This window comes from Macrosteles quadrilineatus, unplaced genomic scaffold (genome assembly GCF_028750875.1).
Source record: "Macrosteles quadrilineatus isolate MER2022 unplaced genomic scaffold, UCM_ALF_1.0 Scaffold_5__1_contigs__length_97177068, whole genome shotgun sequence".
Classification (NCBI taxonomy): Eukaryota; Metazoa; Arthropoda; class Insecta; order Hemiptera; family Cicadellidae; genus Macrosteles; species Macrosteles quadrilineatus.
Genome location: NW_026542598.1, coordinates 49,929,703 through 50,073,881, shown reverse-complemented (window position 1 = coordinate 50,073,881; position 144,179 = coordinate 49,929,703). Strand labels below are relative to the sequence as shown.

The 144,179-nt window shown below is 36.6% G+C and overlaps 6 protein-coding genes across 8 annotated transcripts in view; 3 read left to right on the top strand and 3 right to left on the bottom strand.

Annotated features, from left to right (window-relative positions):
* Positions 1 to 17,173, top strand: part of LOC128994437 (kinetochore protein NDC80 homolog) — a 29,352-nt gene extending 12,179 nt beyond the window's left edge. Inside the window, exons 9-16 of the mRNA XM_054419007.1 lie at positions 17 to 135; positions 721 to 853; positions 1,676 to 1,881; positions 2,738 to 2,953; positions 8,567 to 8,671; positions 15,394 to 15,503; positions 16,100 to 16,202; positions 17,006 to 17,173. Coding sequence (XP_054274982.1) covers positions 17 to 135; positions 721 to 853; positions 1,676 to 1,881; positions 2,738 to 2,953; positions 8,567 to 8,671; positions 15,394 to 15,503; positions 16,100 to 16,202; positions 17,006 to 17,062 — 1,049 coding nt within the window. The 3' untranslated portion in view covers positions 17,063 to 17,173. The remainder of the gene's footprint in view (positions 1 to 16; positions 136 to 720; positions 854 to 1,675; positions 1,882 to 2,737; positions 2,954 to 8,566; positions 8,672 to 15,393; positions 15,504 to 16,099; positions 16,203 to 17,005) is intronic.
* Positions 17,174 to 26,458: 9,285 nt separating this feature from the next.
* LOC128995339 (uncharacterized) lies at positions 26,459 to 48,242 on the bottom strand. The gene is made up of 10 exons (XM_054420324.1): positions 47,257 to 48,242; positions 44,060 to 44,314; positions 41,876 to 42,033; positions 34,491 to 34,599; positions 32,103 to 32,215; positions 30,562 to 30,754; positions 29,496 to 29,791; positions 28,846 to 28,933; positions 27,861 to 27,975; positions 26,459 to 26,927 (listed from the first exon to the last, which is right to left on the bottom strand). The coding sequence occupies exons 1-10, from the start codon at positions 47,884 to 47,886 to the stop codon at positions 26,812 to 26,814; spliced, it is 2,073 nt and encodes a 690-aa protein (XP_054276299.1). The 5' UTR covers positions 47,887 to 48,242; the 3' UTR covers positions 26,459 to 26,811.
* A 6,121-nt stretch (positions 48,243 to 54,363) lies between these two features.
* LOC128994544 (nuclear inhibitor of protein phosphatase 1-like) lies at positions 54,364 to 73,035 on the top strand. Its single transcript, XM_054419165.1, has 8 exons — positions 54,364 to 54,519; positions 54,695 to 54,755; positions 61,037 to 61,190; positions 62,285 to 62,502; positions 67,756 to 67,962; positions 68,790 to 68,916; positions 69,726 to 69,992; positions 72,915 to 73,035. Exons 1-7 carry the CDS (start codon positions 54,491 to 54,493, stop codon positions 69,980 to 69,982), a joined length of 1,053 nt encoding a protein of 350 aa, XP_054275140.1. The 5' UTR covers positions 54,364 to 54,490; the 3' UTR covers positions 69,983 to 69,992; positions 72,915 to 73,035.
* Positions 73,036 to 79,444: 6,409 nt separating this feature from the next.
* On the bottom strand, positions 79,445 to 113,224 carry LOC128996048 (glucoside xylosyltransferase 1-like). Of its 2 annotated transcripts, none has more exons than XM_054421182.1 (8): positions 112,611 to 113,224; positions 109,646 to 109,802; positions 103,238 to 103,369; positions 99,448 to 99,640; positions 97,799 to 97,948; positions 97,132 to 97,304; positions 93,166 to 93,308; positions 79,445 to 79,697 (listed from the first exon to the last, which is right to left on the bottom strand). In XM_054421182.1, the coding sequence occupies exons 1-8, from the start codon at positions 112,910 to 112,912 to the stop codon at positions 79,679 to 79,681; spliced, it is 1,269 nt and encodes a 422-aa protein (XP_054277157.1). In that variant the 5' UTR covers positions 112,913 to 113,224; the 3' UTR covers positions 79,445 to 79,678. The 2 variants fall into 2 exon arrangements, with proteins under 2 accessions (XP_054277157.1, XP_054277158.1); XM_054421183.1 differs by having other exon boundaries at positions 93,256 to 93,308.
* Positions 113,225 to 115,768: 2,544 nt separating this feature from the next.
* Positions 115,769 to 123,936, top strand: LOC128996050 (CCAAT/enhancer-binding protein gamma-like). 2 transcript variants are annotated; one of them, XM_054421187.1, is made up of 4 exons: positions 115,769 to 115,846; positions 120,799 to 120,914; positions 121,362 to 121,518; positions 123,304 to 123,936. In XM_054421187.1, the coding sequence occupies exons 2-4, from the start codon at positions 120,804 to 120,806 to the stop codon at positions 123,396 to 123,398; spliced, it is 363 nt and encodes a 120-aa protein (XP_054277162.1). In that variant the 5' UTR covers positions 115,769 to 115,846; positions 120,799 to 120,803; the 3' UTR covers positions 123,399 to 123,936. The 2 variants fall into 2 exon arrangements, with proteins under 2 accessions (XP_054277162.1, XP_054277161.1); XM_054421186.1 differs by having other exon boundaries at positions 115,818 to 115,942.
* A 302-nt stretch (positions 123,937 to 124,238) lies between these two features.
* Positions 124,239 to 143,839, bottom strand: LOC128996041 (coatomer subunit gamma-like). Its single transcript, XM_054421172.1, has 17 exons — positions 143,636 to 143,839; positions 141,646 to 141,776; positions 140,747 to 140,974; positions 139,047 to 139,213; positions 137,568 to 137,697; positions 137,144 to 137,389; positions 135,412 to 135,615; positions 133,322 to 133,481; positions 131,307 to 131,415; positions 130,655 to 130,772; positions 129,879 to 130,004; positions 129,133 to 129,274; positions 128,529 to 128,710; positions 127,383 to 127,557; positions 125,972 to 126,066; positions 125,526 to 125,775; positions 124,239 to 124,430 (listed from the first exon to the last, which is right to left on the bottom strand). The coding sequence occupies exons 1-17, from the start codon at positions 143,670 to 143,672 to the stop codon at positions 124,300 to 124,302; spliced, it is 2,631 nt and encodes an 876-aa protein (XP_054277147.1). The 5' UTR covers positions 143,673 to 143,839; the 3' UTR covers positions 124,239 to 124,299.
* Between the last annotated feature and the right edge of the window lie 340 nt (positions 143,840 to 144,179).

Below are 144,179 nucleotides of genomic sequence, written 5' to 3'. Positions count from 1 at the left end.
AGGTTTTTGTTTTCAGTTATAGACTTAAAATGTACAGAAGAAGATTTTGACACACTACAAAGGCAACTTGATCTAATCAAAGAAGAAGTAGAAAGTGAAAACCAGAGAAAAGCACTTGTCATAGATGAATTGCAGGTAAGCCTAGACTAGTGTTGTAGAACAAACAAAACTTTGCTCTCAAATCCTACATAGATTTTCGGTTGTAGCCGCTTACAAAAAAAAAAAAATGTAAATTGATGTACTCTTAATAAGAATTTTTATTTTTTTTTATAAAGAGTGTTTAAACCTAAAAGAAGACAATAGATTTCAAAGAGAAATAACCTTTCACAGAGTTTGTAAAAAAATACCTTTAAAAATCAGTATATAGGCCTAGTAAAAATATTATTGGGGTACCCTTCAAAATGTGTGCTTATGAGTTATTAATAATTTTTCAAACTTTTGTACAATTAGTAAAAGTTGTTCACTTTTAGAAATATATGAAATGCATACAAAGATAAGAAAATATTACTCAATTCATTGGTGTTAAACTGGGAACTCTTAAAACTAATAACTCAAACAAACACCAGAATTAAAGGAATTAAAACTCATGTAGACTGCACATAGACGTAAGCTACCAAAGAGTGTTTCTTTGGTAGCTTACTTGGTTCATATTACTAATTGACAATTTTATATTCGCTTTGTGTACATACTGTCTGTTTCAACCCAGCAATTTTTTTATAGAAAATCAAGGAGAAAGAAAAGGCTGTAATTGAGGACAGTGAATCAATGAAAGAATATATTGAAAAATCAAAAGCTTTTGTTGAGAGTGTTGAAGTAAAAATGGCAACAACAGATAAAGAAATAACTGTAAAAAGTAAGTATATTATTAATTAATGTCGACTCTTTTCTATAGTTAATTATTAGCTGCAGTTAGTTGAAAAATTTGATGACAATTTGATATCAAATTTTGTAGGCTATGATTATGAATGAGAAGCTAATACATAAAGCATTTTATTGTCAGTATATTTATATTTCACATGTTTTATTCCAGGTTTCCCAATCAACTAGGACTAAACTTAATAGTTTGTTTTAGCTTTAAGTAATTCCTATGTAGAGATAGTGTTAGAAAAATTTAATCTGGCTAAGGAAGGTTTAGAAGTTTTAAGTTGAACAGCTTTAATGTGAATATGTTAGCATTATTTGCCACCATTATAAATGCTGACATTAGTTAAGTTTACCAATACAGTAGTTTTTTTTTTTTTTTAAAGAGGTTGGCGGCCTCTTTTAACCTTGCATTTGCCCGTCCACATAGACTACAGATCTGTGCGTGGAACGTATCCAGCAAAGCAAGGGGTGATCCGGTACAGTACAAAGGTGAACTGTACTGATAAAAGTTTGTGGCAGTGACCAGGATCCGAACCCACGACACTTCTGCCTTGGGCCCTAAGTCCGTGACGCTACCAACTGAGCCACCGACTCACCAAACATAGTTGCTTTCACAAGTATTTTTCAGAAGGAAAACAATCACATTTCAATAATGCTTACTGACTGGTCGCCATTTTAATTAAAACTAAAAGTATTAAGACTCATCTGCATGAAATATTTAACTTATTATACCATCAGTGCATTTCTTATTTAGAAATAATGCTTCAACTGACTAGGTTAGTGAATTAAAAAAAAATGACCTGTTATTTAGGAGCTGCGTTGGAAAAGAAAAAAGAGGAGTTGCAAAAAATCCAGGATAAGGTTAACACTCAGCAAATATCTCGTGATGAAATAGATCAGTTCAATGTGGAGAAAAATAACCTGCAGCGAATGATTAAGTTTTATGAAAGTACCATAAGAGAATACCAAAATTCTACTTTTGCCGTAGACATGAAACTAGCAGAGGATCAAAAGAGGGTAAGTTATAAAAATCAATCTATTAGTCTTATACTAATTTGGCATGAAATGAGTCCAGGCAGTGAGATCGCCAGATTACTAGAGTGGAGTCATGTAAAATCTATCATAAATGAACACGGAAAAACTAAAACTGTCCTAATTACTGTTCCATCTTAAAATCACGTAGCAATCAAATTTCTGCCTATCAAACCATGTCCAAACCTATAGGATTTAAATAATTTATAACTAGTGAGGAGTTGTAAACGTAATGAGAAATTAAGTATTGCTTTTCAAAAAGATTTTCATTTTCTGTGTTCTACTCTAGGCAAATTTTAGCATCCTTTTTATTAATGAATTATAACTTCAACCAATCAAATAGCCTTCCAATGTCTTCAATGTCATGATTTTTGGGAGTTGTGTAAAAATTATTTCTCTTTTTATCAACCGTTTTTTAGAAACACTCATAAGTTGAAAAATGTTACATAAATTTTTGATAAATGGTCGGTCCACTTAGTTAATTAATTTCAACAAGTAACTTAAACAACATTACATAAAAGAAGGCAGAATTTGCATTAACTGTTAATGGATGCTAGTTCTTAGATGCCCCATCACACTAACCGGGAAAAAAAGCTGAACACTGAACTTATAAGATGGAAAATAATAAATACGTGTTTAGATAGATCTCATAATGATTGCTCGGTCCAAACCGATCACCAATTGCCGTTCTTAATTTTATTATCTTTATGAATATGAATAAAACAAAAACATTACTGTAAATGTACTTTAAAGTACAATCAGACATTTTTATTTACAATAGAAATTGAGTTGTTAACAATATTTCTGTCTAACTCTGTTTACCACTTGTTTGATTTCACAGCTTGAAAAATTAGTTTTGGAATATAACAAACTAGTTGCTGAAACAAATGTCCTGGAACCACAATTGAAAAACTGTGAGATCAAACTGCAGCTATTGACTGATGTTAGTGTGCTTGAAACAATTGATTCACAATTGAAAACACTGAAGGATAAGTATAAATCTGCAATAAACGAACTCGAGTCACAGAAACAAGATTGTGAAACCATTTTAAAATTGGTAAGTTAGTATATTAATAAATTTGTTTAGTCATCATAGTGGACGGTTAGTTAATAAATTGTTTCATATTAAAACCATAGTCTAACCAACACAAGTAGACTTCTCATCCCATTGTAAATTTTGAAGCACGTTTTTCGTGTCTAGTTCATGTACTGTGACACTGGGCGCTAGTGTCGACGAAATTTTGTTTCATTATTTTATGGTTAATTTCTTGATTTGTGCTTTACTGTTTGGTTATATAACTAGGGGACAAGTTATTGTTTATGATTAGATCATATTATTTGGTTAAACATTTTTAAATGACTGTAACAACGGGAAACAAATTGTAACCAAAACACGACCTCTACATAAACCGTACAGAACTAACAATAAAATTTTCTTCAGCCAGGGGTGCGCCCACAAGGGGGGGCTGTGGCGCAGACTGCGTCATTGAAATTCTTGGGGGGGGGGGGTGCAAAAAATTCAAATGGGTGGGTGGCTAAAGTTAGTTGCAACAGTGTTCAACGTGACGACAATCAAAAATATATTACGAAATTTCCAGATAGAAAGTCGATTAATTAATGACAATAGTTATATTATTTAATTCAATTAGTTAAAATAGAATTTTAGGATAGTTTAGGATTTGTGTGGGAAGTTATTATTCAAGATTAGCAAGACGTGAGATCTAAGAGGGAGGGCACGGAATGGCTCAACTGCTGTGATAGATAAAGATAACGCGTGGTACAGACACGTCCAGCTACACCACGACTCAGCACAGAACACTTTGTTGACATAAAGCTCGTTAAAATACAATCAAGTAGCAGGCTACAATACTTTACACTATTGTGTAGATACTCGATTACCTGAGTTAATAAAGAGGGGGGGGGGGGGTAATAAAAAATACGGTTAATCCAATATAGTATAAAAACAGATGAAAAACCCATTAAAACGCTGTAACCAGCCATTAACGTCACGATTTGCATTTTTATAAACAAAATTCAATATTGCACAATCATTATTATTGTGCAATAATGACATTTTAAATTATTTATCTTGGTGGTTCAGTTATACGAACGGCAACGTTTAAAATTATAGCTAACTCAAACTCAACTAATAACTAGCCAAACACTGCATTGCTATAAGTAACGTAAATATTAAACCTTAGAAAGTGTTATAACTTATAAGCTACTACTGCTCATGATATACAGATAGGCTACCGGTAGGTGCTGTATCACAACATAGTAGGGATGGACGAGATTGAATTTTTAGTTCGGGACGGGACGGGACGGGATTTTTATTTCCTTCCCGATTTTCGGGACGGGACGGGACGGGATTTTTTTCTGTGCATAAAAAGAAAGTCTTGAGTCTTGCAGTTACCAAAAAAAGGCACACAAAATCAATCTTTACCGTTTGTGGCACTGATCTATAAAAACCAAAAAATGGGTAACAATCTTTCAGGTACCTGTAGAAACTTGTGACTCGCGGTCGAAAGGACTCGCGGTCACGGTGCGATCGTCGGTATGACTCACGGTCACGGCGCGATCGTCAGTATGACTCACGGTCACGGCGCGATCGTCGGTATGACTCCGCGGTCACGGGGTGATCGTCGGTATGATTCCGCGGTCACGCCGCGATCGTCAGAATGACTCACGGTCACGGCGCGATCGTCGGTATGTCTCCGCGGTCCCGGCGTGATCGTCGGTATGACTCCGCGGTCACGGCGCGATCGTCGGTATGACTCACGGTCACGGCGCGATCGTCGGTATGTCTCCGCGGTCACGGCGTGATCGTCGGTATGACTCCGTGGTCACGGCACGATCGTCGGTATGTCTCTGCGGTCACGGCGTGATCGTCGGTATGACTCCGCGGTCACGGCGCGATCGTCGGTATGACTCACGGTCACGGCGCGATCGTCGGTATGTCTCTGCGGTCACGGCGTGATTGTCGGTATGACTCCGCGGTCACGGCGCGATCGTCGGTATGACTCACGGTCACGGCGCGATCGTCGGTATGACTCCGCGGTCACGGGGTCATCGTCGGTATGACTCCGCGGTCACGGCGCGATCGTCGGTATGACTCCGCGGTCACGGCGCGATCGTCGGTATGTCTCCGCGGTCACGGCGTGATCGTCGGTATGACTCCGCGGTCACGGCGCAATCGTCGAAACGACTTCGTCTCCTGCGTTCGCGGACCTATCGCTCGCAATAGCGGCGTCATCGGCACTCGCGAAGCGGCAAAATCGCCGGCAATCGGACCAAATCCCGTCCCGAAAAATTCCCGAATCAAATGCAATCCCGTCCCGATAATCGGGAAGATTTTTTTCCCGAAAAATTCCCGAAATTTCGGGACCCGTCCATCCCTACAACATAGGAATTGATAGATAAGTAATAAAGTGTAAAATTATATTTAGAGATAATAAAAACACTCTTAAAAAAAGAATGTAACGAGAACAATCTTGTTATTCTTTTTCTTTGTTCTTCTGTTCTTTATTAGGTTTCTCTTCAATTCATTCACAAATTCAACAAGTCGCCATATTTAGGCCTACTCCATTGCCCAATCACAGCCTTACTAAAGCTACCATGGTTACTAATCACAGTTTACTAAGCATTATATCGTCATCATTCCCCAGCTGTTGTATCTGAAATCTGCTGTAACATAGCGCACAGCAGACACAAGTGTAAAACGGAGCAGACGATTGTTGGCGTAAACGTTGTTTCCATTTCATTTTCATCGTTGGAGCTGTGATGTTTCCAAAGGGAGGGAGAGGGGGTCGTTATATCAAGAAATGAAATGAAATGCTTTATTGTCGTTAAAACTGAGTACAAAGTTCATGACAATCGTCAAAAGAAAAAGAAAAACAAAACAATCAAGATGGCAACTAAAATAACTAAAACTAAAACTCAACCAAAGTACTCTTCATGTTTATACAGGCAAGCCTGGGTTAGAGTAGTTTTTAAAAAAGAGAAAGACGCTGACAATTTGTTAAGCAGAGGTTACGAACGCTATATAGATATTCTGGCAATAAAACATTCCTTTAATTGAGGTGACTTAAAAAACTCTAATTTTATTTAGGCCTATATAGAAAGATAAGTTTTCCAGTCCTGTAAAACACTGATTCACGGTCTTTTTCCGGTAATCAAAATTCAAGTACAACTTGATACACACAGAATCTCCGGTTCCCGACCTGGATGATGGCTGGTATTTAATTGAATTTACAGTACCGGTAGCATATTATATTAGTAACCGTGATAAATCAAACCCGTTATGTAAGCCAAAGCCACACGGTTATTAATCTCAATTGGTTTTGGATTTGCTTACAAAAGTGGTCGGAAATGGTTACACACGTGATCGGAAATGGTTAGGGCCTACACAGTATTCGTAAACAACATTTATGTAAACATATCAGTGACAGCCAGAAAAAGGAATCTTTATCCAAACAGCTGTTCGTAATTTCATATATGACATGTTCTCTTAACAGATTATTAGTATTTCATAAATGACGTATGTAGTAAACATGGAGGAAAAAACTTGAAAAATCACACAAAATTGGGTTTTTGATTGTCCGTTATTTTATTTCCAAAATTGTGAGGCCATATTTTAATGGCTAAGGACACTCTCGCCAATCCTGTGAATACAATTAAACCATTAGAATCATAATCGGTACTCTAGTTTTCTTTAGAGTAGGCTGCGTAAAATGCCTTCTGGGCCGTGACAGACGGACATAAATTGAGATAAGACAAGAAGTTGAGATGTTTCAACTTCTTCAATGTATAAAATCTATATATTAATTTGAAACTGTTTTTCTTTGTGACAGCTAATTTGAGAGAACGGCTGGGCGTAGAAACTCGGTAGAGGTGTCTAAAGAAAGGGCTTGGTCTGTAGATGAGCCATCAAAAGAGAAACGTGGTAAATTCCCTTGGGGCTCTGCCCCAGTGGCCTTTAAATTCCATCCCATGTTATTCTTATGGGCAAAAACGGGTTTTTGTCACAGCTAATTTCAGAGAACGGCTGAGCGTAGAAACTTGGTAGGGGTCTCTAAAGAAAGGTCTTGGTCTGTAGATGAGCCATCAAAAGAAAAACGAGGTAAATTCCCTTGGGGCTCTGCCCCAGAGGCCTTTAAAGTCCCCTCAGCAGATTTGTTTACATTATGACAATATGTATAATTTTACACTACTTTTTAATGAAACAGCTGTTAATATTTAAATTGTGATTTACTGAATTTGTCAAAATGAAGTATTTGCAATGGTTTTTTCTGATTTTAAAATCAATTTTCTTCTGCATTGTGTCACGTTTTGCAATATAATGTTCAATTGCCTAATCGGTGGAAAATCCTAATATCACAGTAACTCTTACAATTATTTCTTATGGAGTTAACTTATGTCTACCCGTTTTCTGCCTTTTTTACCACTTCTTGGAGATTGTACGTAGGTGTGTTGCATGTAGATGATATTCTTTGGCGTATTGCATCTGTAGACGATATTTGGGATGGTGTAATTATTACAATGGAAAAAAGGGAGAAATCCTGGACATTTTGATATAGGCCTACTAAAAATAAAACTGAATTAACACTGTGCTACATTTCTTGAGCAATCATTGAAAGAGCCGATTTGCAAACAATGGAAACATAAGAAAGTCATAGAACACAACCAAGTAGAAGAAATAGAAATAATGTTTTTTTCTTCATTTATAATCGTTATTATAGAGAACCTAATGGGCTATGAGTGGGAAACATTTGTAGAAAACTCTAAAAAACAAGATCAGCTTTTGAAAAAAGATAAGATATTTACAAACAGTTTTGATTATATCTAACTGTTGTGTACATCGTGAGTATTTCCATAATCTTTGAGTCGACTTTTAAAAGTAATCGGAAATTATGACTGTTATTCGTTTTAAAATAACGCCTGTAATGCTTCGCAATTGCTCGAATTCGAGCAACAGGTACACTAGTGTAAAAATAACCCAAAATATGTATAATTCTGAGCAATGTACAGACAGAACTATAACTTTATTTATATAGATTAACTGGGTTTGAATTTTCAATATCTAAAAAAATGTATAAAACTTAGTAAGTTTTACAAATAATGCTGGGTGGGGGAATAATGTTTCTCATTTGTTGGGGGGGGGGGCTGTTGCTCAATTGGAGGGGGGCGGTTCGTCATGAGTCTAGGGGGGGGGGGGGATGGGCACCCCTGCTTCAGCTGTACCATAAGGATGAGAAATCTACTAAGGGAGTATGTTTTATCCATGTTAAAACTTACTTATGGTGTCAATGTATAACATATAATAAATTATTAATAAACATGGGTTGCTTAAAAAGTATTGGTAAACATCGTGTACACATGGTCACCTAGAATTTTAAGATTTATATCCTTGAAATCATTCATTAGTTTTTTAATACCAGTCATTTAAGTGGTAGCCTTGTAATTTGTTATGCACTTATCATTAATTGACTTTAGGCCTACACGACTAAAAAGTGAAAAAAAAATTAAGAAGATAAGATACATTAAAGACATATACCTATTTAAAAATAGTTAGTATTTCGCCCCTTTTTTATGGCGAGTCTCGTATCGTGTTTAAAATCTTTTAAGCTTAATGTGATTCCAATCAGACATGTATATTCTAATTCTGTCCCAGGCAAATGAAGAGAGGGATAAAACAGTAGAAGAAATCAACAGGGAAAGTAGGCTATTGGAAATAATTGAATGTGATTATGAAAAGCAAAAGGATTCATCATTAAAGGTAATAGTTTAAATTTTAACTCTTTATTAACGTTTCAGAGCTGCTATTGAAAATATGTTGATTAATTTTCATAAAGTAATTCGTTGTAGATCATACTATAGTATTTAACACAAATTCAAGTTCTTATTCAAGTTTTATGAATGTCAATTTTGTTATTGCTAAATAAAGCAATAATAAGCTATTTCTTAAATATGTTGGTAAAGGATGAATAAAAATACAATATCAGTGTTTCAAGTGCTTGACTACTGAAACGCTAGTATTGGTAGAAAAAAAGGCTTATGAAGGTAAAAGCAGGACCCAGCTGTCATATATCATTAGGATTTACATTCAAAATCTTTGCTAGAGTTTGTAGGTGTAAAATTTTACAAAAATACATAAAGCTCTACACCGGAATAAATGAGTGTCAAATGAAGCAAGATGGTTAATATGTTACTATAGTCTCAACCCAGGACTATGGGGTCAGTTAAAATCAATCTGATTTATGAACCAGGATTTACGAACTTTAAATATCTTTGAGCTGTGTTATAACAATACAGAGTGCCCAAAAAGTCCCGGGTCGGTTAAATATTTTTTGAAATATTTAAAATAGAGCTACAAAACTTTTCACAAAGTGACTGGGCATAAAAATACATTTTATCACATATTCAGTGATCCGCTACTTCCTCAGGGGGACGGTCACTAGGAGTCAGAAGAAAATCTTAAATATAAGCATAGGTTGATATGCATATCAAATAAAATGACTTATATAGTAGAATACAATGCTACAAATTTGAACACAAACGGACTACCGAGTCAAAAATGGCAACCGTTCATGAAGCGAAAAGGAGACCTTTATTTTTGTTTAAGTGAAGCAATTAGCATTCGTAGTTGATAAAAAAACTTATTTCCTTGATTAGGGTATAAAGTCAAAAAATAAATACGAGCTAAACTTTCTCATAAGATTGGATGTCCCAAGTGTTCTTAGGGAATTTTCTACTCATGGTTACCCATGGCCACTTAACTTTTTCATTTTGATGTCCCCAGAGGCGTGTGTCCGAGAACATGACGGACACGAACAAGAGCAATCTGTGGTTTAATTTTTATTAAATTTGTCATGTTTGTGTAGAGCTGAATACACTGGAGTGATTTCGTGAACCTAACCAGCATGATCTGACTTTGAGAATGGGGTTTTATGGGGTCAAAAATTGCTTTTTACTTTCTCCCCCTGTACCATAGTATATGGAGAAAGTATTGTTTTCGTCAAAATTTTTCATTTTATCATCAATCAGCAATTCCCCTTCAAACAATATTGTAGAGCCCAAAAAACAATTGATTCAGTATTTTTACGTGTTTTAGTATGCTTAATGGTTACAAAGAAATTATTTAATAAACATATATATATATATATATAGGGTGTCCCACGAAGGGGTTTAAACGTTTGATTTTATATTACGTGCCCATTCATGCACCGAACTTTTTTAAACTTTACACAGTTTACAAAGTAGGTTCTAAAAATATTCTGGAAAAATTTCAACCCCCTAACCTTAGTAGAAACAAAATGGCAGCATATAGAAAAATGTACCAATTTGCTTCCTATAAAAACTACTTTCATGATTTATTATCTGATTTTTACTGCGTTGCGGTTCTAACGCTCATTGTTGAAGAACAGCTGTTTGATTGTAAAATGAGTTTTAAATGAATTCGTCTTGCCCCATTTGAAAGTACCAGAAATGAATCAAGCAATCTTTCAACAAGATGGTGCACCACCTCATTTCGCAAATCCTGTCAAGCAATTACTAAATGGCAACCTTCATGGCCGTTGGATTGGTCGTGGAAATGATTTTTTTTTAGATTGGCCACCCCGATCACCTGATTTAACTGCTTGTGACATCTTGACATCTTGCTGAAACAAGTTTATACCCATAGCTTCATTAATGATGAGCAACTAAAACTATCAATAGAAGAGGAACTTCTCCGGATACCGCAGGTTTCTTTGCAAGAGCTTAAGAATAATTTGTTACGCGCTGTTATCAGTGTGTTACTGTGGATGGGTTACAGTTTGAATAATTTTGGACATTAAGGTTTTCCATTAGGCTATGTTCTAGTTTTTTTTTATTTGAGTCATATTTCCCCTGGAAAGTAACAAAAAAAATATTTCAACTGGAAAGATTTCAACTCCCTAACCTTAGTAGAAACAAAATGGCGGCATATTGAAAAACGTTACTTTAAAAACATTAAAAAAGGTATTTTTGGTTTTATAAAATATTTTTATTGTTACTTTCCAAGGCAATATGACTTTTAAATAAAAAAAACTAGAACATAGCCTAATGGAAAACTAAAAATAAATCAAATAACTAATAAATAATAATAATAAATAAACAACTAATAATAAATCATGAAAGTAGTTTTTATAGAAAGCACGTTGGTAAATTTGTCAATATGCCACCATTTTGTTTCTTGGGGGAGTCGAAATTTTCCCAGAATATTTTTAGAACCTACTTTGTAAACTGTGTAAAGTTTAAAATAGTTCGGGGCATGAATGGGCACGTAATATAAAATCAAACGTTTAAACCCCTTCGTGGGACACCCGGTATATTTGTTCAAATTTCAAAAATTGTATTCATGTCACAATAAACTATTTATATTTAGCTAAAAAATACCCTTTTCCTACAGTTACCTGACAAAGTGGCCTTCCTTGCACTGGTTATAGTACGCCAAGTAGTTAATTGCTTCATTTACTTACTTTGGCCGTACTCCAGTTTTCCAACCAAATAATACAAAACAGTGTGCTTTTACTATGCACGTAATACAATATTGTACGCTTTAAAATAAGTTGGCAACACTTAAAGATATTACAACTATGATCAGCTGTAAAAATCTGTCCCATTTCATTCAACCCTAGGATTTAACATAATCTAAAAAAAACTTATAATGTTTGAAAGACTAATTATTTATGTGCTTTATAGGAAATAGTTATTTGTGTAACTAGTGGGCGAAGTGGCACTTTGCTGCACACAAGAGAAATGTTTACCCACAAGCCGTAGGCGAGTTCTTGAAGTTTCTGCCTACCGTGTGGCAGCAAATCTAAATACTCGTTAAACACAATGTTATTTAAATTAGGAATAAATCTGACATGTGTAGGGAACCAAGCAAAAACTACCATCGGACAAATGTTAATTCTCTTAGTACAGCTAAGGTCGCTTGGATTGCTGACGTAGGTATTTTGACTGTATCTTCGTCCTTTATATCTATGGTGAAAATCCCAAAATAAAATTGCCTTTTCGACTTTTTTTTCGGACGTGCCATGTGATTAGGGATGTTGCGATACTATCGATACCAGTAGGTATCAATACTTTTAATGCGATACTGCTGGTATCGTATCGGTATCGGTTGTTCCGATATTTACTTGGTATCGATACCAAGAGGCCAGTATCGTATCGGAAGGTCATTTCTCATTTCTGACAAATCTGAGTATGGCTACGCTCGTGCCTTCTGAGCGGTTGTTTTACAAGGCTGGACAGGGTGTCTACCAGTCGGGAATTCCGGGAAATTCGGGAAAAAGTCGGGGATTTTGAAAGGTCGGGAAAAGTCGTGAAAAAGTCATGAATTTCGGCCGAAAGTCGGGAATAATCTAACCTTTCAAAATTAGGAATGAACGGGTCCCAAAACTTTAAAAAAATGTTCTGGATCTTATATTCCTGATCATTGGGACGGGATTACATTTGAGGGGGGGGGGATGAAACGAAAATGCATCGGAATTCCAATTCGATTCAGTGATGATCAAAATAACGATTTGAATCATGGGCATTCAGTGTCCATAATATACGTTTTTGAATCAGCATCCATACGTTATGGAATCAGTATCTATATACGGTATTGAATCAGTATCCATATACGTTATTGAATCATTATCCAAATAGCTTTTTGAATCAGTGTCTATACGTCATTAAATCAGTATCCATATACCTAGTTGACTGTTACATTGATAATGTTACTTTGACTATCAGTATCCATATAACTTATTGACATTATTCAAATGATTGACATTAATTATATAAGCTATTTATTGAGATGAGACATTGCTTAGCCATACAAGTCATTACCATCCAAGTACATGGCATACACTGAGACATTGCTTAGCCATACAGGTTATTGCCATCCAAGTACATGGCATACACTGAGACATTGCTTAGCCATACAGGTTATTGCCATCCAAGTACATGGCATACACTGAGACATTGCTTAGCCATACAGGTTATTGCCATCCAAGTACATGGCATACACTGAGACATTGCTTAGCCATACAGGTTATTACCATCCAAGTACATGGCATACACTGAGACATTGCTTAGCCTTAGCCATACAAGTTATTACCATCCAAGTACATGGCATACACTGAGACATTGCTTAGCCATTCAGGTTATTACCATCCAAGTACATGGCATACACTGAGACATTGCTTAGCCATACAAGTTATTACCATCCAAGTACATGGCATACACTGAGACATTGCTTAGCCATACAAGTTATTACCATCCAAGTACATGGCATACACTGAGACATTGCTTAGCCATACAAGTTATTACCATCCAAGTACATGGCATACACTGAGACATTGCTTAGCCATACAGGTTATTGCCATCCAAGTACATGGCATACACTGAGACATTGCTTGACCATACAGGTTATTGCCATCCAAGTACATGGCATACACTGAGACATTGCTTAGCCATACAGGTTATTGCCATCCAAGTACATGGCATACACTGAGACATTGCTTGACCATACAGGTTATTGCCATCCAAGTACATGGCATACACTGAGACATTGCTTAGCCATACAGGTTATTGCCATCCAAGTACATGGCATACACTGAGACATTGCTTGACCATACAAGTTATTACCTTCCAAGTACATGGCATACACTGAGACATTGCTTGACCATACAGGTTATTGCCATCCAAGTACATGGCATACACTGAGACATTGCTTAGCCATACAGGTTATTGCCATCCAAGTACATGGCATACACTGAGACATTGCTTAGCCATACAAGTTATTACCATCCAAGTATATGGCATACACTGAGACATTGCTTAGCCATACAGGTTATTGCCATCCAAGTACATGGCATACACTGAGACATTGCTTAGCCATACAGGTTATTGCCATCCAAGTACATGGCATACACTGAGACATTGCTTGACCATACAGGTTATTGCCATCCAAGTACATGGCATACACTGAGACATTGCTTTGCCATACAAGAAGTTATGTATACCTTGTAGTTCTGATTCTATCCTCTTATTTTATCAATGTAAACCAATTGAAAGATTCAGTATTTAAATCTTACAAAGGTTTTTATTTGTTTACACCCAAACATATCTTTATTTATAAAGTGAATAAAATAAAATAGGTAACATACTTAACAACATGATGCTGCAAGTAAAAATTATGAAATAGGCAAGAAGCTCACTGATATTTCCAGAAATACTGGTTCTTCTAATGTATGATTGAAAACAGATATTTCAATCCACTGAGAAGTATGAATAGAAAAATTCCATGTTGCTTCGAATCGAGTTACGCATCAACATTTTTTTAAATTGAATCGTTGCTTTGAGTTGAAATGTTTTGCTGCTTCACACACCCCTACATTTAATACGGGATTTTCTTGGCATGTGATACGTTTTGATCGTCAGTGATTTTGCTGGGTCGTAAGTGACAACATATGTTGACGAAGGTACCGTGACCGCGAGACGGAAAAAGGTGTAGTAACATGGAGAATGGACCGAGTTTTTGGTCGGGATTTATATAAAAATGGTAATGAAAAGTCGGGAAAAAGTCGGGAATTCCATTTGAGAAATCTGGTAGACACCCTGCTGGAGCAGAAGAGAGGAAACAGACTTTAACCCAGTTAAATATTTTGGTTTTTTTGTTTAGCTTGTCTGATATGTGGTTTGTGTAAATTGATTCACTATTCATTCATAGAACTATAAGTAAAACCGTATATATTGACTATATATACCTACAGTACGGTAGGTATATATAGTCAATGGTTTTACTTCAATTGTAAAACTTAAGGGTTTGGTTGCAGAGTTATTTTCATTACACATCAATGTTAGCAACGTTGTGTTAGGCAAATAAAATTAAACCATGGACTATTAAACATCAAATAAATTAAAAGGATGGCACTAAAGTTATTTCAAAATTTTTTTGTCAATTTAGGCTGATGGTAAACACAAATGTGTGTGTATGCGTTGGTAATGTAATAAAATTGTTTGTTTTTTTTCAAGATAAATGATGAACTTTTACTTTAAGGTAACATTGAAAACAAAGGTTGGCTATATTCGGTTAATTTTAATTTTATCAATTTTTTACATAATTAAGTAGGTCTTAGCAGCTCGAATAAAAATTTTATATTGGCTGTACTGTACTGGAGCGAGTGAACTTTAATCGAAGATCAGACAATCAGAATATGACATCACCGGTATCGAATGGATACGATACTGATGGTATCGATACTTTGGTTCCGATACTGAGCCGGTATCGATACTTAATTGCGATACGGTATCGATACCAAATATCGGAAAGACAGTGGTATCGCAACATCCCTACATGTGACTCTTATTCAAACAAACGCACATTGCAACTCTTGCATGTGTACGTAGCAAAAAATAATAGGAAACAAATGTTTACAAAAGCCAGTTATATTTGATTTTGATTTCAACTGTTTTAATCCCCAGGAAACTGAAAAGTTGAGGGAAAGTCTCAACCATTATCAACGGATGTCAAAAGATACTTCTGAGGAACTCTCACAGTTCAACCCATCAAAATTAAATGAGAAGAGGCGAGAGTAAGTACTTCTTATTTTGACTTAAATATTCCCTAAACCTCATTCAAAATTACATACATTTTTATCGTGGGCATATTATACTCGTAATTTATGTTGGCAAGCCCCTCAATCGCATGTTTTATTGGGAGCGTAATAAATTATCTCAGTAACAATTTTTTTTTTGTCTCACCGACGCCTAAACATATTTGGGTTAAAAATAACCAAAAATTGTGTTGGTTCATAAAAAACAGTAATGATAAACTTGACTAAACGTGTGTATGTTCACATCTGCTTGTGTAATTGTAATTGTGTAATTGTTTTTTTTGTCAAAGGTACATTTAAAAATAGAAATAAATTTTACCATAAATGTAAAGACTAAAAACTTGGTTTTAGATAGTTGCTGAAAATATCTGGTATGAAGTAATAAATTCCAATTCATCTCAATCATGTAATCTATCCTCATTTAATTAATTCTCAATTTATTATTATTATTTTTTACTACCCTGTAACCTGTAATTGAGTTATACAAACACATGTATATTTTTCCATATCACACTTGAAAATTTGCTTTCAAATGTTTATCTGTTAAAAGATCAAATCATCTTACCTTATTTCAGACTACAGATGCTTGAGCATGATTATGCGCTTCTTCAAAAGAGATCAAAAGAATACTTGGAAGGAGTGGAGGAGATTGTGAAAGAAAATGTGGTTGAAATCACGGTAGGTAACATTACATTGGTGATTTGTACATTGATATTGATTGATACAGTTAACAAAGTGGGTTTAAGTTTAAACCAATTCTTGAATGGATCACTTACTTGCTGCAATTAATAGTTGCTGTTTTAGCAAAATAGTAAAAGATTGACATAATGTTTGTTTCTGTGAGCACAGGTGAGGTTATAGTTTTGCCACAATTATAGGTGATTGTCACAACATTGGCTCAATCATGTAATATGAAACTAGGTACAGTAGAACCCTGTTAATCTGACCTCGGCTAGTCCAACCAAGCCATTGCCTATCAATGAAAAAGTTCTCACAGTAATATTGTGACCATTTCCCATGGTTCGTGTGGACATCACACTGTCTCCTGCAAAAATGTTGTCACTGACACATCTTTATCTTTTGTGATAACAAAAACATCGTCATCCCGCAATTACAGAAAAATCTTGAACATAGAATCTGTAAACATTATCTTAGTCTCCCAGGATCGTGGCCAAATAACGAACATCTCCCGCAATGAAAAAAGTCATGGTCATATACTCATCTTCGGCGATCGCAGCTAAATCCTGAACATTCTGCTCCTCGAATAATCCGACCTTTTCACTATTACGGCCACGGTCTTGGTCCCTTAGGTGACACATTAGCACAGTTGTACTGCACATTAAGGACATTTAGAACCAATTTTTAGTTTTTACTTCTATAAATAATCTTGACCAAGTAGTATAATTCTTGACTGATGGTACTAACACATCTATAACTTATTGATATATTTTGTTTAATTAATAATACATTTATTTTTGCAGCCTTGGGTGGCAACATTCATGGAAAAAGTGAAGACAATTGAAGATGAATTTTGTTGACTGGTGTATTGATGTAATTTAACCACCTATTTTGTATAGTATATTTTAAGATCAAAGTTATTCTATTTGAAAAATAATTAATAAATATTTTATATTATTATGCTTTCAGCACACATTTTGTTTTATTTTACAGTGATCCTTATTTTCACTTATACCATTTTTTGTTTACAAAAAGTGAGCTCTTTAAAAGAATATTTGTAACCACTAGTTTTCTAACTGGTGAATTTAAAATGGTCAAATGTGTTTTTATGCCCTTTTTTAAAAAATAAGGTAGTGTTATTGAAGAGACGTAGGAATTGGCTAACTCTGGAACTGGCTAACCGTCTCAGTCAGGAATTGGCTAACTCCGGAACCCGCACACTCGATTTTGTCTCGCAGCGGAATTCGCTAACTCTGGAAGTCGCTAACCCGGCCGCGCCCACTGCACGGAGCGTTGCCAACCTTGTACGACGAAATAATCGTACTCTGCCGTATTTCAAAATGTCAGTGTCAATGAAGATACTACAGTGTTAGCAAAACGGGAGTGCCGATGGAGACCTGTGGGGGTGCGTGCGTGTGAAGGGACTTGACCTGATCTCCATCGGCACTTCCGTTTTGCTAGCACTGTAAATGTTATTGTTTGTTGTTATCAATTCCACTTTTAACAGCTAACTAGTCCAAAGTAATTGAAAGGCAATTAATAAATCATGAAAAAAGTGTTTTTTTTTATTTAACTGTACAACGGCTAATTAAATGTTTATGATTTCGATCTAAACATATAAATGCAATCAGTATTATAGGAAAATAGTAGAATATGAAAAATATTGAACATTCAGTTTAATTGGTTAAATTAAACTTAAACCTAAGCAATTATACCTCTACGAAATTAAGCTAAAATACACGCAAATTCTTAAACACGGAAAACTAATTTAATCGTAATGTAGTAATAAACCAAAACCATTAATTAATACAGTCATCAACCAACTTAACGTTCATAACTAATTCATAGATTTAAAATTAAAGGTTCGTCGTTGAATCGTCCAACTTACGTGTAAAAATATGACATAGCTTACACTACGTTTCATATCAAATTATAGAATAGCTGTAGGCCTAATAGTAATAGTTTAAAAAACAAACCAAAGCCTTGTAGCCCTACTAGTAAATAGTTTCCTAATTCTAAAATGTGTTCAATTTTTTAGTAATAATGTTACATATTTTAAAACAGTTTTTAGATTGTACACCTAAGCCCTACTAGTAAATAATAGGAGAAGATATAATATTCTTATATTAAAACTTGACAGGGTTATTTTAATTCACGGTTCTTAGAGGCGGTTCACGAGTACGGGGTTTCGTGGCCCGCGGTTATCGTTGTTCTCGGCCAATTTTAACCGACGGCCAAAAAATGGGTTCACGACATAGAGCGTTAGTCGAGATCAAGCTTAGCCGAGACCAACGCTAGCCGTCACTGAACAACAGGGATTTAACGGGAAACTTTCGTTATAAGGTTGGCAACAGCCACATATGCTACCTACCGGGCCGCTGCTCGCGGTCGCAAGTCCCAGGATGACGTGATAAATGATTTCAATTCTACAGAGTGTTTACTGATGTTGCATAAAAAGGTTAAAAACTTGCACTTAAATTCATGCTATACTAAAGTTTACTGGATTAATCATTGAATTACGAAATGAATAATACACTTTTACTGACATGTCATTGAATCTGGAAAATACAATTATGTTTTTAATACAATTTGTTAAAACTAATATTGGTAATGGCTGCAAACTAAATTTAGATCACCATTTATGTTCAAATATACAACATACTTATCAGGTTTGCAGTTTTAACCAAACATTCAAAATATTTCATAAAATGAATGTTCTTTTCAAAGATTTATTATTATCTTTTATGTATCAGTAATTTGTGAAAAAAATAAATTTGGATAGGAACAACTGGCTATTATAGGAGTCGGGATGCCCTTATAAGTAAAACATTATAATATAAAACGTAAATATTTTTGTTTGAAAGTGGTTGCAATATATGTGACGTAGATATTTTTCTTTTATTGAGAAACAAAATAAATATTGAACATTAGTTATAGGCTAAGAGATATTAGAATATTTCATTTCAGTACTTACTGTGTAGAGGAGTGGAATTTCTAAATCAGATGGCAGTAGACACCCTAGTTAGTATTTCGCGCTCTTTTCAATACATCATCATGTAGCTACAAATAAATAAAAGGTTAAAATACCTGACTGTTGCCTTGTGGTCCAAAGTATTGTCCTATACGGATCCAACGATGGCGCTCGCGCCGAATTGTACATAATCCACTAGGACAATACTTGGGACCACAAAGGCGACAATTAGGTATTTTAACCTTTTATTTTTTGTCAATCAGTTGGTCCGGAAACACCACAACAAAATATGAAATGTCGCTACACCTTAGGATTTACTCAGACATTAAGCATGAGAAATCTTAAGTGTATAAAAACAGGTTATAATTTTTTTATTGTTGTAATACAACGTTTTGTATATTTAACTATAGAATTTACCTTTTACCTCAGCAAATTGAAGCAATTTATTGTAAATCCCGATATGACAAATATTAAGACATTATCAGATGAAAAGGTCTTTCTTGAACAAATGTTAAATCATAAACATAATAATATAAACATATACCTAATTTAAAACATACAAAATAAAATTTGGACACAAAATGACCTATGTTTTATATGAATTTTATGGAGGAACAAAAATTGTACTAATTTTATACAATAACAATTCTTAGACAAACCTAACAGTGTTTGATGGAACCATTTTTATTTTGATATTATTCAGCTGAAATAAAAGGATTCAAAAATGCTAAAATAAACATAAAACAATTACGCAATTAGATTCGATTGCAATTTAAATTTATTTGAATATGTTAAGCTATTAGTTATATTTTTACTTAGTAATAATTAATTAAAATGTCTCAACAGTTACTTTTTACGATGTTTTGCATGTTTTCGGCAATCAGTAGTAAAAAATTAAAAAAATAAATATCATGTTGAGGGTAATGAAATTGTTTCGGAATTTAATGGCGAATCCGAATATAACATTCTTTTTGCTAACAAAAAAACAATAAACGAGCAAATGAGATAATCCCGACATGATGTCACCTTAACCCTGCCCCCTAGCAGGGTTAAGTTGAAGTCCAAAACCATTGTTATTTACGCCCGAGATTATCCAGTTTGCGCTAGACCATGACTCGTGAACCCGACATTTGGCCCGGGGTTTTCTCTAATTGAACCCGTGAAGCCGACTTTTTGCGCTCGGGTTTATCCCTGTCATAATTGGGTGAAGTTTATCTGTCCGCGCCCGAGCGCGGGTAACCTCGTACTCGTGAAGCCGATTTCTAAGCCGTGGCGCAAAAAACTGGCTATAACTGGATTTTGCGCTGGAACTAGGGATAACCCGTGACTCGTGAACCGCCTCTTAATCAACGACTTGACGGATTTTCCTGATTTTAGTTTTGGGTTTCCTTTATATTGCTTTTACAATCGAAATAAACTATACCAAGCCATTGCTCGGTTCCCCGTTCCCCAGTACTGAGCTACTAAAATCTAGACAGTAAGTAGCTTTGTTGTTGGATAAGATCAGGTAATTTTAGCTATGGTCATCATTCATAAAAATGGTAACAAACAAGAACGCCTTGGTTCATTTAGAACCATAAAAACTCCAGACTTTTAAAAAGTATGCCTACTGAAAAACGTAAAATTAATATTAATTAAACAAAATTAAGAGGATGACCCGGGTTCTATACTAATAGCCTACGATAAGAGAAATTTACAAATTGTGTTTATGCATAGACTAATTTTAATGCAATCCATGAATACATTAACACTTTATAATGTAGGCCTATCTATTCTATACATAATTCAGTTTTAAAAATCTTTGTACGACTAAATCTAGAGTTCTACTGGACCGATTTTAATAATTAATGGGTCATTGGAAAGCTTAATTCATGTAGATTTGCAAATAATTATGAAAGTTTGTTTTTGTTATGATTTATGGTGAAAAATAAAAAAACATGTTTTCCATGAGAAATACATTAAAAACGGTGTTTTTCACACTTTTTATTTGGGTGAGACTTTCGGCTGCCTTTTTTGAGTGTTTCCAAGAAGTGTATGGTATCAATTTGTTGGAAATTTTATCCTCTTTCAGATTATTACCTTCCACTTTAGTCGATTTCCTCACCATTTAAAAGTTATTTGCAAAAAAGCTAAGCAACCTCTGAATTTATAGTAATGAGAAAACTAGGGATATTTTTGTTAAATTTTGTACAACTAAATCTAGACTTCTACTGGACCGATTTTGTTAATTAATGGGTCATTGGAAAGCCCAACTAATGTAGATTTGCAAATAATTATGAAAGTGTGATTTTGTTAAATATTTGTGGTTAAAAAGTAAAAATAACAAAAAATACATTAAAAAAGGGTTTTTCAGGTTTCTGTTTTCGAGTTTCTATTTGTAGCCAGCTTTTGGCTGCCTTTATTAATAATTTTCAAGAAATGCATAGTAGTTATTTGTAGTAAATTTATTCTCTTTTAGAATATCACATTCACTTTGGTCGTTTTCCTCTCCATTTAAAAGTTATTGGCAATAATCTAAGTGATCTCCAAATTTATAGTGGTGAGAAAATACTGAATTACATATATTTTTGTTAAACTTTGTACAACTAAATCTAAACTTTTACCGGACCGATTTTGTTACTTAATGGGTCGTTAGAAAGCCTAACTCATGTAGATTTGCAAATTATTATGAAAGTTTGATTTTATTACATATTTGAGGTAAAATAGTAAAAATAAACAATATTACATTTAAAACTCATTTTTTTCCAAGATTATATATCCAAGTTTATATTTGTAGCCAACTTTAGGCTGCCTTTATTGAGTATTTTCCAGAATTACATAATATTAATTGTAGTAAATTTTATTCTCTATCAGAATATCACCTTCCACTTTGGTCGATTTCCTCACCACTTCAAAGTTATTTGCAAAAACGTTAAGCAACCTCCAAATTTATAATGGTGAGAAAATACTGAACTAAAGATTTTGTTGTTAAACTTTGTACAACTAAATCCACAGTTCTACTGAACCGATTTTATCAACTAATAGGTCATTGGAAAGCCTAATTTGTGTAGATTTGCAAATAATTATGAAAGTTAGATTTTTAAAGATTTACTAGGTGAAACCCGCCAAAGTCTGATAGTTGCTGTTGAGGTTGCAAGCAAGACCGTTTGACTATAAATCGATGATAAATACATACTCAATTTTTTAAAAAAAATTGGGTTGTTCGTGATTTAGCAGTGTGCTTTAGGTCAGTCCGATCTTAATAATCAATAATTCAAATGGAAGCTGGTATTTCACTGAAGGTTCTTAGGTCAAAACAAGTAGAATAACATAGTTAGAATTAAATAAATATATCTATATTTATCTTTTCTGATTGAGCGAAACAGTACATATTTAACTTAACTGGTTAAAACTATCAATATCTCAAGTGAAAGCCTCTGAAGTATTTTAAGACCAAGACATATAAAATAACTTAAATAAAATTTGAGTTACGTATCATTGATTGCAGATAAGTACTAAAACTATCTATCTATATATTAATAGGCAAGCATGTTTCTTTAAAACCTTTTTTCTCAGCTCGTGTGCATCGTAGGGAAAATCTACGCATACCGTTGGAAAGCTATTTTCCTGTAGGTGTGCAGAATCCCTTTATAAATTTAAATAGGCTCAAAGATAAGCACAAAAAATAAGTTTAAAAGTTGTAAAAAAATAACATGGATCTTATGCGTTGCTATGCTGGTTACGAAATAACAACGAAATATAAACAGAAAATCAAAACAAATGGAGGAAACTCCAATCACATGTTTTATTTACAGTGTGGGGTGAAAATAGTTAAGTGAGTACATTACATATTTTTGGTCGAGTTTCGACCACTGGACGACCTCTCGTTATAATTATTGTTGATTCGTGATTCATCAGCGTGCTTCAGGTAGGATTTATTAAGATCGGAATCTTAATAATCAATAGCTCAATGAAACCTGGCATTTCACTAAAGGTTTTTAGACCAAAAAATGTACTTAAATTAAGAACTGCTTGAATGCATCTTTAATTGACGTAAAAAAAATCAAAGAAATCTAATTTATATATTTTTTCCCCCTGAAGTGAACAATTTATAAATACATGACTCGTGGTTTTTATTTCTTCACATCTACACACTTCCTCTTTCACCATGTGAAATCTTCAAAAATTCGCCTTGAAATTTTCCATGTCCTGTGACAAACTGGGTTTCATAATGGCCCATCTCCCAATCTTGTTCCAGTCTCTTTCTGATGTTAGGTATATATACAAACGTTTACCTTTAAAAAGTTAACATGAAACACTGCTCCCAACGCATTTGCCACTCATCTAATATCTCCTCTCTTCTGTTTCCGATGTAGTCATACCCGCCTCCTTGTCTTCCAAAATCAACAGCTTATGCAGCGATTATCCAACAGTCCTAAATTGAATGTGAAATCTTCAGGCGGCTGTTTGAGAGCACACTTAAATAACACACGGAAGGGTGCTTGCTGTATTCGGCTATCAACGATAATGATAATAGTATTATTTGTATTTTGTTCTCGTCTACCAGTTAAAATTTTGTCGGCCCCCTCCTATTGGCCGTCCTGGTCAACGTCTTATAGTCTCCATTATGTTGAACGTATTTTTGGTTATGTTTTGATTTTGTGCAAAATTTTAGTATAACCAGCTGTATCAAATATTAGTGTAAATTTGAAAGTATTCATCTGTTCAAATGTAAACAAACATTTTCTCCCTAAGAATAACATGGGGACTTTGAAGGCCACTGGGGCAGAGCCCTGATGGAATTCCAAAGTGTTTTTGTTTGATGGCAAAACTACATGCTAAGACCTTTCTAACGACACCTTGGACATGGTGATCGGTAGCACCACCACTCCAAAACAATTATGACAAAAATATGCCTAGCGTATTAAATATGTAGATTTCTTCTAGGAAAAAGAATAAGTAGGCCCGACTTCATACTTTAACAGTTTCCAACAAACAAGGTCTTGTAAAGGAAGTTAATTAAATCCACAATGTATTAGAAATTTCATAATTTTTTTTATAAAAGTTAAAAATTGTACATGTTACACAAAATATCAATAATTATACAAATTCTAAAAACATTTTAAAAAAGGTACAGTAAAAGAATACATAAAGGTTGAACATTTTTCAACATAATATAAATTTGTTGATGTATGATAAATATCACAGAAGTTTCATTTATATTTTACATCAAGTGTAAACTCTTATAACTACACGTACAGCTAATGTTTCAGTCTAAAACAATTCCCAACCATAAGGCACTCCTTTAATCTTTAATTGACAATACAAATAATTAAGACGGCCCATCAAAATACGGCCTAACGTTGTCATTTCAATCAACTTGAAGAATAAATTCCATTATGAGTATCTTGTTACTAATAGATAATTAGCTACACATAATTTCCATGTAACAAAATTATTTGTGCTAAAATTCTTAGTACTGATAGTTGGATGTGGCTTTTTTAGGCGTAGAACAGATAATTTTTTACTTACAGGACAATACTTTTATGTAGGCCCATTATTATATCAACTTTATTAAATCATTTGCTTGATTTTCACTTATGCCTTATATAAAACATAGCAAACTGGTTTCATCAAAAAAGAGAAACTAGCATTGTAAAAAAAATCAATATTACTGATAAGCTCAACAATTTCATAATACAATAAAATATTCCACATTAGGTAAAATAATCCTAAAAAAATAGTACATAAATACATGTTCTCACTAATCCGGCATAACACTAGCTTAGCTTATGAGTATTTCCACAAGCACAAGACAAAAATACTGCTAAGCAGGTCGAGAAAACTTTGTTTTATCCTGCATGAATTTAAAAAAAAATCTCATTCCATCCCGAGTGATATTTTTGATGTATCATGTTAATTTTAATTAGGCTATTTGCAAAAATAATTCAATAAGTTAGTCAATAGATTAGTTTAGTAATGGAAAGCTAAAAAATTGATTACCAGGTTTATGAGTCCAAAATAACGTTTAAATCTCACATCGAGGTTGCGCAAGAAATGCCGGTGTCTCAGAGCGAGACGCTCAGAAAATCACTTCATACAGTATCACATTTCAATAAAACTGACTGCAAATCACACCAAATGTGACAGAACGAGGTTGGCAACAACTATTTTGCTCTTTTTCTGTATATTGGAGCTGAGAAATGTGGTCAATCAATCAAAAACTATTACGCAATAGTAGACGGCTTTACACAGCTGGTTTGTGTGTTGTTGTTTCAACTGTTTACGTTCTAGTAAATGTTTGTTTACGATTTGTTTGGTTATAGAATTGCAGGTTATGGTAATGAATTGTTGAAAAATAGATTTTAGACCATTAAAAAGTAATAATACCACAACTTATTAGTGCATTTTGGTGATAGTTTGTGGCTAATCACATAAAGTGTACTGGTAACTGTACTTGATAAGTCAGGCCTATGGGTGGATGATTTTATTTTGACTGTTTGTATATTTTGTGCATGGCTTCTAATAGTATTCTATTAGTAATTTGAATTATAAACACAGTAATAACAACATAAAGTACAGTCAAATGTAAAACAATATAGTTTCGTCTGTAACAATACAAGTCCTAAAGCATGATTTAGGTTGTTTGCTGGGTAGGGCCTACAATTTTTCGAGACCTCTTTGTAGAAAATTTTACATATTTTTTGGACATATACAGTAAATACATAATTGTTAGTTCTTGTTAGACATGATTTCTCTTTAGTTTTTAATGCTCTTTAAAACTAATGTGAAATTGAATGACAATGAATAATATAAATTGTGTCATTTTAACTCAAACTTTGAAAACGAGAATAAACTGCACCATATTTCTGTCTTTTCCATGAAAATATTTTATTTTAACTCATGAAACCCCAACTAAAATTAGTATTTTACAATGCACGATCTAATAATCTACAAAACAAAACAAATTTAGGCCAAAAATGTTATTAAATTTAAGTATTTTATGACGATTTTCCAAAAGACCTTTATTTATGTGGAAAAATGGTCGACATTCCTAAAAGCAACACCCCATGTAGGGCTGGCAAACATAAAATTGTTTCACCTGCTCGAGGCACTCAAAGGGTTATGCCCAAGTAAAATAGGCTTCTTTCACAAATTAGCCTTTAGGTTTTATCAATTGGTTATCCTTTTCTGGACCTTATATTTACTAAAAGATTCATTTTAATTTTCACTGAGAAAGATTTTATTTATTTGTTTAAAATGCTTAAATTAAAATTTTCCAAGCTTGAGTGAGGTAAAGTAACAGTTCACTGAGTGATTAGCACCAAATAGTTGTCGGTAAAATATCAATTACTAATTGAGTCAACAATTTTTAGTCTTGTTTCTAAAACAATTCCACACTTCATAAAAACCACAATCTATTCAGACATTCTTTCTAACAAAAATTTACTCATAGACAATTTCGGTTTAACACCAAAAAGGTCGAATAACTTCTACACACCCATGAAAGTCTTGTTTATCGTCAACCTGAAGTCTGACATTCTCCTCTGATATTGCCCGGATTAGTGAGCGATGACTGTACAACTATAAGTTACATTTAAAAAAAGAAAATAAATACTGATATATACAAGAGAGTAGGTAGGAACAGGTGGGACTTGGTCACAGCTTAGTCTCATGTTTACGTCGGTACAGCGGCTGAGCCAGTCGGATGGGGTGAGGCTGCGAGGCAGTGTGCGACGACTCAGAGTCATTGTCATCTCCAGAATCCACGTCACCTGCAGTATACAATAATTTATCTTAATTACATCAAATTTTCCATTACAATTTGTAAAAAAACAGTTTTCAAAAATGTAGAAATTGATTTAGTCTTTTTCGTCCCTGGTAGAAAACCAGAATCACAAAATATAAATTGCACAGAGATGAACTGCCTAGTAACAAAAACCAGAAACAAAAGAAACCTGACTGGAAACAATATTTAGTGCAAATAAATGGGAAGACAAACTCAACAGAAATTTCTGCACAAGATAATGGTTCAAGTAAGACAACAATTTAGACTAAATGCACTGCTAGTGATAAAGAAATTATTTTTTTGTTCGTTAATGTTATTTAAGTAGAGCCTCATGGTTTAAACAATTTTGAATCAAAAACGTTTCAAACTTATGAGGGTACATTATTTGCAGTGTAGCATTAAAATCAGTACGTTTGTCAAGTTCACACCGGACACATTAGCCTAGCACATTATTATGAATCATATTAAACTTACTTACTATTAAATATTAATTCAAATTTTTATTGTTTTTGATCAATGCCAAAGAACTGGTTTGGATCCTGATTATTTTAACCACGGGTCTATTTGGTCGAAGGACGTCTATTTTAATCAAAAACTTTGTTCCCTCCTTCAAAACCACGAGTTACTAAAAGTTCACTGATGATTAATTTACAGTTGCTCCCTTAGATATTTGTCCAACCATACTCCATAATCTCCTCTCAGTTTTCTTTAAGTTTTTGTTTTTACCCCTCTCCACCATCACTAAATGACTCCACTGGAAGTGCTTTCTAACAGTGTACTAGTTGAGTTTTATTACCAGTAAAAATTTCCCTGGCCACAGGAATAGCAAGTATTTTTCATCGTATTAAAACCAATGACACTCTCTTAATCTAAATATTCTTGCAAAACAGTTAAAAAATAAACCAAGAAGCATACTGACCATCACTAGAATTAGTGGAAGCTATGAAGTGCTCCGAGCGCAGAGCTTTGCGCGGTCGAGCGCGCCGGTAATACTTGAACTGTGTGGGTAGAGTATAAGAGCGAGGCAGCGACACCTGTATGGAAAAGTTTATATCTAGCATTACCATTCAGACTTTGACAGTGATGAATCCAAATTTTTTTGTAGGGAATAAACTTTTGGCATGAAAGGTAAGTATTTGAGATATTGTGTTATCTGAAGGAAGTTGGATATGCCTGCAGCATCTCCTTCATGACTAAGATTAAATTATCAAGCTAGTTTCTCACTTTTATCTAACACGGGCTTAGCTAATAGTTGTGTATAAAATAAACAGGTAAATTTTCTAAGCAGTAATTTGTACTTCAGACAATAAATTTTGACTAAGTTCATACAAACAAAACAAAGAGCCTGAGTTACTAAATATTTAAGTATTGGATATTTAAATAAATTGGGATTAGTATATATCTGGAAAGCAGTAAAATTAAAATAATTAGGCGTCAGAGCCTAAAATAACATTTTAGTGTTTAAACGTTACAGGCTTTTATTTGTGAACTAATTTATAAATCATTATTTTGCTTGGACGTAACAATAGAAGGAGCTATTTTTCTAGTAGAAGACTTGGTGGTTTTATTTTACACAATCTCTAGGCAAGCCCTGATTAACATTTATCATACAAGCTAAAAACATTCTTAACAACTGTTACTGTTAGCTGAATGTTGAATTATGGAATTAATATATTGTAAAGCATTTAAATTCTTCATAATATGAACTGTTGTTTTTAAATTTTGTGTCCAAGTGAATTAATAGTCCTTTTTTAGGCAGTAGGTTTGAAATATTTGAAATTTTGTATTTTTCTACTTGAACACTGGGTGTAAGTTCGCATATGTATATGTATGTTTAATATACTATCGATTCAAAGTAAAAACCTTACAAAACCACAAGCTAACAAAGTTGACTATAGTCTAACCTGGGAGTCGAGATCAGAAGACACTCGATAAGTTTTGTACATCAGCACTAACATCTGCTGATTGCTATCCGTGTCCTCCGGGCAGAACCTACATAAATAAACATGAGTTAATTAATAACTTAGTTAAGGTCAGCTCCAGCTGATTAGCCTAAATCATTTTTAAGGGTCAAATAATCAACAACTAGTACTAGTTCTAGGTCAACAACTAGGTCTATTTTTTATTCAAAATTTGATTCAAGCTTTCCTTAGAAATAAACTGGTGACCTTTACCTTTAGATCACCAAGTGAGCACCTAAATCAGCAATATACAGTATTATGAGCTATTTAACCTGAATTTTATGAATGTATGAAGGATGAGTATAGAATGTAGTAAGATTAGTAGCTTGGTTGCTGACTGATAAGATCAGCTACTTATCAGTCTGATCTTGCATTGTCAGTGACTTTAGGATATTGGATAACCATTGGATTTCTTACATTAATTTACCGTACCATTATGTTTTGCAGGTTAAAATGTATGATTATCTACAATAATTCCCAATTTAGGGTTGGGTTATGTATGTTTAGAACCAAAACATAAAATAAAACTTAAACTGCGTCATATAAAAATTGGTTGTGCCACAAACTGATTTCAAAGAAATATCAACACCTACCTGTAGATAGGGTCAGTATCGGCCGGTGTCCAAGCCTCGTAGCTGTCCAGGTAATGGGGGGCCAGTAGTATCTCCGGTGTGTTAGGGCGAGGTCGCGGAGGTTGCTTGTCTCTTGGCGGAGGTGGAGGCGGGGGTTCTGGACCTACACTGGTGGGGCTCGGGCCCAACTTGCCCTGCTTGATTTCCTCCTCTATTACTCGCAGTTCAGCCAGCTGCTTCTGCTTCTTCTCTTGTAGTTTCTGCTGAATGTTCACCCGGGAACCAACGCTACTGCCCTCGTTCTCACTCGACCCACCCTGGAATACATGTATCTGTTATACTGGAAATAATACAAATGACTACATATACCATTTTTTTCATTTTATAATGAATGTAAATATAACTGTAAGCAATCCTGACAAGAGGCAACAAACTTGTTCCAAGATTTAAATAAATCTATTCAGTATGTAAATAAGAGTTTTTGTGAGCATAGCAAGCTTCTGAATGGCATATTAGGCCTGAAGACAACTGTCTCATAAACGCATACCTTTCTTAGTTTAAAATGCTCTCACTGACATTGGAATATTCTGAATTTTGTGTATTGTCAAAAGTTAAGTGTTTCTTGTGCCAGATTAGAATCTTTCACATTCAGGTAAGCCTGCTATTATTGGTAAGAAAATTCCTGAAAACCTAGGCTCTTGTACTTAAGGTTTCATATTTACAGTTGTATATAATAGCCAATTGAAATTATGAACACTGTATGAGAACATTCTGGTAGATTGGAATTGTTTTTACAGTAGACTATTCTTCATGTTCTTTGCCCACACCATCAACAACTATAATAGCTTATCTAAAAATTTGAGTAACCTTCCACTTACAAGTTACAACACACAGTAAAAACTGTAACCATGGCTCACAACTCGCTTTTAAATACTTAACTTAACAACAACATGGTGATGAATGTGAACGGAGTTTTCAATGTTATCATAACTAATTAAGTAAAAAATGCTGTCTAAATTAGTTTTTTTATAACTAAACTGGATGTGTGGTATTTACACTATCTTGTTCTTATATTTGAGCAACTGACCTGATGGCTGTGTCTAGTAGGCAGTGGCCGGCACCAGAAGGGGATGGGATTGTGGTTCTCTCCCACAGAGGGTGGAGGAACGAATGACGTAGGCTTCTTCTTTTTACGCTTTGTCATGGCCGCTGTATAGGGGTTGGTAAATCTGCAGTTGAACACACCTGGGATCCCTCCATGGTGGTGGCCAGCACAATACCTTAAAAAAAAAAATACTAATGCTCTTGGCTGAAGAACAGGAAAGACATGCCATCTATATGAACCAGCAGTGGCCAATAGTGATGGAAATGACAGCTACTTTTTGTTAACGTTACCAGACGTTCTGCGACAGGCCAGTAATTGATGACTTTTGTCACCTAATACCGCCCCAAATCACGGGCCCGCATGGAACAAACAGCAGCTAAAAGGTGACTGTAACTGCTTACAGAAGAAGTAATGGAGTGATGCGGGAGCTCTTGACCTAGTCCGTCACTGTCATTGTTTAGCACTGAATATCGCGGAGCCTAGTTCCAGTCAATTCAATACTTCTTGTCACTTCATTTATGCAAGCAGTTACAGTCACCTTTTAGCTGTTATTCGTTCCGTGCCGGCGTGTGATTTTATCTTCCGAGAGTTAGTGACCGTGGCTTAAGTTACTGGTTAAGGGAACGCAGGTGAACAGCTAAACAGCGATAGTGATAAGAACTCCTGCGTCACTATAACATATTGTCACTTCATTTATGTGAGCAGTTACACGGTTATTCGTTCCATGCAGGCATGTGATTTTGTCTGCCAGTGAATGTGAGTAAAGAAACATGGGTGACTTAGTTCCAAAAAACGTTACAAAAATAATAGGGTATTTAAGGTAAACGGTGACGTTTCAGTAATATGGTGACTTATCATATTACGTTAAATAACGACCATCGCTAGTCGCCAATTTAAATATAACATTTTTTAAGTAGGCTCTTAAAGAGTGAGCTACTGTCAAATTTTACTTTTTAACTACCAAAACAAAGTAGGCTACCAAGGGATGTGTGTCAATTAAATTTTCTGTCAAGCTCCCGTTGCGGCAGACACCAGCCTCATGTTCTTTACTTCATCCAGTACTATTTTAGCTGGTTCCCAACCCTATGTGACTATTACATTAGTCTCGTCAACTCATTATAGCTGCCAAAAACAATTTGAGGTCAAACTGACACTCCCTCCATAAGCGTGAATCACTCTCTGTGATAAAATTTCTTTTTGAAGGGGGTCAACCCCTATTAATATATCATTCCATTTGATGTCATATATGTAAAAAAGTGTTTAAACATAGAAAATATGCATGAGACAGATACCGTACACATTTATACAAGGAGGCCAGCAGCAAGTGTTCATGAGTTTCCACCGACAACTTAGTTTCCAAACCAACAGGATACACTGCTGTCCTTGAGAGTTTTAGAGACCTAACAGTTTGACAAACTTTGGTCACTCTGGACTGATTTTAGGACTTATTGGGCAGTCTATGCTTGGTTAATTTTCAAAGTTTGTTTGTAACATGTTGTTGTAACATGTTATGTTTAACTCACCTGTACTTGACGGCTGGTTGTGATGATTCTTCAACATTGGCTGGAACTGTCACACCGATGATGGTTCCGTTGTTGTTGTAAGCCCCACTGAAACTGTGTCTTCTGGCCAGCTCCTGTACAGTGTACAAGACAGTATTTATCATCAATTAAGCCTGCATTCTTCAATAATACATCCAAGTGATATTGTAACATGACAATTAATATATATTGTTTTAAGTTAACCGTATCATTATGGTTGACTATTACGATGGGGCGTTGTTACAACAGTTGTCCTTAAATTAGGTCTCCAACAGCTCCCGTCGTGGCAAAGAGCGCTAGTTCAAATCTGTCAGCACTGCTTTTCATTCCGTACTATTCTAGCAGCTTCCCACCAGTAGCTGATAGCGATGAAAGAATCAAATCAAAATGTCTTTATTTAGTAAAAATAATCATTTTTACAGTTTTTACAAAATACAGTATCAGATTACCATGAGAATATAACTGAGTACTTGAACTAAACGAAATTAATCCCACATGGGAGAACCCGTGCGTGGGAGTGAGTCATTCTGTACTTTAATATGAAAGAGAATAAAAAAAAAGTTTTATACGTAATAAGAAACAAAACAAAATACTTCTATCCACTGGCATGATTACAAAGCGCTAGCGGAATTTTGGCAAATCACATTGGAACATAGATAAAATGATATCAGGTTGACTCGTTGACTTTCCCCTACCATTAACCCCCCAAAACGCCCCCCTCCCCCCCCCCATACACACACACACACGCTCACACACACACGCGTGCAAACACAAACACACGCTGTATCAGCTGTATCACCTATTGTCTGTATATGGAAACTAATAATCTATTAGCTCCATCCCTCCTAGGAAAAAAAATAAATTTCCTAGGAAAAAGAAAAATTGACAAGCTTGCAAACTACGGACTGCATTCTGTGATTGGACTCCTGGGATGTTATATCTTACTAATCTGTTAGTCTGGACTTATTAATTATTTTGATGAATATTTTAAATATATTACAGGTGATGTAATGTTTAGAATTCTAAGAACGAGGAATGAATAAAAACTAGACTTTATTTTTAGTTTCATACAATTATGAGTTGTGATTATTTAATTCATTAAGTACGTAACAATGTCGACTCAGAGGTGAAAATAAAGAGATTAGGCATTACTTACAAGCTTGAAGAGAACAGGACATTCTAAATGGATAATCAAGAAGTGACTGAACAAAACAAAGCAATATTGGAAACATTACAAGCCCAAACTGCTGCTCTTGCTCATTTAGTAAGACAACTTGCAAGTCCTAAACCAGAAAACAATGGAGAAAACAGTAAAGACACAACACCTATCTTAAATTCTTCAATATCCTTTGAATCTTTCGATGAAAAAGTGGAAACATTCAAATCTTAATTTATAAAGAGATTGGAAAATTTTTTGAACTGAAAAAGTTACATGTAGAGTCAAAAGAAATTAAGGAAACAAAAGCAAGAATATTGATAAATGCACTCGGTACTTAAGTTATATCAAGTTTAACAGCACCTGATCTTCCATCTTCAAAAGACGATGAAACCTTGACTGATTTTCTGGAGAAACAACTCTGTCCACAGACAAATGTTCTCACAGAAAGACACAAATCTTTAACAAGGTACTAATGAATCTACTTCTCAATACATTGCAGTTTTAAAACAGCTCTCCATATCTTCAAAATGGAATTGCCAAGAACAAAACTGTGGGAAACCAGTAAACAGCATTTTACAAGTACAATTTATTCGTGGACTTCATGACAGTGAAATTCAGGAACAGATTCTCCAGCAAGAAAACGACATCAGTTTTGAAAAAGCAGTTGAAATTTCCCTAGCAATTGAAGCTGCTACAATACAAAACAAGTTGATAGAGATGTTACTAAGAGAAGAAAAGAATTACTAAATCCCATCCTCATCGCCAATGTTATGTACTTAATGAATTAAATTATCACAACTCGTAATTGGTTGAAACTAAAAATAAAGTCTTGTTTTTATTCATTCCTCAATCTTAGAATTGTAGAATTTGTTGTGTTGTTATATTGTGCATCAGCTGTATTATATTTAAAAAATAAATAATAAGTCCAGACTAACAGATATAGTAAGATATAACATGGGGCTATTTGGATACCTTAATTTACAAAAAACCCTTGTAATTGTTAAGATTTAACAATGTATCCTGCTAGTAAAATCGCAATGGTGTTTGTGTAAATGTGCTTACTTCATTTTTATTACAGAGAGAAAAGTATGTAGAATTTCAAAAGGTTTTATTTTGTTCAAAAGGTTTTATTAAGAGTGAATCTATTTTAACTTATTTATCTAATCTATCCATTATTAAAAAACACACTATCCTCCACATGTAGAGTTTACCTTTGTTCCATTGGCTGTTTCTTTCCTATTGGGAGCAAGTCGAGCAGTGGAGTTGTTACTAGAAAGTCGACCACCAGCTTCATAGTTCAATCTTCTTACATGGAAGTACCTAGACAGTAACAGTTTTATAAGTTATACTAGCTGTACCCGCGGGCTTTGCCCCGTTTAACTTCATAAGTGAGCTCGTTCGCATGGCTCAATCACGTCCTGGTTGAAGTTCGTTCGCTACGCTAACTCGCCTCCAAGTTGAAGTTCGTTCGCTACGCTCACTCACCTTTTGGTTGCAAATTAGCTGTTGTCATAAATAAAAAAAAAAAAATAGTGCTGCACCCTGTTGGTAATCCTTGTAACTTTAATGCTATTGAACATCATAGAACAGAACCAACTTGTTTAATTGAAACAGCTGTTAAGATTCATTAATTCCATTTAAATATGAAAAATCATAAGGTTAACATGGGAAACTCCAGAGCCACTGGGGCGGAGCCCGAGAGTCCGATCAGAATAAAAACAGCTGTTTTCCTATTTAATGCCTAAAGAATCAGTGTACCAAATTTCAGCCTCCTAGGTAAATGGGAAGTAAGAGAATTAGTGATGAGTGAGTGAGTCAGTCAGTGAGTCAGTGAGGGCTTTGCCTTTTATATATATATAGATTATTTTTAACTAGTAGTACGCTTATTCTGCGTGTAGCGGGATGAGTGAACGTAAGCGCAACAATGGAAGAGTCCACCCGCACCTAGCCTAATTACCGGTGTCACTGGTGAACACAATGGTATTTGTATGTCCAAATCAACCGAATATCAGTCAACAACAATCCTAACTTCTCGTCCATTAATTAACCAAAGTCATTGGTAATATACGTAATGGATTTCCAACAGTTATCAATAGGAGGTAAATCCATCGTTCCGGTACAAAACGTCTTTTGATTAAATGAAGCCTATTTCCTTATTGGTTATGAGGCCTATCATAAACAAAACTAAGCCAAACTGAACTAATATAACTTTACCTAATTGCCACATCACGGTAAAGGAGTCTTCTTAAAAATAGTGTATGGCTTATAATGATGATAAATAACACATACTAACGATAGGGCTATTATATGACCTAAGATGATTAAAAATCCAATATATATATATGTTTATCTAACTAATGAATCTAATTGCCATAAACGGTTCCCACACTCCGCACTGCTTACCTTTACCACTTCCATCGCCACTACCTACGTCGTGGACCTGTTTTCCTCCCTTCCCTCAGCATTTTAGTATTGCATGTACATTAATCTAACTGCCACAAACTGTTCCCACACTCAGAACTTCTCGCCTTTACCACTTCCATCCCCCCTTCCTACGACATGGACCTTTTTTCCTCCCTTCCCATAACCTTTTAGTATTGCAGATGCATTAATCTATGACCAAAAGATAGTCAAACCTAATACTACAAATAAATAGAGGACGGCAGGGTGACTATTACATTCTGGATCAAAAATTCATGGACGATTCCTACACATTTAAGAACACTTTGTCGTTACCTTTCTCGTTGTTGTTACCAAATATATATTCCTGATTTGTCGAGATGTATTTACCTTGTTCTTCATTGTTGTTGTACCAGAGGAAAAATAAATAAGTAGGCCTAATAATGGATAAGAGTTAAGTTTAAAGATAGAAATTATAAAATAGAAAATTTAAATGAAACTAACATTTACTTTGAGTAGGCTACAGCTTTATAGTGTAACAGAAACGCAATCATCGTCTCCCGCGATAGCGACAAAAAAACCTGAATATCTCCTATGGTCACAGAAACATTATCAGCATCTTTTGCAATCGCGGCAAAATCCTGAATACCCCAGGCGGTCGTGTGGTCATCGTCATCGTCTCCCGTGATCACGGGAATGTTATCATCATCATCCGAAATCACGGCAAAATCCTGCATGTCTTTATCGGTCATATTAACATTATCAACGTCTTCCGCGATCGAGAAAAATCCTAAATATCTTTCATGGTTGTGTAGACATCAGCATCGTCACTCAGGGTTATGAAAATGTCATCATTTCCTTCCGCGATTGCGGCAACATTCTGAACATCTCCCGTGGTCATGTAGATATCACCATTGTGTGCTTGATTACAGAAACGTTATTGACGTCATCTGTGTTCGCAGCGGAAGCGTGAAAGTGAATATATATACCGTGCGAACTCCCTAAACTATTTAAGGACAAACACAGGACATTTCTTGGCTAGCATAAAATTAAGTACAATTCCTGATTGGAAGACACCTTGTGACGGGTCCTAAAATTTTGGGAAATATTTTTGAACAAATATTCCCGACTATTGGAACGGGATTACATTAGATTCAGGATTTTCTCAGGGCGGAATTTGATCCAATCATTGGTCATTTTGCCATGTCGCAATGACGATGACGCTGTTTCCACGATCTCAGGAGCCGGTACGGCGGGTGACAATGACTATATCTCTGCTGTGGCGAGAGATGTTCACGATGGTTCCGCAAACTTAGGAGGCGATGACGATGTCCCCGTTATTGCCGGAGATGTTTAAGATACTTATAGATACTTATAAAATGGCCCCGCGATAACAGATTAGTTATGATGGCGTTGTGTTAAGTGCACATTACAAAATGTATGCTTATTAAAGCTAAACCGCTTTCCTACTGATAACCATCTCAGGCCTTAAAATTTTGGACAGTTTATAAAAATGCAGTGATAGTCTGTTTTGAAACCTGTTTGTTGGTATCTAGGGGTACCGTATTTCATAATGGGACTGAGTTTTCACTTTCACAGTTAAATTGAACCAAATAAGTTGTTATTATATACCTACCTGTCTATATTTCCCGTTATTGGTTTTTGTGAATCAGTGACACAAAGACTGAAAATTGATTTTGTGTGCTATTTTTGAAACAAACCCTTTTTTGCTTTTTTTCTATCACGCACAGGTCATTGTGACCCATGTGATATTTTTATTTGCTTCATGTAATGCTGCAAAATAATTTGTTGTAAATAAAGAATTTTCTCTCTCTCTCTCTCTCTCTTTTGCAAGGAGAAAAAATCCCATTCTCCTTATATAGTCACCATCCTGAACTAAAAATTCAATCCCAAAAATTGATTGACTAGAGTTTTAGTATATTAGAACCTCTTTTGCCAGCCACCTTAGAACCAAGTATAGGCCGGATTGACCAACCAACTACAGTCTAACCTCAATATAACGAACCTCGATATTACAAATTCCTTGATATAACGAATTTTTTTAAATCCCCTAGAACTTTCCATATAAAACAATGTAAATTTTACCTCTACATAACGAACAAACCATATCATAAACCTTGATTTAACGAATTTTTGACAATCCCGGCTGATGTTATTCACCTCTATATAACGAATTAATCAATATCAGAACCTCTATATAGCGAACGCAACCTCTACTTAACGAATTGATTGCGTCATCCCTCGTTATAACGAACGGAAACAAACGCAATTCGCGTCTAGACATGAACGCTCGGTCACAGCGTCTAGCTTCCTGTCCTGTTTTATTCCAGTTCATTGCGTCTGTCAGTGCAGTGGATTGTGCAGTGCGTGAAATCAGAGATTATGAGTGAAAACAATAAAAAGAAACGGTGCGCGTTAAGCGTGGATACTAAGCGTAAAATTATTAAGTGCGTTGAAGAGAACCCAACAAAGAAAAAAACGGAAATTGCGAAAGAGTTTGGCATACCACCTAGCCCACAACAACACTACAACTACCACACACGCTACACTAGCTACACTAGCTGTCACTTTGGCTACAATTTTAAAAAGAAAGGACAAGTTCGACAACGATGATCTGTGTTCGGCAATCAAAAAGTTAAAGTCGTGTGAGCTAAAGGATGTAGAGGAGTGTGTTCTCAAATGGCTGAAGCAGTGTCGGGACAAAAATATTGCTGTAAGCGGTCCAATCCTTCAAGAAAAAGCCCAGCAGTTTGCTTCTGAACTGGGGCATGAACAATTCCGAGCTAGCAACGGATGGTTGCAAAATTTCAAAAAACGAAATGAAATTATTTTTAGAAAAATTTGCGGTGAAAGTGCTAAAGTCGACGATAGTGTTTGTTCCGAGTGGAAAGATAAACTTATCGCGCTAACCGAAGGCTACGAACCGGAAAACATTTATAATGCGGACGAGACAGGACTGTTTTTTAAGTGTTTGCCGGACAAAACCTTGTCATTTAAGGGCGATAAATGCCACGGCGGGAAAAGCAGCAAGGATCGCCTAACTGTAATGTTGTGCGCAAACTGCACAGGAACTGACAAACTAAATCCTCTTGTAATCGGGAAGTCAAAAAACCCAAGATGTTTTAAAAATCTGACTGATCTTCCTACGGACTACATGGCAAACCCAAAGGCTTGGATGAACTGTGAGGCATTTACCAAATGGCTCCAAAGTGTAAACAAAGAAATGAAAAAGAAAAAGAAGAAAATTCTTATGTTTGTGGATAACTGCACGGCTCATGGAGACATTCCTAAACTCAGTAACATAAAGATCGAGTTTCTGCCTCCAAACACAACATCGAAGCTGCAACCACTTGACCAGGGGATTATTCAAAGCTTTAAAGTCAATTACCGAAAAGAGGTTGTTCAACAGTTTCTAAGAGACATGGAAAGCCGAATTCCAACTAACATTAACATCTTGGACGCCATGTGGATGACAACAAAAGCATGGAGCAAGGTCACGGAGACCACAATTTCCAACTGCTTCAGGAAGAGTGGATTCGCCGTCCCGACCTCGGAAGACAACACAGCACAGCCTTTCACTCAAGCCGTCGATGTTCCTGAGAGTTGGGAACAAATCCAAGAAGTGCTCAACCTACAGGAGGACGCTGCAGGGTTCGAAGACTTCGTTACATTTGATGACGACCTGGCCGTGTGTGGAGAACTAACTGATGCCGAAATCATCTCCTCTGTGACGTCAGATGAGAATGCGGATGTGGCGGATGTGGAGGAAGATAACGACGAAGATGAACAAACTGAGTTGCCTGACCCAACTTCAAAAGAAGCTCATCAAGCTCTAAGCTTGCTAAAACGTTTTTTTCTTAAAAAGAGTGGTTTGTCTGACGGTGTTGTGAAATCTATCACCGACCTGGACTGCGCCTTGGACACGTTGAGCATCACTGCACGTAAGCAAACAACGATAACAGACTTCTTCTTTAATAATCAGAGTGGAAGTAGCCAAGTAAGTGAAGTAACTCACAATGCCAACTAAATCCTTAATTCTGATGTAGAATGACGAGAATAGGTTAGGCTTATTGAAAAACAGTACTGTACAAGTGTTATTTTTCTTTTAAATTACATTACTGTACTCACATTTTCTGTTGTTCTTTATATGGTTTATGTTCTGTTCTGTGTGTACAGTATTTTTTTGTAACAAGTCTATTACTGTTTTCTTATTTCTGTTAAATTTAAAACATTTCTATTTTATTTAAAGGTTTTGTAGATTGATAATGATAGTTATCAAAATACACATACACTCAACTCCCAATTCTCCGGGATAGTGTTAAGTCAAGGCTTACCGGAAACTTTAAATCGTGGTTTATTCTGCAAAATATTAATTGAACAAAAAGGGTTCCAATTTTATAGGAATCACGATGAACAACGCACGTACTGTATTTAAACACAATGAAACACGCAAATTATTTAAAAAAATGTAGGCTAGTCTTTAAGATAAAACAAAATTCAGTTCACTATTGACAAAACAAACACTAATATAATTTATTTTCTTTGCAAATAATCTGTAGGCCCTAACAGTTTTCTGTGAGAAACGTCTCTATCTGTAGTTTTGTTTTATGTTTCAAAACATAATTTTGTCTGCAATTGTAGCAGTTCATTGCAAACGTATCGGGACGGGCAAGGAGGGGAGAGGTCTATGACCTTGAGTAGGCCCGGCTCATGACGAGTGATTTATGGTTTGTTTACCTACTAAGGCTTCCTCCCTAGAAAAAACTCTGCTGTTTCAACCCTGTTTCAACAACACTGACCCAACGTGTACGGAAACAATGGAAACATTCACTTGAATTATAAAAGCCGTATGCGTTTAGCTTAATTTTCGTCGAAAATGTCCCAGTTATGCTACAACACGTTTCATCCGTTTATGGTTAGAATTCGGGAGGTGAGTGTATTAAAATGTATTCACCGTATAGCCTGTATTATAGAACCAGACTTTTCGTTTTGAAATGGTGCTGTACTTCTGTAGTGTACTGTACTTGACTATCTGTAGTGCAATTATGATTTTATGAATACTGTACAGTTCATATGAAAAAAAATAAATCAACGTTTGTATAAAAGAATGGGAGTTTTATTTAATCTGCAACTTTAAAAATACAGTAACTGTAGTAGCATATGGTACTGTAAATGTGTTTAAACAACGTCACACCTCGACCAACATTTACCGATGTTGATAGCAAACCTTGACATAGCGAATGTTTTACAATCCTAACCTCTATATAACGAACCTCGTTTTAACAAAATCCTTGATATAACGAATATTTAGTTCGGTCCCTTGAGATTCGTTATACCGAGGTTGGACTGTATAAAGTACAGCAATTTAACGTGTATAGTTTATTAATTCTTTTACCAAAATCTCTATCAAGGTAATTTCTTGAAAAAAGCCCACATAGGTGGTAGATTCACAAGATGCTACCAAAGCTTGTTAAGCCTATCTGGACACAACATACTTGGCTGAATCAGAGCAAGATTGTACAATGTATGACATTAGATAGCCTACCTAAATATGATTTTTAATATTATACTAGCTGGCCCGACAGACGTTGTCCTGTCCTATTGTGGTTTTATGTCACATGCTCGTTCATTTTCAAGATGAGCTCGTTCGCATGGCTCAATCACGTCCTGGTTGAAGTTCGTTCGCTACGCTCACTCACCTTCAGGTTGGAGCTCGTTCACTGCGCTCACTTGCCTTCAGGTTAGCTCGTTCGCTTCGCTAACTCGCCTCCAGGTTGAAGTTCGTTCGCTACGCTAACTCGCCTCCAGGTTGAAGTTCGTTTGCTACGCTCACTCACCTTTTGGTTGCAAATTAACTGTTCTCATAAATTAAAAATAAATATAGTGCTGCACCCTGTTGGTAAACCTACAATACAAACATACAAACGCTCGTCAAAATAGTCTAATACTAACTGGAAAAAATGGCCCACATGAGATCTGCTAAAATCAACTTCCCATTGTTAGCTGTTAATACATTGTATTTTTTGAGTTCCGAGAAGCGCAGAGTTAAGGGAGGCCAGAAAATCTGTTGCCCAATATAAGAAATTCCATAAAAAAAAACCCCCAACACTCGACATCATTTTTAGAACAATAACAGTGTTAGCTATTTGAACGAGAGAAAGACTTGTAAACTCACCTATAGTAGAGGGCTTGAAACAAGAGCCCGACAGCAAATAGTGATCCAACAAGAAGAGGGAGACTTTCAGAATACCAGGGTGGGTTACGAGATACACCAATCCTCCAAGCGACTAGCAGAAGGGCATTCTCCAGCCCCATCACAATATAAAATGTCAACTGTAATAAAATAATCATTTACTGAAAAATCACGGCAATTTATATTAAAAATAATGCTGAACAAGAAAAGTACAGTGTATACTTGTTAAGTCTAACACAAATATTAAAAAATCCTAGGAAATAATAAATCAATGGGAGAAAGACAAAAATAGCTAAGAGAAGGGTAGTAAATCATCTATACAGCTACCTCCTGAGAAGTATTGGGAGGGCAGTGAGTTGAACATATGCTTCTGCAGTAAGCTATCAATCGTTTGTAGTGACAAATTGTTTAAGCCTATATCCTATCCCCTATTCAGAAACTAAAATCTGTTTATACCCTCAAGAAGCACCTCCTCTGTTGTTTTCCAACAAACTACATGAACCAATTAAGAGCTCTAAAATAACAATTTGTTAATTAATACCAATACTAATAATTTCTGCATTTTGGTATGCCCAAATTCTGTGATAAAAAAAATAGTAAAAGGTCTTTGTTCAGCAAGTGTTTTTCAGATAGGCTACCTACAATCCCGCTCTTCAAAACCACTCTTGACATTAATCTATTTAAACTAAAGTAGGCCCTACACTCCCGATTATCCGAGCCCCGGTTATCCGAGCCCTCGGGTTGTACGACGTCGTTATTGGCCTAAATATATAAATAGATATACAGGGTGTCCCGTAATTCTCTGGACACATTTATATATGTAGCGTTATTGCTTAGGTCAAGGCAAACACTTTTCACCATAGGAACATGGGTCTGTGGTGTCTAGTTTACCGACTGTTGACATTTATGTGTTTTTTACAAAAATCATTAATAAGTCATAAATCATATCAACGAAAGTATTCGTTTCCCAAGCTCTAATTTAGGGCGAGGGAAAATGATGGTGATGTTTAAATATCACCTCCCACTTTGGTCAATTTCTTCACCATTTGAAAGTTATTTGCAAAACAGCTAAGCAACCTCTGAATTTAAGTGGTGATTTAGTTCAAATTCTAATAATCTAATTCAGTGATTAAAGTTCTAAATTCAGCATTAAACTCTTTACGTGCCATTATAAACTTGAACAACATTTAACACGAAAGCTATGGTATCTGTCTACGGAATACCCTACACCACAGAGAAGTACAGTAGAACCTCTTTAATCCGAACCCCTGTAATCCGAACGTCCACTAATCCGAACACCTCATTGCTGTACTCTATACACAGTATAGTAGTTCTTTATTGTATGTATACTGTATTTATTGATATACGCACCATAGTCATTTCAATTGTAATGTATAGTAGGCCTACTGTTTATTCCTTATGTTTAATACTGTATTATATAAACTCTGTATTCTACTTTAAAAATAATTTTCACTTTTCCATAGCTTTGTTATGTAAAAACAACAATATGTTCTGTAATCCGAACTATTCAATAATCCCAACTACCCCCGGTCCCAATTAGTTCGGATTAAAGAGGTTCTACTGTAATAAAAATTACTTCTCCATCTCTATGCCTACACTGTCCCTATACGAACCAAAGTAGGGATGCGTGTGGACAGTCTAGTCAAGTACTGGGCGAGTTGAACAAATCAACAACTGGGCTAGTAAGTGACCTGCCTTACTCGACCCGTGTAAACCAGGCTTATGTGTACAAAATTACAGAAATATGGTTATGATAAACAATGATGTAATATAGCACAATCAACAGCCTACCGGTATGTACAGTACAACACTAGACAAACAGGTTTAAAATCTTCAAAGTATGTCAATCAAAGGCAGATGGCTGCCCAAACCATCCAAAGTCTGAACCGAATTGATCTGAATCGGAGGGTTTACTACTGTATAGGTTTGCACAAATCTTGTGCAATTCAAAGGCAGACAAATTTTGTAGTTTAGCCTATTAAGTGCGCACTGTACTGTCATACACTTTGTCGTAGGCTTTATTGCCTCTTTAATGTCCTTAATCCACCCCTGAATACAAAGTGTGACTGGCAAAATTAATTTTGATATACGTTAACAATATAGGCCAAATGCTATTAATTAATATGTGATCAAATCCATACTCACCATCTTCTGGCGGTGGTTGACCTCTTGTAGATTTATATATGCAAAAACATAAACAAATGCAATCAGGGTTGAAAATGCCGCTTTTCGTTGTCTTGATATTCTTTCACCATGGAAAACATTTTTGGGTGATACCAGCCAAAGAAACATGGAGACCCAATGGAGAACAATAACAAGGAACACCCATCGTCCATACACTGTGGCATACACAGTCAATGAGATCACCCGACACGACACTGTGCCTAGTCGCCACAGAAACTGAAAAAAAGAAAATAAGTTAAAAATTTCAACTTTTACACTTTTAAGCCTATAAGAACAATTTACAATGTTACAATGTAGGCTATATGCTCAATCTGCAAAAGGGTCTTATTCTGCTTACATTCTGACAAACAATATAAAGACGGATGATGTATTGGACAACAGTAATATAGATTTAGCCTGTAACTTTGTTTTGCAAAGTTATTTAAGTAATGTTTTTAAGTTAAGCTACAATCTTATATATCAGAACACTTTTTCAAAACTTATGACAGCTAGCCTGACCATACTGCTGGACCGAATTACACACGGGCTGTAACAAAAGAAAGGTTATCGGTCCTATATGTGCAGGCTTTATTTGTTTTTTGAAGTTAACAGGGTCAAAAATGGAAATTAAACTTTTCTTATGGAGATTTAACATGGGGCCAGATTTGTAAGCTTACGACACCCACCCTGACCATACTACTGGACCGATTTACACACAGGTTGTGTACCTACCAAAATTTTTCAGTCCTATATGTGCAGGTTTTATTTGTATTTTGAGAATATTTATGTTAAGTTAATTGGGTGAAAAATAAAATTTCAACTATTCTAATTGAGATTTAACATGGGCTAAAAATATTAATAGACAAGCATGTTTATTGAAACCCTTTTTTCTCAGCTCCTGTGTATCACTGGGAAAATCTACGCATACTGTACTGTTAGAAATATATTTGCCTGTAGTTGTGTTGAATCCCTTTATTAATTAAAATAGGCTAATAAATAAGCACAACAAATGAATTAACATGGGCCTTATGGGTCGCCATGTTGGTAACAAAATAACAACAAAATATAAACAGAAAATCAAAACAAATGGAAGAAATTCCAATCACATGTTTTATTTTACAGCTTGGGGTGAAAATAGAGAGGTTTGCACAATACATACTTTGGGTCAAGTTTTTGACCACAGGGCGAGCTCTAAATTAGTAGGTATAAAGTATACCTTTTACCCTTTACCTTTACCGGTTCTTCATCGTTGCCCAGCCATAGCTGGATAGATTGCGTTAAATGGAACGTTGCGTTATATTGGGTTTACTAAGGGAAAGTCAATCTTGCAATACTAGAAACAGGCTAAACGTTTCAATGCCTATTCACAAACTAGAGTTTTAATTAAATTAAATGCTTTATTTTCCATTAGGCATGAAATGCAATAGGCATCGTCAAAACAAATAGCAATATACAATTTTCATAGAAATTAAAACTAAAATGCAAAATCACGTACAGCAAACAAAACCAAAAGCAAACTTAAATGACGCAATTCTATGTAGGCCTACTAATTTCATATAGGCCTACAATAATGAAATAAAGAATGTTTGAATTGAATTGAATATAAAATAAAAGTAATGTAGGCCTACTTTGACACATAGGCCAACATGAATTTGCCATGCTTTAAAAATATACCAAAGTATCTAAGGTGGATTTTGAGCAGTAATTTGGCTTTTGTACTTCATATCCTGTCAATCAAATTTACAGATGCACCATCAGCCCAAAAATTTAGAAATAAGGCAAAAACAAATACGGTAATACAATGTTGATAACTGTTAAATACATTCAAAAAATCTATCTTACCGGTATCTATTTTATTATTGATCATATGACTGGAATAATTTCATATTGTAAATAAGTTGAATTCAATGTTTACCTTATAAAGAAATAAAAAGAGTTTTGCTCATATATTTTGTATTACCGGTACCGGTAATTTATATTTAATCATAACTTACTCCCAAACTTTAGTCAGGTAACTTAAAGGCTACGGATAAGTTACCGAAAAAATTACCCACAAAACATATATTTACAACACCTTTCTTACAACACCAGGCAGAGAAACATTTATTTATTTGTTCACGGTATAACACCATTTTTACAGGGTTGACATTACAGGGTTGACATGCTGATATAGATACAATATTGAAAGATTAGATTGATGAACGAAAAGTGATAAATTAATGAAGGTGAAATGTGAAATACAATTGCTTAGCCTAATTAAATTTTCTTCCCTTCTGCCTTTTCTCATGCTCTTTTACTTTTTTTTGCTAAACATGCTGGATGTTCCCCGCGTTAGGCTTTCTAAGACAGCTGCTACATATCATATTCAGGGTCTAAAGTTCTTCAACAAACTGCCGATGGCCATTAGGGGCTGGAAAAGAGGTTATCTTAAGGACAAGCTTATGTCGCTAATGAAAGAGAGAGCCTACTTTAGCATCTCAGAGTTCATGACCGATAAGGAGATAGCAAACATATGGTAGCCATCTTTCCATCATCCCTGGAAGTTATTTTTAACTTGTATATATGTATATTGTTTTATACCTTGAACTGTATTACATGTTATGAAGTACCGATATTTTTATTTTGTGCGTGTAAAAGAAATGTTGTTTTTTTTTTTTTTTTGACGAGACGCAATCCATCCCTATTTTGGGTAAAAGATGAAGAAGGAGTAAGTAAGTAAGTAAGTATATAAATTAAGTTAATAACTTATTGTCGGTGGCCTACCTGACTTAAGTTTAGGAGTAAGTTATCAACATTGTATTAGGCCTAGGCCTATTTGTTTTTGCCTTATATTTCTAAATTTTGTGGAAAAGTGTTTAGACCAATAATTATGATAAGTTACTTTGACACCGATCATATTGAAGTGGTATTATCTGCAATGAAGATGGATCAGAGTCAAGATATGACAGTTTCAATGGATCTCCAGCTTCAGAAACAACGGAACCAGTGGGCCAATTGCTGAAGAAGCTTTGAAAGCGATGTTGCAGTAAACTTAAATTAACATAGGCCTGTTGGTAATTTGGAAGGGTTGTTCGATTTACGATCCACCTACTACTGTGCACTAACTTTGTGGTAGAATAAGTTACACTAATTCTAACTAAATAGTACGATACCTACGTTAACCTGATTAAAAAACTTACTTGAAATATTACTCCCAGCCAAGTTAAAACAAGCCTATGGACATTTTGCATCCTTACGTTTTTGCTGAAGGACGCCAATGCCCAACACACACTGAACAAGGAAAGAGTCATTGATACAATGTTTAGATCAGTAAACTCTTTTGTTGCCGTTTCATGCCATAGCAAATAAACTTGTAACAATAACATAGGTGCTGCTTCACAAAATGCATGTAATAATCGGAGCATACAAAGATCTCTCACTTCATATTTCACAAATCTGAGGTCAACCGGGATGAACAGTTTAAAATAGCGCCACAATACACCAAATTGAATTATATGTAACATAATAACAGACCATCTTGCAAATTTCTTGATAGCCGATATGGGTTTAGTACCTTCACCTTCTGCAGACTTTTCTTTACTGCGTTCATGGCTTTCAACTGCATGTAAATACCACCTCAGTGAAACTATTTGGCTCACCACCAAAGAAATTAGCACAAATGTAATAATTACAGAAAACCATACATATCTTCCCTTTACAAATAATGCGTAACCCATGACAACATCAAAAACTATGTCACAAAAGTAGGAAGCGAGAGAAATAATATTAAATAAAACATCACATAGTGGCAAAAATTCGTACAGAGCCATATCCTACTTTTACAAGTGTTTTAAAAAAGTAAAAGTTATCACAGATCATTGTCATTTCTATGACACATAATAGCACTGATAGAACCACGAGAAATGTAAGTTTTTAATCAGTATTGTAGACACTTTAAAACTCTTTATAATCTAAAATATTTGCTCATAGTCTATTGTCTGATACTGAATCTAGTTCAACATCACAGCACAAGTCTTCAAAGGTTTTTCCTAGTTCTTATACTGAACACTATTGCAGTGTATGAATACTTGTTAAACGAATTAATCACATTGTGCACATCACAAGCAAACCCCATATTATGAAGAAAAGTTTAAACGAAACGCATTAAAAACAATGGTAAAATTTAACCAAACATTGTCATTTTGCACTTGCAGACGCTCAAGATGCATGAAATTGTGGTTGGCATGTGAAAGCTTCACATATTTTCCTGTAGAGCGCTCTGACATCTGCATACCAATAGATCAGATTACTACAAATTAGTCCAAACCAAAGGTATGCGATTAAACATGTTCCATGATATCAAAATCATAATTTAGCATAGATATTTTTCTTCTCCTTTGAGGAAGAACTTGAATTCTTTTATTAAAATTGAATACAGTTTTCATTGTATAAACCATAGCTGACAATTTAAGTTTCCTATTTTGCCACATTTATGATGGATTATATCAGCTTCCATAGCCTACAATTCTCATGAACAGTATTCAATTTTGATGTTATCCAATAATCTTAATTAAATCGGAATATGTTTTATCTATGTCGGAATCCAGCAAATCAACAAATTAAGTACCGGTACAGTTTTCATATAACGTGAGTTAGAAAAAAATGTTCAAAATTCACATAAAACAGCAATAAATCTGGTATTAATTTTTACATTAAATCAAGGCAACCTAAAAACGTGAATTTCAGGGTGAAGGCGTTTGCCACCAAATTTCCAAAGGAAAAGAGTGCTTAATTAGAATTGCCTAATTTAGCGAATAAAACCACGTTTGAAAAAAAAGTATGAGTAGTAGCTTATGTCCGTAATATAATAACCCATACATCTTTAATTAATGGAAACATCAACTATCAACTCATGAGTAGTAAAATAGGACTAGACCACAAAATATTACAGGGATTCCTTTTCCCTTCCGTCTTATACATGAGGGAGACTTGTGCTTTAGAGCTTCCTGTGGGCAAAGTCCCGAGCCCGAGTCACAAATGGCGACGGGTGGGACTAAGCAGGAAACCCACTGGTCCGACACTCTCCGACACGACGCCTTTCGTCAAGTCTCCGACACCTTCAGAAAAAATTATTTTGCATGACTTTAACACGTTCGCTACTGCAATAGTACGAAATTTTCCATTCACATGGACCAGCGACGCACATATGCGACGGCCGGTTTCCACCCATAGACTGCCGTCGCATATATGCGACGGCTAGTCACATTAAAATAGACTGCCGACGCATATTTGCGTCGGGGTTCTAATGTTATTAAAATGCTTATATCTTTGTAGTGGTCTATTTGAAGGCACTGAATTCCCTGCAGTGGTCTACAGAGATGTCTGACGCACAACTGCGTCGCTTGGTCTGTGGATATGATGATTGGTGACGTCATATAATAGTTGGAAAAACTGGCTTTTACTTTTCTGCATCACTGTATGTATGTATGCAGTACGTATGCTGCATTATCCTATGTAGCTTTTATATGTGTTCAGTTATAAACTGTTCTTGAATAATCTGTTTATTTTTTTACTTACTATCACCTTAAAACACAAAAAAATGAACCGTCGCATATATGCGACGCTTAGTCTATTTCAAGAAAACTATGATAATTTTCACTATTGTCTTCGCTGTAGACCGGGCGTCGCAAATATGCGACATTACTAAAGGTTATAAAAAATACAAAAAACAAGAATAATTTATATACAAACACGATTGTAGCGTATTACAATGTAAATGATCACTGTTTTACAGGTTTTCGCCCGTGGTCTGTGTGTACTGTTATCCAAGTGACAGCCGGTCTGTGTGTAAGATTCAAATGTATACCTCGGTCTGTGGCAATGACCGCGGCGTCGCATATATGCGACGCTCAGTAGCGAACGTGTTAAATGGGCTGTAACCCACTTGTCAGACACGACACCTTCCGATCCGACACGTCACGACAACATTGCTCTCTGGGGCATTCTTGTCGGATGTCGGATCCGTCATTTCTCAACTATGCGTGCACCAGACCTAGATTTAATCACTGTCTAGCTTTGTGTGTAATGATTTTGTACAATTATTGGTTACGGAGAAAATTCAAAATAATGTTATTTTAAAATTCCCATGTTGTTCTTGTGGAGAATATTGTAGTTTGCTTTCTGATGGATATATTTTTGATCAAACTTGGTAAATTAATTTATTTTATACTAAGTTATTATTTTTTACTAAACTCACTCTTTTTTACCCTCCCTGTCAAAAGCAAGCCTAGGTACTCATAAAACCTAATATTAATTAAATAGGTACATTTTTCAATTCAGGCAAATATAAATTCGCTTTGACAGCAGAATTGCTGCGGTGGGGGTATTATTGTTCATGTTTTGTATTGTACTTATTGCTAATATCCCTGTAGTAAAGTAACCGGAATGATCAAGGTGGGTCTAGGAAGGTCCTTGACCATTGTAGTCTAGGCATATTAGGAAAGTTAGCAGAAAGTTTAGGTACAGTCCTAATCATCACTTTTCTTTATGTTTTTTGGGTCGCTGAACACGAATATGAGGTTTGCTGACAGATATTTTGCCCGGAACATTGGTTATTTTGTGAAAAACCTTAAAATTTGGGCACTTTTTTTTGTTTTTCGGGCAAATCTCGGTAAGTATGGGTTTTTGAGAAAATCCTGCTTTGTAAAATTAAAGATGACAAAATTTACTACAAGTTTCCTATATAACGTTTGTTTCTACGACGAACCGTTTCGCCACTAGATCACACTAAAAAAGGCCAGAAGTACAAAAAATTAAAAACATTGCTAAATGCTGCTCTGTCTCCAAATTAAGTTTAATCTGTTCGACCAACCTAAGTTACAACTCCCTCATTTGAACAGAAGTGGGCCGTAAAAATGTTTTACAGAGACAGAGCTGCCGTTTTACATTAGGTTTCCATCGAAACAACCCATGTTACGATAATTTTTACTATTTATTCATGATAACAAACTGAAACACACTTAAAAATACCCCCGCCACAGCAAACCTGCAGACTAAGCGAATTTCCATTTCCCTGATTGGATTTACACTAAAATGTCTCCTTAGAAATATCACATTTATTCCCTATTTAAATAAAAGTTTAACGAGTACTTAGGTTTGCTGCAACAGGGAGGGTAAAAAGGTGTTTTTTTGTAAAATGTAATAGTTGGTATGAAATGAATGCATTTTCCAAATTTGATAAGAATAACATGGGCATTTTAAATTTACAGATTTTTGGAATTTTCTCCGTAACCTTAGCGCATAACAACGCTTTAATATACTAAATTATTTGTTTTTTTTAGCTCTACAAAATGGTATGGAAAGAAATCGCTAAATTTTAAGTTTATTGGGACAAAAATAGGAAAAACCAATTTTTACCCCATAAACCCCCCCAATAAATCCCTGTTCCCATGGTCCGATCATGCTGGTTCGCGAACTCGTTCGAATAGACGTAGGTTTACAGGTTTGTCCCAATTTTCATCAAAATCGGATGATTTTTGTCGAGTTCTCGCCCTAACGGACACATATATGAATTTGAACGGATGGTGTTTTTGGTCTCTAGGGGCCTCAAAACGAAAAAGTAAATCGGTCCCGGGTCCAGGTCTTACCATGAGTAATACGGTAATAGCTTATTCCCTATAGGGGAAATTCACTAATAAACTAACTAGTGTGTCTTCTGACCACAAAACTCAACCTGAAAAAATACCCGTCTTTTAGGATTAAATTGTGGAAAAGGGAGACAATCTTTATTTTTATAATGTTAATAACCTCATGAATAGGTTGGTTGGTAGGATCATGTAATTCACTCTCTTCGGGTTGAAGGTTGGCATTCCATCCATTTTCTTATGGGCCCAAGATGAGAGAAAAAACATCTTCTTCCACATCCTCATTTGCTTCTAAGGCTTCCTCAAGGGTAAGAAACTGAGGACCAAGTTTATCTTTGAATATTCTCAGCTGCCTACAGTTTTCTTCTTTATAGCAAGGCAAGGAGTGGTGAGTATGTTGTCGATTAATTTTTTCTTGGTTGATGCTTGGTTTTTTATGGTTGAAAGGTTGATGCTCTGGTCATAACTTTTGTGTAGTAGGAACCCATCATCAATAACATACTGCACTTGACCATGGAAGTGCTTGTTTTCAATGGGGACAGGGGCTTTATGCCTTTAAAGATTTGATTTGGTTCTTTGTGCAAACCTTTATTATCAAACAACGAGAAAGAGTATGGACCCAGTTCGTAGGACAAGAAGTGTTTTAGTTCTTCATCAGAATTCTTAGCGATGCTGGTACGTTGAAACAATGTGTTGGGGTATACGGGTAAGAATTCTCTACTTTCATCGCGTTATTCACTATGGCAAGTGGCTGGACACGGTCTGCTCGTCTGAATTTGACGTTACCAAAGTTAAAAGTTATCTACAACTCTTTTAATGTATTTCATCCCTTTTTCTCAATCACTATAGCAGCAAACCTGTGGCCAGCAACATCCCTGTGCTGAGAAAATAAATGGGGGTTTTGTGGGAACGGAAAATGTTCCAGCAGTCAGTCATACATCTTGGCATAGATTTATCAAGTGTGTTTCAGTTCATTATCATGAATAAATAGTTCTAATTATCGTAACAGGGGTTGTTTCCATGGAAACCCAATGTAAAACCTTTGTAAAACGGTTAGGGTTTATTTTCATTTTTGGTTTTGCCCAGCATGATCGGACTATGGGAACAGAGATTTATGGGGGTTTTATGGGGTAAAAATTGGGTTTTCCTATTTCTTTTACCCAATAAACTTAAAATTTAGCGATTTCTTTCCATACCATTTTGTAGAGCTAAAAAAAACAAATAATTTAGTAAATTAAAGCGTTGTTATTCGCCTAATGGTTACGGAGAAAATTCCAAAAATCTGTAAATTTAAAATGCTCATGTTATTTTTATGGAGACTAAGTAAACTGTTGTAGTTTGCTTGTTTATGAACATATTTTGATCAAATTTGGAAAATGTATTCATTTCATACTAAATTATTACATTTTACAAAAAACACCTTTTTACCCTCCCTGTTGCAGCAAACCTAAGTACTCGTTAAACTTTTATTTAAATAGGGAATAAATGTGATATTTCTAAGGAGACATTTTAGTGTAAATCCAATCAAAAAAATGGAAATTCACTTAGTCTGCAGGTTTGCTGTGGCGGGGGTATTTTAAGTGTGTTTCAGTTTGTTATCATGAATAAATAGTAAAAATTATCGTAACATGGGTTGTTTCGATGGAAACCTAATGTAAAACGGCAGCATTTAGCAGTGTTTTTAATTCTTTGTACTTCTGGCCTTTTTTAGTGTGATCTAGTGGCGAAACGGTTCGTCGTAGAAACAAACGTTATATAGGAAATTTGCCTGAAAAACCAAAAAAAGTGCACAAATTTTAAGGTTTTTCACAAAATAACCAATGTTCCGGGCAAAATATCTGTCAGCAAACCTCATATTCGTGTTCAGCGACCCAAAAAACATAAAGAAAAGTGATGATTAGGACTGTACCTAAACTTTCCGCTAACTGCCTTTTATATTCCTAATATGCCTAGCCTATTGTAATCTCACATACTAACAGAGATCGTCATAAATGTTATGGACTTTTTTTATTATTATTTGCTCTTGTCTCCCTATCTACTGCTTGTGAACAGTATGTGATCACATGTTCCATGGCAACTGGCATTGTTGGGGTGGTGGTGTATTTCTCGTCGGAGGCCTACTGTCGGAGCCCGTCGGACCAATGGGTTAAAATGTCTTAAAATTGCGGAAGGCGTCGGAAGGTGTAAGAGATTTGACGGAAGGTGTCGTGTCGGACTATAGTTCGGCCGCTTAGAAAGCGACCTCCTCCAGCATTGGTTTAGCATTAGCACGCAGGTCGTTTTCTAAGCGGCCGAACTATAGTGGGTTTCCTGCTTTCGGTTCCATCCAATCTGTTTTCCACAGGGCGACATTTAACGCAAATGTAACAGTTGCAGTTAAAAATGAGTAGGATTTATTACTGCGGCGAGACGGTCGTATCCAGAAGCTGACGTGCACGAGCCGGAGTGGAGTGGAATCGAGCGAGTGCAGGCAGAACAGCAACAACAACAACAACACAACAGAACAGTACTCTTGCATGGTTCAATTGGTTCTGGTTCTGTCGGTTCTCGGGTTCTGTGTTGTCGTTCGTTTGTTTGTTGGGGCAAAAAAAATATGTAGCCGAGACCCGAGACGTGCCGTTGTGTAGTGAGTGTAGTGGCCTGGCCGTGGCCGGAGTCGTCGTAGTCTATGTTGTTGGGTGAATATGGTGCGGCATAGTGATCTGTGATCTGTGTAGGCCTACAGTTTATTTATATATTTGAATTGCTAGTGTTTGTCACAAATAGTCCTAAGAAAAGTAGCCTAAGCCTAATGGCTAACCATTATGATATCCCGAACTGGTAAGTTAAGGTTAAACTTATGCCTATTTAAGGGACGTACAGTAACATATTTGTATTGTTATCAAATAAAATATAATTAATGTTATGTTCATCAAGCAATGGATTAAAAATAGCTTTGCCGTCACTTTGTCCAAACAGAATCAAAACAAATTGTAATACAATTGTTTATTCACAGGGCTGGGAAACCACCAGTTGGTCTCCATTTGGATGTGATGAAGGGAGACAAACTAATACAGGTAGGCCCTAAACGTGTGCTCTTTTTACCTAACGGATTTGCTAACTCCTAATCCAGCCAACCTTCCTTCCCAATTTTAAACTTAGGCCTAGTAGGACTTGCAGTAGGCCTCTATAGTAATATCAATGATAAGGCCATAAAAAAATGTCTGGGTAGCCTAACTAGCCTACAGTTCCACAGCGAAACTACAAAATTTTATTACATAAACTTAGGTTAGGCCTATAGTTTTCATGCGAAATATTAATTTGTATGTTTTTCAAGTTATTTTAACTTACCGTGCTCTTTTTTTTACATTATGCTGTGGCGGTAGGGCTATGTTAGGTCAGTGTTCAGTAAGTACCTATTCATGCTATCCACGCTTGGCAGCAAAATCATTAATTTGAGCTAAGTCAACCTTTTGACAATCTAGATAGAATTAATGCTCCATTGACTCTTTTTTGAGGTTTACGAATATTTCAGTTAAAGCCTTTTGTTCTGGCAGATCTGGCCTCTTTCGTATAAGTTACCTCAGAATATTTATGTTCTCACATGAGGAGCTTTGTTTCCAGAACTTCTCACAACCTTCCATTTGTCATTAAAACACAATTTGGATTTGTGTTAGGTACAGTAATTTAATGAGCAATGCACCAACATTGTAGGTATAACTCTTCTCCCACCTCATGCCATTTGTCCAGCTATAAACTACAGACGAGCTACACAATACTCTGGAAGGGTAATAGACGACTGAATTTTTGTTCCCATAATTATGTGTTCAGTTGCAGGGCCGGTTCTAGGAATTTTTCAGAGTTAAGCGAACACCCGAATCAGCGCCACCTAGAATTCCCCCCCCCCTTTACCATGAACATATCTTAACCCTATTTGCAAAATTCTTGGGAAGAAATTTTAGGTTAGAAGAATACTTACTTGCAATAAAAGACTTATTTTACTACGGTACTGTTTATTATTCATAGAAATTTAACATTTTTACACTTTTACTCATCATATACACTTTAGCAAAACGCAAAGTTACTGTAACAATTTATTTCTAAATGTGAAATCAATTTTTACAGGATAACTTGGATACGATATAAGTTTTTATAAAGCCTATTACAATGAAAAACACGTGTAGGTAGATGACAAGAGAGGAATAACCCAGTTAAAAATTAACTCTCCTAGCTTTGATCTGCTCTAGGAGGGGAGAGTGATCAGGGGAAGAAGGGAGGGGGAAGTTTCTTGTTGTGACAAGTGGCGCTGCGGGGCTGCGCACTTATCTCGAGCATGAGTCAAGTCATGAAATTAAACCCACAGGCGCCGCGCTGTACGCTGCCGAGCGTCAGCTCACTACAAATCGAAACTGCAAATCAATGCCTTGATTCCTTGAGTTGAAGTGCTGTACAAGTATTCTAGTGCTGTTAAGCAGAATAAATGCCTTTGGTGTGGTGCTTTGGATACTTGAACTCTGATCGAAAAAAAAAACAAAATTAAGTTGTTCACTTACGTCAGTAAAGTTGTTTCCAATTTTGTCTTCTGAAAAAAAATTGTGTCCAGTTGGCGCCATATGCGACTGCTTAGTTTGCGTATGGGTTAAACCGGCCCTGTTCAGTTGTGATACAGGGAAAATTTATTGTTGCATTTAAGTTTATCCTGACAACCAGAAGTATCAGTGGTGTGTTGGTAGCCTGGTGGCTAGCATCTCGGACTTCTGTGCGGGGGGGACGGGTTCAATTCCCGGCACATCCACTAAACATTTAATCTCTCGTGACCTCTTTTGTGAAATGCCTCTGGCGAGGAAAAAAATTGTGGTTTACATGCCATCTGGACGTTACATTAACTTGCTGACGACAAAGGAGGTTCTTTCCCAGCAGCAGTTAAAGTTTTACAGGATCATACCTGATTCGATGACGTCATCTGTGGAGCTCTTACACTCAGCGAAGCTAAAGAACTAAGAGATGAGCAGTTTGAACTTCTCGCACGTACGGTGGTTTCGAGTTAAAAAAATGGACATTGAATTACCCAGAACTACTCCAAGATTTGCCTCAGGATCATCAATAAAGACCAGTCTTCTTGGAAGCCGCCAATCACCCTCAATTCTCCATTCTTGGACTACATTTGTCACCCATTTCAGATTGCTTTTCTTACAACTTAAGTCTCCCTGAAAATTGTAGTTATTATTACTATGTTAACTGGTTTCTCTTCTCTTGGAAGAACCTTTAAATAGTATTAATATCATATTGGTGGATCTTTTGTGGTAAACATTTCCGCGATTTCATCAGTGTAATTCAGATTAAATCTATGCTTTTTTTGAGGAAAAATATCTGTTTGTTGAGACGGCACGTTCTTGCTTCAAAGGGAGTTCCACCCTCAAGCTGTGTAGTTTCTATTTTTTTCTTCGTCTCATCGGTCATCATACTGTACTTCTGTGCCAATGAATAACCAGTGGTGGGAAGTAGCGCACTACAAGTAGCGACACTACAGTAGCGCGCTACTTGTTTTGCAGCGTTTTCAGATTTTGTAGCTTTAGCTATAGCGAGCTACAATTTTTAAGTAGTTGTAGCGGAATTTTAGCTACTTTTCTTGCTACATTTACATTGGTTGAGATAGTGATTTTTATCAAAACGTTATGTGATACAACCTCTTTCAGACTGATATTTTCAAGAAAAATAGGCCCAACTACTTTATTGGCTTCATACAGCTGGTCGCAACAGTTTTGTTTTATTAGCTACTACAGCGTTGCATGGACATGGAGGCCCTAAGGTAAGGTGGTTAGGGGCGGATAAGGGCTGTTTCTGGCCTTATCTGGCTGTGTGTAATCCACATGTTTGGCTCTCATTTCATTCATTTGCCAATCTATGGTTACTGGTCAGATAAAATAAAAATCACTAGACACAGACGGCTGACGACGGCGACAAGAGATAGCTATTGAAAGCTTGTAAGTGATTGACAGGGAAATTAGTAATCAATTTAGTCTCTTTATTTTATCAATAGTTTCAACTTGGGTTTTAAGGGAAACACAAAACCTTAAAACAATGAGAAAACTGGTCTATCAACCTTTGCTTCAGCTGTTGATTGTGATTCATCATCACACGCCCTTCCTTTGTTGGATTAAGAAGATTTTAAATGTTTACTAATGTAAACAAAGAGGGAATTACCTTGATGAAATTTAAGACATGCCTAGACTACATAGTAATATAAGTATAACCAAAATATCTCCAAATAACATAAAACATGCATTGAAAAAATAGCCTAGTTTGCTCCTGCTAACAGCTCGAACCTAGGACTAATTCCTAGGCTATGCTATTGGATTAAGACTAATAGTAGCCTACCTACTAAGTTTAATTAATAGGAATATATCTGTTAAGCACGGGTCACACTAGGCTGGCATCAGCGGCGAATTGAAAGAAGCCGCGACTGTCAGCTTAATGTGACCACAAAATTCGCAGCTGACACTGAGCTGACTCAGCCTGGATTGGTGAGCTGGTGATGCTGGTTCCAGCTGCTGATCACCAGCGGCTGGCGAACAGCCTAGTGTGACCCGTGCTTTAGTGCTTGTAAAAACACGCCTACTTAAGCCCGCTTGTTACATAGCCAAGTAGGCCTACATTTTATTTTTACTTCACAATTTTCAACATGTTTAAATAAAAAATATGATTTCAGGATAAGTTGCTAAATACTGTTTTGTGTACCAAAGTTTGTTGAAGCACAATTTGCCCTATCTATAATGGCAAAGGACGATTTCTTGACATTGTATTGTGTTATTCATAAAACAAGTAACTTATCTCTATGGTTAAAAGTTATAGCAATGTCGTTTTTAATATCAAATAAAGAAAGGTAATAAAATCCATTTCTGTAGGCTAGCTCTGTGACACTGAGTATTTTTTTAAATAACCTTTTACAGTTTTATTGTCTTTTATAGTTGATACAAGACAATAAATTAATGTGCATTGTATATACATACATATATATTTAAAGCTGACCCTCTAGTTTTATCAACTACTTTCCCTAAACCACAGAAGACAAACGTTTGTAGCTAAACTGGAACAAAAAGAAGCAAACTCAAAACCTTCGAAACTGACAGCTTTAACTCCTGGTCATATTGCCGACTCTTCTTCGACATCTGTTCCTGACCCAATAAAGACCTCACCTCTTATTGAAAATTTACCTCAAGACTTCACCCAAAGCTTATGCTGCCATTTGAACCAAGAATACTTGAAGACCCCTCAACAGGGATGTTTCAAATGGAACCTCGAGAAAGAAAACCTCAATGTATAGACCCTGTTTTTCTCCAACACACCAGCTCCTCAAATTTACAGACTATCTGATCCTCATTCAAGAACATTAGTCAAAGTGTTTTCATACCATTTAAACTGTGTTCTTTAAACAATTTTACACCCCCCGCCCCCTCTGTTCAGTTGTCTTATTGTAATTTTATTTCAGTTCCTCTATTTTGTTAAACCCTGTTGTTTCAAAAACTTCTTTCTATAAAAATCCTCGATTTTCCCTCTTATATTATAATTTAATTTGTCAGCCACCTCTAATTTTAGAATTTTTCATTTTAGACTTAATAACCACGAGGTGTTAGCCCGTCCTACGTACGGGAGAAGTCAGTTAAAACTTTTTATAATTCAGAATAGCTAGCTTACAGGTATAAAGACAAATTTTATTGCAGCCTACAGTAGAAAAAGTAATTATCAATTGAGAAGTGTATAGGCCTAGTCAACGATATCACCTTCCAATTCCATCGTATACCTGCCTCTTCCATAATCAATGTCACCACAAAACAATTACTCACACTATATACTATTTCCAGTAGGTCTGAATAGAAACTCGCTAAAATAAAAGGAAAACATCCAATAAAATTCACAGTACACATAATTATAACGTTGGTGTCCTGACATCATTAAACGAATCGTCCACACACATCCTTTTATATACACATTTCACTGCATCAATTGCTAAATAAATAAGTGTAAACAAAGAAAAGTAAAAAAACAACATATAGTTTGTTTTGTAAACAGCTGAGTCAAAAATAAAATAGTATTCATTTGAAAAAAATAACTGGTCACATGGTGAAGGAATTTTAAAACGTAAACACGCTAGTAAAGCTAGTGACGTAATTAATTCTATGTTTATTATCCATTCCGTTGTCAGTTCTAATATCCTTGATAATTAAACCACCCTCATTGAATCAATGTACATCGTAATTCCCCATATTCATTTATTTAAACTATAAAATAGTCAGCGCCTCCAAACGTAACCACAACTAAACACATGCCAAACAACTTTTTAGATTTCATAAAAGGATGGTTAGTCTAATTGCAGTATCCTAGGTCAATTATGACGTTGTGTTCAATCTATGTCATTCATCTGTATAGCTTTGGATAACACCCGTCTGAGGTTGTGGTGGTAATTTAAAATCGTAGGCCTATTCCTGAGGATTCTTGATCTCCTTCTTTATGACATCATTATTTCCGGGCCTAATCCAAACAAAGTTTAAGCATTCAAAACATTGATTGTAAACAAAACGCCACCAAGATGAATTAAAACATGTAAAAATTGTGATTTTCCTACCCTTTCCTAAAACAATTGAGCAGTAAAATAATTTGCATATCCTTTTTTTAAGACTCGTGTACAGAGCCCCGACATGGACTTGTATACATCGATAGTGTTACTTATCTCGGTGGTCTACTAATCTTACTTATTTCCTATAATCAATGACAAAATCAGAGTAAATAAAATAACCTAATATTTCTATAGAGCATTTTTATATTTAACCAGCTGCTAGTTAAAACAAATTATATTGCACTAAAACAAACCTAAGATTACAAAGATTACTTAAAAAATAATTTGAACATCCTAGTATTTTACTATGTATATTTAATTAATCTGTCATCCTCTTACAGAAGAATTGAACGTATCAATGATTAGCATTAAACATAGTATAAATAAGTCAACCCTAAGTATGTCTTTACATTTTTATCCAAATGCTGAATTTGTGACACAAAAGCTGAATGTTTACAGCTGTTATGTTAAGCAAATTATTTTATGCTAAAAGCTAGTTTCGAATCTTAGCGTCGGCTGCTAGACTTTTTAAAAATTAAAACTTAATTTCTAAAAACTGGGACCCTAAACTAAAATTATGGCTTTGACATTCCCTAATTCTCAAAATTATCTTTCTTTCAACACAAAAATCATGAAAATCCGTCGAGTGGTTGATTCAGAATCGTGAAATAAAAAAACACTGTTTCGTTTTAATATTATAGATGATTCAAATAATCTAAAATACATTTTATCTGTTTGTTCTAGAAATTGATGCTGGACCAGAAGAAGTGCTATCTTTTCGGTAGGAATCCTCAGATGAATGACTTCTGCATTGATCACCAGAGCTGTTCAAGGGTTCATGCAGCTTTTGTTTACCATAAACATCTGCATCGGGCATTCCTTGTGGATCTAGGAAGCAGTAAGGACTCTTGTATTCTAATACCTTCTCTTATTACAAATTTTTTTTACTGTATTCCCGGCTTTTTCTTGGCCTAATAAAGTAGCTTTGAGGCCTGTGGCTTAAAAACTGAGCTTAATCTTTTCATTGAATGATGAAAATCAGTAAAATCACCATTTTTTACTTTATGAAAATTGCCGTACACCAACATAACCACAAATGGTCTGATGTCTTTCTCCTGTCCAAGTAGAATATCTGGATAACACTCTAGACATGAGTTTTAAAATAAACAAGTACTTATATCGTGAGTCCCTGCGGCCTGTTCTATCCTCCCATTTCCTCCCTGTACTGAAGTCTTCAGACTTCTCCATATCTTATGAAATCAAATTTGGGATAGATTAGGTTTCATAAGCATTATTTTGAGAGAAAACAAACATACAAACACTATACATACAGTTTATAAACATTAAAAAAAAGTCGGGTACAGCTTCTCAGAGACCTACGATATATTATCGGATGAAATATAAGTATTGAATTGATACTTATAGAATATAGTTATTAGAATATAGTTTTCTTGTGATTTAAATACTAGTTGTATGTTTTTCAATATGACTTTTTTACACTGCGCTGCGGTGGTTAGTTTAACTTTAGTGTGGCTTTGTAACATACCTATATAAAAACAAAAGTTATTATATTGTGTGATTTATTTAAGAGACAAATCTACAATAACGTCAATTTGAATTTTTAACTATCCTTTTCCATGAGTTTCATAATCCAACCTGAACTACAGCGGCGCTCTGTAAAGTAGTGGCGGCGTTAATTTACTTTAAAATCGAATATTGCACACGTATCGTGCAGAGCAAATCTCATTAATCAACTCCCTGATGAACTTTGAGAAACACTGGTTTTAAAATACATGAGTAGTTCTTGTAAAAAAACCTTTCTATAGCATTAAGTTGGCCTAAGCATAGAGTTGTAATTATTTATATATCTTTTTCATTAGGCCTAGTTGTAAAGCTGACTAGGCCTACTAAGTAAAAAAGTACTAAAAGTTAAGAATTATTTCCTTTGAACTTGTTTTAAAAAACTAAGAGGCATTTATTTATTGATGTTAGCTCATGGTACTTACATTGGGTCATTGAGAATCGAGGCACAGAAGCCGACGCAGTTACCTATAGACAGTGTGTTCCACTTTGGTGCGTCGACACGCAACTACATACTGCGGGAGAGGCCCCAGACAGGAGCTCGTCCAATCATAGAAGAGTTGGAGAAGTCGTCAGAAGACGCAGAAGGTGGATTACTGGGACTGCCTGAGACTGAAACTGAGTTGGATGTAAGTGATACCACCATTAGATGTACAGTAGTTGATACTGGTACGAAAAGCATCGTTATGGATGTTAATAACTCAAGAACGAATTCATACATCTACTTGTTATGTTACAAAAAGATTCTTTTGCATGATATCTCGGGTTGGTTTGTTGTTGTAAAGTATTTGTTCAATCTCAATTTATCAATTATCAATTATTGAGATGGGAACGCCACCTAGGTGCGTAATTTAACCAAAATAAGAACGAAGGATAAGTGTAGAATGGAGTGAGATTATTTATGTGGCTTTGTTACTGACTAAGACCAGCTGTTTCATTTGTCAGCTGACCATTTATTAAAAGTCCAATGTTCAAGGACAGCTGGGTTCAGTATCGAACCATCAAAAAGTTACTCACTTTTCTTAGGATCAAACCGTTGACCTTATGATTACAGTAGACCCCCTCTTAACCGACCTCGCATTAACCGATAATCGGATTATCCGCCCTTGATCGTAAAATATTACAGTTTGTTTTAACCGACCTTGCTTTGAGAGCAGCTCGGTTTAACCGCCGCTTTCTCGGAATTTCGGCATTTCCTCTCCCACGCTGGGCTATGGGAACATTCGCTTATCTCCACAGGATGTGACTAACAATAAGTATTTTATAGCTATCCCAAACAATATTGCGTATTGTCAGTTTGTCATCATCGTTCGTCTTGCGAGCACGTCTAATTTTTTCTCTGTGCGGAAAGTTATACAGTAACATCGGAAAGTGCGTGGAAGTGTGTGTTTAGCGGTTTAGTTTATTTAATATTAATCGGACCGTGCTTCAGTTTAAATTAAAATGTAAAAATAGTCGTTTTAAAATACATTTAAGTGTTTTTATCAAATACAGTACAGTAAACTAGGATTTCCAAACTACAAAATGGCATCGGTAAAACGAAAACGGAACGTTGTTACTGTGGAACAGAAACTAAGTGCATTGGACCGTCTTGACAAAGGTGCATGTGTGAAACAAATTAGTGACGAGCTGGGTGTTGGAATAACAACTGTCAAAGACTGGCGTCGTAACAGGAAATCTTTACAAGATTTCTGTACTCAAATAGAATCTGGCACGGCATTGGCGACTCGGCGTACATTAAAAAAACCAACAAATGATCTCGTAGATGACGCGTTGTGGTTGTGGTTCACACAAGAAAGGCGTAAAGGAACCCCATTAAGTGGCCCGATTTTAAAGGAAAAAGCAACCATGCTTCATTCTAAGATTGAAAACGGCGGCAGTTTCACTGCCAGTAACGGCTGGTTCGACAGGTGGAAAAAAAGACATAGCGTCCACTTTTTATCTGTTTGCGGTGAAAAGTTGTCGGCGGATCCTACTGGAGCTAGTGAATTTTCTACAAAATTCAAGGAGTATATTGAGGAGGAGGGTTTACATCCAGAACAAATTTATAACATGGATGAAACTGGATTGAATTTTAAACGTCTGCCGGATAAAACATTCGCCGCCAGCAATGAAAAATCGGCTGCCGGTTTCAAAATGAACAAAGAGAGGGTAACAGTTGCCCTATGTTCTAATGCGTCTGGAACCCACAAACTACCTCCCTTAGTGATTGGCAAATATCAAAAGCCAAGAGCTTTCAAAAACATAAACGTAAATGCTCTTCCAGTTTGTTACAAAGCGCAGCGATCTGCTTGGATGGACGAGTATATTTTTAAGGACTGGTTTATCAACGAGTTTGTTCCCAGCGTGAAAAAACATTTGACTAGCCTGAAAATGCCAATAAAGGCAATTTTGCTTTTGGACAATGCTACCAGTCATGTAGAAGGCATCGAAAGCGAGGAAAACAGTGGAATAAAATGCTATTTTCTTCCTCCGAACGTTACCAGCATTGTCCAACCAATGGACCAAGGCGTAATCGAGAGTTTTAAGAGACGATACAAGAAGAAGTTACTTTCTGAAATTTTGAACAGGATGGAATTTCACAGTAAAGGACTTGTTGACGTCTTAAAAACAATCAATGTAAAGGAAGTGATTTACATGGTGGCTAAGTCGTACGAAGAACTTCAAAGCACTACAATCGTAAAGTCATGGAGAAAACTGTGGCCTGAAGTAGAAGAAGCGGTACTAAACAACATGGACGATAATCCATCAGCAGAAGTTCGCCAACAAGAGATCGACCCAAGTGAACAATTATTATTGGAGGATCTTCAAACATTGACAGGTGGTGATTACGTTATAGAAGCAGAAGATGTTCAACAATGGATTGCTCACGCTGACGACGAGCTGGGGAACAATATGATGACAGACGAAGAAATCGTTACGGCAGTCACCCGTCAAGATAACAATGCGGAGGAAGAAGATGAAATCGAAGATTTAGATCAGGAATCCAAAATTAGTCATTCCGAGGCAAGAAAGGCATTTACTCTAGCTGCAAGTTATATTGAACAACAAAAAGTATCAAGTGCTGCAGATGTGATGTTTATAAAAAAATGGCGAGACTATGCCTTCAAGCAGACACTGGACAATGAAAAACAGAAAAAAATCACTGACTTTTTCAAGTAAGCTTAAGTGATTAAAACTGTTCTTTTTTATCATTTGTATGATTGAAAATATTGTTTCATCTTTTAAGTTTGTGTGTTTTAATTCAATACAGTAAAATGGAGTTTATCAATCGTTTATTGTATTTTTTTATTACTGTAAAGTAGTGTGTGTGTTTCAATTCAATACAGTAATAGAGTGTGAAACATTTAAGGTGTTTTTTATTAAGTTTCCTGGTGGATCCTCTTCAGTGTGTCAAACCAAAGCAAATCAGCGAGATCGTCTGTACAAAGAACAATTGGTATGTAAACAAAATAATTTTACTAGTTACGTAACGTGTCTGAAAACAGCTGCTATTTTTTGTAATATATTCCAGAATTATCTTATCGCTAGAGTAAACAAACAAACAATGCAACTTGTAGGGGCGGGAACAGGGGAGGGTTAACGACTCCTCGTCCAAGGTCAAGATTGTTTTTGTGACTCGAGCTTCCATTGAGAGGCTATAAATAAACAGCTTGTATCTTTAATTTCAACTAAGAGCAGAGAGCTCTGTACTGTATTACGATATACTGTACTGTATTTTGAAAGCATCAATTAACAGAACGTACTTAAGTTATAACAGTACAGTAAAATATGTAACAGTTTTTATTGATTCTTGCCTACAACTATAATTTATTCTACTGAAAGTATTTGACTTAACCGTGTTATTTTGTTTATTACTGTACGAAAAAAGGAGATTAGTGTAGTTTATTTTATAAATAATGCAACTACTACTTCAAAATAATGATTATACAATACTAAATGAATATCACTTAATTTTATTGTGTTTTTAGGTATTACCCGTTTTAACCGACGTTTTGAGTTATCCGACCTAGGTCCGGTCCCGTTAGGGTCGGTTAAGAGGGGGTCTACTGTACTATGCGAGCACTATAACCCCTGAGCTACCCAGCTGTTGTAATAATTATTAATAAAAATACCCCCGCCGCAGCAAACCTGCCGTCTAAGCGAATTTCCATTTGGCTGAATTGATTTTCAATTGATCTATTTAAATAACATTAGGTTTAACGAGTACCTAGGTTTGCTGCTACAAGGAAACTAATAAAGTATGTGTTTTAAGTATAATAAGTATTGCTTAGTATAAAATAAATATATTTGCCAAGTTTGATCAAAATATATCCATAAACAAGCAAACTACAACATTTTACAATATTCTCCATAAGAATAACATGGGAATTTTAAATTTACCATTTTTTTAGTTTTCTCCGTAACCAATAACTGTACAAAAACACTTTGATATACCGAATTGTTTGTTTTTTAAAGCTCTTTAAGAAGGTTTAGAGAAAAATTGGGAAATTTTGTGTATTGAGGGTCAAAAGTGAGAAAAACCATTTTTTACCCCATAAAACCCCCCCATAAAACCCTGTTCCCATGATCCGATCATGCTGGATCGCGAACTCATTCAAGTTTATCCCGTCTTACACCTTCAAACCAAATTTCATCAAAATCGGATAAAAATTACTCAAGTTATCGTGTTCACGGACACATATATATCTATATAAAAGAGGATGTTTGTATATATATTTGTTTGTTTGTTTGTTTGGGGGTGATAAACTCGGACACCGCTGAACCGATTGCCACGAAACTTGGTACATACGTGTAGAATGTCATGGAATAGGTTTATACACCATCAATTTCGTGATCCGTCCAATAGGCTCCGCCCCAGTGGCTCTGGAGTTTCCCATGTTAACCTTATGAGAAATGGAATTAATGAATCTTAACAGCTGTTTCAATTAAACAAGTTGGTTCTGTTCTATGATGTTCAATAGCATTAAAGTTACAAGGATTACCAACAGGGTGCAGCACTATTATTTCTTTTACATTTATGACAACAGCTAATTTGCAACCAAAAAGGTGAGTGAGCGTAGCGAACGAGCTAACCTGAAGGCAAGTGAGCGTAGCGAACGAGCTAACCTGAAGGCAAGTGAGCGCAGCGAACGAGCTCCAACCTAAAGGTGAGTGAGCGTAGCGAACGAGCTCCAACCTAAAGGTGAGTGAGCGTAGCGAACGAACTTCAACCAGGACGTGATTGAGCCATGCGAACGAGATCATCTTGAAAATTAAGAAGTTAAACGGGGCAAAGCCCGCGGGTTACAGCTAGTATATTATATAAATCTATATATATATATGTATATACATATATAAAAAATTGAACGAATTGTGTTTTTGGCCTCTGGGGACACCAAAATGAAAAAGTAAATCGGTCCCGGGCCTAAGTCTTACCATGAGACCTACGGTAATAGCTACTTCCCTATAGGGAAATTCGCTAAAAAATACTTCATTACAGCGGTGTAGACAGTAGTAAGCTATAGCATCACATAACTCATCAATTGGCTTAATGCATTGTAAAAGATTTGCCTGCAGCAATGTAGGTAACTGGTATATGATGACAGTACTTGCTAGTGGTTCTTTTGAAACTTAAGTTAAGTATACAGATGGGACTTAGTAAATATATAATTTTGGTAAGCTAAGATTCTTGTTTGGTGGGGTCAGTTGCACAACTGTATTGCTGTATCAATAAAATAAAAAAGTAATATGATACTCAATATTCTATAATTTTACTGTTTGACTAAGTTTCATAATAAATTAGTTATTAAATATATGGGTGTGGAGGAATACAATTCAATTTATTAATTTGCCTAAAAATTAATAAGCACTGTTGTCATATCATTCTTGATTCCACACAGAATCTGACAGAATTCAACACAGCACACAATAGGAGAATATCAATGCTTGGAATTGGAGAGGATGGTGAAGCAGCTCCGAGAAATCGGAAAAGGAAAAAGCGAGGTGTTACATTTAATGAAGAAGAAGAAGTAATCAATCCTGAAGACGTGGACCCGTCTGTCGGGCGTTTTAGGAATCTCATACATACCACTGTCATACCAACCAAGGTAATAAACTAATTTACAACACATTCAAACGGTTTTGGGACATTTCTATTAAAAAGATTTACATAATGGGACTGTAACTATCCTTTGGGTATTGATACCTATGTATAACTTCGCTGTCGCAGGCGAGGGCGACAGATGATTTAACAACTGTGATACATTCAGTTTATGGGCCACCAAAATTTACTACTAAATCACACTATGCTCTAAGTTATATAATAGTTGTACAAATTAAGTACAATATTGTATTACATTTTAGTGTTAGCATAGTCTAACCAACACAAGTAGACTTCCCATCACATTGTTAATTTTCAATATATACCTACGAATTTGAATGGATGGTATTTTTGGCCTCTGGGGATATCAAAACAAAAAGTAAATAGGTCCCGGTTCTATGTCTTACCATGAGATATACGGTAATACCTCGTTCCCATATGGGAAATTTGCTAAATACTTATACATTTAAAAAGTCAAAAGGTTTTTGCAGGTATTGTAGCCTACAGTAAACATTTCCTGACTAGCAATAGGCTCAGTTTCTTTATTTTAAGTTCATTGTTGGTGATGGTGAGTTAATGTGGTTCAAAGGTTTATTGCGGACATTTTTCATCACGATGGTAAAAAAAAAAAAAAAAAAAAAAATTCAAACTTGTCGGAATATTAAACGTTTCAAGCTGGCCTTGAAACAGAAATCTTATTTTTGTTAATTAATGTATTCTTATGTAAAGCAGTTTTAAAAATATCAACTACATGAAAATCAATTGTGTAGGCCTATCTACATTTTCCTGTTTCCTAATGTATGTTTACAAGCTTATTGTTGCTGGTTGTTTTAGCGTCAAAGACTGGAAAGTGGAGTAGGCATCACCAGTGGACTGACACAACCGGAGGATCACAAGCCTCATGCCATGAAACACATGCATCCATCGTCCTTCATGAGTCAGTTGTATCACGACATGCCAGGTGAGTACAGCAGTGGGTAGTAAGATATTTTAAATGGTCTAATTGCTGTTTGTGATTTATAGCGGTGTGCAAGCAAGAGATTTTCAATGGAGTCAAGCTTTTGGTAAAAAAACTCAAACCTCAAGCTGTGTTTTAGCATGGTGAATATCTGATAATATTGTGATTATCTTCTACAACCACAGTGACATCGTTAACATAACCCACAATCGCAGAGAAATGTTGGATTTCTTGGAACGATTTTGTAGACGTTTTCTGCAATTGCTTGAATAAAAGCTTGGCTCAGCTCAATTTTCCGATATGGTGCACGATCACTCAAGCTTAAAGATAGATTGGGCTTGGCTAGAAATTTGAGCCACTCGCACACCTCAAATTTGAAGTGCTAATATTGCTTTATGCAAGTATGTAACCTTTGTTTTTCCTTTAAATAGATACCTAGGTGAAAAAGTAATTTTTTAACTGTCAATGAATACAGGCGTGCCTCTATTTGGATTACCTGTCAGTTTAAGTAAAAACCTGTTAATTAAAAGAGCCCTCTCCTCTTATAACTTCTAAAAAGGTAAAGAATAAATAATAGGCCTACTACAAACTAGCACAAACTTTACTTAAAACTTTGAAACATTGATTGAAGTTGTTATGCAGAATAAGAAGAGTATACCTACATACTGTGCACAGTAGGAAAAAAAAATACTTTTTTGTTATTTATATAAACCTATTTTGAGAAATCACCTTAAACACTAACGTAGCTAAATAGGGATTTTCTAACTAGTAAATCTCATGTTGGTAAGTTATTTATCACACAATATTTGCAGGTCCCGAGGGTCACACTCCCACCACTCCAACCTCTCTCATGTTCTCCCCCGCCCTGGCCTCAAGGCTAGGGCTGGCATTGCCTAACCCTGCCCCCGATGTGGAAATGGCCCCGCCTACCCCAGTGGCTCCTCCGCCTACGGAGCCTGCCCCCCTGGCTGAGCAGACTGCCCCATCTGGTGCTCCGGAGCCCAAGAAAAAGAAGTACGCTAAGGAAGCGTGGCCCGGCAAGAAACCTGGGCCAACACTCCTGCTGTAAACTGTACAAGGTAGGTAGGAAGTTTAAAAAATCCTTATTGCTTTTGTATTCCAAATGTTACACCTGTATTAAATCACTCAGGATATTTAATCCACATAGTCATTTGTTATAAAACTCATGTCTGACGTTTTAAGTCACAATTTACATTTATTTAAGAGATGTTTTAGGATTTTTTGAGAGGATAGCAGGCTTACCTGAATGGGAAAGAGTCCAAACTGGCACAGGAAACACAAAACATAACTTTACACTATATACACAAAATATTAGAATATTTCACTGTCACTGACAGCATTTTCAACTAAGGAAGAGATAGTTTTTTAGATGTCCAAAATGGTGGCCAGTGAGTTGTTGAGTCAGTGTTGCCAATAGTAGAATTCAAAACACATTTTCAGTTTATCTTATATGCACTATATATATATGAATAAATATGTAAGCCTGCTAGTTGGGTTGGATTTTGAAGTGGAGTGGGTTAGATGAAAGGTATTATCTAAGGTTTAGGTTTGGGGGTTGTCTAGACTTAGTAAACCATTGGTAGGACAGTTCCCATCTTCTAAGTTGTGACTGGTTACATTGAGGAGGTAGTGATTTGACTATTTTGGTTGTAAAGCAGTCATTGAAACTAGGGTTGTTGTGGCTCTGGGCATGTTGTACAACTGGTTTGTCTTTGTATCCAGTAGATACATCTTGTCTATGGCCATTCATCCTGGTTCTGAGGCTATTGGTGGATAGGCCTACATACTGTGCCTCACATTTGTTACATTGTAGTTGGTAGATAATGTTCTTCGTTTCACAAGTGTTGAAGCCTCGGATGTTGTAGTTTTCTTTGGTTGTGGAACTGGAAAATGTTTGGCTGGGTTGATTTATTTCACATGTTTTACATCTCTTGTTATCACAGGGATATGAACCATTAGGGCGTGCGTTGTTTGGGTTGTTGTTGGCCGGGTCAGGAACTTTTGGGTGGACTAGTATTTTTCGGAGATTGGGTGATTGTCTAAAAACAATGTTTGGTGGATCTTTCAAAAAATTGATGGTGTGGTTGGAGGCATTGAGGATTTTGAAGCCCTCTTTTAAATATAAAAGAGGGCTTTTATATTTATGGCACCTCTTTTATATTATATATAAAAGCACCGCTTTTATATTATATATATGGACCTCTATCCATCTCTTTATTTAAGAGATGGATAGACATATGCTGTTGTACAAGTTTTTTTATCCGTTTGCTATTATCATAGATAAAACATACTCCCTTAGTAGATTTCTCATCCTTATGGCACAACTGAAGACAATTTTATTGTTAGTGCTGTACGGTTTATGTAGAGGTCGTGTTTTGTTTACAATTTGTTTCCCGTTATTACAGCCATTTAAAACCTCGTTTAACCAAATAAAACGATCTAATCATAAACAATAACTTGTCCCCTAGTTATATAACCAAACAGTAAAGCACAAATCAAGAAATTAACCCTAAAATAATGGAAACAAAGTTTCGTCGACACTAGCGCCTTTGTGTCACGTACATGAACTAGACACGAAAAACGTGCTTCAAAATTTACAATGGGATGAGAAGTCTACTTGTGTTGGTTAGTCTATGCTATTATCTAAGGAACATGTCGACCTTAGTCACTAACAAGACTACAAGATCGCACCACTCATCTCCATTCATACTTGGCTTAAAATATCTACATTCGTATGGTTGCCATTTCATAAGAAAGTAAGAAAAGAAAGTATTTAAAAAAGTATTGCTTTTAGTTATTCACTGAGTTCCCAACAGGCTGACTAATAGGCTTCTGCTATGAAAATATATTTAATCGTTACTGTCTTTGCAATCAGAGTGATACTGGCTGAGTGAGCTATGGCTGTTTCAGAGATCACTCCATCGTCGAGTGCTAAGTAGTACACTAAATCAAAGTCTTGTTTTTACATTTAACAGGAAATTTTTCCATTTGCATTGTGTATTACAGTGGTTAAATAAAAATTTGACATATGGGTGTCCCAGACCAACCGGCTTCTATAGCTCCTAGACATGTACATTTACAACAGCAAACACTTTGAATACCATTTTAATAAAACATTAAAATACACTAATTTCACTACAGCTCTTTAACTAATAAAGATACCAAAAAGCATTAAATGCAAAAATTGTAGCTAATTTTAAGGGCTACAATGTGGTTTGTAATGAAACCCATGTTGCCATTTGAATTTTTTGTGATAATATCTTTTGAAACTTTAAGTTTGAAAATGCATAACACAAGTAAAAAGTTAGGTAAAGGGTTGAAACCAGAGTTTTTTTTAAAGCTCATTTAGCAATTAAAGTGTTATCAAAATTTGAAACTCCCAAGAAATTCCACCTCTTTGCAGTGAAATGTAGTACAAAGTTCTATTTTTTGTAAGTTTTTGAACATCCTGTATATAGGGATAAAAATAATTTAAAACTTTCCCCACTAAAATACTCAGTACTCAAATACCTTTAAAATAAGGTATAACACGATCCCCTTTATATTTGAAAATTTCCCAAAAACCACCCCCACACCCAAAATCTGCCCTTTGGGGTCCTTTTTTGGGGTTAAAAATAATTTAGCTGAATTCCTTGTGGTCAAAATAAGGGGTTCCAGTTGTAATTAGGTTACTATTTGCTTTCATATTGGGGCTATAGAAGCCGGGCGGGTGGTCTGCGACACTCTGTATATAAAGACAGGTTGAACATTGCATTACGCAAAAACGTTTAGTGCACAAGCACAGCTTAAAAACTGGCGACTGACTCGGTCTGCCACCCTCAAGAATCATACTAGGTACTGTAAATTTATCACACTTGTCGAAATAACACTACCGGTACTGGTTGGAAAACAGCTGTATTTTGTTAGCCTTTGCATCCAAACTCAAATCAAAATGAGGTTTGCCATTATTAAAAAAATAACATAAATATATTGTGTTGCAGTGTCACATTCTACGGTTTGCTGCTTCTGGTCAAACGTTCTTTGCCTTCCAAGTACCTCCCAAGTTGTACATATTGTATTTTATAGAATAAGTGGAATAGTATGTAATTTTTTAACTGTGTATCTTCAGATTTTAATTGCCAGTTTAAAAACGTGCCTATGAGAAAAGTATATAACAAACTAGGCATTGTAAAATACATTGAATGTATCTCAGTATAAACATGTGAATGTTAAAGTGTCTACTTAGAAAATAAGTAATATTATCTTTTTGACTGGAAAATATTAAGTTTTGTTTTTTTTAATCAAAGATGTGTTTAGAATATGTATGGCAATAAAGTTTAATAGAGCCTTCGACTAAGGAGAGAATTAGACATTCCATTCCCTTTAAAGCTGCCACCAGTTTTAAAATAAATAAATGGCATCAGTAAACTGACAAATACTTTCTCCAATTAGCTTGACAACATTATAACTAAACATCCTACTACATTTTTAGCCAAAAAGCTACAGGGTAAACCAGAGGGAGTTTCTATGGGTTTTATGGTGAAAATCATATAAATTCCACTAACTTTTAAACGGTTATCTTTTAGTGTTTTTAGGTTGTGACATTTGGTCCGAGGTCAAAAGGAATGTAACACACAAAATTTTTATCAAAACCGTTAGACTTATATATTTACAGACACCACTTCAAAAACCACTTTTTTGGGGCAGGGGAAACTAGAACGGATATTTATACCTAAAACCTTTTGACTATTATATTAGTACAACTAGACATTCCATCCCCATGTTAAATTGTAGCCAGATTTTTTTTATCAAAATTGTCGTAGTTGATGCGAGCCACATACAGATTGTGTTGATCTAAATAACTAAATTCTGTCAAATACTCAAAACATTTTTACCAAGTCAAACTTAGAGAATGACTTGTCCCATCAACCTGGTCAGCAACCAAAATAAAATAAGGTATAAAATAGAAATTTAGACACTTAGTGCATTCTGTGACTGGCTCAAACAACTATGTTCTTTTTAATAAAATTCTTCCATATAGATGGGATGTCTACTTCAGTATCCAATAGTCAATGGTAAAAACTCAAACTCGTAAATTTAGACAAAAACATTACTTTCTCCCTAAATCACACTATGTAAGTAGTGCAGAATAAGATATGTAATGAAACAAAAATTTACCATTAAATTTTATAGTCCTTAGGCCCCCCATACACGTAACGATCGGCCGGCCGGCCCGGCCTGAACAGTCCACGCCGGCCGGCCGATCGTTACGTGTATGGGGTCGTCGTCCGGCCGCCGGGCGACCAAATTGGCCGGACGACGACTGATGGGATTCCCATCAGTCGTCGTCCGGCCAATCCCCGCCTTCAGGCCGATCGTTACGTGTATGGGGTCGCCGGCAGGCCGCCGGAAGGCCGACAGTACAGTAGTAGCATTATTTTGTTTATTTACGTTCATTTTTAAGGTCAGGCACGGTCATTGACATAACCTAACTTTATTTTTTGTTCAGTATTTGTACAAATATGGCTACGTGGACTAATCAGCATGCGCTAGCCTTTATAGAAGAATACAGAAAGCATGAATATCGACGGAGGGTCAAAACAAAGGCATACCACAACAGGGACTTGAAAGATCCAGCTTATAGCAAGTTAACAAAAACGTTTTTGCCGTACGAAAACTGACTGCACACTTGCCACTAGGCGGAGAAATTTCAGTCGGGCCGGCAGGCGAATCGTTGCGTGTATGGGGACCCTACTTTCACAGGCCAAACTGTTCAGTTTGGCCTTCCGGCCCTCGCCGGCCGGCCGATCGTTACGTGTATGGGGGGCCTTAATGTTTTGCTAATTATATTTGTTTTGTATGTTGTCTTCAATGCTCAATTTCATTTTTTAGCGAATTTCCCTATAGCCAAGTAGCTATTACCATAGACTAAGCAACACAAGTAGACTCCTCATCCCATTGTAAATTTTGAAGCTTGTTTTTGTGTCTAGTTCATGTACGTCCACACTGATCGCTGGGCTAGACGAAATTTTGTTTCTATTATTTTGGGGTTATTTTCATGATTTGTGCTTTACTATTTGGTTATATAACTAGAAGACCAGTTATTGTTTATGATTATATCGTTTTATTTGGTAAAATGAGGTTTAAAATTACTGAAATAATAAGAAACAAATTGTCTACAAAAAACGTCCTCTACAGTTAGACGTACAAAACTAACAATAAAATTGGCTTCAGCTGTTCCATAAGGATGACAAATCTAATAAGGGAATATATTTTATCCATGCATCCTATTACCGTAGGTCGCACTGTAATATCTAGACCCGGGACCAATTTACTTTTTCATTATGATGTCCCCAGAGGCTAAAAACACCATTCGTTCAAATTTTTATATATGTATCTTATCTTACTAATATTATAAATCTGAAAGTTTGTGTGTTGCTCAATCACGCAATAACTACTGGACGGATTGGGCTGAAATTTGGCATGATGATAGCTAACATTCCCGATTAACATATAGACCTATTCTTATCTCAAAAATCCTTTCGGGCTCCGCCCCAGTGGCTCTGTAGTTCCCCATGTTAACCTTATGAGTATTCATATTTAAAAGGAATTAAAGAATTAAGTAAGCTGTTTCAACTTTAAAAGTTGGTTCTATAATATGCAATAGCAATAAAAAGTTATAAGGTTTCTCAACAGGGTGCAGCACTATTATTATTTTGTTTTTGCTTATTATGACAACAGCTAATTTGAACGAAGCAGCAACAAAAAGCTGTGATACACAATGAGAGCTGTCAAAGGAGGATTGTTTACAGTTATGTTTATGTTTTTAATTTAATGAATAATTTGTGATATTGTGCGATTGTTTGATGATTTATTTTTTCCTATTGGTTGAACATTATGGCTATGCTAGATGTGTTATACTATATTACACCGTAAATTTAAAGAACCAAATTTTATCAAACTATGTCCTCCCCCATTGCAAACGCAAAGCTTGAGTATAACTGCAATAAGCATTTTATACTTATATGCCAACCCCGTACAAAGGACGGGAGCTTTGCTAGTATGTGTATATATATATATATATATATATATATTTATACATATTACATATATATATATATATTTATACATATTACATATATATATATATATGTCCATCAACGCGATAACTCGAATAATTTTTGTCCGATTTTGATGAAATTTGGGTTTAAGACGATATAAACTTAAATGAATATGCGAACCAGCATGATCGGACCATGGGAACGGGGTTTATGGGGGTAAAAAGATGGTTTTTCTCATTTTTGACCTTCAAAACACAAAATTTCCCAATTTCTTTCTAGACCTTTTGAAAGAGCTTAAAAACAAATAATTTAGTTTATCAAAGTTTTCTGGTACGGTTATTGGTAATGGAGACAGTTCAGAAAATTTTAAATTCCCATGTTATTCTTATGGAGAATATTGTAAAATGTTGTAGTTTGCTTGTTTATGGATATATTATGATCCAACTTGGCAAATTTATTAATTTTATACTTAGATATTAATATTTTACAAAAAAATACACTTCATTAGTTACCTTGTAGCAGAAAACCTAGGTACTCATTAAACCTAATGTTTTTAATTAAAAATTAATCAAGGCAAATGGAAATTCGCTTATCCGGCAGGTTTGCTGCGGCGGGGGTATTTAGTTTTTGAAGTCTAATCCAAATAGATCCAAACAAGAATGGGTGGTCACGGACTGGGGAAACCGGCAGTTGTGCATACATTTTTTGTACCAGTGAAAACCGAGAATAATGTGGGAAGTTTTAAACCTCACTGGGAAAACCTGATTTTTGTCCTCGATTATGGCGCAATCATGAACATCTTCTGCGGTTGTGGTAAAATTGTGAACAATATTGCGCAGTCACAACGAGATTCAGAACGTCTTTAAGAGTTACGGGGAAATTCATGAACATCGTATGCGGTTGTGGCAAAATTGGAAACTTCTTTTGGTTACGACAAAATTGTGAACTTTTCCCGATGTTACAGAAAAATTGTAAACATCTACTGCAGTCACGGCAAGATCAAGAATATCTTGCTTGGTCAATAATTGTAAATACCTTCTGCAGTCAAGGCGATGTCCTTGTCCCCCTCAATTGCAGCAAAATCATATAATTTTTATCGTACATCATTGCAAACATTTTCCATGGTTGCAGAAAACAGCGCTCTGCTTGACATGAATCCCCTAGCTTGGTCCTATAATAATTATTTTTGTCCCATACCAATCCTTTGGGCCAACTATTGACTTTCCCCAACCCCAAAATATCGGGGATCCAGATTCTTTTAGTATAAGGTACACTTGGTGACTTAGAATCGTGACTGGAAAACCCTGGGTTTTGACATTTTTTCCTGGAGATCTATGGCCATCCTGCTAGAGGGAGTCGGTATGCTGTATATTAAAAAATTTAAATTCTCAGGTTCAGTGTGTGCCTCTACACAAAATAATCTTCTATGTTTTCAGTATTTACACAGTTTTTAAGTAAAATTGTTAGTTATAAAATTTAGTCAACCAAAGCTATATTAAGTCATGACTGCCATAATCTTCTTATTTTACAAGTACTTGGTTGTATAACTTGGCAGTATTTCTGTGATTTTAGCGTCATACACTAACGGTGGCCTAGGCCACTCTATGCTAAAGTCATTAGGTTCCTCACAATTTTATTGTTAATGTTTTATTTTTTATCTCTAAGACCCGATAGTGTTAATGAACCAATGAAATAGAAATGTTGTCATTAAAAATGTTAATATTCTGACTGAAAATGGGCCAAATTTAACATATCACTGATACCAGTGGATTTTGTTTGTATAGTGCACGCTGTTTTGTAATGCTAATTAAAGAAATAAAATATTAAAAATCTATTTAACTGTTAAATTTATACCCTTTTTCTATTCAGTTGTTTTGTGGATTGTTTAGCTGAAAAATAAGCTTGTTCTTGTTATGCTACCTTAACTCATTGACGCGGGTTTAGTATTGTAGCTCGTCACATTTGGTGGTAGCCCGTCACATTTGGTGGTAGCCGTACTGTCAACTCACTGGCACTAATGTAGTTTGTAGAATATCACCAGCAAACGCTAGTGTCACACCCACTTTAGTGCCACTTGTTGCGGCCAACCGAAAGTGACATGGTGGATGAGTCGACTAACGTGTTGCACTGACAGAGGTCAGGACAGAACAGAGGTTGTAGATCTGAGATTCCTGAATATGTGCAATCCATGATTGTGACAGCTGGGGGTGGGCCCAGCTTGAGTGGAAGTTACAGCATTAGTGAGTAAAATTAGGATTGCACACATGAATGGATTGGTATGGTATGTATGAATGAGGAAGAAACAGATTGAAAATGGATATATTGTGTTGAAGTACAATTACCATAAATCAAAAAATAACCTAAAACAATTTCAATGATAAAAAAACTTAACACATTTTGAGGAATAGTTATTTGTGTAACTAGTGTGTGAAGTGGCATTTTGCTGCACACAAGAGAAATGTTAACACACGAGCTGAAGGCGAGTGTGGAAAGTTTCTTGAGTGCAGCAAAGGCACTTTGCACTCGAGTTACAGATTATATTTTTCCTACAGTTACTATACAGTAAAGCATATAAAAAATTAATCATTCAAACACTAAACAACACTTTTTTAGGTTAGGTTAAAGCCAAGTGTTGAAGGAAATGGGAAACGCTGGACCAGCTGATAGTAGTCTAGTATCTTTAAGTGTTGCCAACCTACAAAAGCATACACGGATTACGTGCCTAATAAAAGCACACTGGTGTTGTTTTGTTGGAATACTGGAGTGCGGCAAAAAAAAGAGTAAGTTAATGCAGCGGCAAAAGTAAGTAAATGCAGCAATTGGCTACTTTCTGTACTATAATCAGTGCAAGGAAGCCCACATCTTTAAGGTGACTGTAAGAAATATAATTTTTCCTACAGTTACCTAACAATGTATATGTTCTTTCACTGATTTGAGAAAGCAAAGTGGTCAATTCGCTCATCAGTGAGACAATGTTAGCATTGTCTCACTCTAATTACTTTGTCTCACTCCAGATTTGCAACTTGAAGGCACGAAATAGTGAGCGCGTAACATGCAGACAAGGTCGCATGCGCGCGAAATATGTTGGCAGCACTGGCTGTAAGTTAGCTGGTCAGCTGTTGTACTGTTGTATCAATAAATGCCATATTAAAAGTTCACTTCTGTGTAAAAATATGTTACGTTTCTTTACAAATTTATTTGTTTTATCGTAACTGTAGGAAAAATATAATGTGCAACTCAAGTGCAAAGTGCAATTGCCTCACTCGAGAAACCATTTCTTACTCGCCTACGGCTCGTGAGTAAGTATTTCTCTCGAGTGAGTCAATTGCTCACTTTGCTCACTAGTTGCACAAATAACTATAGTTAAGATTATTTTCTATTGTTTTAAGTATTTGAGTTTAAGGAACTGGTTAGGATAAGAAAAAAGTAGTGACAGTTAATTACATAATACTAAATTTTATTGAACCTCTACAATAAGCAAAGACAATTTTGTATAAATCTATAAAGCTGGTAAAATGACACCTAAGACACTGAGAAAAGTCATTATAAAAACGCTTTATTTAATTTGTTGAACAGAAAAAGGCCACCTAGAATAGGTAATTTCAAGTGATAACAAGATTTTGCACACAAATGATTGGAGCCACTAAAGAGTCCTTGGAGGCTAGTTGTCATCTTGGATTAATTTCCAAACAGCTGCTTAAGAGTTATTTATCATCCAAAATCCTGTAATCCAATATGAGCTATTTCTGTTTGTCTGTCTGTAATATACTTATAATATACAAAATACTTGTAACATGTGTTTATAACAAGACACCCACAGTACTAGCCAACTACATAATACAGTACAAAGGGAAAAATATCAAATGTAACTATTGAGCAAAGATTAAACAGATCACTCGATATAGGGGAAAATAGAGCAAGTGTTTTAGGTTGGTGACGTTTGAGTGCACTGTCGTCAACTTAATGTTTCACTCTTATTTAAGGGTAGATTTTACAATTTGGATGTACTTCTTTAGCGAATTTCCCAAAGAGGGAATATTAGCATGTTGGCATTGAAATCCCAACAAATGTTAATCACTAGAAGCCGTTAGAACATCTGCTTCACAGATGCTACGATAATCACAATATCTATTCACTAACGTAAATTCCTAAATAAAGATTATTGTAACCGTGACGACAGAGGGAAGGGTGCACGCGACCTAGGGCATTCACTAGTAGGCTGACATCTGCCTACCCTAGTTGGGGTAGGTCACGACAACCCTAATATGGACCCCAGTCCATTCATAACCTCCCGTTGGGGTTCACCCTTCGGGCACAATTGTAAAGCACCTCCCCCTTGTCATTGTAGTCCCTACGCCATTCACTAAGCCTCCCCCATTCAGACTAGGGTAACTACCCTTACTACAATAGTCTAACGGTCCGGTATGAAACATTGTATTATTCTCTATAACTTTCCTTTGAATCATCGTGGTTTCCAATTGATCTATTCATAGGCCCAATGTGGCTTGCGGTTGGGGGATGGCCACTGACGCTACTCGCGGTTTATATAAAAGGGGCTCCTAGCCCGGTGGTTGTCATTCCACTCGTACATCGCATCGGTGACATGCTGCCGTCCTAGGTGAGTCTCTCATTATCTCGTGGTAGCTCTCTCTCTCTCTCATTATAACATCTCCGTTTCAGTATTAACTATGTTAGAGTCCCCTAGTCATTCATTGTAATTATCTATCTATATTATACTCTATCTTGTTTGTAATGTCATAAACTACTGCTGTCATAAATAAATAATGTTCTTAGCATACTCCTCCAGTGTAGTTATTGTTCCAAGCTCCCAGTTGCTTGTAGCCCTTCTGGCTAACTAAGCGACATCCAACATTGGTGTCAGGTGTGGGGGCAGGAGATAATCGGAGTATTGATCGGCGCCGTGACGGCACGGGCCGAATGAACAATAGAAGCGGTAGTTTTGATAGGGGTTCAAGTAGTCGGGAGCCTAGCCCTGCCAGTCGAGGGGTGGATAACAATAGGAGGGTGAGATTCAACCTGTCGGACGCCCAAAGGAATGCGGCGGTGATGTCAGGGGTTGTTTGCTACAGGTGTGAACGTAGGGGTCACTATGCAAGGGACTGTAGGGTGGATCAAGGGAAGGTAGGAGTGGTAAGGAGTGATTCACCCCGTCGAAATGGGCCTTTAAACTTCAGGGGTCCGACAGGAAATCAATAAGTAACCCGACTGTTGGACCGTCTGCCGCGCGAGATGAAGTAGTTCCTGGTATCAGGGTAACAACAGGTGTGGACCTTACATTAGTGGGGTCAATTGAGGGGAGGTTATTTACATTTTTAGTCGATACCGGGGCACTTATTTCGTTATTTAAGGGTGAAGTGGAGAACTGTAATGTGAGAAAGTCTACTGTAGCAGCGATGGGTGTTACAGGAGATAGATTGAATATTAAAGGGGTAACTAATTTTGATGTAGATATTGCAGGGGAGATATTTAATTTGGAATTTCATTTGTGTGACCTAGATCTACCATATCATGGAATTTTGGGGCTAGATTCGTTGAGAAAATTAGGAGTGGTGATAGATCTGTCGATTGATGAGATAAGGCTGGCCGCTCTCCAGATGACGGGGGTGCGGGATGCCGGTACCGCCCCCTCCAGTAACGCCACCCTTGGGGGAGTAGCTAACCCACAAGGGGGGTGTGAGGAGCAGGGGCCTCATGGCGTGGAGGAGATGGAAGTCACTCAGGCGTTGAGTTCCTGCTCCAAGGAAGAGAGAGTCTGGAGGGTGGTCACCCTTAGGCCGGTGGTTTTAAAGGCGAATAGTGAGTACTTGTTGGCGGCAGAGTTGAAATTGGAGAGTGGTAATAGGAAGCTGGGGTGCCCTAAATTGGTTTATGTGGAGGATGGAAATGAGTTTGGAAAGGATAGAGATGTTTGTATTGCACGTGTTGTGAGTAAGGTCTTCGAGGAGCGGTGTGAAGAGAAATGTCAGTGGTTGGTTCAGTGTCGAGTATTGAATATTGGTGATAGTGATGTGACTTGGGATAAAGGATATGCGTTTGGTTTGGCCGAGGTGGCAATTGTGAAATCCAGGCCTGGGGTCCTGGTCGGTACCGTTGTTCAGGTTGGCGGTGAGTGTGCTGGGCCCAAGCCCTTCCGTTCCGACCTGAGCGAGTTCAGTCATGAGGTCCAGAGGTTGGATAGTGACGCCTGTGAGAGGCATGTTGGTAGCCGGAGTACGGCAAGTGTTGCGGGTGAGAGGCCCATGTGTAGTGAAGCCTGGGAGAGGCATGTTGGTAGCCGGAGTACGGCAAGTGTTGCGGGTGAGAGGCCCATGTGTAGTGAAGCCTGGGAGAGGCATGTTGGTAGCCGGAGTACGGCAAGTGTTGCGGGTGAGAGGCCCATTTGTAGTGAAGCCTGGGAGAGGCATGTTTTTAGCCGGAGTACGGCAAGTGTTGCGGGTGAGAGGCCCATGTGTAGTGAAGCCTGTGAGAGGCAAGGTATCCGGTCAGGGACCGAAGATGGCGGAACACGAGGAGGTGTTAGTCATGCAGCCTGGGAGAGGCAAAGTATCCGGTCAGGGACCGAAGGTGGCGGAACACGAGGAGGTGTCAGTCATGCAGCCTGGGAGAGGCAAAGTATCCGGTCAGGGACCGAAGGTGGCGGAACACGAGGAGGTGTCAGTCATGCAGCCTGGGAGAGGCAAAGTATCCGGTCAGGGACCGAAGGTGGCGGAACACGAGGTGGTGTTAGTCATGTAGGGTTGATTAGGGATGGAAGTGAGATGGTAGATCTGGTCGAAAGATTTAGGCAAGCCGAGCTGGAGGAGGATGAAGGAGTATGGGGGGAAGTTTTTAAAGGGCAGGGTGGCCAGAAATTGGCAAATCTTAAACAGTTAATTGATTCTAAATTAGCACACCTTCAGAGTAGTGACAGGGATATAATATTTCCAGTACTATGGAAGTTTCGATCGTTATTTTATGACGGTACGGGACCACTGGGGTGTACGACCCTTATTGAGCATAAAATTCCCACGGGGGACGCACTTCCGGTACGCTCTGCACCCTATAGGTTGCCTGAGTCATTGAAAGGGGTTGTGCAGGAACATATCAGCGACATGTTGAATAGGGACATAATACAGCCATCAACCTCGAATTGGGCGTCACCTATTGTTATGTGTCAGAAACGGAAACCGGTTGATGCGGGACCAGATTGGAAGCCTCAGTGGCGACTTGCTATTGATTTTAGAAAAGTTAACCATGTAACTAAAAAGGAGTACTACGTGCTACCTTTGCTAACAGAAACATTGGATTCCCTGGGGGGTACTAGCATTTACAGTAATTTAGATCTTTACTCGGGTTATTTCCAAATTCCAGTTGCACCAGAGGACCGACATAAAACCGCATTTGCTACATCAGATTGTTTATATGAATTTAAAAAGATGCCGTTTGGGTTATGCTCAGCTCCATTAACGTTTCAGAGAGTAATGGATAATGTCCTTAAGGGACTTAAGTCCGCGGGAGTGTTGGTTTATCTGGATGATATTGTAATAGCGTCACGTAATATGAAAGAGCACGCTGAGCGGTTAGGGGATGTTTTCCTTAAGCTACAAGAAGCAGGCTTTGTGTTGCAGCCTACTAAATGTATGTTTGCACGGGACAGTATAGAGTACTTGGGTCATATTGTATCAAAAGATGGCGTGAGGCCAGACGAGCGTAAAACTTTAGCAATCACTAACTACCCGGTACCTAGTAATCTTAAACAGTTGCGAAGCTTTGTTGGACTTGTAAATTTTTATAGGAAATTCATCCCACGGTTCAGTGAATTGGCGCGGCCGTTAACGAGCTTGACACGGAAAGATACAGCTTTTGTTTGGGGTCAGGAACAACAGAGGGCGTTTGAGGCGCTAAGAGACTCATTACTGTGCGAACCTATACTAGCATATCCGCAGTTTGATAAGCAATTTATTGTTATCTCAGACGCGAGTCTCGTGGCCATTGGTGGGGTGCTCGCGCAGGAAATTGAGGGGGAGGAGAAACCCATAGCTTATTTCAGTAAAGTTCTGTCGGACGCGCAACAACGTTATTCGGCCACTGAACGGGAGCTCCTGGCTGTCGTGACCTTAGTAAAAGAATGGCGGCCGTACCTGTTGAACACCAGATTTACTATAATAACGGACTGTGCGGCTCTTAAATGGATTTTTTCGTTACGAGATCCTAACTCAAGGTTGATTCGGTGGGCCCTAACGTTGTCTGAATACAGTTATGACGTAGTGCACCGTAAGGGGGTGCAGAATGTACAGGCGGATGCCTTGTCGAGGGTAAACTATGTTGGCGAGGAGGAAGTCCTGAGACCTGTCTGGTCAAGGGAGCTGATATTACGAGAACAGCATAATGATGAATTTTGTAAGTCAAAATTTAATGGATTGGGTAAGTCAGGGGAGTAAAAATTTTTCTTAGATCGGGACCAACTGCTGTATGTTCAGCAGGGTGACGGATGTAAGTTGGTGGTGCCAAAGTCAATGGTTTTCAAAGTATTGTATCAACATCATGATACACCTTTAGCGGGCATATGGGAACAGCTAAAACTCAAGGGGTCATCCAGACACGGTATTTTTGGCCTGGAATGCAGAAGGACATCACGAATTATGTAGATAGCTGTAGGGAATGTGCTTTACGTAAGAGGGGGAATATTAAGACCGCACCTTTGGAGCTATTTGAACCGGAAAGGGAGCCATGGGGGTTGTGCTCGATAGATATTGTGGGACCTTTGCCGGTTACAAGGGCAGGAAATAAATACATTCTAACCTGTATTGATCACTTAACTAGGTATGTAGAGGCAGTTCCTATGAAGGATCAGACCGCGGAAACAGTAGCCAAAGCTTTTGTTCTTAATATCATAGCGCGTCATGGGGCGCCTAAGCGACTTCTTAGTGATAGGGGTACAAATTTCATGTCGAAATTATTTAAGGGGGTGTGTGATCTGTTAGGCATACAAAAGTTACAAACAACGCCGTATCACCCGGCGGGGAACGGCATGATTGAGCGGCAACATGCCACTATTGCTGCAATGTTATCACACTATGTTGATCAAAATGATCCCGATTGGGATGAGCATTTGCCCTTGGTGCTGATGGCACTAAGAAATGTTAAGAATAGGGCTACTAATTCATCCCCCTTCTACCTCCTCCACGGTAGGGAAATGGAGCTTCCAAACGACGATGACTTGGCATGTAAGGAGGTGTCGAATGTTAGCTGTGCGCGGCTAAAGGATCGTCTGTTGGAAGCGTACGATATTGCTAGGGAGTCCACTGTTAGAAGTAGGAATAAGAGTAAGGAGTACTATGATCAGAATACTAAATTGCTTGAGCTTAAGGCTGGGGATGAGGTTTATGTGTTTCACCCCGATATTAAGAACAGTCCCGGGGCAAAATTCAAAAAGTATTTTAGTGGGCCACACCTGGTGTTAAGTAAATTGTCGGATGTAGTCTATGAAGTTCAAATTGATGGTAAGCCAACAAAATTGCATGTAAATAAGATTAAGAAAAGTCGCGAAGCATTGCGAGACGAAATTGTTGCGGGCTATGCCACTGATAAGGGGATCGTTATCGGCCGGAAGGATGATGCGGTAGGCGGTGACAAGGACCAGATAGCGGCGGCCGAGGAGGATACTAATACCAACAGGGATCTATTATTGAATTTCGGCTCGCCACTGTTGATAACGCAAACTGAACCACAACAACCGGATGTGACAGGTGTCGACTTTCCCGATGTCATTGCACACCAAGGGTCAGGGGAGGACTCGGTGTTTGAAGGCATCGGTGAGTTGACATATATTGATGACGAGAGCGATAAGGACTGGCAACCCCCGGCAGGTGAATCGCGGCGCGTGGAGCCACACCTGGTCGAGGATGGGGGACCAGCATATAGGACACGTAACAAGAGAAGGGGTAACTCCCTAACGTAATGTGTGTCAGGGAATTGTCATTGTAAAGTAATGAAGTATTCCAAGGTTTACAAGGAGTTAATCGTATAGTGTAATATTGTATTTAATCTCGTGTTTAATATTGCGTTTGATAGCGTATTTACTTTTTATGTTGATATCGTGTTTGTGTAGTATTCATATTAGTTTTGATATCGCGGTGGCTATTGTAGTTATCGTCGTGATTATGGTGATAAGAACCACTTAAGTGATTGTACATTTCATTGTTACAGTAATTGTGTGGCTGATAGCCATGAAGAATGTAGAGCCTTCCCCAGCGTGGGAATGTCGAGAACGGGTGTGCAATTTCCCGCCGTCTGGGGTAGTTTTTGTCAAGGAGCGCGAAATGACGCTCTCGGGTGACACGTGGACCATCGCTAGCAAAATAGACGTGGGTGGTATGTGACGTTAGTAGAATCAATTACAGACGCGGTAAGCCTGATGGCAAACGACACGGTAATACTGCGGTTTGCCAGAGAGGAATTGGAACGGGTGTTAGTAGGTGTTTCGAGATTGCAGGACCGATTAGGGTCAGTCAGGCTGTTGACGATGTTGGGTTCTGGGGGACGCCAAAAGCGGGGATTGTTGGATGCAGTTGGATCTGGTATGAAATTTCTTTTTGGGACAATGGATAATAATGATCTGTTAACATTAAACTCTCACATAGACGCTTTAGCGTCATTGTCTGAGGATACTATCCATCTGGAAAAGGAACAGTTGTCTTATGTTAAGCAACTTCAGGATGAGGTCAAAATTTCCGAACGGGACATTAAGACATTAGCTGTTGCTATGGATACTAACATGCAGCGGTTTGCAAAATTATTAAATGGGGCAGATGAACAAATTTCGTATTTAAATGCAACCATGTTTCACAGGGCTAAAACTTATTCATTGTTGAGGAGCATTGAATTTACAATAAACACAGTAGATGGGGAACTTGCTCGTGTACAACAGGCTCTTGACACCTTAGCTCAGGGTAAGATAAGTTCATTAATCATTAGCCCTCAGCGACTATTGGCCTTGTTAAATGAAGTAGTTTTAGAACTCCCTGAGGGATTAAGTTTAATTATAAGCCCGGAGGTTAGTTTGGTTCACCTGTATTACAATTTTTGCAAGGCATATGCAGTAGGTTATGGTAGTAGTATCAGAGTAATGTTTGAGGTTCCCTTAAAATCAGTTAACAGACATTTTTCGGTATTTAAAGTTATTTCCCTGCCAATTTATGAGAGAGAGTTGCAGAGATATGTAGAGCTCACAGGTCTGGGGGAGTTCCTGGCAGTCTCGGAGGATCAGCAGAGACATTTAGTACTGTCAGGGGAGTTCCTGGACACCTGCACAAGAGGGCGATTTGCTGTATGCCCACCGGACCTGCCAGTCTACCTGAAGCCTGAAAACCACTGTGAGGCCATGCTGTTCCGGGAGCAAGAGGGGGCAGTACCAGTCACCTGCAATCGGAAGCTGTACCTTGGAAATGTTGACACAAAGATGCACAGGGTGGCCACCAAGGGAAGCTGGGTGTTTAGTACTTCGGAGAAGATTACGGTCACGTTGGAGTGTCCTGCCGAACCACAGCCAGTTGTCATCACCATACAAGGGGCTGGGGTCATCACGAGGTCGGCAGGGTGCCACATACACGCTAGTGACTTTGTTCTCTATCCAATCACTAGAGGGTACATGCAGTTCGAGGGGGCTACGGAATTCAAGATAACTCCCTTCTCTTCAGTATTATCCAGGGAGGAACGTCAATCACTCTCTTCTTATCAAAATTTGAGTAACCAGTATCCAGGCATGGCAACCATACATGGAATAATCAACCAGACACGTCATCCTGGGACAAGCTACGCGCATCTCCAGCTTCTGCTGCGGGAAGCGGAACTACAATCTGAGCGATGGGTTCAGACTACCTTAAACGAGCGTCTAGCAGCGGGAAGTTGCGTCGCCGGAGTTATTATTATCATTCTGGCAGTTCTGACATGGAAGAGGGCCTACATCCAAGGGTGCTGGAGACGAGGACGTCTCACGATTCAAGAGGGCGGAACGACCGGAACGAGAGGGAACGACCAGGTTCCAGAGCGAGCGGAGGATAGACCTGCGCAGACCACGACGGTGTTGACCTTCCCCTAAGGACTAGACAATGATTGGTTTGTACGAGGGGATTGACATTCGCGGTTGCGGTTATAGCAACCGTACTGTGGTGCGAGATATATTGATAAACAGTGTGTTGTTCTTCAACAGGTGAGCGATAGGTAGAGTGGACTACCCAGTAATATTAGTGTAAAAGTGGCGCATGATATATTGCGCTAAGGATGAGAAGTAATTAAGGACACGGCCGGTGACAGCAAGAAATGAACTGGCGTGGTGGAGTGTTGACTGTAAGTGTGCTGTTATAGCAGGGTGATTACGAGGATAATGGACCTACAGGAGGGCGCAGATAGGCGGCCAGTATTTCAGGACTGTGTTCAGAGCTGTATTGTAGCGTTAAGATGTGTTGTTCTAGTCTAGGGTAATCTTGTGTAAAAAAAAAAAAAAAAAAAAAAAATTAAAAATAAAAATAATGAACTAAAATAAAATGAAAATAAATATAATTGGTAGTGTAGTGAATAGGGAAATGCAAACAAACGGATAAGTAAATGGATTGTCATATGAGTAGAACTATTTGATGTGTGTGATTTTTGGTAGTAATTGTTTTAGGTATTATTTTATAGGTGTTTATATAGTATATTTGATGTGTGACCAAATGATGTGTTGTGTTGGGTCTAGCGTAGTATATGGTAGGGGTGCGCTGCGACGCACCTTGTGTGGTTGGCGGCAATGTCGGTTTACGGCTAGGCTGCGAGTGGCTTTGCTGTGGTTGTGGGCGTCGCCTTGCGCCACGAGGCTCAAGGCGTGTCTGTGCGGGGGCGGAATGTGTGGTTTGGCTGATAGCCGATTAACGAATTATGATTGAACCTGGCACAGAGGGATAAATCACCGTGCGCGGTCAGGGAATAGAATACGATTAAACTCTTTTCACGTAAAAATTAGATTTAAATTGGAATTAATTACATCAGATAACGCAAACCTAGGACTAACTTAATTAGCGCCATACGGACTTACGTTTTTCTGGCTTTAATGCCGGATGACCACCCTCGTCACCTTCTTGGTGGCCAAGGTCACAGTGGACACTTCAGTGCGTTCAGCATAGACCGCATTCACCACTATGGAGGTCCCGGTATAGGTGACACGGTAGATATCAGCATCGGCTGGTATAAGAGGTCTTCTCCTTTTGAGGCAACAAAACAAGTCCCTCCAAGTCCAAGTCATAACTAAACTATCACAATCAAAGAAGGGAGCTTATCATAAACGACTTTTAGCGGTAGAGATAAGCTTCCGGTAACCACAGCGCTAGCCGTTGCCGCCACCTAACAAATGGTTGGGAAAATTACCCAACAGTAGTAATACAGTAGTCACATATTTTACTCAATATATATTTTACTATGTTAAAGGGATTTTATTCGATGTATCTGTAATAATAGGATTGTTTAGATACCCTGGATTTATAGTTTTGTCTAATTATATAGGGCCTTATGTGAATTGTATATCTTAATTATTTGACTATTGTAATTGTATTCTATGCCACGAGGGAGAGAGAAATTGCAACCCTAAAGTTTGGCCATTGAAAATGGGCCAAACTTTCATTAATGAGGGGCGAGTGTTGGCATTGAAATCCCAACAAATGTTAATCACTAGAAGCCGTTAGAACATCTGCTTCACAGATGCTACGATAATCACAATATCTATTCACTAACGTAAATTCCTAAATAAAGATTATTGTAACCGTGACGACAGAGGGAAGGGTGCACGCGACCTAGGGCATTCACTAGTAGGCTGACATCTGCCTACCCTAGTTGGGGTAGGTCACGACAACCCTAATATGGACCCCAGTCCATTCATAACCTCCCGTTGGGGTTCACCCTTCGGGCACAATTGTAAAGCACCTCCCCCTTGTCATTGTAGTCCCTACGCCATTCACTAAGCCTCCCCCATTCAGACTAGGGTAACTACCCTTACTACAATAGTCTAACGGTCCGGTATGAAACATTGTATTATTCTCTATAACTTTCCTTTGAATCATCGTGGTTTCCAATTGATCTATTCATAGGCCCAATGTGGCTTGCGGTTGGGGGATGGCCACTGACGCTACTCGCGGTTTATATAAAAGGGGCTCCTAGCCCGGTGGTTGTCATTCCACTCGTACATCGCATCGGTGACATGCTGCCGTCCTAGGTGAGTCTCTCATTATCTCGTGGTAGCTCTCTCTCTCTCTCATTATAACATCTCCGTTTCAGTATTGACTATGTTAGAGTCCCCTAGTCATTCATTGTAATTATCTATCTATATTATACTCTATCTTGTTTGTAATGTCATAAACTACTGCTGTCATAAATAAATAATGTTCTTAGCATACTCCTCCAGTGTAGTTATTGTTCCAAGCTCCCAGTTGCTTGTAGCCCTTCTGGCTAACTAAGCGACATCCAACAAGCAAATTTCCCATATAGGGAATAATAGCGAATTTTCCATATAGGGAATAAGCTATTACCGTAGTACTTATGGGAAGACCTGAACCTGAGACCGACTTACTTTTTCGTTTTGAGGTCCCTAGAGGCCAAAAACACCATCCATTCAAATTCATATATATATATATATATATATATATATATATATATTTATATTGTTATTACATACACCAATGAGGACATGTTAAAGCATTATTATGCGCCTAATGGTTACGGAGAAAATTCAAAAAAATTGTGAGTTTAAAATTCCCATGTTATTCTTATGGAGAATAAGTAAACTGTTGTAGTTTGCTTATTTATGAACAGATTTTGATCAAATTTGGAAAATGAATTTATTTACTACTAATACTAAACTATTAACATTTTACAAAAAAAAAAAAAAAAAAAAAAACACTTATATCCTCCTAGCAGTGAACCTAAGTACTCGTTAAACTAATTCTATATAAATAGGGAATAAATGTGATACAGTATTTTTAAGGAGGCATTTTAGTGTAAATCAGGCAAACAGAAATTCGCTTAGTCTGCAGGTTTGCTGCAGCGGGGGTATTTTTATAGTTTACATAATTTAGACAGTTGTATTCAGGAAAATTTCCATCATAATAAGTTAAAATAACACTGAAACTTAAATAATAAACACCAGTTAGTTGTACATAAAGTGTGAGTTTCCTTTATATTGCTTTTACAATCAAAATAAACTATAACGAGCCATGGCTCAATCCCCTGGTGCTAATATTTATTTGAATCATCCTGTGTTCACATTGATTCCACAAATAAATAATTTTTACAACTAAGCTAACTACGTTAGTTAACTCATCTAATAAATGTTTTCTTCAATCCGAGCAAAACTAAATCTCCTGGTACTACTTAAAAATAAACTGTATGTAATTCATATGAATAAAATGTACATGTATATAAACAATATTTCGGTTTAGTTTTGGATACAGACATGTAGTAATAAAGTCAGATGGGCTGTATATTTTATTTGATCTATTGGGTGCTTTAAACAAATAAAACCTTGTCTTAGCAAATCTGTAAACGAAGCTTATTTCCAATCATTGAGTTTATTGAAACAATAGGGTCATAATGGAATGCAAAATAAGAGTTCCAAGTAAAAACATTCTGAATCCAAAACCATCCAATTAAAAATTTTAAAATCATATTGTATCCAAACTTAGCTTAAAATTCTATAAGAATCAAAACAGAGCCAATTTTCCACAATCTGCACACCTCTAATAAATTAAATTCACATATTTCATTATAGTTTTTTGAGTATAACTAATAACATAACAGTCTGCATGAAATAAAAAACAATTAACATGTTCTGCGGCTTCGTAATAAATCGTAATAATAATTCGTAATAATAATCTGCCGGCCACTGCCAGGAGCGCGGATAGTTAAGGTGCTGCGTGGATGAGTGCACGAAAATGTTTGAATTTAGTTTCATCCAACAGGAGAGACGTATTATTATAGCATGTACTGCGTCCCAGTCGTTGTGAATGTAGTTTTACAAGAACTCAATAGATATCAACAATACAAAATTTCTAGCCAGCCCTCAGTATTGCCAAATGGAGGGAAATGCAGGGGAACTTCCAATAAAAAAAAACTCAAAAAAAGGGTCAAGCACAATTTTGAGGTTAGGTTCCTTCCACAACGCTACAGTATATTCATTATCGTTATTCTATTTCATGTCATTAAATCCAAACCTAAACCTTACATTATAATAACTTTGTAACAGTCCCTACCACTGATAAAATAGTCGGATCTGAAAACAAATAATACCAGATTGAAGTGTAAAACTGGCACAATAAGCAGCAAGCAAAACAATGTCTCACGGCAGTACCTAACCTCACAATGGAACAATATGATTGTAAACGGTGCTTTGACGAGTACTCGTTGCGCGTCACTGGAAAGTGCTAGCAATGACAAGATTACTGGTCATGCACAGTGAACGTGTTAAAGTATTAATTATTAATTATATTACATATATGCTCGTGCTGACAATGTGTCTAGTAATAATAAATTATTATTAAGGGGTTTTATATTATTAATATTGCACTTTTTTACTACAACTAGTGTGGTATGGCTCTAAAACAATAAACAAAATGTACAACTTAATAAATAACAAACATAGAATAAAACATTGTTACAATCAATGTTACAAGTAGAATAGAGAGATAAAGAAAGGTATTTATAACATGGATAAAAATGCTGCTGATGAAAGTGAATATTCTAATTTATATGTGTAGTGTTAAGTTATTGTCTTGTTTGTGCCAGGGAGGGTATTTATTCTTTTTCCTTTATAGATAAGCCTGAGCCAACAAAAGACCTTACAACTTAACATATGAGATTTAAATTTTTTCTATTGAAAGTGTATTGTTTAGTTTAGTCTATGTAATACAAATTTGTACAGTTTACTATTATGTAAATATATCTACAAAAATGTAAACTATCATATATTTTCTAAGCAGACTAATTTCAAAACACTATTTAGCTATACAATACTATCTTAATTTAATCACAGAAATGTCGCTTGAGTATTCAAATGGCAGCTAAAATGTAGTAGGCCTAATTATACAATTTCTTACTGAACACATCGTATCATTGCAGACTTAAGATAATTGTGAACATTTTTTATGTAGATGTATCATATTAAGGTTACCTAAAAGGCTCCTTAGCTAGATAAAGATGCAAGTTTTTGGTGAAGATGTTGCGTACTTTTCCACAATTTGTGTGGCTAGTTGCATCTAACCTGTTTTCTAGAGGCAGCAGAAGGTTCTGGTAGGCATCCGTACCCAGCTGGTACTGAAAAATAACAAATTATATCACTAAACCTGATAGAAAATAATTTTAGGATTGGAATGCCTCATAGCCACCTCTATTACAAGGCCGCAGCGAGACAAAAGTGGCAACACTGCAGTATGTCATTCTGAAACAGCTGTTGCACTAATTTATAATGAAGCATGAGCAATGTTTATGTTCACACGTTTCTTATTCCTGTTAAGGTAAACGCACCAGTAGCTGACAGTATAAGAAACTATACGCACTTAATAATCCGTGGTTTTGAATAAATAGGAACTAAAGAGATATTACGGATTTCATGTGATTCTAAATTTAGTGTAGTTTTCAAATTTGTCATACAAAAAGGGGTTTTTAAATATATTTTATAAAATTTTTAAACTTAATTCAACCTTTGTACGTGTTCCAGTGGCTGACAGTGAAAAAAGTGCTTGTACCAGTAGCTGACTGTCAATTGTCCCAGTAGCTGACACTGGCACTATAAATGTGCTAGCTGCTAAACCTAAGGGTATTATAATTTATAAGACGAATACAATCTAACTTAATAATTAAATTATAAAATAATGTAAAACGTTATTAAAAAAATTTATTTTACATATTTTAAAATAAAAAATATTTACATTAAAAAATATATACCTATATATTTTATATATATTTAAAAAAATATACATTTTTTAAGATAATTTGGCTTATAAATTAAAAAAGTAAAATCATTTTATAAAAATGTGAGATCACATAAATTATAAATAACATGCAAATGTCGATGGGTAAAACCAATTTAATATTGTGCAAGTAGCAAATATCCCCTGTCAGCTAGTGGAACTTGTATGGCTTTTGTGTACCAAAGCCTGACATTGATATAATTTTAAATCCAAAACCCCTAACACCCCAATTTTTCATGAAATTGTCAACAAAGGTATAATTGATCAAAATAATGAGCCTAATCATTAATACGATTTAGGGATGGACGGGTCCCGAAATTTCGGGAAATTTTCGGGAAAAAAATATTCCCGATTATCGGGACGGGATTACATTTGACTCGGGAATTTTTCGGGACGGGATTTGGTCCGATCGTCGGCGATTTTTCCGCTTCGCGAATGCCGATAACGCCGTTATTGCGAGCGATAGGTCCGCGAACGCAAGAGACGAAGTCGTTTCGACGATTACGCCCTGACCGCGGAGTCATAACGACGATCGCCCCGTGGCCGCGAGTCATACCGACGATCGCGCCGTGACCGCGGAGTCCTACCGACAATCGCGCCGTGACCGCGGAGTCCTACCGACGATCGCGCCGTGACCGCGGAGTCCTACCGACGATCGCGCCGTTACCGTGGAGTCATACTGACGATCATGCCGTGATCGCGAGTCATACCGAAGATCATGGCGTGACCGCGAGTCATACCGACGATAACCCCGTGACCGCGGAGTCATAACGACGATCGCCCCGTGGCCGCGAGTCATACCGACGATCGCGCCGTGACCGCGAGTCATGACGACGATCGCGCCGTGACCGCGAGTCATGACGACGATCGCGCCGTGACCGCGAGTCATGACGACGATCGCGCCGTTACCGTGGAGTCATACTGACTATCAGGCCGTGATCGCGAGTCATGCCGACGATCGCGCCGTTACCGTGGAGTCATACTGACTATCAGGCCGTGATCGCGAGTCATACCGACGATCATGCCGTGACCGCGAGTCATAACGACGATCGCCCCGTGGCCGCGAGTCATAACGACGATCGCCCCGTGGCCGCGAGTCATACCGACGATCGCGCCGTGACCGCGGAGTCCTACCGACGATCGCGCCGTGACCGCGGAGTCCTACCGACGATCGCGCCGTTACCGTGGAGTCATACTGACTATCAGGCCGTGATCGCGAGTCATACCGACGATCATGCCGTGACCGCGAGTCATAACGACGATCGCCCCGTGGCCGCGAGTCATAACGACGATCGCCCCGTGGCCGCGAGTCATACCGACGATCGCGCCGTGACCGCGGAGTCCTACCGACGATCGCGCCGTGACCGCGGAGTCCTACCGACGATCGCGCCGTGACCGCGGAGTCCTACCGACGATCGCGCCGTTACCGTGGAGTCATACTGACGATCAGGCCGTGATCGCGAGTCATACCGACGATCATGCCGTGACCGCGAGTCATGACGACGATCGCGCCGTGACCGCGGAGTCATGCTGACGATCGCGCCGTGACCGCGGAGTCATGCTGACGATCGAGCCATGATTGCGAGTCATACCGACGATCATGCCGTGACCGCGAGTCATACCGACGATAACCCCGTGACCGCGGAGTCATACCGACGATCGCGCCGTGACCGCGAGTCATACCGACGATCGCGCCGTGACCGCGAGTCATACCGACGATCGCGCCGTGACCGCGAGTCATGACGACGATCGCGCCGTGACCGCGAGTCATGACGACGATCGCGCCGTGACCGCGAGTCATGACGACGATCGCGCCGTGACCGCGAGTCATGACGACGATCGCGCCGTGACCGTGAGTCATACAGACGATCACCCCGTGACCCGCGAGTCACAAGTTTCTATAGGTACCTGTAAATTGTTACCCAATATTTTGGTTTTTATAGATCAGTGCCACAAATGGTAAAAATTGATTTCGTATGTCTTTTTTTGGTAACTGCAATACAGTACTTTCTTTTTATGCACAGAAAAAAATCCCGTCCCGTCCCGTCCCGAAAATCGGGAAGGAAATAAAAATCCCGTCCCGTCCCGTCCCGAACTAAAAATTCAATCCCGTCCATCCCTAATACTATTTAAGAAATTTAGCGAAATGACAAAAAACCAAACTTACTTTCTTAACAATTTCATTAAGGGAATCAACTAAATGTGATGTGTACAGACAGGGTCGCTTTCAAACCACCACCATTCCGCGAGTATGGGCTAAATTTCACTGATTTTTTTGTAAACAAATCAAGGATAAACATATGTTCTTCTAACAATGCAATCATGTGTAAATATTTTTAAGAGACCACATTATAATGTTAAGAAACTCAAACTGTCAGCTTCTGGAGCACTGTCAGCTACTGGTGCATTTACCTTATTACCTTGACAATATCCATCCCGGTGCGACGTTGCTACACACAAACACCACAGCCTTGTATTAGAGGCTATATTATTACGTACAGTAGAGCCTCACAACCATTTTTAATTCTATTTATTCACTGCTAAAAACAGAATAAAATATTTCACTGACATAATTACATAAAAAAAATAATTAAATAGAGTAATAATTACAAAATGGAAAAGCACCAGTAGTTGTTTTTAAATCAAACAGTCTTGGCATTCTTAACATTCCACAATTATAATTATTGAAAATCTACTTGCAATATATGTAGCCTATATATAAAACTACGTACTTACAAGCATTCATATAAAAGTATGTAGATATTTGACAAATTTGATCAATGTGGTTCCACTTAAGCTCTAGCTAGATGTGTAATTAGAAGCGTTTTCACACAATTCCATTAGCTAATTATTGATTAATATGGGAGCCTTTATACGAGAGTTTTCATGACTTTAGTCACACATATAAAAAACTGGTATTATTGGCTTCTGGGGACTTAATATGAAAAACTTACACTAGAAAAAATCCCGAACTTGGTTTTTACCATGAAGATTACGTTATACGGTAATGGCACTTGTCAATATACAAATTTCCTTACAGTAAACGTACATTGCAATGTAAAACAACAAATTGTTGGCCAACATTCAAACTCAAACTTTGAGTAACAGATAACTCACAAAGATAGGTTGCTAATAAAAATATTAGGCCTAGTAATGAAATAATCCACCTCTTCCAAAGCAGAGAAGATGGCCTTAAATGTGGTTTGCCTGTCTGAGTGGAAGGTTCCCCGTGAGCCATGTACTACAGCGACCCCGTGAGCGTGAGCATCTTGACACACACTCATGTACATACAGTGGTCGGAGCGGTAGTTGTAGCGGCACGAGTACACGTACAAAGATTCTGCCAAAACATAAAATGACAATAAAATTATTCTTTATTGGGACAAACTTAGAACCTCATGGTCCTTTGTCACAGTTAACCTCTAAATAATAGTAATAATAACATGTTAGGAACGAAAATGAATCAACTACAAAGTTTGTTGTATAAAAAGTAATAAAAACTTCTTTTGTTTCCCTAACGTGAAGTCACACACATACACTCCCTGCTGCAATGCACACCATCCGGTGCGGTCCTATCCAACCCGGTACTGCACGGGTATTTATTTTATACTAAGCTATTTATATTCACTAAAAAACACACTTTATTATACCCTCCCTGTAGCAGTAAACCTAGGTACTTGAAAAACTTAACGTCATTTAAATAAATTTGTGAAAATTAAATCAGCCAAGTGGAAATTTGCTTAGTCTGCAGGTTTGCTGAGGCAGGGGTATTTTTAATCTATCCGTTTCCCGTGGACCACCCTGTAGAATGACTGGGCATTGACAGTAATATACCTGGATGATAGTGGAAAATGATGTTTATGATGTCTTGATCACCCCACGTGATTTTCAACCGGAAAGCCTTGTATATTGGTGAGAGGTATTGGTCCCACCCAAACTGGCGCATGCGGGTCAAGTTCATCAACATCACACCTGAGTTGACACCTGGAAAACAGATTTTTAGTTTGCCATAACAATTATACATAATCAATTCACTTGATTTACTATGATTAAAACAGATAATTTTTTTCTTGCAGAACTAAATAGTATTTATTTATCTATCTGATGTTGTTATAACATTTTAGTTTTACATAAACTGTCTCTAATACATTTTTTTTTTTCTGAGATGTCAAAAGTGAGGTTTTGTTGCGACACAAGTAGGGTAGGCCTACCAAAGTTTATGTTTTTATCTTTTATGTTGTGTAAAATGTGTTGTAAAAAGTTGACAAGAACCAGAATGTTCGCATATTTATAATGAATTGACCTCTAGAAGAATGTGCTGAAGATGGCTTTATGAAGCCAAAACAGCTGTACACTGAGTACAAAAACTGGATTGCTTCCAAGACGGTAAGTCTTATATATTATATTATTTAAAAAGCAAATCCTGGTCAGCCAACCACAAAGTATGGTTAATTTCTTTAGAATCTGAATCTTCCGTAAATATACATTCACTATACATTTTTTTTTGGATAAATTGGCTCAAAATTGTTAGAAGTATAAAATTCCTTGTAAATAAACTAACATAATGATAATAGTTGAAATTCACGGAAAATCCCCGAACAATACTATTTTCACGCACATTTCCTATTTTTTTCACGGCGGTTAAAATTCACGCATAATTCCTGATTTTCCTAGAATTTCCAATCGCTGACAACCCTGTATTACCATTAACATATACAAATATAAATACATTTTCCAACCTATTTGACACATGTAAATTCACACTGCAAACATATTCAAGTCAGAAAATAGCTATTTACATTACAAGTGTAGTAAGAGCGCGTTTACATCACGCGTGAATGTTGTGCAACGAGCGGAAGCGAGTTGCATAATTCTCCTAAGTGATGTAAACAAGCTCTTGCGTAACATGTAACGTACAAGATTTTACCTGACCCAACAATATACAGGAGGTTACGAACAATATTTTGCATTATCCATTTCACTCATCTTCTAACAGTAACGTTCATTTACAAACAAAAGCTAGGTTAGGAAAATTCTTCAAAGCATTACAATAAAATTCAAGAGCACAGCTGATTTCTAGCGTTAAACGTCGTTAGCTCCATAGAGGTGTATTTTTTAAGTTAAGCGCTCAATGTTATTTAAATGGGTTTCATTACCTCACCGAGTGAGTTTTTTCAACTTTACATCACTCGAGAAGTAAAGAAGTTGTATACATCATGCTTGGGATAGGGAAGTTTAACATGGCGGGTTAAGTAAAATAAATAATAGATGTTAAAATGTCAATTGATTTTGACCAGTCACACCCATCATAATTGCTCATGAGATGAATCAGTATTATCCGCCATTTAACATCTAAATGTATATTTTACTGACTTGAAAATTTTAGTCTAAATTTTCAAAAGGTTTGGAAGACAGACATACTTTTATTACTCATACTTTTTCCATATAAAATGAAGACAAAAGCACAAAAGGCCTAGACTTACCCAGCTTGCCATAGTAAGGGTGCCTGGCGAAGCGGTTGTACCAGCCGGTGTTGGGGTCCTCGTGTTCCGGAGCGAGTGCTGCCATCTGAGAGCTGTTCATGCGGTGGAAATGCTGCCAAATATCCTCCAGTTGTGTGAGGAACAGAGTGTCTGTGTCTACATAGAGCACAGAGTCGTACTGCTTCAGCAAACTCTGCACAGAGAGGAAAGTCGAGCCATGGTTTATTAAGCTAGAAAAACTCACAGTAGTAAATTTGAATAAAAGGGACTCAACATATAATAATCTGCTATAAAGAGACTACAACTATTCATTAATCTTTCACTTATAGCCGCTTAGGCCTTACTCATGCATTGCAACAGGGCATGAACCCTACAAAGCTGCTACCAAAACTAATATTTGGCCTATTACAATTTATTCTAAAAATGTACCTATACATCTTCTTAACCCTTCGAGTGCTATGCGACGATATATCGGCGTTTACTAAAATCTCTAAGGGATATAGAGAGGAAGGTAATTTTAACAAAAAGTAGCAAAACAGCCATTGGTGACCTGCATGTTCATAGGATAGACTAACCACTTAGCTAAAATTCAAGAGCACAGCTGATTTCTAGCGTTAAACGTCGTTAGCTCCATAGAGGTATATTTTTTTATAGAGGTATGTTGAGGAGCGAGCTGGCGTAGTGGTTAGAGCGCGGGACTTCAGTCCCTGAGGTCACGGGTTCGATCCCCGCCAAGTCACCAATGGATTTTATCTAAGTGATAATGCCGCAACTCCTAGGTCTAGCCTGAAGTAATGTGAAAAACAATCCCAGGCTCGTGCCTAGAGTCCTTAGGGGAAAAAAAAAACCACTTAGCTAAAAGATTTGCCCAATCCGATGATTCGAGGCCCAGTGCCCCAGTGGTTGTAGTATATCACTACAAACACACAGGTCACTAATTATTTGCCACACAAGACGGGATTCGATCCCGAGCAGACGAATACCACTGGCCTAGTGACACACGCCCTAGCCACCTCGGCTATCTGTGCTTGAAGACTGAGGTGTCAAAAACCGGTATTCAAGCTGACGCCAACGGTTGCGAACAGATAGCGCTACAGCAAGTTGTTCAATGCGTTACTAGGTAGGTAGCAGCACTAAATTGGTCACAGACTATTTAGATGATATTTTTCAGTTGAACCACAACAATGATCATAGATTGTGTTACTGACGCTTTGCTGCAAAAAAGTATTTTTCCTAAAATGGCTATATTATAATAACCTTATCAAACTAAATCAAGGTTAAATTCAATCTTAAATTGTGAACTAGACGTCTTTTGATTTTATGAGATTCTGGTTACAAATAATGCTATCAGAACATAACAATTTATAAGAAAACTTGGAAATTTAGAACAAAAACAAAGTTTTATTTAATGTTTACTACAAATACCCGGACTTTTCTTTGTTATATATTTGTTATTGTCTTATTATTCCAAATTAGCCTAATTAATAAAATAGTGACAACAATACAGTTACAATTCAACAGCAAGTAATGGAATTAAAGGCTAAAAAAAGTCTTACGAAATACGAATTATTGGCCTAGCACTGAAAGTGTTAAACTAATGATACTAGTTAAAACTCATGACCTAATCTCACAAAATATCCATTAGGCAAAGCATTTTTTCCAATCAGGTGTGCAACAGTTTAAAAGTACAGTAAAACTTCCCTAACTCGGCAGTTTGTGGACCCAGAGAATGTCAAGCTATCCAGAACATTGAAAATTTTGATGGGGTTTAAGTAACTAATACCATAGATAAAACATACTCCCTTAGTAGATTTCCCATCCTTATAGAACAGCTGAAGCCAATTTATGTTAGTTCTGTCCGGTGTACTGTAGAGTCGTGTTTTGTTAACAATTTGTTTCTTGCTTTCAGTAATTTAAAACCTTGTTTAACCAAATAAAACTATCTAATCATAAACAATAACTTGTCCACTAGCTATATACCAAACGGTGAGGCACAAATCACGAGAAACAATAGAAAATAATATCATGTTCTAAAATAATAGAAACAAATTGAAAACAAAACACGACATCTACAGTACACCGGACAGAACTAACAATAAAATTGGCTTCAGCTTTTCCATAAGGATGGGTAATCTACTAGGGCCCGGTTTCCCCAACTCACTTAAACTTAGTTTTAAGTTAAACGGCGATTTAAACTTAAGTTAACTTTGATTTGTGTTTCCCCAAATTTAAACTAGGTATTAATCCAAGTTCAAACTAAACCACCTCTCGACTAGGTTTAACTACTGGGGATAAAATAAACTGAGTTCAAATTAGTAAATTACAACAGTAACATAACCTCAAATCAAAACAAAAAGTAGGTGTTAAAACAATAATAATTGAAGCAACTACAAATTCATTTGGACGAAAATAGGCTTGGTTTAGGGCTAGCTTATAATTTAAGTTTTATTTACATTTATTATGGTGATTATTATTTCTTTTTTTGTACATTTGATTTTATTTCAAATTAGGCTACTATTGCAGTATTTGTCCCTTAACTCAAATGGAAGAGTTAATAGACATTTTCGAAGAAGTAGAAGATGGAAGATTATGACACTTTAGTACCTAGAACCAACTAGAACAAGAGGGCCCACTAAAATAAGGGACAGAATTGAGTGAATTGACCATTTCAATAAATGGAATGAATCTGAATTTGATAACAACTTATAATAACTTGTTAACATAACCTTAAACAGAGATGTTATTCTAAAATTCTAGCTGCATTCGCACTTTGCTGTCTGCTCTACTGAGTTGTAGCGCAGCGTTGTGGTGGTTGTAGGAAACAAAACACTAGCCCTAAGCCCACCGAAGATTCCTTACAAAAACACATTCAGGATTGCCAACCGCTCGAATGGCCGTTTATCTTAAACGAAGCCAGTAAAATGTTGGAGAAACCGAACACACATTTTAAACGGAGTTTAAAAATAAACTAGTTTATTATAAACGTAGTTTACACCATTTTGGGGAAACCGGGCCTAAGGAGTATATTTTATCTATACTAATAACATAACAGACTAATTTTTACATATAAATAAATTTATTGCTTAGGCTACATGAGTAAAGAAAACATATTGTTTACACTTATGGAGTAAACAATCTTCAAATAAATTTAAAATGTTCAGCAATTAAAATTAATGTTCTGGAAAAATTGCTTTTTTGCAGCCCTATCAGCTGTTACTTAACTGTTGAGTTAGTGATGTTTTACTGTAATACTGTTCATGGACAAGTGTGGATAGTAGCAATCGTTGTAAACAGTTTAAAGAAATGTTGTTTAGTATGGGTTATCATAGTCTTTATGTGGGCTGGGATCACAGTAATTGGAGCCCAAAGATTAAACTGAACAAAGTAAATAATAGGCTTTAGACTTTTCATCTGAGCAAAATAATGATCACTAAATTAAGAAAATCACTGAATATTCAAAACCTCAACTCTTAATTTTTTAGAAGAGCACCTTCAATTATTTAAGATGAGGACGCCACTATATTCGTATTATAACCCCGTGGCGCGATCTCATAGTCCGAAATGTTCCTTAGACACAGCTGTTAATTAATAGCCCATACAGCCAATGACAACTAAGGGACCTACAGTTTATAGTGGAATCCGAACCACATTTTTCCTTGTAATTAACAAATTGGTCTAATTATTAGGATAGTACTACGGACAGTCATAGTACTCACTAGTGTGGACGTTAATCCACACCAGGGAGTGGATTTTATAATCCACCTTATAAAACTGCCACTACAATACTTACCGGAAGGAATAACCGCTGAGCAGCACAAGGTTTAAACAGTTTACGCCATTCTTCTTTTCCGTTTTCTGGGAATGCTACATGATGTATTTCATAGGTGTATGTCTTGTTAACAAGAATTTTCCATTCATCAAGCTGAAAATAACAAATAAATAGGCTTATGTTCTTTTTTATATGTAACTCTCCATGCCAGGTATTTTTTATACTTGGCACCCAATTAAATTTCAGGATGGAAATACAGATAGGTTACTTTATCAATGTTCTTAAGTATTTCTGTATTCTAATTGTATCAAGAGCATAATTTTGTATACTTCTCTTTTTTTTTAAAGAGGTTGGCGGCCTCTTTTCACCTTGCATTTGCCCGTCCACATAGACTAAGCGCCCGTGCGTGGAACGTTTACAGCAAAGCAAGGAGTGAGCCGGTACAGTACAAAGGTGAACTGTACTGATAAATTATAGTGGCAGTGACCTTTTAAGAAGATCATTGATATGACAGCGCACACTAATTTGATTGTAGCAGAATTACCATACAAGTATCATGCAGCCCAACTAAATAATAGAGTTACTTGCTTGAATATGGAGATAGAGCAGTTGGTAAATAATGCTAAGCATGCAGTTCTGTTACCACTAGGTGACCTCTCCCGTACGCTGTACACAAAATACGGCCTTCACTTCAACAGATTGGGCAAAAATAAAATTGCTTGCATGTTGCGAGATATTTTTTATCCACAACCCCAAGACCCATCTTACAATGAGTTAACATTTGAAGAAAACATGGTTGATGTTAGGGACGAAAATATGAGACAAACTTTTGAAAAGTATAAAGCTGACTCCACAGTTGCGTTTGCTCATACTATTTCTGCCGACATAAACTGTAATAGAAACATGAGCGCCGGAGTGGCAGTTACATTTAGACAAACATTCGGAAGGCCAAAAAAAGAAGATTTCATTGATACTAAATTAACTTGTCAGGTGATAAATGAGGGTGCCAGTATTTTTAGTTTGGTGACAAAGCCTGAATATTTTCAAAAGCCAAAATATGATGATTACAAGGAATCTTTTTCACAGCTCACAAAACATTTTAAAATCCGAAAACTAAAAACCTTGATTTGTTCGCCGATGGGCTGCGTGCGAGATCATATTAAGCTTCACCAGTTTGTCTCAAATGCCCTATATTTTCATGTACAGACCGGAGCTAGGATCATCATCATCTCCCATGACCAGGACTCTGATCGAGTATTGAGAAATGGACTGTCTCATTCAGCTTTTCTGTCAAGACTTAGAAAGGAAATACAGAGGCATACAAAGTTGTCAGCTACTGAGCAGGATGCTGCTATGTCTGAAGCTGTGGCGACTCCAGGTCCATCACCCCACCATGACCATCCAACATCTCAGAGGCCAGACGATGATGTGCCTACCCTGGCCAGCCTCAACACCTTCCCTCCACTCACCCCATCACACTACCAGTTACAGCATAGTGAAAATATCAAGTGCAAAAGTGGTAGTGAAAAGCAGAGTACAAGTGATACCCAGGGTAATATTGATCTGCCAAAGACTCCCATTTCTGGCAGCAATGAGAATGATTTTTTATAGATAGGAAATTATTATTGTCAAAAAAGATACATTCAATTGATAATGAAATACACATAAATAATAGTCAAAATAACATGGATGATGTTCATTTAACTAACAAAAAACGACTGGAAAGTGAAACTTTTATGAATTTGGATTTTGAAAACCCACTAGACATCTCTGAAAATGTATCTTTTTTGCCAAATGGTTGTTTGAGGTGTAAAGATACTACTGTAAATAATGTAAAAATGTTCAAAAATAACACCTCCTCTCCTATTGTAACAAACAAACATTCCTCTAACGTATTAATTCTCCATCAAAATATCCAGCATTTTTCATCTCGTACTTTATCCCTTGAAATTATTTTAGACGAACTAAAGCCCCATTTTGTTATTCTTAGTGAACACAAGCTCAATAATGATGAAATTAGTTTTGCACACATTTCTAACTATAATATTGTAAGCTATTACTGTAGGAAAACCTACTTAGGTGGAGGTGTTATGATTCTTTCTCGTGACTGTAACCATATTAAAGTAAAAAAAATTATAATTCCTGCAGTTGAAAATTTGGTTAAGGATAAGTATTTTGAATGTTGTATGATTGAGGCGAGAGTTAATGATTTCATATTTTTATTGGTTGGTTTGTATAGAACTCCAGGATCTGTATACGAAAATATTTTTCTTGAAAAATTAGATAGTTTGTTAGGCCTTATTTTTGAAAAATATGAAAGAGTAATTGTGGCTGGAGACATTAATATTAACGTTCTTAAGTTTTCCAAGGGCTATCAGATATTCAATAATATTTTAAATGAATATAATATGCATTATTTGGTAGACTTTCCTACTAGAATAACATTAGAGGGTGAAAGTGGTATTGATAATATATTTACTACAATTCCTAAAAACAATCTTTTAGTATCAGGCCTAATCACTGAGCTCTCTGATCATGACGCTCAACTCTTAGAAATTCGGGACATCTCTTCTAAACAAAAGTTTAACAAACCTACTATTAAATCTAGTAGAAAATTCCTTCCTGAAAATTTAACCAAATTCAAAAATTATCTTGCACAGGAAACGTGGACTGATTTATATTTAGCGACTGTAGAGGAAAAATATGATGTATTTTTTAATATCCTTATGTTTTATTTTGATAGTTGCTTTCCTAAGTTAAAGTCTCGTGCCTGTTCAAAATCAAAAAATTGGATTACTCCGGAACTTAAGTTAGCTAAAGATGAAATAATACTATTAAGCCGAGAAATTAGGGTAAATAAGGATAAGTTTTTAATAAAAAAGCTAAAAGACCTGAAAAGAAGCTACGCAGCCCAATTAAATAGTACTAAACGACATTATATCGAAAGCAATATAAGAAATGCCAGTAATGTCTCAAAAACTACTTGGAATATTATTAATAGGGAACTAAACAGAAACCGAGTTCGTAAAAATGAAATCCAATTAAAAATTGGTAACTTTGAATACACTGAACCTGATGATATATGTGAAATATTTAATGATCATTTTGTAAGTTTGGTAGATAGGATTGGGGACTTGTCTTCGGGAGCTCTTGGTGCAATCTCAAATCCTGTAAATTCAGTAAAATTTTATTTAAAGCCTGTTGATGAAGCTGAAGTAGACAAGATTCTTTCTTCTTTTGAAAACAAGTTTACCTGTGGTTTTGATGATATTCCTATGCCTGTTTTAAAAAGTGCTAAAGATGTTTTAGCTAAACCATTGGCTCATTTAATCAACTCTTCTTTCATTTCAGGAATATTTCCAAGTAAATTAAAAATCTCTAAAATTAAAACATTACATAAATCTGGTAGCAATAAGGACCCTTCTAATTACAGACCATTATCTATTTTGCCATGCTTATCAAAAATCTATGAGCGTGCCATGCATTCACGATTAATGAATTTCTTAGAAAATAATAGCTTATTTGATACTGAGCAGCATGGATTCAGGCCCGGTAAATCGCAACAATTGATTTGATAGAAACTATAATTGATGCTATTGATAAGGGTGAGAGCACTGTCGGGGTGTTTATGGATATTAGTAAAGCCTTTGATAGTGTCTGCCATTCAACATTAATTTCAATTTTAAAAAATTTTGGTTTTGCTAACAATGCTTTAAATTGGTTTCAATCTTACCTTGAAAACAGATTACAATATGTGGAAATTAATCATATAAATAACTTCAACCAATTAAGAAATGTAAAATCCTCATTGAGGTGTATCAAATATGGTGTACCTCAAGGTTCGATTCTTGGTCCCATTTTATTTCTTTGTTATATTAAAGGTCTGCCAACAGCATTAACAGATAATATGGCAAAATTGTGTCTATATGCTGATGATGCAAATTTGTTGGTTTCTGGTAAATGTTTTAATAAAATACAAGAGTCGGCCCAAAACAATCTGTTATCTATAAAAAACTACTTAAACTTCAATAAATTATTTCTCAATTTTAATAAAACCAATTTTATGTCATTCAGTACAGCACAAAAGAAAAATCCAGAATTCTGTATTAAAGTAAATGATCTCCAAATTACTCAGGTAAAGGTAACAAGATTTTTGGGTTTATTGCTTGATGAAAATTTATCATGGTCACTCCATACGGATAAATTGTTACATAAAATTTCCTCGGGTTTATTTGCCTTAAGAAATCTGTCAAAATTTTGTTCCCTTGAGATATTGCTTAAGGTTTACCATGCACATATCAACTCACACATTACATTTGGTATTGAGTTATATGGAGCTACAAGTAATCAAAATTTACAAAGTATTCTAATCCTTCAAAAAAGGGCAATAAGAATCATGTTAAATCTGGATGATGAAGAATCGGCCAAAAAATATTTTCCTAAATTAAAAATTCTAACCGTTTACAGCTCATATATATTGCACACTATTATGCATGTGAGGGCTTCTGAAGACAAGGTGCCACTGCTGGGGGATAATCATAGATATAATACTAGGCATAAAAATTATCCATCCGTAACACAACACAAACTGGAGTTTTATAACAAGAAACCAACAGCTGCAGGTATTAGGTTTTTGTACCATCTACCAAAAGAAATATTTGATATAAAAAACATTAGGTCTTTTAAAAAAAAACTTAAATTGTTACTAATTGATAGAGCATTTTACTCATTTGAAGAGTTTTACAACATGTAATTACATTAATTAAATTTTCCTGTTTTATTTAGTTTAACAAAGTATTTTTAATTAGTAATAAGCTGTTTTGACGCCATTCTGTATTTATGCATATATTTCATGTAGGTATATAATGTATAAATCTTGAATAAAGCTTTTCTGATTCTGATTCTGATTCTGATTCTGATCCGAACCCACGACATCGCTGCCTTGGGCCCGAAGTCCGCGATGCTACCGACTGAGCCACCGACTCACATAAAACAGAAACTCCACAGAAACATTGTTAGTCGTCTCTCTCTATGATATTTTATTTAGTTTCCAGCAATGTTTCTTTTCGAGAACCGCACAGCTGGAAGTTTTTTGTGAATCAACTCATACACATGATCTTTATTCACACTTTTTTTAGCATTCTCGCTGTTTTTTTTTTAATAGGAGATTTTTAATATCTTCAAATTCAAGACGGGTCATTTTTGTAGTTTCTGGAACCTTTGTGTACTTCTAACTTTGGTTCTGATAAAAGTTTTGACCATAATGGAAAATTTCTTCAAGAAACTTGCAGGTAAGTCCATCTTCGCTTCTTTCTCAGTAAACTTACCTCATAATTCAGAAAGATAACACATACACATACACTACATCTCCTTCAGTCACCCTTTTGACAGACACTTGTTGGATAATGCAGACATAAACAAAATCAGAAACTGAATCATCGGACGGCAGATAGGATACAATGTTATTATATCCCTTACATTACTCCCTCTCATTATATCTCCTACAATTGGAAGACTATGTCACACAGAAATTATGTGCAGGTATAAATTCAGAAGAGTAACTTACGAGTTGCAAACAGTGTAGGCAAACATTCACTAAGAAATGAGGAAAGATATGTCGCAACAAAGATAAGACCTAACTATTTTTCCAGCTTAAATTTATGAATTGCTGACTAACAACAGTTTTTAACCCTTCCCGGACGGGTGACGGATATATCCGCCTAAGTCTTTGGCATTAAAGGGCGGGTGGCGGATATATCCGCTTATGGTTTTTGATGTTTGATGAATGTGGGCAGTTCTCTGATTTTTATGTCTTTTTAATTTGGATTTTCTTAACATGTTGTCTATTAATTTTGTAGTGTATCCATTAAAAGTCGCTCATTTTTTATATATTTCAGTTCTTTGTTAAATCTTTCTTCTGTTAAAGGTGTTTTGAGTACTGTAATCTATGAATTAATGAATGAAAAACAGCCCTTTTCTGAAATGGAGGATGGTTTGAGTCATTGGTTATATGTGTATTCTTTCTGTATATGTACAACTATTTCTTAACTATTACTATTTATCAAACTATTACTCAGCTGATAGTTCACAACCACACGCCTCCGTGGTGTCAACACCACGCCGACACACAGTAAATTTTAAGGCAAAGATGAGTGTTGAATGAATGAGATGACAGATTTCTGTTTTTAAGATCAGCTGATTCGTTGGCCATGATCATTTATTAAAAGCGCAGTTTATTTATTTATTACATACGGTGTACATCATTTTTACAAATATCATCATGCAATCCAAGATGCCCTAGTTTAGAACACAATAACACTAACTTAATTCAATTAAATAATAAATACAACATGGTACTTGACAATGGCAATGATCATAGTAGTGATTAATAACAGATATATTATCAGATTTTTTTTCATTATCACTTACCTTTTCTTCAAATCCTTTTATCAGTGGGGTGTCTGCAAAGATTACCACTCGCAGACTAACGTTGTTACTAAAGAGGATGGCAGACTTAATCATAACTAACGTTTCATGAAGCCTATCCCCACAAGCAACAGCAGCCAGAACCACCTCAAGTTTGTTTCTGAAACAGTACAACAAATAACACTATGAAAGTTATAAGGTGGGTGCACCCCATGAATGACCGTTTTGTATATAAATACCCCTGCTGCAGCAAACCTGCAGACTAAGCGAATTTCCATTTGCCTGAATTGAATTTAAATTAATATCTATTTAAATAACATTAGGTTTAACGAGTACCTAGGTTTGCTGCTACAGAGAGGCTAATTAAGTGTGTTTTTTTAGTAAAATATTAGTAGCTTAGTATAATGACCCTGTTCCCATGGTCTGATCACGCTGGTTTGCAAACTCATGTAAGACTTTCCCGCCTTACACCTTCAATTTCACAAAAAACCTTACACCAAATTTCGTCAAAATCGGGCATAAATTACCTACTCAAGTTATCGCGCTCACGGAAGTATATATATATTGTATAGATATATATATACAAATTTGAACGAATTGTGTTTTTATCCTCTAGGGACATCAAAATGAATAGGTAAGTATATCAGTCCCGGCTCCAGGTCTTAGTGGTCTTACCGTGCCACCTACGGTAATAGCTACCCTACCTAGATATTACCTATACTTAAGTAAGAAAAGTTGGGTATAGTTAGGTAAAATAATATAGTTAGTACCTAAGCTATCTTTCCCTATAGGGAAATTCGCTAAAAACATCATAACTAGCTTTATGTTTTGACTAGCAACTTTGGGGCCTGGTTTGAATCTATCCTTTCACTGATAAAGTTTAGTTAGGTACTTACACTTACTAGGCCTATTTATATAAATTAACTTATTTCTAACTTACCGTAGCCTACTCAACTTTGTGGTGGGGTTAGGTTAATTTTAACTTAAAATGTAGCCTACCTTTTGAAAATAGTAATCATAAATAACCATTACCATTGCCAATACCTACTCCTATGTCGTTGTCCAACACTTGTTGGATAGACTGCATCAAATAAAATTTTAAAGTGGTAAAACTAATAAAAAAATAACAAATTAACCAATATTTACAAATAGAAAAACTAGTGATGGCGGTGCATATTATATGTTTGAGAAGTACTCGCCACACACTTCCCCAAAAGAGTACAGCGGCTCATTTGTGAGCTTGTTAAAAAGCTGCATGGAGAAAGCTTTCATGTCTTCAATGTGGGCCCGAGGCGGTAACATGTTGTAGAATCGCATGGCTGGAATGGGATGGGCTGCCAAGGATCTTGATAACCTGCATCGAGGAATGTCAAGTTTCTGTGCATTCCTGGTGTCATAATTATGGAGATCACCCCTCTGTTGATATTCCCCATTGTTATTCTTGAGATTAATCAGGCCGTAGTAGACATATTGGCTGAAGATGGTCATAACCTTAAGGTTAGCAAATAGGGGCTTACAGTGGTCTCTATAACCAGCGGCTGACAGCACTCTGACTGCCTTCTTCTGCAGACGTAGCACTTTTATACAGCCAGGAGCATGTCCCCAGGGCAGGATTCCATATCTGATATGGTTTTGAAATAGGGCGTGATATACATTTATTAAGTATTTATCGGTGACAACCCCCCTAAGTTTCCAAAGAAGAAAAACCACACGGGAGAGTTTAACACATACTGTACATGACTGATATGTTGTTCCCAGGTAAACTTAGGGTCTAGGCTGAAGCCCAGCAATTTCACGCTGCTTTGGTGATCAAAATTCTTTGTTTTGCTTAAAGTGCATATCATCCTCTGGGTCTTGTCTCCATTCAACTGCAGCCGATTTCTGACGAACCAGATTTTAGCAGCAACCAGTGCAGCTTCTGCCTCTATCAAAACTTGGTTTATAACTTTCCCTCTAGTTAGTATTGGTGTCATCAGCATACAGGAGTGCTCTGCCCTGGAGATGGAGGTCATTTACAACAATCAGAAACAAAAGAGGGCCCAGGACCGAGCCCTTTGAAGGAGATAAAATAACTTATGAAGGAGTTGGATATCAAGGGTAGACTTCCACAGGAACCTACGATATAAAGTCGGATGAATAACGATAAATATCGAAATCGATTATTCCATTGTTTCATTCAATATATCAATCGATTTTTTCATTCGGTTGTTTGTGATAACAGATATGGAAGTCTAACCCCTTGTTTTCATTTAAATAGGCATAGGCCTATTTTTAATATTAAAAATGGAAGAAACTGTAAATTTTAAATGGTTTGTAGTTTTTTGGTTTATATTTCTTAATAGGCTACCTATTTTTATTGTTAGTTTAAGTTATGTGTTATAACTTACTTATTGTTTTTGTTCTTTTTTTGTTAGGCTACATCTGTCATACACTCTTTCGAAAGGATATATAGAGCTATATATTGATTATTTCATTAAATATATAAAGTTTGGTTAGTTAGTTTAACCTAACCTAACTAACCGAATAAAAAAAGTTAAGGTACCGTAATCGATTTATTGAAAAATCTATATACGGTATCGATATTTTTCATTCGAATGAGTGTAGGACAGATACTAAAGTGCAGCCAAATACCTATTACTAAAAATGTAGGCCTAGACCTAAAATAAGTTAAATAACCCAATTTTGAAATCGATGTTTAGACTACAATTAAAAAAAGTTAAGCTCTTAAGTTAATCGATATATTGAACCGGACAAGTTTAGATAGGGGCCTATATATCATTATTCATCCGATAATATATATCATAGGTTCTCTGGGGAAGTGTACCCGATATCAAAGTTTTGCCATCATTTGACAACCCAGACTTTTACGAAGTTAATCATAAGCTAAGAACTAATACCTACTAACTTAGATAGACCTAGTTCTAGGCCTATCTTAAGATACTGTAGTACATGAGATTAGAAAACTTACCCAATAACCTGTCCAAAATTTTCATTATCCAACGATTTATTCTGATGCGTTGCTATGGCTATAGGCTGTTTATGAAACCCTCCGTCCACATCACCAGGTCTATGCCTGTGGAGCGTACTTGAATTTTGCTGGCGTAATATAAGCTTCTCTTTGTTATGAACTTGGACGGATGTAGTAAGTTTTCGAGCATTATTCTTTGAGGAATATGGTATTGAACTGTATTGAAATGACTGTATAAGATATATCACTAAAATTCCCATAAGTATCCATACTATAATGGTGATTTTATTTCTGCGCCTCATGCCTTTCTTTCAACTAAAATGAAATTAACGCTTCCATTATTTAAGAAAAAATCAAATGCAATAGGCTATTTAAGTATGGTAAATTTTGTCATGGCATTTTAACCTCTTCAAGGTGGAAAAGGTAAGGAATTGTGTATTTTCCCACTGTTATAGATAGTAATACAGTATTAGACAAGGCAATTTGGAGAACAAGGACACCAAGGGATTTAAGGTGAACAGCAATCGCAAGTTCCTATATAAAAAATTGAATTTAGCTTAAGGTTATTTTAAAAGTGAATAATTAAAATCACATCACTGTCACACCAACCTAATGACAACCACTGAGCTATAAGAGACAACTACACAAACAAAACAATATAGAATATACAAACAACGTAAACACAGAAAAAACGTGTAATTGAATTAAGTGTAAACAGAACAGATGTTTTTTGGTTTTCTGGCCTTGGCCAGGCTAACATGCTTTTCCACGAAACTTCAAGTTTTATAACCATCCCCTACCAAAAAGTCATTTTGCAGGATTTCAATTGCTTTTCCAAGCAATTGATTTCACAAAACTGATTGGTAATGTCATAGATATCCCCGTGTGGTACCGGGTAAGAATAGGACCACATTCTTCCCGGGATTGTGACGTAAGAGGCGACTAAAAAGAGACAAGGGTAACCGACGTTCTCACTGAGAGCACAGAAAACATACTAGTACTATAACCCAGAATGCCAACCGCATGGTAAAAAAGCGTTAAGTACTTTGAGAGAGCTTTGCCTGTCAATTCGTAGATAGCGCCACCAGTGTTGCTATGCTGAGTGCCAACTCCTTGAGGAGTATGTTTTATCTATATGTGTGCTCTGCACTGCCGATGGGTATTCTCAGTGGATCGTGAGAAGCCAGCCACATCGGTCCTTAGTCAGGGAGTGCAGCTTGGATGTAGAGGTCGGGCTCTGCATTAATTGCAACGGGCAACCCCCGGCACGCCAGGTATCCGGTGCTGGGAAAACGGCCCCGGGGAATTAGGGTAAGGGTTTTTGTCCACAAAGGTATACCCGTTCCTGATTGATTCCGGCCGTTCTATCCATGAAGAACAATAAGGCTCCTGGACCCAATGGGATAGGGATACCCAGCATAGTCCTCAAGAAGGTTTTGACTACTAACCCCTTGATCCTTTTGAGCATGTACAACGCCTGCCTAGTCAAAGGTGCTTTCCCATCGTGCTGGAAAACAGCTAGGCTTGTGCTAGTTGGGAAGGGGAAGGGAGACCCAGACCTGCCTTACTCTTACAGACCTCTGTGCATGTTGGATACGGCTGGCAAAGTCCTCAAGAAGTTGATCCGTTCCCGGCTGAATTCAGCCGTGGTCGCTGCGGGGGACCTGTCCCCTCGTCTGCATGGATTCAGGATGGGGCGACCTACGGTTGAAGCTATTGAGGAGGTGAAGCAAGCCGTGATGAGAGCTGAGGATTTTAACCACTATTCTCGTAGGGTCGTGCTGCTCGTAACACTCGATGTGCGAAACGCATTTAATTCCGCGAGGTGGTGCGATATGCTGTATGCTCTGGAGAACACCTTCCAAGTTCCGGCATACCTCAGGCTCATCATAGAGGATTATCTCCGGTTGCGCCTTCTCATGTATGGCTCTACGGAAGGCCCACGGACGATTAGTGTCATTCCGGTGCTGTCCAAGGTTCCACACTCGGTCCAGACCTCTGGAATGTCGCTCATGACAGCCTTCTTAGGTCTGAAATTCCTGAGAAAACTATTTTGGTTGGGTACGCAGATGACTTTGAAAGCTGCACGTAGCGTTGAGCTGGCTCAGCTAAAGCTGAACCAAGTTATAGACTGAGATCGTGGTATTAACAAAAAACGGATTGACACCATCGGGCTGTCAAAGAACAGACCGTTCGTACTGCCAAGTACCTGGGGTTATGGTGGACAGCAAGCTAAGCTGGCGGGATCAGATTTTCCGTATGGTGGACAGGGTCGCCAGGGTGGTTTCCTCTCTTAGCCGTTTGATGGCCAATGTCGGAGGGCCTCGGTCCAGTCGTAGAAGGCTGTTAATGTCTTATGTCCAGTCCGTACTCTTGCACGGTGCGGAGGTGTGGGCAGACGCTCTCAATAACGAGGTATATAGGATGCGGCTCGCCCGAGTGCAGCGTCAGGCAGCACTAAGAGTAGCATCCGCCTATCGAACAGTGTGAGGACAATTGGACCTGTCTGTCACACTACATCCAGGTTATTCTCTGTGCCAAGAAGCTCGACCTTGACTGGGATGCGGTGTAGGTCATAAAGAATCTAAATGCCAGAAACGGTGAGAGCCCTGAGGGCTTTATGGTCACATGTTGGCCTGACTTGAAGTAATGTGACAAACAATTCCAGGTCTGTGTCCAACATAGTAGAGGGGTTTTTTTTAGTGAGAAGTCTGTGATAAATTCAGGAGTCTCACACTACTGGTATTCGTAAAAGAATTTTCCCTCCTCTCCCAAAAAAATGTCATAGGTAAAACATACTCCATTAGTTTTGAATGGGTAAGGGTAATGATGAACCTTGGAAACTTATGTATACATTATTTACAACAAAGGCACATAAAGGACGCTGGGTTAAAAAAAACACTCCTCAAACTCCAACTTAAAGTAACTCTTTTATCAAAAGTATGTAATCACTATCAAACTATCGAAGCATTCATAATTCGATATAAATAAATGAGAATACATTTATCATAACTTTAGATTGTGCTATAACCACTGCCACTTAAAGGTGGCCGTACTATAACCAATGGTAAGGACAAATATATATCGTTGTTTGCACTCCTCACTCAATCTTCAAAATACTTGTCTGCTTTGAGCTAAAACTAAAAGTGATGTCATCCTTCCAACATTGTCATTGTCATGTCAATTGTCAAATGCGAATCTAGAGAGCGAAAGGAAAGTGATTAGTGAACAGTGAAGTAAGTTGTTATAATTTTATGATCATCTATGAACTAAGATCAATAACATATGGTCTTTGTTGTTTTTAATCTCAATGGATTCTAATAATCAGTATGGTGAGGATCATGTATTTAAACTCATATGCCAATATTGCTTAATATTTACAGTGGGTTTCAGCTATTGTAAACAATGTATACACCAATAATTAGCCTAGGAAAAGTTACGTTTAAGCATGTTGACAATTAGAAAGCCTAGGCTTAGTATACCCTCACCTTCTTTTGACTGGGAATGTTGGTTGCCCTTGTAAATTCATGTGCAGTTTTTACAATTTCACTTGTTCAAATTTAAGAATGAGTGTTGTACAGGGACAACAAGACACACACAAACACTTCACCCCACCCTTTTTTTGTTGCATCAGCATCACTCAGTGTTGTAGACCTATAAAAGAATGAATTTTCTCTCTACGCTTTTGACCTCTCTTTTCACCACTCGGCCTCTCATATTTTCATATAGCCTATTCTAGCAGACTCTTCAATACGTTTCTCAGGATATCCTAAATCTTTGAATCCAGTCGACCAGCATAATGCTAATTATGCAAGCATTAATATTGGGTACAGTTCGGCAGAGAACCTATGATGGCTGCACTTTACTTTAGGTCCTACACTCATTCGAATAAAATATCGATCGATATATCGTTTGGTTAGTTAGGTAAGGTTAACCTAACCTAACTAACCAAACGATATACGGAATGAAACAATCAATATTTTCATTCGGTTGTTTGTGTAGGACCTAAAATAAAGTGCAGCCCCTATGATATATTACCAGATGAATAACGGCAAATATAAATATTTATCTGATTCAATGTATCGATTACAATAGCCTATATTGTTAATTTTTTCCCCAATGTAAACATTGAATTGCTTTAAGTTATGATTTGTTTAAGTTTTTATTCATATAAAATAATTTAAATAAAACTATTGATATTTAACCAAAAACTGTTTTCAATTTTCTATAGCCCACTGATGATATGGTAATCAAATAGAGAAAATTCATGGTTTCTTTCATTTTTATTTTTAAGTACGGTACCCTAGGTAACTTACCTTATCTTGGGAAAAACTAAGAACCAAGAAAACCTCTGCAAACTGACACCTCGTCACTGAATTACAACTGACAACAAAATTTGGAATAGAAAAAGCTCAAGGGCTACTGACAAAAACTACAAGTGCGGAGGAAAACTCCACAAGTGCCCGCTCGAGGGTTAATTTTTGTTTGATATAAAATGAACCGTAGGCTGATATGTTCACCATTATCCTGAAATGAGAACTAAAATTTAAGCTATTTTATCTTTTAAGGAGGAAGTTTATGAAAAATTCAAAATCTTTAATTATTAGCCAAATATATTGAAACTTTTTCTAAATACCTATAACCATACAAACAAAAAATACCCCCGCCGCAGCAAACATGCAGACTAAGCGAATTTCCATTTGCCTGAATTGATTTTCAATAAATGTACCGGTATTTAATTAACATTAGGTTTTATGAGTACCTAGGCTTGCTGCTACAGGGAGGGTAAAAATGTGTTTTTTAGTAAAATATTAATAACTTAGTATAAAATAAATAAATTTACCAAGTTTGATCAAAATATATCTATAAACAAGCAAACTAGGCCTACAACATTATTTACAACATTCTCCATAAGAATAACATGGGAAAAAAAAAGATTTTTTTAATTTTTCTCCGTAACCAATAATTGTACAAAAATACTTTGATATACTATTTGTTATATAAATTATTTGTTTTTTAAGCTCTTTAAAAAGGTCTGAAGATAAATTGGGAAATTTTGTGTTTAGAGGTCAAAAATTAGAAAAACCAATTTTTACCCCATAAAAACCCTCGTAAAACCCCGTTCCCATGGTCCGATCATGCTGGTTCGCAAACTCATTCAAGTTTATCCTGCCTTACACCTTCAAACCAAATTTCATCAAAATCGGACATAAATTATTCAAGTTATCGTGTTCACGGACACAAATATATAAAAATCTATATATATATATATATATATATATATATGTAAATTTGAACGAATGGTGTTTTTGGCCTTTGGGGACATCAAAATTAAAAAGTAAAAAGCAAAACAAGCCTAAAAACAAGTAAAAATAGGCTAGCCTATACTTATACATGCTTACATATAAAAAAAAGAATGTGGAAATGTGAGGACATTAAAAGTTAACCTCGTCAACCTTAAAATATTCTTCTATGTCATCAAAAGGATTTAAAAGTAACCGTAAAAAAGAGCGTTCTTAGTGCAATATTTTTGTAATTATATAGTTGTATCCTATTTCGCTGATTTTAGTCACTTACTCATCTTCTGATCACTTTTTCTTCTATCTTCTTTGATTGTTCTGTTCAAATGCCGAATTTGGATGATTGTTCTTGGTTTTGAAAAGAGCCTAATAACTTTGGCCATACACTGTGGAATTTGTGTTTTAAAATGTTTTCAAATCGTGTGACAACACAAAATTTGTCTATCAAAGGAGTCACCGTGAAGAATGGGGAACTACCTGTCAAACTTTTGGATCAGTAGCTCCATTTTGTCAGGCGGCATTGTTAGGCCTGGAAAATGTTTATGTACTTTGTTCATTTAACTGCTATAGCTATACAAGTATCTAATCATTCAAATATTGTACTGGGGTGTTAACAAATGCTGTTTAATTTCATGTTCTGATCATTATGTACATGTAAAATAACTATATAGGTACGATAAAGTAGATCTACAATAAATATTATTAAAATCTTGACTTCAGTATAATTTTTTTTTTGTAATTTGTGTTGAAAATACCTGAGCCAGCTCCTGTATTCTATAGCCCCGGTGTATATCTATGAAAATGGAAAATAATTAATCCTATAACCACTTATTGTACATTATATTATTTTACCCAGGCAATGCCGGGTTTTGCTGCTAGTATATGTTTAAACTAGCTGTACCCGCGGGCTTTGCCCCATTTAACTTCATATCGTTCGCTACGCTCACTCACCTTTGGGTTGGAGCTCGTTCGCTGCGCTCACTTGCCTTCAGGTTAGCTCGTTCGCTACGCTAACTCGCCTCCAGGTAGAAGTTTGTTCGCTACGCTCACTCACCTTTTGGTTGCAAATTAGCTGTTGTCATAAATTTAAAAAAATAATAGTGCTGCACCCTGTTGGTAATCCTTGTAACTTTAATGCTATTGAACATCATAGAACAGAACCAACTTGTTTAATTGAAACAGCTGTTAAGATTCAATATTTCCTTTTAAATATGAAAAATCATAAGGTTGACATGGGAAACTCCAGAGCCACTGGGGCTGAGCCCGAGAGTCCGATCAGAATAAAAACAGCTTAGTTTTCCTATTTAACGCCTAAAGAATCAGTGTACCAAATTTCAGCCTCCTAGGTAAATGGGAAGTAAGAGAATTAGTGATGAGTGAGTGAGTCAGTCAGTGAGGGCTTTGCCTTTTATATATATAGACTAGCTGTACCCGCGGGCTTTGCCCCGTTTAACTTCATATGTGAGCTCGTTCGCATGGCTCAATCACGTCCTGGTTGAAGTTCGTTCGCTACGCTCACTCACCTTAAGGTTGAAGCTCGTTCGCTGCGCTCACACGTCCTGGTTGAAGTTCGTTCGCTACGCTCACTCACCTTTACGGTTGGAGCTCGTTCGCTACGCTACCTCGCCTCCGGGTTGAAGTTCGTTCGCTACGCTCACTCACCTTTTGGTTTCAAGTTAGCTGTTGTCAAATATAAACAAAAAAAATAATAGTGCTGCACTCTGTTGGTAATCCTTGTAACTTTAATGCTATTGAACATCATAGAACAGAACCAACTTGTTTAATTGAAACAGCCGTTAAGATTCATTAATTCCATTTAAATATGAGTACTCATAAGGTTAACATGGGAAACTCCAGAGCCGCTGGGGCGGAGCCCGAAAGTCTGATCAGAATAAAAACAACTTAGTTTTCCTATGTAATGCCTAAAGAATCAGTGTACCAAATTTCAGCCTCCTAGGTAAGTGGAAAGTGGGTGAATTAGTGATGAGTGAGTGAGTCAGTCAGTCAGTCAGTGAGGGCTTTGCCTTTTATATATATAGATTCTATGTAATTATAAATATTAGAATAACTATTATATGCTACACAATGTAAAAATTGTCAAGAGCAATAAATAAATAAAGGTAGGGAAGCGTGTAAAAGAGTGAGATTTTTGCTAGCCGCGTAATGGAAGCAGGTCCGACTTTCAGCCCGGTAACGTCACAGGAGATGGGGGAGCGGGACCATGTCGGAAAGTGCTACATCAAAGACATGAGCCAGCCCTTGTTTTCTATAGCCCCGGTGTATATCTATGAAAATAGAAAATAATTAATCCTACAACCACTTATTGTACATTATATTATTTTACCCGGGCAATGCCGGGTTTTGCTGCTAGTATATGTTTAAATATAGTTTTTCTGTATGAACTAACTAGGTTTTAGTCAAATTGTATTACTAAAATACTCAAAACAAAACAATCCAAGGTTGAAAATATTGCCATACAAATAACTCTAACTACGGTATTTTATTCAAGGTAAATAAAAACCGTTTGGTCTTATTTTATGTTTTTTAGATACAGAATTTAATGGAGAACCAAAATATGTCAAAAAACATTTTCACAAAAATTCTGTTTTTTTCATGAACTCCTCCTGTAATGCATCATCATAATTTGTTTTGTAGACCTATAGAGGTTCATTATGAAATGGTCAATTTGTTGGGTTCACAATAGTTTTTTTAGGCTATATTGAAATATTTTATATGAAATCATATTTTGGATCAACATCTGAATGACAAATCTGCACTGTATCCAAGATCTAAACGTCGAGTTTTAAGACTTTCTTTACATTTAACTGTTACATCACTCTACTACCATGTAAAAAAATGTGTTGGGCAATAAGGTTTTTTTTGTGTAGTAACAATGCCATCAAACAAGGAGAATAGTGGGCGAGGAAGAAAGCGATCACAGCTGACTCAGTACGAGGGGGAGAAAGATGAGGACTACAGGCTGCGAAGGGAACGAAATAACGAGGTGAATAACGACTGTAGAACGATAAGTAATAGCAAATTAATAACAACTGTAGAAATGGTAGCATTGATAGTTATCACAGTATTACATGAAATGTGCAGGACATATAGACCTACAAGCTTGAAGAATAAGTCTTTGTAAAGAAGTAAAGATATATGCCAAAAACTTATCTGTGATTATTATTATTATTATTATTATTATTATCATTATGAGATGGGAACGCCACCTAGGTGTGTATTTTAACCTAAATACGAGTGAAGGATGAGTGTAGAATGTTGTGAGATGATCTGTGTAGCTTTGTTATGTCATGGCTATAAGTTATGTTTCACTTAGGCCTGTGTACGGTACACCGACTTATTCATATTTTTACTTAATATATCGAGTTATTTTTTGAGTTGTAGATCATATAAATTCGAAGATATAAATGGCATAATTGAATATCTGTTTAAGGCTGTTCGTAAAAGTCGTGACAAGTCAAAGAAGAAAACTGAACAGACACTGAAGCGAGTTGATGATTTGAAGATGGAAAACTGCATACTTGAGGCACAAATACGAGCATACCGGGATCAACTCACCAGTTTAAAAGCAATTTTCCTTGAACATGCAGGTAACCCAACAAAATATCTCATCAGATTCTGTGATACTTTCATACTCGTAACTATAGTACATATTTTATTACGAGTCTGTTCTCATCATTCAAATATTAGAACTTCCCATATAAAAAGTGTTAATACCTTAATATTTTTGTGCTTTTCAGTTAAAAACATAGGCTACCATATCTAGTAATAAAATTATAGGTGGTTCTTCAACCAAAAACTTTTATTCAAAGCACTATAATTAAGGACAGCTGGGTCTAGTTTCAAACTATTGAAAATCAAAGTACTTTTCTTAGGATCAAACCAGCAATCTTCTGATAACTAAGCGAGCATCACATCCACACAGCTACCTAGCTAAATCTTTTGATTACAAGGCGAGCACCACATCCACCCAGCTACCTAGCTAAATCTTTTGATTACTAGGCGAGCACCACATCCACACAGCTATCTAGCTAAATCTTTTGATTACTAGGCGAGCACCACATCCACACAGCTATCTAGCTAAATCTTTTAATTACTAGGCGAGCACCACATCCACACAGCTATCTAGCTAAATCTTCTAATTACTAGGCGAGCATCACATCCACACAGCTACCTAGCTAAATCTTTTGATTACAAGGCGAGCACCACATCCACCCAGCTACCTAGCTAAATCTTTTGATTACTAGGCGAGCACCACATCCACACAGCTATCTAGCTAAATCTTTTGATTACTAGGCGAGCACCACATCCACACAGCTATCTAGCTAAATCTTTTAATTACTAGGCGAGCACCACATCCACACAGCTATCTAGCTAAATCTTCTAATTACTAGGCGAGCACCACATCCACCTCAGCTACCTAGCTAAATCTTCTGATTACTAGGCGAGCACCACATCCACACAGCTATCTAGCTAAATCTTCTAATTACTAGGCTAGCACCACATCCACCTCAGCTACCTAGCTAAATCTTCTGATTACTAGGCAAGCACCACATCCACCCAGCTATCTAGCTAAATCTTCTGATTACTAGGCGAGCACCACATTAATTCAGCTACCTAGCTAAATCTTATGATTACCATACTAGGCGAGCACCACATCCACCCAGCTAAATCTTCTGATTACTAGGCGAGCACCACATTAATTCAGCTACCTAGCTAAATCTTATGATTACCATACTAGGCGAGCACCACATCCACCCAGCTAAATCTTATGATTACCATACTAGGCGAGCACCACATCCACACAGCTATCTAGCTAAATCTTCTAATTACTAGGCGAGCATCACATCCACCTCAGCTACCTAGCTAAATCTTCTGATTACTAGGCAAGCACCACATCCACCCAGCTACCTAGCTAAATCCTCTGATTACTAGGCGAGCACCACATCCATTCAGCTACCTAGCTAAATCTTCTGATTACTAGGCAAGCATCACATCCACCTCAGCTACCTAGCTAAATCTTCTGATTACTAGGCAAGCACCACATCCACCCAGCTACCTAGCTAAATCCTCTGATTACTAGGCGAGCACCACATCCATTCAGCTACCTAGCTAAATCGTCTGATTACTAGGCAAGCACCTCATTCACCCAGCTACCTAGCTAAATCTTCTGTGTTTATTTTTGGATTTTCATCTATTTTGATCATTCAGGTATGTCTGCTGTTAAACCTATCCATCCACTACAAAAATCTTTAAAATTTATATTTTTATGTATGTCAATGTTTAATCATGACCTAGCAACATGATCCAAAATTGTCCTAATCTTTCCAAGCCAAACTCTAAAACAGATAAAAGAATTATTTGTTTTATTGCAGCAAGTGGGAAGGTGAGCTCAGACATCGACATTGACACAATCCTGAGAGATACGGACATTGACGAAGAGTCCTCCGTCATGACTACCCTCAAATGAATCGCCAAAAAAACTCTTGGATGCATATATATTTTTTAAATTATATTTATAATTATTGTTTTAAAAACACAATAACAATAGCATATACCTTCAGCAAAGGTATACTTTAAAAGAATACCAATTGTGCTAGCTCAGAAAGTAAAAAGTTTTGCAATAGTAAGAGTTTCGCATACCCCTCACCCTTCTTAACTTATTTTCTTAGAAATCCAATGCCAAAGTATCTTGAAAATGTTTTGCCTCAAAGAATGAGTTAGATGTCAAAGACTTTATATTATTTTAATGTTTGATCATTACAAATTGTGTACTTGGCCTATGAGCGTCATAATATTGACTAATAATTAAGTTAGCATTGGATCATTTAATAATTTGTAATATGGACATGGTTCAATTACCTGTTCTTAATTGTGCACGTGAGTTTGAAATTGTTTATGAAGAAAAACAATGTACTATGTGAACCTGGTATTTGTGAAATAAATTGGATTTGATTGTGATGTAAACTTTCATTTAATGAACAATAAATGTATATAATGTTCTTCTAGTGCAGTTTGATTATTTCCCTGAACAATCAAAATTAACATGTTCTGTTTACTGCAACACTAATTTCATACATATTAAAAATGTATAACAGCGAATGAAACAAAAGCTCCAACCATGGAAACAAGACTTATTATCAACTCATGAGAAAAATTAATAGTTGCTGGTTTAGGTGGAAGTTGTGACAAAATAAGTGGATTAGATTATTTACTGTTACTGTGCTGTGCACAAAGAACTTCTTTTTTAAATCCAAATCACTTAATAATTCAGTGAGTTCTAAGGGGTTATAATAAATGACAACACAAGTTTAAGTTATAACATGTTTAATCTTATATTTTATTTATACAAAGAACTATGGGATATTCATCTATCCTACGGTGGATGTGATCAGATCCGCGACCTGAGGTTCAGTGGATCTGACAGTGAGTTGCATAGTGACTCCGTCTCCTAGTGCCAACTTGGCTCTCACTAATACTTGATAGCCTCCTCGGAAAACACCTGTTAGATGCAAACACACATTCTTGTTACGGTTTTATTCTATAATATAGACTCAGGATTCAGCGAGTTCATATTAATGATGGTTTATGATTACGATGATCACGATGGTTTGCTTCACCATTGCAAACAATGGTCCTCTCAATTATAATTGCAAGTTAGGTGACACAGCTGAAATCCAAATATTCTTTATGCATTCTTTTTGAATGAAAAGAATTCTGTATGAGTAAAATTCTGAATAAAAGCCTTTATTTTTAAAGAATGTTCAACTACTTTCAAAGGAGGAAATATAACTGGTGCTTATTATGAATTGAGGCCAAAAAAAAACTATAAATGGAATGTCCAAAATATGAAAAAAATGTCTAACTTCACGGTATGAGCAGAAGGCAGTACTGCCCAGTACCTTCACTTTGATAGATCAACTTCTTCAAATACCGAGGTTTTCTGGAATGAAAAACCTTGTGAACCAAGTGAGGTTTGTATCTTGAACATTAAATAGTTGTACTTTTTAGGTTAAACCATTTTGGGTGATCTGTTTTAGAGCTTTGTTTGGAGAAAGCTGATTCCACATGCACATGAGAGACGATTTTTGAATACTGGAATGGCATAGTTCTTTGAAAGACACACAGTAAAACCCCAACAAGGACCGGGACGAGGTCGTTTTGTATAACCAATTATTTTGTGCTAAACAATAGTTGGAATCTTAAGGCTATTTCGGTTCAAAAAGATCCTCAACAGTCATATTTTACGTTTTTAACAATTTTTAATTACATTTTATTAATAATTTACATTGTGTCATCTTAAACTAAAACTGAACACACACAATCTTAATTAGCTTAATCCACAGTTGACTATTCTTTTGTGAACTTATAATGCTATGAGATGTAATTGACTGCTCAATTACATTCTGTTCGCCAAGCTCGGCTAACTATCCCCACCATGGCAGACAATTCTTAAGACCTAGCTAATTTTACAAATGAATCAAACTTTTTAATGTAGTATTGGTTAACCTGTATTTTAGTTTACAGGGTGTGGTAAAATGGGTTTTACTGCATCGTTGGAATGAATCAGTATATAGTGTTATGACAAATAACTGACCTGCAAGGAACAGTGTGTGTGAAGACTTGCCCGGTGGGACTCGATCGCTGCGCTCGGCAGGCTGCAGTCCCAGAAAGCTGACAACGTTGCTCACCGCCTGTTCGATGCTACTCATGCTGGTGAGTGCAAACATGTCCTCCATCTCTGTGTAGCCACTGGCTGGGTCACCAGCCTCCTCCCACGCGGCCGCCCAGTTGGCCTTGGACACCTTCTGTATCTGGTCTGCCAGCGTCACTTCCACGTCCTCCAACTGTCCTCACAAACCAAACGTAAATTCTCAAAGGATTTCAAACATTGGGGTAACAAAATATAACTAACATTTTAAAAATAATTCTGGCAAATTTTGGGTCATGTGTTAATTTTGGGCAAAATCCAATGGTTAAACACAAGTGAAATTTTAATTAAAATATAATATATAGGCCTATTATGAATTTGTTTGTACGTACCATGTATTCATCGTCATAGCCTTCTTCACAATCAGGTAAACCTGTAGCTGGATCACAGTCTTTTACAATGAACTTGAGAGTAGCACCAAAAGTTCCTACAATGTAAAAAATAAAAACAAATAAAAACTTTATATACATGCCATTATTAAAGTCGCTGACGTATCTCCTTTAACCTATAAATAAATATTTAGTGCTCTAGTTATTCCTTTAATAAATTGCAGAATGAATTACTGTAAATATTACTTCCAAAGGGTTGATTAGCCTCTGGATTACTTAATTATACATTTGATTAACAAAATATATTTCGCCTCTTCAGGCTTCTTCAGAAGTAGGTGGCAGTTACAAAGACAACACTTTAATATAAGATGTCACAGTTTAAGGTGACAGAATATATAATATATATATATATATTTTAAGAGGTTGGCGGCCTCTTTTAATCTTGCAACCCCCACACATAGAACCCCCCCTGTCCACATAGACTACAGATCTGTGCGTGGAACCTATCCAGCAAAGCAATGAGTGAGCTGGTACAGTACGAAGGTGAACTGTACTGATAAAACGTTTTCGGCCGTAAGTCCGTGACGCTACCAACTGAGCCACCGACTCACCATTTGACTCATTTGTTCTGTGACTCGTCTGCAACCTTTCATCTGGTGAGTTAGCTGTGTCCTCTGCATCCTATATTTTTATTCATATGTATTTCTTTAATCCAAGTTAAATACTTTTTCCTAAAATGATAACCTTAATTATACCTTTGACTATCTGATACAACTAGACATTCCATCCCCACTTTTAAGTTTTTGCCTGATCTTTTTATCAAAAATTGTCGTAGTTGAAGATAGCCACTGACAGATTGTGCTGATCTAAATTACTAAAATTCTGCTGAAGAAATAAACTTATTTACCAAGTCAAACTAATGGAATGCCTTATTGTGGAAACTGTTATGGCTCATAAACTTGGTCAGCAACAAAAAATAAGGTAGAAAATATAATTTTAGACACTAGTGCATTCTGTGACTGGCTCTTTTTTCATAACGCCAACAGCTGGTTCATATGGATGGGATGTGTACTTCAGTTTCCTTCAGTCAACAATTAGACCTTAAAATGGTTTACAATACTAGCATTTATTAAACCTTGGTTGCTGTAGTGACAACTAGTTGTGGTTCTTTAGTTGAACCATCATCAGGTCTACAAGGAGTCAAAAGTCGACAACAACCCACAAACACGATAGATAAAATTAACATACTTTTTTGTGTCTGGTTAGCTTAGATTCTGATCATGGTTACAGAGCCCACAACTGAATGTGGGGGAGCCATGGTGCTTTAACAAGTTTTTATGACTGTACACATTTTCAGCTTTTGCTATCAGTTTAGTAAATGTAAATTGTACTACTAAATTGTAAATGATCTTACCGATGGAAGCAGACAGCTGTGAAGGGAACTTCAGCACAACATAAACACTCTCTTTCTCCCCGTACGCCAGTTTCTGACAGGCCACTTCCTTGACTACCTGATAGCCTTCACTGGGCTCCAGCTGAACTCTTACTCTTTCTAGTAGCACTTCGTTCAGTGTGTTCAAACACTCAAACTGTCAACAAACAATTCATTACAAAATATACAAATGTGGTAGTTCAGTGCTGTAAAATAAACTAAATCCATATATTTCACTACTAGGGACTACGGTGAGTGACATTTTTAGACACAAGCTCAGAATAAGTTTTATCCTTTGGATAATGACAGCCAAAAGCTTTAGTTCCAATGTGAGTTCAGCAACATCTGTGTGCACCAATTTCTCTTAATTATGGAACAGCTCAATACAATTGTAAGGTTAGATTCGTCTGTTTTTGAGCAATTTGTTACTGCTTCTTTGTTGTTGTTCACTATTTTTTAACATTTAGTAAAATGATATATTTATAAACTGTTGCTTGTCCTGTAGTAGGCTATTATAAAAAAAAGGCACAAATTGCAAAATTCACCCTTAATTTGGTTGAAATTAGCTCACTCACAGGTCATCATAAGCCATGAAACACACATAAATACAGACTTCAGATTTTACACAATAATTGTCTAGTTGCAATATTTAAAGTCATTATAGATCTAACCTTCCTGAGTACAACTTGATTACAGTAAACCTTCGATAATTCGACACAGGCTGAGCTATTTTGTCAAGTGATATTTAACGGTTACTATTGTGATGTAAGCTGACTTGAACATTAATTTGTCATTCATAGTTTACTTGAGACTTAACTAATGAACAGTGAAATTGTTAAGCTTTTTAGTATTTAATAAATTTGGGTGATTTCTATATAAGACTTGTGTGTTTTTACTTTCCTGTATATTAAACTCCATTTACTCCCAATAGTCTGACATTTCAATAGTTCGACATCCCTTAAGTCCACAAAGTGTCGAACTATAGAGGTTCTACTGTATTAAGATATAAAGTAAATCATTCCATATCTTAAAGATGACAAGATTCAGAGCCTTATGGAACTAGACATGTACACTCAAAATGTTTTTAACTGAAAGATACAGAAACATAATGAGCAACATTAAATGCACCTGCAACACAAGATGGTGCGGGAAACTGTGTTTTATGCACTTGACAACATATTCTGTCTCAGACTCTGTGAGTTGTACAGCTTCAGAGGAGTGGAACAGAGGTCCTGGAATGGAAGCCAACTCAGGCACGGCCGCAAGCTTCTCAGCAAACGACTCCTCCCTCGGAACGGGCACTTTGGGGGCTGCAACAATAAGTTCACTGTTTATAGATGAGAGGAAATATTGAGGTTTATTTTCGTTTGAATTTTCCCTGATAGTTTGATAACTATTTTTAAACATGCCATTTATTTAGTTTTTGTGAGGAAATGGTCCATATCCTGGCATTTACTATAACACTGATATTTTGGTACCTTATGTTGGATAGTGGAACATTTAGGATGCACTAATTCAATTGAAATAAAAACACCATTATGGAATGAAATAAAGGGTCATTAATTAATGGACCACTGAAAAAATGGCATCTGAGTCAAGAATCAAAACCGAGTTCTGGAATTGGAATCGGTATCGAAATCAACCAATTCTGGAATCGGCCCATCACTACAGTTAAAACTTTAAATTATTTGAAATTGGTGAGAAATTCAAACAAATTCAACATCATTCATACCAGGTGTAACGATGCCCTCAGCGGGAGCCTTTTCTTCAACAGGGTTGACTGCTGCCGCTGGGACTGTAGATATGTCAAAGGGCTCTGGGTTCGGATGTAAAGTGTACTGGTGCAGACAACGTTCAAGGCTGGGCAGCGACACCTAAATACATAATCATAAATCTTTAATTGCCATAAGGATAAGGATACATTTGAGGGATCAATTCAAGTCATTACAAAATATCTGTGAAATATCGGTAATTTTCAACTGCGTGATCTTCCCAGACACTTCGACATCAATATTTAACAACCAATTCTCATTATTGATACCAATGTGCAAGTAATGGTGGTATAAAATATTTGTAAGCTTACAACTCACAACTATTTTACATGGTCTTAATTATTTAATCAACAGCATCAACATAAAAAAAATACAATCAAAATATTCTCTTAATAGAATGAACATTACCAAAACCTAATATCAAAAAATATCATGATAGCCTCCTCCAATACAAGGCTGCGGCGTTGGTGTTTGGCAACAACACAGTGGTCAACCTATTGACATGGTAATAACAATAATAAGAAATGTGTAAACATAAACATTGCACGGAAGCTCCATTATGATTTAATGGAACAGCTGTTTCGGTAGGCTGGGGCTGGGGCGTTCCCACCCACTTTTGTCTCACCATGGCATTAGAGGTGGCTATATTATGCATAGTTTTGTACACCATTTCGCACCTTGTATTCATGGACTGTTTTTTGTCTACCTGCAGAGGCTCCAGAATGTATTGGTTGATCAGTTGTTTGTCCCCTGTCTGCAGTATGCTGTGGTAGTATGTGGCTCTGTCTCTCACCTCGTCATCAGTGTCCATCTGACATCTGGCCAACAACACCTGTCAACCAACAACACCTAATAAAGTGACAATTAGCAGTAGCAATAGCCTAGTGATACAGTGTGGACTAGAAAGATGCTGACTAGCTCTCATATATAGATACAAAATTTACAACACAATCATATTGAAATACCTAAATAAAACTGGTTTAAGTAGAACATGATTTACTTTTTTCTCAAAATATTTATAAGCTTAGTGATTAAGCTGACTGACTAGCTAGCTATACGGTCCTCAGGTAAACGTAACATGAGTTCTGGTATCAATGTCTGCAAGTATTGCCAAGTCCAAATGGCAAAAGCAATAAAAGTAACCTCCGTAACAACTTCTTTAGGCTTGCCGACACACCAGGACTGCCAGGTTATCTGGAGCAAAGTTCGCGGGACTAGACTGTACTGTGAATTTAATACTCGATAAAATAATCTATCTAAGCCTGCCAAAATTATAAACAATAAGGTTTTTTCTTTTAAGACTTACCACCTATTACACAATAAAACATACATATAATTGTACAGATTTGAAACTATAGCTTTATGTTTTTGATTATGTCATGCTACGTAAAACAACGCTAAACGTATTCCCAACCCTCAACTACTTTGTCTTTTTCATTTAACTTATGACCTATGATGCTTCAACAACCATATTTAATTTACCTGAACATTATCCAATAGAGGAGGACAAGCAGCACCGAACTGAGCCATCGCAGACACAGCAGCCGCTCTGACTACTGCATTCTCCAGGATAACTCGATTGTAAATATACCTGATGTACCTGCAACCAACAATACCGTACTCGTAACATAGAGCACAAGGGCCTAGCTGTTTACTATGGCACAAGACAACTTTACACTATTCACAAATATTAGCATATGGATATAGATGCATATCTTTTCCAATCACTTCAGTTCAACATTATCCTTAGTTTGGCCACTAACCTAAGTTTGTTTCAGTATTTTATCAACATAAAAATTCATTAAAAAACTCAATTCAAATATAATAATGATGTTTGTGTAATCTATGACTATTTTCTACGAGTAAAAATCCTATTCCTGTGTTAAAATTGAACCAAGTTTTATAATAAAAATTGACATGGTTTCATTGATCCACTGACAGAGTGCACTCATGTCAAAAATTTACTGATTTTTGTTGAATATGTCAACTTTTTAAATACGCTAAACTAAAAGTTTAATTTATTTTAACTAAGCCTATTGCATTTTATATCATACAAATGATCAAAAGTACTGCATCCAAAACTGAGAGAGGCGATAAATTTAGACTGAATATTCACTCTGTGAGTGGCCCATACCTGGAAGGCTGTCTAGTGCGAGGGCCTTCCTTGCCTAGGAGATGTAATATCCGCACTGCCAGACTGGTGTGTTCACAGTCCTCGATAAACTCACACAAGTGTGCCAGGCCTGCAACATTGCAATAACATAGTAACAGATCGAAAATACAATATTGATAAAATTTTGGCACACATTTGGTAATGTTAGCTCTATCCAGAATTTTTTTTACAAAAGGTTAATGTTTAACATGTTCTGTTCCCTTCTGTTATTTTGGTAGGTTGAATTTTACTTGCAAATTACAACAGGTTCAAGTAGTAACCGAAGACTGATTATGATAAGGGATGTGTCGATTCTTGATACTGATTCTCGATACCACTGATACTTGGACCTAGGTATTGGTATCGAGAATCGATCATTAAAAGTCAATTCCGATACCGATACCCACATGCTGATCAGAAAGATACCACTATTGCCGCGGTCTTGCAAGACGATGATGAAGTTTCTGTGACCGCAGCAGACGAAAAGGACATCTACACGGCCGCGGAAGATGTTCACAATTTTGCCGCGATCGTGTACGACGACGATGACGATTCCGTGACTGCAGGAGTCAATGATGACGTCTCTACAGCGGCGGGAGATGTTCATGTTTTGCCACGATCAGAAAAGACGACGATAACGTTACCTTGACCGCGGCAGTCAATGATGATGTCTATATGCGCAGCAGTCAATGATGATGTCTATACGGCTGCGGAAGATGTTCATGATTTTGCCACATTTGCAGGCGGGGACGATGACGTTTCTGTGACCGTGGGAGACGATGATGAGGTCTACACGGCTGCGGAGATGTTCATGATTTTGCCGCGACCGCGAAAATGATGATGTTCGGTAATTGAGGAAGTTATTTTTTATTTTGCTGTGATCCCAGAATACGACAATATATCTCCACGACCACTGGAGAGGATCACGATATTACCTCGAGTTTGGCTTGACTGAAAATATAAGGCTGCCACATCTCTACATTTTCTTTTTTGATTTTTGTTGTTAGATCATCATCACCTTTATGAGATCCTTTGTAAATGGTGTATCCGTTGTAGGGGTGGGCGAGTACTCGACCTTCGAGTAATTACTCAAGTTTTTTCAAATACTCGACCTCGAGTCGAGTAGTATTTACCGTTGATATAAATAAATAAATAAATCACCTTTATGGTAGTTTTTTTAATGTGTTTAGAAGGATGTAAAATAAATTGGCTAGTTAGAATGTTTCATTGCTGCATAATTTTTTTATTTACTTGAAAAACACTCAATTGATCAAAAATACTAATTGATTGACATAAAGAGAGGTAGTATAAAAGTTCATTTACAAAATTTTAAATGGTATCGGTATTAAGGATAGATTTTTCAGGTATCTGTATCGAGAATCGATCAATTTTGGTATCGGCACATCACTAATTACGATCATAAATTCACATCTCCCATTGATATTACCTAAAGTAAAGCTTTCTGATTTTCATCAATATTATTAAAATGACCGAATAGTATATATTTTATGTTTTTATGCCAAAAGCATGATTTTTCCTGTAAATGAATAGTCCTAGCACTAGTTTAGATATAGTCAACTATTAATCTGTTGTTAATTAGCATCATTAAATAATAGCCCAAAGACATAGAATGGGAACTGGGTCCACAATAAATCCTCTATTAGATCAACTCTGAAGGTGATTTTTGATTAAATGTGATTAAAACTAAATATTATACTAGACTAGACAGTAGATTGCTACATTTTCAACTTAAAAGTGTTTACAATACTTTTTTTCTGTAAACTAGTGTTGGTCAAGTTATTTATTATTTTGTGTAGTGACTATGTGTCTACACTTTTTTCAACCATGATACAATTTTTTGTAATAAATTGGCGAAAGTTTTTCAATATTGACTTACGAAGACTAAATGAAAATATTTCCAAACCTCCACACCATTGAAATTGTAAGCTTGATGACTATTAAAAAATACTTCAATCATGATTACTTTACCAACTCACCAGTTTCCTTGGCATCAGGGTTCTCTTCTATGATAGTGATGACAGTGTCTGCTATGGAGGCTTTGTATTCCAAACCTCCCTCATCTCGCAACATGGCTGACAGAAAGTTCATCAAAACTGAGTGTTTGCGGGGAAACTTGAGACACAGCGCTCGTATTGCCTGTGTTAAAGTTAAAGCGAATACATCAGATAATTGTTTCGGCAATCAATTTCTTGGTGTTGAAGGATATATGATCTGTGAACTTGGCCACAAACAATTAAGCTGAAAAATTAATTTATTGGATATCATTTAAGACATGAAATCTTCAAGAATCACTCAGTACAGTATTCAAGTATCTGAACAAAAACGGCTGAAAGCTATCTTTGCGTTTACACCTAGGAATCAAGTTTAGAACTGTTCTGTTTGAAATTTTAAGCTGGACTATAAGGTCTGACCAATTGGTCTAATACATTGTCTTCCTGGAGAGAAGACACATTGAGAGATCAAATATCGTCTTGTCCAGGTAAAAGAGTAAGTAGGAAAAATCACAGAAAAACATTAGTCTGTCTCAACTCGAACCTTCCTAGATTAAAATTGTTGTTAGTATCAGTAAAGTATATTATTAAAGTTTTTATGTTTCTTGAGCCAGAGTAAATTCTTTCCTACTCAGGTAATTCTCCTATAAAAAAAATTCATTCTTATCCAATCCAGATCATTTTGCTCATTGTCACAATCCTTAGTTTCAAAACTAAATACAAAAACAATTTGTTTAATAATTTTGCTTCAACAAGATAGTACTGTTTTTAATCATAGTGTATAATGGCTTTGACAAAAATATTTTGCAATTGGATAAGGTCATACTTAGACTCAAGGCAAGTGACGCAATTAGAGAGTGAAACATCAAACCCGCTTGTCAAAACCCAAGGAATTCTTCAAGGCAGCTGTCTTGGGCCTGTTCTGTTCAATTTGTACACGGCAGACCTTCCTAACTGTGTGCAACATTGTACAGTTCATTTGTATGCCGATGACTCACAGCTGCACTTGTCCTATGAGCCATCCCAGATGAGAGCTTCACTCGATTTCATTAACTCTGACCTAAAAGAAATCCTTTTCTGGTCAGGGAGGCAAATGGGTTGAAACTCAATACTGGCAAGTGTACTGTGATGCATATGGCGCCATGTGACTTGGTGCAGTCCCTCAACGAGAAAGGAGTGAGTGGTGTTCAACGGGGAATCTTTGACTGTGTGACAAGTCAAAGACTCTTGGCGTTGTGCTTGATAACAGCCTCACCTTCTCTGACCATGTCACACATGCTTCGCAGTGTGCGTTAGGAAGGCTGAGAGGGCTGTACATGTTCAGAAGTCATCTGCCTCATGCAGTCACTAGTCCTGTCGGTGTTCACATATTGTCTCCCTGCTTATGAAAACATCATCTACGTAGAAAACATGAACCGAATGCAAAAACTTCAAAACTCTGCTATTTGATTCATTTTTTGCCTCAAAAATTTTTTACACATCACTCCATTTAGAGCTGTAGCCGGGATGACAACAGTAGACACTGTTTGCAGGATAATGACGTGCTGCATGGTGCACAAGGCTCTTGTCGTACAGGAGCCACAGTACCTTCTTGAGAGGCTCTCTTTACGGGAGGAGGTCTCTCAGTGCAGTACCCGCCATGGAAGTCTCCAGCATCACTTTCCAAGAGTGAAGCTTGAGTTTGGAAGGAGAATCTTCTCATACTTCGGCCCAAAGTTGTACAACGACCTCCCCTCTGGCCTCAAAAAACATGCCTTGTCATCCTTTAGAGTTAAGATAAAAGAATTGTACGCTGATGGTTGATTATTGTTATTTTATTGTATTGTTTCTGTTTTGTTATTGTTCTATTTATTTATTTGTTAGTTTGATTATTTGATTATTAAAATTGTTGTTAGTATCAGTAAAGTATATTATTAAAGTTTTTATGTTTCTTGAGCCAGAGTAAATTCTTTCCTACTCAGGTAATTCTCCTATAAAAAAAATTCATTCTTATCCAATCCAGATCATTTTGCTCATTGATAAATAAAGGCATTTTTATTTATTTAATCGTGAAATGAAAAACAGTTTGACCTTACCTGTATAACAACAATCTTGAACTCGTCACTAATCTCCGACACAAAGGAGGCTATCTGCTTCATGAGTCTGTCCACGGATGACTCCGCCCCAGTCTTGAGCAGGGTGGTGATGGCCAGGGTGGCGATGGATCGGTTGGAGTCTGTGATCAGATTCTCCAGGTCTAGGTTACAGGCTGTCACTGCGGCTGGATGTGACATTGCCACCTGAAACATGGTGAAAACAATATACAACTGAATAAACAAACATTTAAAACGTTAATTTACTACATAAATACATTACCTTCGTGACTTACACCATGATATGATTTGATATGTGATTGTAATTTAATTATACATCACTTTAAGACTTTAAAGCATCAGGTTTCTATTATTATCATCATTAATTCTTGAGACAGTATCATCAGGTGGGTATTACAAGCCGAATGAACGCAGGATGAATTTAGAATAGAGTGGGATGATCTGTGTGGCTTTGATACTGCCTAATCAGCTGTTTATTTTCCTTTAATAAAGTACAGCTGAGCCCAGTTTCTACAGCTATACCTACAGTTAAAAATAGCTCTCTATGAAGGTTCACCATGATACAGTAGGATTTTTTTTAGCTAGAAGCGGTTTAGGTGTGGTGGAATATCTTTGAAGATTAACCTTTTTTGGCTGTACTGTGATAATGGGTTCATATGTGTCAAATTTTTAGGTTAATTCAAAACAATACAAACAAACTGGCATACATTCTTGTAATTGACAATTAGTTAAATACTATACTTTAAACATAATCTACTTTTATAAACTCACTTGGCCATTAGAGAATAATTACTTTGAAATTAGAGACATAGGCTAATTCCTAATTCCAAATCAACTAACTAATGAATAAGTTGATACTTAATAAATTGTTATCTCCAATGTACAAGTGATGGTTGCATTGAAAATAAATTAACATGAGCAAATATAAAAATATTGAATCTTCATGGAAAATTAATGTCAATCATTAAATTAAATGCTCTCAAGATAACGAGATACATCTTTATAGACTAACCTTTTGACCCATTTAAATTATAATTAACAGCCAATCGGATTGCTAATATCTCACTATTGCCTAGGAAGCAAGAGTCGAGTTTGGTTTATAAAATGCAGTAGCCTTAATACTGAATGTGTTATAATAAATTAGACAATGAAATATACCAAATTGATTTATTTGATCATAAACTAGCAATCTTTCGTAAGTAATACAACACGGTCCCTAATTGACAACATGCCAGTTTTTTTGTAGCTATTTAACCTAAAATTTGACAAGTATGAACAAAAGATCTCAAAACAGCCAAAAACAAAAAGGGTAACCTTCAAAGATATTCCACCAAACCTTAACCGTTTCTAGCTAAAAAAAATCAACTGTAAATTAGGCACATTTACAGTAACCTCCAAATTAAGTCCGGTAATTACAAATTACCGGATTACAAAATATTTTGCACTTAAAGACTTTTTGAAGGAAAACACTTAAAGACTATGCTCTCTGGAATTGCTGTGCTCTATTATAGTACTCTGAATGATTTCATTATATTTTATTACGTACCATTAAGTGGACTGTATTGAACAATTTAAATTCAGATAGAATATGTTACATACTTTAAATTCTGAGGTTAGGCTGTTTTTACTTATTGCTTTGACTAGAACGCAAGTTTTTTCAATATCGGCCAGCTGATCTAAAAATTGTAATCTTCAAATCGTCAATATCACACACCTGGTTGAGAGTGCGTACGGCTGCAAAGCGCAGGGTAGGCTTGGGCGAGCTGCAGAACAGCTGTAACACACTGACAGCTGGAGCCAGCTCTCGCTGCGTCGTCTGCTTCAGATTGACAATGGCATGGGCAGCCTCGTAGATCACAGTCTCCGACTTGTGTCTCAAGCATGACTCGACAAATTCAAACAGCGGAGAGTCAGCAAACTCACCGCCTTCCTCCTCCAACAGTTTGCAGACGATACGGATCTGCAGAAACATAACAGTTATAAAATAACTAGGCCTACTGTATATAAAAGAACAAATATATTTTAAAGTTACCATGTAGTTGAAGTGTTATAACAAGTTGGTGGTTGAACTAACTGTGGTATATAGATAATGAACAAAAAATGGAATACTGACTACTATTCTTGAATGATAAACTTACCAGCATACAGACAGCGAAAGGACTCTTAAGAGACATTCTGGTCAACTTGGCCACCAGTTTTGTGACAGCGAGGCGGTCAGTCTTGCGTATGTGGTAGAGAACACCCAGCCCGTGGTATTGCACCATCATGCTGAAATAAGCATCCATTGTAACACTAAAATACCCTCGCCGCAGCAAACCTGCAGACTGAGCAAATTTCCATTTACCTGGCTGGATTTCTACTAAAATATTCCCTGAAAATTGTCAGATTTATTTCCAATTTAAATAACATTAATTTTAAAGAGTACCTAGGTTTGCTGCTCAAGGGAAGGTATTGAGGTGTGTGTTTTTATTGAAATGTTGATAGCTTAGTATGAAATAAACAAAATTGCCAAATTTTATCAAAATATATCCATAAACAAGTAAACTACAACAGTTCATTAATACTCCATAAGATGGGAATTTTAAATTTACAATTTTTTTAAATTATCTCCGTAACCATTGGGCATAGAATAACGCTTCAATATACAAAATTATTTATTTTTTTAAGCTCTACAAAATGGTTTGGAGAGAAATAATGAAATTTTGTGTTTTTAGGGTAAACAATGGGAAAACCCAATTTTTACCCCATAAAACCGCCCATAAACCCCCGTTCTCATAGTCCAACTATGCTCGTTCGCAAACTCGTTTGAATAAACGTAGGTTTACACGTTTGTACCAAATTTCATCAAAATGGTATCATTTTTGCTCAAGTTATCGCGCAAACGGACACACACATATATATACGGAAAAAGTCAATCGGTCCCAGGTCTAAGTCTTACCACGAGACCTACGGTAATAGCTTATTCTCTATATGGGAAATTCACTTAAACAACAAAGCACTGGCATAGCATTGGCTCAATACAGCAGTACTTCCTCAATTTTCCATGGTAAATTTAGAAATACCTAAGGAGGAATGGTATCCACCTCAGATGTACAATACAATGACCTTGTTCACAAAATAGTCAACTATCTCAGATTTCATACACAAATTTAAAATTTTACAATAACTTAAAGCAACTTTGGACAAGTAAAAATCTTTAGTTTCCTGTTATAATTAAGAAAAAAATATACAGGTAGTTTAAACCGTCCTTGTCATTTTGCCAGTACACTTCTGTTGCTTATAGTGAGGTGTGCCTATAATAATATTCCAAAATGTAAATAAGTAGGCCTAATATTACGTTTTTATATGATGTGAATTTTTAAAGGGGTCAGACTTTTTCCGTGAATTCACTACCACTAGTCTTTAGAGCAATAGATTATTAGCAATAGAAGTGGTAGTGAATTAAAATTTGGTTAGGTTGGGTTAGTATAGAGTTAGAAAAACCTAACCTAACCTAACCACATTCCACTGGTGGTAGTGAATTAACGGAAAAGGTCCAAGAGGTCTTCTAGAGATTTTCATAAATAATAGCCATGTCAATACGATTCCAACATGTCAGCAAGACAACGGATACTGACTTGTCTGAGTTGACAGCCTCCTGAGCCTCGTTGACCCATCGCTTGACCACGTCGTTGGCCACACGTGTGAGATGCAGACTGCTGACCAGCGCCGCACTGCTGACTGCACAGTTACGCTCCACTATAGCCTGCTTCATGTACCTCTCTATCGTCTGCAGCATCGTGGACTGTAAAAGCAGCAACATGTCACATATAAACTGCTTAGAACTAGTGGTATTTTCAAGCATCTTAGGTAACACTTATAACAGTTCTCAGATCAAGTTGAGGCAAGCTACCTGACCTTGAGGGAGGTTAGGGCAATGGCTGGCATCAGCAAGTAAATCTCATTATTTAAACCTCCCTGAAGACATCACTAAAAGGTGTTTCCTTAATTCTTTTGAAGCTAGATTTTTTTGTAATTTTCCAAAAAATGCTAGAGTTATTTACTTACTTTGTCCGAAAAGTGCTAGGCTTGCCACAGGGGCAAAGCTTAGTGTGCGAGTAAAAAATCGGTAAAATGACTGAGTCTGTGTGTTTTATTTATTCTGACGACACATCAAGTGGATCCTTTTGTTTGCCTGAAGATGGCGGAGATGCTTAAATAGCCGCCGAAACATATGTAGCAATTTTGACACTAAATGTTAAGGATTGTCTGACAAGGTATGTTTAATTATAATTTGTCATATTAACGCAATGGTCAATACAATTAAACTATTAGAATCATAATATGTACTCTAGTTTTCTTTAGAGTAGGCTGCGTAAAATGCCTTCTGAGCCGTGACAGACAGACAGAAATTGGGATAAGACAGGTTTCAACTTATTTAATGTATAAAACGTAAAAATAACCAAAAATATGTATAATTCTGAGCAATGTACAAACAAAACTCTTATTTATTTATATAGATTAACTGGGTTTGAATTTTCAAAATCTAAAAAAATCTATTAATCTATAAAAATCTTCTTTTAGTTTTACAAATCATGCTGGGCCGGGGAATAATGTTACACATTTGTCGTGTAGGTACCTCATTTATGCTGGGGGGGGGAGCTGGTGCTCGATTGGGGGGGGGGGGGTGCGTCATGAGTCTAGGGGGGGATGGGCCCCGCTGTCTATAAGACTTTTAAGGAAAAAGACAAGCAAAGATATCGTCCCAGAGCACAGAAAGGGTTAAATTGTTTAAAAATTGAATTAATTTATTATCAGAGTAAAAGTCAGATACTGTCTTTTAATCTAGGACGAAGAATTGTGGGTTTGTCTCTTGTAAAATGAGCAAGTAACCTCTAGAGAATTTTTTACCATTCTTGTCCCTTAGGGATAACTGGACAATATGTTCAACCAATAACCAGTCTAGACAATTTAGAAAAGCTATATGACTAAATAGGTAGGTACCAAATAACTTCTTGATCAGCATTTTACGTGTTATTAAACGTACGAAAAGTAAATAAAAGAAACAACTTACAACACTTAACATTTTCAAGAGTCTTGAAATTTTTAATACGATGATTCTATTTAAACTTTCCTTAAATAGATACTTGGACACATTGGACAATACCGGTAGGTAGTCCTAAAATAAGCACAAAACTGACTATTTTTATTTTTTCATCAAAGTCTTGTATACAGTGACCTAACCTAATTTTACTGATGGTGAACTGACTCATAGTAGTCTAAATTCACAGAATTTAAGACAAATAGTTATTTCAAATCAATCGCTAGGCTTACTTACATCAGTGATGCTACAAAGGGCTCTAATAGCCGCTGCTCTGTAAAGATCTTCTTGTCCCGTCATGTCCTTGGTCAGACTGGAAGTGACGATGATCACATCCTCTGCCAGAGACGACAGTTCCTTGATACCGAGGTAGACCATCCGTCGCAACACAACGTCCCGTGACTGAAACAGCTTTGTCATAGCAAAGAAAACCTCTGTCGCCTCGGTGGAGCCCAGTTGTTCTCCCTGTAGACAAAAGATACAATTATATGGATGATTTTAAATCGTTGTGTTAAGTATTGTAGACATTTCTTGCTTGTAATGTTTATATAGGCCTACATCACATATGAAAATTCAAAAATAATTTTTCTGCCAACTACATTGAAAATGGAGCCCAGGTCATCAGCTGTGCATTACAATTTCAATACAATAAATACATATATATCGACATTCAAGCAAAAAATGTAAAAATATTATAATAATTCTAATTTAGGCTTATATTTAAATTTAGATAGCGGAGTAAGATACCTAATGCACCTAAACAATGGTAACAGACATTCATATAAGAGGAAAACTTGATCATTATAATTTTGGGGAATAATTTACAATGGTAAACGATACCGGTACAAACTTTTTTTGAAAAATAATTAGCTTTAATAATGGTATGTAGTATGACAAAAATATAGTTTATTAAAAGGTCCTAAACGCCTTTACAGCCTCGACTTCATCTTGGTTGTTTCAGCCATCTTGTATCAATGTTATAGCTATCTTGTATAGAAAAGTAGACCTTACTTAGTGATGAAACATACTAATCAAGTGTAGGCCTACATTAGACTAACTTATGCCTATATAAACATGAGGACAATGTTGCCATTATAAATACTGTGTTGTCAGCTTGTGCTAGGGATATACTTTACCTGATTTAGTAGGTACAGAATTTTAGTAAGGATGTGTGTACATTTTCTTGGATTTACAGGAGTGTCATTGAATGTTCTTGCTTCTTGAAGAACGCTAGTTTTATCAAGGTTTTGAAACGGATTTCCCCCACCTGAAAAGGAAACAAATTAAATCAGATACTTTTGGGTTCTTTGTTTGGGTACCGGTACTATTTTTGTTTAGTTTGGCAATTAGGTGGGCCTAAGTTTATTGCAGAAATTATATGTTTTATGCTAGAATAATGTTAATTTCACTGTTATCATATTAAATATTTAACCCCCCTCCAACCTGTTATGTTTCTTAAATCAATGAGAGTACAGTTGTAAGCTCAAGGTTGCCATGTTGCTTTACCTAGGCCTAGTTTATTTTTCTACATCCAGTTATTTTCATTATATTCTTGGGTGTAAAGCTAAAGGCTAGTTGAAGATACTGTAATTGTTGAGTTTATGAAAGAGACAATATCCTGATTTACCCAAGTGTCCCCCTGAGTGCCAGCATGTTCTTGTCCAATTTTCTCATACAAAAGCAGCAACTACAGTTACCTGTTTATATAAGTATCGCTTCATTTCTAAACGTCTAAATCTGAGTAGACTGCATGAGATTTGAACTAGATATGATAACTTGCTAAGTAATCACTAGGCTAGTGGTTACAGCAGTATATCAGACTTTGATTCAAGACGGAAGAGTTCAATTGTCAACATAAAGTATCCATATAGAACAAGATATGAGGGGTTTAGTTGCTATCCTTTAAAAGTAGTTTTAGCTTAGGAGTATATAAATGAATATCCCATTGGGAACAGTTCCGTAGCGAACCTTTGATGTATTATCAGATGTAATCATAATTTCATATGAATATTGATTAATTAAAACATTTAAATATTTAATTTAAAATACTTAAAGGATTGACTCACAAGTTATTAAATTTAAATATTTATTTTTTGTTTGGGTCTTTTCAGGAAGAGGGCTGCCCACAACTCAGTATAGTTTGAGACAGTAAAAAATAAGGTACTATTACTTATCAAAATTTACCTTTTTCTAAACCAACCAAACATAACCTAACCGCCATGGCACTGTAAGTCAGGATCTTGTAAGTTGGAAAGACCATTAAGTTATGTCTTAAAATATTCCTATTTAATTTCCATGTTAAAAACAATAAAGACATTTAATTTTATTTGATACTAATTATTGGTATTATAGGCCTATATCATGATAAGGGTAGACTTCCGTATCTGTTGGCACAAACAACCGAATGAAAATATCGTTCGATATATCGTTTGGTTAGTTAGGTAAGGTTAATCTAACCTAACTAACCAATCGATATATCGAATGAAACAATTGAATAATCGATATTTTCATTCCATTGTTTGTGCCAACAGATACGGAAGTCTACCCCATGAAAACTTATGTACGATACAGTATTTATATTTTATGACATTTTCATCCGATCATAGGTTAAGTTATCTGCAGAACTGTAACTTACCTATCCCATTTGTATAGGCAGTGGCTTAATGACTAGTTTTCAGGGCTGCACTTTACTTTACGCCCTACACTCATTCGAATGAATATATCGATTGATAGGGCCTATATCGATTATATCATTTGATATATCAAGTTTGGTTAGTTGAAACTTAAAACCTCACCTAACTAACCGAATGAAATAATCGATAGGCTATATCAAATAATCTATATATCAATATTTTTCATTCGAACGGGTGTAGGACGTAAAGTGCAGCCGTTTTCAGAATAGTCCTACAATATCTATCCTATCTAGAGGCCCTAGGTGAGACAATTTTAAGCTACAATATTCTGCAAAATATTATCATATAGCCTAAGGCTTAAAATGGGAATTTTTTTTAATTTGTTAATTGTATTTAGAAACTAGGGGCCTACAACAAAAAGTTGAATTTGAAGCCTAAGCTGATAGGTTAACAACTTAACATTAATTAACATTATCCTTTTAACATATCCTACCATCCTCCTCCTCTTTTTTATCACGTTTGAATGCCATTAGTGTTCTATACAGTCACAAATTGCGTTGCTCCCAAATATATTACAAAGGTTTGTGTATACAATTTTAAAAAACACCACAGGTATCTCAGAATTTCTGGTAAACGAAAGATTGACAGGACAGACAGCAGACTATCGGGATCGGGCAAGTAAGCAAGGCAAAACGTCACCCATCACACGTCATCTTCACAAACAGCCGGGTAGTTTTACCTCTAGTTCAATCCAATCCGATTTCCATAGAAGAATTCTTGGTCATGTATAAGATTTTCGAAGTATGTTATCTTATGTTTAATCAACGGTATCATTGATTTTATATCTAAACTATTTTTCTGAACTTAATATTTGTATCCATGCAGTAATTTATAACTAAAAAAAACGTGTTTATATAATGAATAAACGGTATTAGCATTCTAACACATACTTTCTCCCATAAGTTTGTCAACAACCTTTATCATGTATAAGCGGTGAGAGTAAATATACGGAAATTGAATTTGTACAATTTTGTTCA

What these genes read in the sequence shown, in the direction of transcription:
- LOC128995339 (XM_054420324.1), bottom strand. Translation starts at nt 47,886, where the DNA reads ATGGCTCTGTACGAATTTTTGCCACTATGTGATGTTTTATTTAATATT. An exon ending in TTTCAAGCCCTCTACTATAG is followed by an intron (nt 34,600 to 41,875) that starts GTGAGTTTACAA and finishes GTTACTGTCTAG; the next exon opens with GTACTTCCATGTAAGAAGAT. An exon ending in CTTCTGATCTCGACTCCCAG is followed by an intron (nt 27,976 to 28,845) that starts GTTAGACTATAG and finishes TTTTCCATACAG; the next exon opens with GTGTCGCTGCCTCGCTCTTA.
- LOC128994544 (XM_054419165.1), top strand. Translation starts at nt 54,491, where the DNA reads ATGGCTAACCATTATGATATCCCGAACTG. An exon ending in CCTTGTGGATCTAGGAAGCA is followed by an intron (nt 61,191 to 62,284) that starts GTAAGGACTCTT and finishes TATTGATGTTAG; the next exon opens with CTCATGGTACTTACATTGGG. An exon ending in GTTGTATCACGACATGCCAG is followed by an intron (nt 68,917 to 69,725) that starts GTGAGTACAGCA and finishes CAATATTTGCAG; the next exon opens with GTCCCGAGGGTCACACTCCC.
- LOC128996048 (XM_054421182.1), bottom strand. Translation starts at nt 112,912, where the DNA reads ATGAGGCGCAGAAATAAAATCACCATTATAGTATGGATACTTATGGGA. An exon ending in AATTTTGGACAGGTTATTGG is followed by an intron (nt 109,803 to 112,610) that starts GTAAGTTTTCTA and finishes GTACTGTTTCAG; the next exon opens with AAACAAACTTGAGGTGGTTC. An exon ending in CTCAGCGGTTATTCCTTCCG is followed by an intron (nt 99,641 to 103,237) that starts GTAAGTATTGTA and finishes CTCTCTGTGCAG; the next exon opens with AGTTTGCTGAAGCAGTACGA.
- LOC128996050 (XM_054421186.1), top strand. Translation starts at nt 115,921, where the DNA reads ATGGATTCTAATAATCAGTATG. An exon ending in GGATTCTAATAATCAGTATG is followed by an intron (nt 115,943 to 120,798) that starts GTGAGGATCATG and finishes TTTTTTGTGTAG; the next exon opens with TAACAATGCCATCAAACAAG. An exon ending in AATTTTCCTTGAACATGCAG is followed by an intron (nt 121,519 to 123,303) that starts GTAACCCAACAA and finishes GTTTTATTGCAG; the next exon opens with CAAGTGGGAAGGTGAGCTCA.
- LOC128996041 (XM_054421172.1), bottom strand. Translation starts at nt 143,672, where the DNA reads ATGGCATTCAAACGTGATAAAAAAGAGGAGGAGGATG. An exon ending in CCCTTTGTAGCATCACTGAT is followed by an intron (nt 139,214 to 140,746) that starts GTAAGTAAGCCT and finishes CTGCTTTTACAG; the next exon opens with TCCACGATGCTGCAGACGAT. An exon ending in ACAGCTGTCTGCTTCCATCG is followed by an intron (nt 126,067 to 127,382) that starts GTAAGATCATTT and finishes TTTACATTGTAG; the next exon opens with GAACTTTTGGTGCTACTCTC.